Source organism: Pan paniscus, chromosome 1, assembly GCF_029289425.2.
Source record: "Pan paniscus chromosome 1, NHGRI_mPanPan1-v2.0_pri, whole genome shotgun sequence".
In the NCBI taxonomy this organism is placed as follows: domain Eukaryota; kingdom Metazoa; phylum Chordata; class Mammalia; order Primates; family Hominidae; genus Pan; species Pan paniscus.
In genome coordinates, this window is record NC_073249.2 from 91,732,402 (window position 1) to 91,875,845 (window position 143,444).

General features: G+C 48.3%; 1 protein-coding gene and 1 pseudogene across 3 annotated transcripts; both read right to left on the reverse strand.

Annotated features, from left to right (window-relative positions):
• Positions 1 to 4,415: 4,415 nt before the first annotated feature.
• Positions 4,416 to 8,156, reverse strand: LOC134729492 (uncharacterized; annotated as a pseudogene).
• KIRREL1 (kirre like nephrin family adhesion molecule 1) lies at positions 4,416 to 110,456 on the reverse strand. Of its 3 annotated transcripts, none has more exons than XM_034938065.4 (15): positions 110,297 to 110,456; positions 28,202 to 28,351; positions 26,324 to 26,473; positions 19,860 to 20,017; positions 17,687 to 17,837; positions 16,573 to 16,678; positions 16,279 to 16,427; positions 15,979 to 16,106; positions 15,124 to 15,250; positions 14,934 to 15,034; positions 13,199 to 13,397; positions 11,303 to 11,410; positions 10,987 to 11,126; positions 10,359 to 10,436; positions 4,416 to 10,104 (listed from the first exon to the last, which is right to left on the reverse strand). In XM_034938065.4, the coding sequence occupies exons 1-15, from the start codon at positions 110,346 to 110,348 to the stop codon at positions 9,628 to 9,630; spliced, it is 2,274 nt and encodes a 757-aa protein (XP_034793956.2). In that variant the 5' UTR covers positions 110,349 to 110,456; the 3' UTR covers positions 4,416 to 9,627. The 3 variants fall into 3 exon arrangements, with proteins under 3 accessions (XP_034793956.2, XP_034793954.2, XP_063455044.1); XM_034938063.4 differs by having other exon boundaries at positions 15,124 to 15,298; XM_063598974.1 differs by lacking the exon at positions 110,297 to 110,456 and adding an exon at positions 34,544 to 34,614 and having other exon boundaries at positions 15,124 to 15,298.
• Between the last annotated feature and the right edge of the window lie 32,988 nt (positions 110,457 to 143,444).

Below are 143,444 nucleotides of genomic sequence, written 5' to 3' on the forward strand. Positions count from 1 at the left end.
TGGTTTCCCCAAAGGCACAGAGTTGGTGCCTGCAGAAGCTCAGGGGAATCGAACATTCAGATCCCAAATTCCAGCCCCCATAAAGAGTCACCCTGCTTTCTGGTCCCTGTTGGTCTTGATGCAGAGCCCATTTGTCTCTGAAGCTGAACTGGGGCTTCTGCTTCAGGTCCGTAACAGGGCCAGGTGACCCCAGAGGTGCCTTCAATTTTTGAGATTCGATTATCCACTGTTAATGATCTATTTTAGTAAGGGAATCATAGAGGCTCTGAGAAAAGCAAGGTTTTGGTCATCCCTCAGGTGATCACATGATTCTGGGAGCCAGACCCTTTGCTAGGAGTGCTGACAGGATACTGTTCGAATAGAAGTCCCAACCAGTGTCTCTTTTGGGGAGGTAGAACATTAATCTGATCCTCAAAATATGAAATAATCCCCAGTTTGCAAATGAATGCAGGATGTGTTTGCATAGCGACCACCAGGAGAGCAGTATTATATGGAGAGGAACAAAAAGACAAAGCTCCCTGGTTCAATTTGGGGAGCTGATGGCTCTGCTCTCCCCAGGAGTTTGCCTCTGTGTAGCTAATTACAATGAGTAAAGGAAATGGGAAAGTGAGTGCCAATGAAGTGATCTTTCTCCTCCCCCAGGTTCCTGCTTTACAAAGAGCTGGTCTTTTGGTTTTAGAACCCTGGGGCTGGCAACATGGGCTCTATCATGCCCAGCTGGATGGGCACATTCTCCTAATATCAGGTCACTGCTAGAGCAGCGTTCATGTTGTGTTTGTGGCAGGGAGGTGTGTGGCGTGGGATGCTACAGAGTGAGGCGGGTGGGGTGGTGGGGGGGCGGTAATATGCTTCAGAGAGTTAATAGACCAAAGTAATCAACTCACATTTGAATAGCATTTAGCAATTTACGAAAGGCTTTTGTCTATCTCATCTCACTGAGTTTTTACACCATTTTAAATATAAAGAAATGATAGCTCAAAAAGGTGTGCTGACCTGCCATGCATTGCAGTTACAGGAGGCTTTGCCGGGATTTTAAGCTAGATCTTCTCATTCCAAAATCCTTGTTCTTTCCATACCCCTTGGACAAACGGAGACATCATTCCTGATGTCTCTAAGGAAGAGGCAAAGGAGGGAAAGGGACAGATGCTCACTGCTCCCCTTTCTCTAGGCTAACAAAAGCTCACCTTTACTGGGTATTCACTTGCTAAGAACTCTGCTAAGCATTTTCCATGGGATAGTAACTATTACTAGTCCACTTCACAGAGGAGAAAAGAGACATGCAGAGAGGTAAAGTAACTCACCCAAGGAGCAAATGGAGAAGGCAGGGTTTTAGCACTACCTGTACTAATCAGGATAGGATATACTGTGTTGCAGTAACAAACAACCACAAAATTTCAACATCTTAACAAAGATTCATTTCTCCCTCAAACTACATATTCACCATGGGTTGGCTAAAGGGCTCGGGACCCAGCCAGACAGATTCCACTATGACAAAGCCATACCATTTGGAATAAATGGGCTCCTGCCGCTAGGGCAGAGGAAGACAATGCTAGAGGATCTCACACGAGCAATTAAATGCTTTGGTCTGGAAGTGACATGCCACTTCTGTTTATAGTCAGCTTGGCCTTGTCTAACAGCCAGGGAACTCAGAAACAGAGAATTCAATATGAATAAGTACTGGTCATGTCTATCGGCTTGGTAGACCGACTTGAACGTCCATGCTTTTAATCACCATGCTATACTACTTTATCAAGCATGAACTCTGTCAGGCCTCTGAGCCCAAGCCAAGCCATCGCATCCCCTGTGACTTGCACGTATACATCCAGATGGCCTGAAGTAACTGAAGATCCACAAAAGAAGTAAAAATAGCCTTAACTGATGACATTCCACCATTGTGATTTGTTTCTGCCCCACCCTAACTGATCAATGTACTTTGTAATCTCCCCCACCCTTAAGAAGGTACTTTGTAATCTCCCCCACCCTTAAGAAGGTTCTTTGTAATTCTCCCCACCCTTGAGAATGTACTTTGTGAGATCCACCCCTGCCCGCAAAACATCGCTCTTAACTTCACTGCCTATCCCAAAACTTGTAAGAACTAATGAGAATCCACCACCCTTTGCTGACTCTCTTTTAGGACTCAGCCTGCCTGCACCCAGGTGAAATAAACAGCCATGTTGCTCACACAAAGCCTGTTTAGTGGTCTCTTCACACAGATGCGCATGAAAAACTCCCCTAGGTTAAATTCCTTTTTTGTATTGTGTTTATGGGTTTGCTTCTCCTCCCTCTTTCCTTCCCTCCATACTGGCATTCCTCCAGCACATGTTGAGAAACTACATGCACTCTGTTGGGTGATGGATACTAAAATAAATGATACATGCTCTCTGCCTTTCAGTGACCTTCTTTTAGGAGGAAAATGCTAATGTGTCATACACAACATCCTGTTATCAAAGCAGAAGGGCTATAAATGAGATGAGATCAGTGACATAATAGCTAACCCACGAGACTTCCAGAGAGGAATAGGTGAGTAATGAGTCAGGCAAGGCTTCCTGTAGGAGATGGCCTTTGGGCTGGGCCTTGAAGATAAGTAAAACTTAGAAATGGGAAAGTAAAGGGACTCCAGGCAGAGAAAAGAGCTTGGACAAAAGCACAGAGGGAGGAAAGTTCGGGGGCATACCACAAACAAGGCATAATTCCATTTAACTGTGTTGAAATGTAGGGTAAGTGAAAGGGAGGGTTGTGAAGTAAGTGAAAGATGTGGGGTCATCTCATGGAAAAATTTGAACTCACACAGGAGTGTGTTTATGCCTGGGCCAATAGCTCCTGTTGTGACACAAATGCCTCACAATGAGGGGGTGGCTTTTACAACTTTGCAAAGCCAGATGATAAAGGGGCTGTGTCATTATTACTTATCCTCAGGCTGGAGGTGACTTAGAGGGGCTGGGGCTCCCATCACAGAAAGAGGCCTAATACACAGGGACAAGGTCCTGTGGCCTTTCTTGTGGCTGAGAGTTGGTTTAGGCCCTTGGGGCCTTATGTAGTGCCCTATACAGACTCGTCCCAAAGAACCTGCTGGCCCTGTGCTGGGGTCTGGGGATGTGGAGATGAATAAATGTATCCCAGGTGGACACATAACATAGGAAGCGCCCCACCTAGCACCACTTGGCCTAATAGTATTCACCTGTGCCTCCACATTTGCACAACTTTGCTTCCTCTACTGGTCTTTTTTCCCTACTCTTTTCTGTTTGCTTTTGTATTCTATCAATGCCATTTTTACCTATGCCAGTGCAACTTACCTCAATGCAGCCTCCAAATATACCTGTACCTCGGCCTCTCATTCCCATCCAGATTGGATTCACCTTGGGCTACCTATAGGTTCTTGGTCCTGGCTACATGCCTCCAAACCCCAGGCCCCACGGCACCTTGCACCCTCCCTCAGCTGCAGCTCCTGTGCCGTGACTTCTAGCCCTCTTGGAAATGGGTTGCATTATTTCGAAAGTATTTTTTCAGCTCTTACATCCTATCTTCCTCTCTGACTATGTTGGGTGTCCCTTGTGTACAAAAAAGGCTACTGTAAACTGTCTTGAGTTTGCTTCGTTGTTAACTGGATGAAGAAAACAATAAACCCTATTTCTCTAATGATTTATAGCTTTAAAAAACATTATCTGGGCCAAGCACAGTGGATCACACCTGTAAAAGTAATCCCAGCGATTCCAGAGGCCGAGGTGGGTGGATTACTTGAACTCAGGAGTTCGAGACCAGCCTGGGCAACATAGCCTCTACAACAAAACAAAATAAAAGTCCAAAACAAAATAAAACAAAACATTATCTGAAAAAGCATTATCTGAAAACTATTTCAGGTATCTGCAAACACTCCTGAGAAATGAGCAAAGTGAAACCCTTGGGAACTCAACTCAGAGAATCTAGGATTTCTCAGCAGGATGGCCTCTGTGTGTGTGCACTGCTGCACCATCTGTTTTTTCATTCTGCTTCACTACAAGCTCAAAAGGTTGGAGACCTTGTCACTTTGCTTTTTACCCAAACCACAGCATTTTAAATAAACAAAACCAGCCATTCTTACACACTTGTCCCAATTCCTTTGGGATCTAGATCTCAGATTCAAAAGTCTCCCCTTTTCCCATTCCCATAATGCGATTTGGCACAGAACATTTGGATGCTGTTTTCCAATAGCAGGAGCCTCCAGCTGTTTGTCCCTGAACTGCCATAATTGGCCTCAGGGTTCTGCACAAGTGGCAAACTAGAGAATACGTTTTTGCCCCACGGCCTGGAGGTGGCACAAACATTGCTTCTGCAATTTCAATCCAAACCTGTTTTTTCCCCAAACCAGGACTAACACCCAAAGCCAGGCAGGCTTTTAAGTAACTAGCCGTTAGTGCATTAAATAACACAAAACATGGTACTTTTTAAAACATTTATATTTATATATATAAAAAAATTAAATATATATAATATATAGTGTGTTTGAGACTAAAAATATAGTACATAATATTTTAAAAAAAAGGAAAAAAAAAGTAGAATAGGAAAAGGTGTGAGGGACACACAGATACACATTGCTAAAAACCTACAATGGTTTGTCCTAACAAAAATAATATCTTTTTTTCTCTTCTCTTAATTATCATCATGGATCCATTTATTTTTGGGGTCTGGGTGGAGAAAATTCAACTGGAGCTAGAAATGGAGGTTGCAATGCCAAGAATGGCTGGGTAGAAAATGTGACCACAGGGAGCCCTGGGCCTCTTCTGGTGAAATTGGACTTCTCAAAATTTTCTGGGTCACTGTTGCTAACAAGATTGTGTGGAGTTTTACTGTATTGGGATTTTGGCTGCTCTTTCCCTAGAGTTAGGGTATTCTCAGGGGGGACAGCATCTGAAGAGCTCCAAAAGCAAACAGAAGAGCTCAGGGCCCATCGATACTCGACAAGGCCAGTGGTTGGGGCCAGCAAAAAACCAGGGTAGGGACAGCAGACTGGCAGGAATGAGTGACAGTTCTATGCAAATGGAGTTATTATTATTATTGTTATTATTATTAAGGGCAGGTTTGTACCAGAACTGCCCAGTATGGCCTGTGACTTCTGCGCAGCAATTATTTCTCCAGGGACAGGGCCTGGAGCTCCCTCACAGTGATGCAAAAAAATGGGATTCCCCACTAACCCCCCCACACACCCCCTTCCTACCAAACCACACATCTCTCAGTCCTCTCCAGCAGCCCAGAGGTGAACGTCAGGACCACGCTGACAAAGATGAGCCAATGCCTTTCACAAAAAGCCTGGCCTTGAGGAGAGGAGGAGAAATACCATAGGGGGATAGGAGGAAGCCAAGAGAAGGGAATGGGATATTTAAATGCTAATTTTATAGCGTCTTCACAAAAATAAATGCCTTTCAATTACATCCCTTGGCCTGTGCACTTCAGTGTTCATTATGGCCTCGCCAGGGTCAGGAGCTTCACTAATCCTTTTGGGCGATTCTCAACATGCACAGTGGCCTGTAGAGGCACCAAGCAGTGGCCTGGCTCAGGTCAGACAGCACTAGCTTGGGGAAGCCAGGATTTCTGAGGCCAGGGTGCTTGGGGAGGAACTGGAGTTCAGCAGTGGGGACAGAACCTTCCACACAGCAAAGAACAAGGCAGTTCGCTCCAAACGGGGTCTTGGCTTTAATGTGGTTTTCTTCAAACCCAAATGGCTGAACATTGCTATGAACATAGGTCATGTATATTGAGACACTGATTCCGTTTTATGGAGCCCTGTGGCTCCTGACAGGTTAACGAGAGGGCACGAAACTCCAGTGTGACGTGCTCCATTTTGAAAGCAGATAAAGCTCCCCTCATCAGAGTGAAGAGGAAAGTAGCCTGCTGGAATAAGGGGAGAGCGTACCGCTTGAAGACAGGGTGCTCAAACAGATGTTTTTATTCCAAGCAAGACAGTGATAAGAGCACAGCACTGCTCCCATCCCTGGCCCCTTTCCTTTCTCACTTACTAGGCTTTTTGCTTCATGCAAACTCTGTGGCTGGACTTTGAGGGATCCAGAATTTAGGATATAGGGCGGGTCCTTCACGAGGGAAGTGACCGTGGCTCAGCCAAAATCACAAGATCCTCCTCAAGATCCAGAATGTATTCCAAAGCTGTTGTACCCCTTTCCCTCCACCAGCTCCCCTTGCAAGCTGCTCCTTCTCAGGCAGGGGCAGCTGTGCTTACTCCCCGACCTCTGGCTCCAGGCACCTTGGACTGCAGGCTTCACCTGTTTGGTGAGAAGAACAAGCTGTCCCTGGGCCAGAGGAATGTTCCTAAGGATCAGGGTGGAGGAAGGCTCCTCCCATTTTCCCCTACAGAAGGAGTGCCTGAAACCTAGGCACATAACAATATCCCTATGTGCATACTATGTCCTGCCCTGGCAAAAGACACCTTTGCAAACCCATCAGAAATGAGTGGGGAGCAGCACAGATGACCCGATAGCCAAAGGATAGCCCCACATCAATTTTACTCTGGGGTTTAGGGTGTATTTTGTGTTGCTGTTTGGGATAAAGGGGTCCCTGGTGGAAACTGATTCACTTCTGACAAGATAATGAAGCCCATGGTGAAAGCTTCTTTGAACAGGAGAGAACGCCCCCAGCCAGCTCTCCAGCCCTCACCATGCTTGCTACTGTTCCCAGCTCCTTGCCAGCAATGGGCAGTCCCATCCCTACCCCCAACCCTATGGGTATAACAAAACCAGAATAGTTTTAGGTTTATGCAACCCTCCCCCTTCATTTTACAGGCCAGACAAATTGGGGGCAATGAACAGAAAGTTAGGCCGAGATCTAACCTTCACAGCTTCAGGACTGGGTCCTGGGTCTCCTGACCTTTAGTCCCTTGCTCTTTCCACTAAAACAAGCCACCAAAGGTGATCAGGATCACCAACTACTGAGGCATCACCATGTTGCAGGACTCCAGGATTCGACAGCAAAGCCCTGTGATCAAGGACGCCTTCCACTCCCCAGAAAAGCTATTCCACTGGGCCCATCAGGTAGGTTCCAATTCAGATTCTGATGCATCAACATGTAAGTTACAGAGGGCAGAGACTACCTTGGTTGCTGATGCTTCCCTGTGCCTTCCAGGGTGCTTGTTTGACACCCAAGAGGCTCCAGTTAACTTGTTAAGGAGTAGAGGACAGTGAAGTAGCTCTGTGTCAGGCTTCTGGAAACTAGGCTTCCTTTCTCAACAATTCTCCCTGCACCATCAGCTCAATTACCTAGTAACCTTAGGCCCTCTCTCCATCGTTTCAGTAGAATGAAACTAATACTTAAGCTAAAAGGGGATAAATAAAAGAATCTAGCCAAACCCAAAACAAAAATGAATTCTTTTTGGAATATGCATGTTTAAAAAGCCACCATCTTTAGACTTCAAGTCTTTGGATTCCCCATGGTTTCTGGTTTTTGTGAAAATAATAGAAATTTGCATGAATTTGTCTGTACAAGAACCTGAATTTCTTGACAGACCTTCCCACTGAGCTCTCATAAAAGGACTCTATAGAAAGGTATCAGCTTCCAGGGATGGAATACAGCTGGAAGCCTGTAAATGCCCCAGATAGGGCCCACTCCACAGGAGTTTTCCCTGCTGAAATGAAGGAGGATGCAGAGACTTCCTGCAAAGTTAAAATTAGAGCTACTTGCTTCCTGGGTATTATCTGGTCCTTCCTAGCAAGGGGCTGGCCAGGAATATCGCCCCCCAGACCCATCTGTAAGGGTGGTAATGGCCTGTGGCTGATAAGCATGTAACTCATTAAAGCGAACATGAATTATGAATGGTGACCACGGAGAAAGGGCGAGGAACATTTTGGGAACTGCACCAGAGGCCCTGTCTCCCACTGGGCTGGACACGCAGCTGGGGAGGCCGGAAACAGCCAACTCCAGACACTGCTTCTTAGGAAGGCGAGGCTGGGGCAGGGGTACAGGTTCTCCTTGGAGCGCCTGTTCTCTTTGGTCAGAAGGTGGTGGCTGAGAAGCGGTCACATGGAAGGTGTGTGTTGGATGTGCGTGCACATGGAGGAGGAGAAATGGCCCGTGGAATGCCTGCGGTGCCCTTCCGCACCACCTTCTCCCGGTCAGCACAAGTTCTCTGTCATGGCCATTTCCAGCCCCTTACCTCTCCAGGTCCCCTCACCCATCTCTCTCGTAACACTGTAACACTTAACAGTGTGTCCGAGGCTCACAAGTACCCACTCCCCGCACAACCGCCCACATAGGGTCGGTCATCCAAAGCTTAACACTCAAGGCACTGAAAGTGGAAGAAGGAATCTGATTGGTCCAAGAAAAAAAAAAAGACACTTAAAAACCAAAACCTGTCTCCCATACCCCCTGGAAGGTGGCCTCCAACCAACTGATGGGACATAGGAGAGTAGAGACTGAGAGCCAGGCCCCGTCCGTAACCCTATCGGAGCCCACTGTGTGACAGGTCTGGCAACCTGAATGTTTAAAAATGGATTCAAAGTGCTTGGAGACTGAAAGAGTAATGGAGGGTGTTAGGAACCCCATGGAGAAGAATAGGTACTACCTTTCCTTTCCACTGGGACTTGTATTTGGGTGGGGGAATCCCTACAGCTTTTCTTTGTATTTGGGTGGGGGAATCCCTACAGCTTTTCTTTGTATTTGGGTGGGGGAATCCCTACAGCTTTTCTTCCCAAATGAGGTTTTCATTGTTTTTTGTTTTCTTTGAAAAAGAGCCTACAGCACCCCCACCCCTACCTCACCACTCCCCAAACCAGCTCAAGAGTTAAAGCCAGGAAGTGGGGCAGATTGGGGAGAGGAGGCTTGTGTGGCTCCCTCTAGTGTTGGTTTACTGCTGTGCAGCACACAGCAGTATCTGGGTCAATCAGGACATGGTCCTAGCCTTTCTTTCTCCACCAGGACCCTGACTTATCTGGCTGGCCCAGCATGGAGGAGAAGGAAAGCGGGCCGTGCTGCCGGGGGGATTCCTGGATCCCTCTGCATGCTGACAGACAGCTGTCCACAGTGGGTAGCCAAGGTGACTGGCATTTTGATCCCAGCTGAATGAAGACTGGATTTGAATGCAGTGCCAGGGCTGTTCTGTAGACAAGAGCGAACATAAATCCAAGCTCCCTTCTGCAGTACCCTGAGGAAGGAGAGAGGCACCCAGGGCACGAATGCAGACAACAGAGGGACTGGCCAGGCTATCCTGTTTTCCACCTGTCTGTGCCACAGCCACCCACTCCCATACTTCATGTCCCTAGGCCAAAGCCTGCCCATCCCTGGGTACCCCCATTTCCACTTATGGGAGATCAGAGGGGTGGGATAGAAAGGGAATGCTAAAAAGTGCCCCCTCTGCTTTCCCTAACCTTCACTTTCCCTGTCCCCATTCTAGGGTCAGGCAAGAGTGCAGGTCAGAAGAGACACATCCTCCCGAAGAAGAGGGAAGGGCAGGCCCAGGAGGCTGGGGCATGCACAGAGCACCATCCTCAGGACGGGGTGTTTCTGGGAGACCTGCTCCCCACCCGCCATGGTGGGAGGAAGAAGGCTGGTCCGAGAAGGGAGCAATGAGCAATGCCCCTGAATATCAGGGAACAGCTGTGAAAGCCTTCTCCTCTGCCCCGCAGAGATGCCCCAGCCAGGCTCTGGCCCCTACACGTGAGTCTGCATGCGCTGCTGGAATCGCTGGCCGTAGTCCGAGTGCTGGGAGGTGTAGGAGAATCGAGTGGCTGTGGCGTACTTGCCAATGGGGTCATACGCCTCATATGGGGTCCGCTCCAGGCCAGAGGGTGGGGCCTGGGGGTAGCCCAGTCGGTAGGTGGGGTACCCAGCTGCCCCAGGGAAGGGATGGGAGTTGAACTTCTCATAGTTCTCGTAGGACAGCTGGCTGGTTGTGTCAGTGCCAGCTGGGGCAGCAGGGCCAGGGGGTGTGGGCTCAGGGCCATAGTCCGAGGCAGGGGCCCGGCTATAGGTGTTGAGCTGGGCATAGCCGCTGGAGTGGGAGAGACGGGATGAGGGGCGGCCGTCGAAGCGGGCAGGGCCAGGGGCACGGTAGTCAGCATAGAGCACTGCCCTGGAAGACGGGCGGTCTTCATGGGCACGCACGTTGTAATAGCCATTGGTGGGGTCCTGGGGGCAATGAGAGAAGAGGATGGAGGCAGTGTTCCCTCTTGGGTGGGGAATCAAGTCTCACCATGGCTTTCTGGGCCTCTTCCTCCAGCTCTCCCTATGTCCCCATCTAGCATTCCACCTCCTCTGCTCCTTCAAAAACCCTCCCAACCACTCCTCCCCAAGTCTGTCCTCACCTCACCTCCCCGCCACAGGACCTCAGAAACCCACTGGCCCACCAGCCCTCATGCCCTGGCCCCTTCCCCCTTTCCCACCTTCATCTCATACTCCTCCCGGGTGTCGATGGTGTCGCAGCGCAGGTCCTGCTTCAGATCCACATCATCCTTAAACGACTGTGGAGCAGCAGGAGTGGGACGTCAGCAGACGGAAGCCCTGCTCTTTTCGCCCCTCACCAACCCCTTCCCATGCTCAGAGGCCACCTGCTCACGGGAGGGGTCTGAGGTCAAGGGCAGACTTGAGTTCTGGTCCTCTCAGCAGAGGCTCTGGGATGTGGTGGGAAGAGGCCAGAGACCTTGGTTCGAGCACTAGTTTGGTTGCTAACATGTAATGTGACCTTGTATATGTCACTGCCCCTCTCCAGGGCTGTTTCTTCATCTCAGCAATGAGGCAGATGGACCAGAAAGCCTCTGGGGGCTTCCAACTTTCACACACTGTGGGGCAAAGGAAGTCTTTGGACAATCCCAGCTGCCTATCCTCTGCTGGAGGAAACTAGCCTGGGGCGTGTGTGAGAGAATGTGTGTGAGTGTGGGAGAGTGTGTGTGGCAGGACCAGGGAAGGCCGACTGAGGAAGGAGAGAATGACCGCGGTTATTAGAGATCTGGGATGGAGCTGGTCCTCAGAGGGTGGAGAAGGCAGGAGGCCAGCGAGGAGCAGGACCCTCACCGAGTAGATGGCCTTCATGACCCGGGTTGCTGTGGAGACGCTGGCGGTGTCATCCTCCCGGTCAGAATGCATCGTAAGTGGCTCTCGGTTCACTGTCTCCACCTTGATATCCAGCTTCCTCAGGGTCACGTCTTTGCGACCTGGGACGGGAGAGGCAGCCTGGAACAAGTGCTTCCTGCTGGCCTCTGCAGCGGCTGCTTCTGGCTCCCTCTGGGCTGGAGCTCAACGGCCAACCTCCCATCCACCCCAAGCACTGCCTGTCATGGCTCCGGAAGAGCCAGGGGAAGGCTGTGGGCTGCACAGGGCCCATACTCACTGCCTTTGCGGCGCCGGTAGAGGAAGAATACCAAGGCGATGAAGAAGAAGATGAGCAGGATGCTCGCGCCGATGGTGGCCCCAGCTATGATGCCCACAGGTAACACCTCTTTCGATGGGGAAGGAAAGGTGGAGGGGTGAGGCTGGAGTTATACTGGGAGCTAAGCTCAGTGCTGGCTAAAGGCTAGGCCACAGCCACAGAGGCAACCTTGGCTTGTGTACAGGGCTAAGTTTTGACTGAGCCTGGGGACAGTGTTAGGTTTAAGTCAAGGTTGGATTAGAGAGGAAGGTCTGCATTGTGGTTGGATTTTGGTCTGTGCTCCAGCTCCATCAGAATGGAGATCATGGTCATGTCTCATCCCTGCAGCTGGGGCAGGAGGTTGCCCCTGGTCTTGGTTGTCTGTCGATCCCTGTCCTTCAGCCCACCTGACTATGATGCTTGGCCCCTCGCTCTTGTTTGAGGTCAGCTGTCTCCAAACTCTCCAATCTGCCACCCGTGTTCCAACATCTTTCACCACTGTGCCATCCATAATACCACTGTGACTGCCGAATGTTCACCTATCTACTCAGGGCTCCAACAGTTTTCCTTGGTTTCCTCTGCTTCCCAGAGCTGAGGAAGAGCTCAGGAATCCTGCTTCCAGTTTTCTCTGTCTTCCTAGCAGCCCTAGTTGAATCTAGATCCTGCTTATAGCTCTTCCCCTCTGAGATCTTTCCCTGTGGAGCCCCACGTTACTGTATCTACTCCATTCTTCCCCACCCCCAACCCCCTTGCTGGCATCCTTAGTTAAGACTGAAGTGATAGGCCGGGCATGGTGGCTCATGCCTGTAATCCCAGCACTTTGGGAGGCCGAGGTGGGTGAATCATGAGGTCAGGAGATCGAGACCATCTTGGCTAACACGGTGAAAACCCGTCTCCACTAAAAATACAAAAAATTAGCCGGGCGTAGTGGCGGGTGCCTGTAGTCCCAGCTACTCGGGAGGTTGAGGTAGGAGACTTGTTTGAACCCGGAAGGCACAGGTTGCAGTGAGCCAAGATCGCACCACTGCACTCCAGCCTGGGCGACAGAGGGAGACTCCATCTCAAAAAAAAAAAAAAAAAAAAAAAAAAGACTGAAGTGATGGGATGCTGTCATTTTCCATGTGGTTCTCCATCTCCTATGTCAAATGGTTAGTTCTCAAAAAATAAAACAACAACAAAAAAATGCTATCTTTTCCTCCTTGGACTTGGTAGCTTCCAAAAAAGTCAAAGGAATACCTCTTTTATCATGTGAGAAGTACCTTAAAGGAGAGAACACTTTTCTGCTATCAGAGTGACAATTCTTGAAGAGGTAGGGGAACCCAAACTTACTGAACACCTATTGTATGCCAGGCATTTTGTAAATATTCTCTAATTTAATCCTCACGTCCACCCAATGAGATGGGCGTGTTATTCCCTTTTGCAGTTCATATGATTCTTCTCCATCCGAATTAATTTACTACCACTCTGTAAGTCCCTCCTCCACTACACTGAAAGTTTCTTGAGGTCAGGGACTGTGTCTTGTTCACAGCTCTTTCTGCAGCCCCTGGGGCAGAGTCTAGCACATAGCAAATGCTCAATACACTTTAACGAAGTAAGGGAATTTCCCCAGTTGAGCATGGAGGCCAGGTTCTGGAGGGGAGGCCCAAGAGAGTTCTTTCCCTCTGATGCACAGACTCTTACAATAGGCAGGAATCAGAGGGGAGTAGCCCCAAACCCCTTCACTCCTGACCTCTCAGCCAGGACATCCCTCTGTGTGTCCCCTCCCTCAGAGCAGAGCCCAAGGGAAGGGGAGCAGCTGAGCCCTGCCCCTGGAGAAAAGAAGGAGCAGAATCCTCAGGCTGCTGTGCACCCCAGCTGGCAGGCAGCACTACCAGTCACCTCGCTCTTCCAGCTGGATGATGGCTGTGCCCGGCCCGAAGCTGTTCCAGGCGGTGCAGTTGTAGTGAGTCTGAAAGTCGGCCTCCATGACATTGTTGATGGTGAGCGTGGATAGCACCCCACTGCCTGAGTTGGTCCTCTCCACTGTATAGCGTTCCAGGGTCCCCACCTCCAAGAAGTTCTCCTTCCAGGCCCATGCCTGCGGTGGAGAGGGAAGGAAGAAGGTAAGAAAGGGGCAGGGGGCAGAAGCCCATGCCCATGTGTCCCCTGATCCACCCTCAAGGCACCCTCACCCCTATGTGCCATGTGTGCCCCACAAGCCCAGCCTAACACCTCCCTGTAACAAACCTAAGTCACACCTGCTACCTCACACCCTCGGCACTGACACTCCACTCAAGGAGAAGCAGTGGCTCCCAAGCAGGGCTGACATCAGATTTACCTAGGGAGATTCTTTCAAATGTAGATATTTGGGACTTATGTCCTAAATAGGAATCTCCAGGGAGGAGGAGAATCTCTATTTTCATAATGATCCCATGTGATGTGGATGCAGCTGATCCATTGAACCGACACTGGGAATCCCAGATGTTGTAGAAAAAGTTCTGCATTTGTCCTCAAGAACGCTGGGCTCGTCTCCCCATCAAGCCCCTGTGTGGCCTCCCTGTCCCTTTCTAGGCCTTATTTTCTTCATCTATACAATGACAGAACCAGGCTAGGGCTAGACAATGCTCAAGATTTCTTCCAGCTCTGATAGTCTGTGATTCTAACTAAGCGTAACTCAATCTTTAGGCGTACCTTTAACCAACCCACACGACCTGCCTGGCTGGCTCTGAGACTGATCCACAGACTTATAATAGGCAGAACCCACAATGGGGTATTCCTGGACCCCTCCATCCCTGACTTCTCAGCCGGGCCATTCCCCTGCGTGGCCCCTTCCTCAGAGTGGAGCCTAAGGGAGGGGGAGCAGCCGAGAACTGGCTCCTTTCCAGGGATCAATCCTCCTAGATCTGCAAGGAAAGCCCCCCGGGAGGCCAGCCGCCTGCTACCCGGGCGGCCGTGGTAATGAAGTGTCCCTGGGCAGCCCTGGAGTTAGCCAAATGGTTATTAAATGTGATGAGGGGTTTGACAGTTAATAGTCACGGAAGGAATTAATGGCTCATGGTGTGGGGGAGAGGAGAAAGGAGGGAGGAGAGTGGCAAGGCAAGGGGCTGGTAGGAGGAAGGCAGGAGGAGGGAGAGAAGAGTGGGCCAGGCAGGTAGGAGAACTGATGGGAAGGGAGAGAGATGGCAGGAACCAGAGGAGGAGACAGGGAAGGGGAGGGAGCAAAGAAAAGAGCAGGAGGTCAACGACAGGCAGATGAGGGAGAAAAGAGGGGAAGTGTTAGCCCAGGGGAGAGAGTGGGGAACTAACATTAATTGAGTGCTGGCCTAGGCATCTCACACCTGTTGCTGCCATGACTTCTCACAGCAACCCTATTAGGTAGGAGTTACTGGCCCTGTTTTATAGATGAATAAACTGAGGTTCAAAACATTAAGTGATCTGCTCAGGGACACATAACAAGTAAGGGAGGAGGTGGGATTTGAGCAGGTAAAGGGACAGAGGGACAGAAAGCAGAAGATTCGAGGATGGAAACGGGACAGGGAAGTTGAAGGAGCAAAACCAGCAGAAGTGAGAGGAGGCTGGGCCTGGGCAAAGAAGCAGGGAGGGCTGGCTGTCCGCAGGCAGGTCCGCCACTCACTATGCGGTCTGGGGGTGGTGTGCTCCCAATGAAACACTCCACCTTGCCACCGTCACCCCTCACAGCATACTGCACTGCCTCACTGGAGATGATGGGGGGCCCTGCAAGCAAGAAGACACAAGTCAGAACCAGTTAAAAACTGCAGTACCAGCCCGCCCAGGCCCGGCTGCCTCTCAGGCCACTCACTCACCGTTCACATAGAGCGGCACCTCCCGCTCAGCCACTCCGATTCGAGGCACGATGGCCCGGCAGGTGTAGGTGCCAGCGTCTGCCTGAGTCACCGACTTCAGCAGCAGCTGGTTGCTGTTACTCAGGACCTGGGCAGAGAGAGCAGCCTCGGGTGGGGAGCCAGGAGGCCTGGGCCCCTAGGTCCATGAGGGCCCCACATCGGAGGCATTGGAAAGAAAGCAGGAAGGGCCACAAGTGAATTCCCAGAAGGGAAATGGGGTTCCCGAGTCCATTTTGGTCCATGCTCTGACTCTACACAGGTTGGCACGTAAACACACCATCTCTGCAAGTGTGGGCAGGGATGGGGTGGAGGCCAGAGAGGGCAGGTGAAGGCTGCAATCATTTTAGGAGGACGCAGCCTCTTCTGATGATCTGTTCTAGTGTTTTCATTGCCAAATGACATAGGACGTTTTACTCTGAAATTCCTCTTCCTGTAGTTCTGGCCCAAACGGTCTAATGGGGGTCTCTGCAGAGCTGTAGACTCCAGCCTTCTTTAGTGAATCACCTCAGCTTCCCCACCTCCCTGTGCAGCATTATTTACCAGACCTTTGCCACTACAGTAGGCCCACCCCAGGCCCTCTCCCTTCCTCCCACCCCACCCTGCTTCCCATGCACAGGTGAGTTTGTCCCCCCAGTGCTTCTGAACTGGGCTTTCCTGTGAGAAGATGTGGGGATAACCATAAGCACTTTCTCCTCCAAATCCCCAGACCCTAGAAATAGCCCAGGTTCAAAGATAATGCTGCAGCAACCCCATCTACTCCCATCTGTGGCCGCACCCCTTCCTCCCAGCATTCAGAACAGGCAGTAAGAGTCTTACCATATTTGAGTCCTTTTTGGTCCAGGTGAGAGTGAGGGGGGGATTCCCAACCCAGACACAGGTAAGGGTCACATCAGAGCCAATGTCTGTGGTTGTGGGTTTGGGGTCAACTACAATCCGGGGAGCAACTGTGAGGGAGAAAGAAGCCACTCGTTAGGGTCTCAAGCTCATGGGGTTAACTCCAATCAATCTTCCTCCTGCCCTGCTACCTCCCCATTCATGGAGCAGTCCCCGACTCTGTCCAAGGCCCTTTGGGGGCCCCTGCTCTCTGTCCCCGTCCCTGCCCTCCCAGCTACTCACAGTGGACATTTACTAAAGTGCTGACATTGGTGCTTCCCACTTTGTTGTGAACCTCACAAGACACAGGCTCCGTGAAAAAGGAATAATCCACATTTGTCTCATAGCGACTCTCGTGGGCGTCTTCAATCAAGAAACCCCCTTTGGCCCACCTAGGGGAGGAGGCAACACAGAGGTGGGATCAGGCCTCAGACCCTCTCAACTACATCCATGACACCTGGCCTCTCCAGTACAGCCTCCAACCCCGAACTCTTCCGTATCACTCCCCAGAGCGCTCCCAGCCTCTGACCCCCTCACCTGTAGCCCAAGATCTCGGGGTTGGCTGTGGCCTGGCAGGTAAAGACAACACGCTCACCCTCCTGCACCGTCTGTGGCTCAATGGACAGGGTCACTGTAGGAGGGTCTGCAAAGTAGAGCACAGGGAGTCAGGGTCTTTTCTGTCCCTTGAGTTTCTTTTTCCCTCCCTAACACGTACATTCAGACCTGACCACTCTGGCGGGGATCTCGGAATTTGAGGTTGCAGTGTATCGGCTCCAGTTAACACGCTGTCTTCCTCACCTTTTGCACATGGAGCCTCTAGGGGGCCTGCTAGGGTGACCACCAATGAAGGCACCAAAGGGACAAATAACTCAATGGACTAATGACCCACTGTGGCCACTAGGCGTCAGTGTGAGCTTGCTTGGCTCACTAAAAGGGATGGGGTGTGGGCATCCCCAGTTGCTGCCCACACCCCCATGGTTCCCTGGAGAGAGGCAATTTATTACACACCTACCAGGTAAGAATACTCCATGCTAGATGCTCTTCTGCTATATCTCATTTAATGCTCACAACCCCAGGAAGCAGGTCCAGGTCCACAATCCCTTATTTGAAACCCTTAGGACTAGATGCATTTCAGAATTTAGAATTTTTCACATTTAGAAAGGCAATGGTTGTGCATAGAGCGTTTACTGTGTAAGATCCCCAGCAGCATCTGGGCCACATCCCATAGTCACACATATGAATACATCTGCAGTGAAACTTAAGACTAAATTAAATAAAAGACTATGAAGAGCCTTGGTTCAGGCTGCACCATCGAACCACTTTTAGTTTGAATAAGGGACTGTAGGCCAGTATTTTATCTTTTGCAATATACAGTATACAGAACTGGAAACCGAGGCCCAGAGAGTGTAAACCATTGACTAATAACAGGCTGGTTTAGACCTGGGGACTGCCTGACTCCACAGCCAATGCTCTACCAGCCCTTAGTCCCCATGGTTCAATCCAGGGAATGAAAGATGTGAAGAAGGCAAGCGTTTGTCCTGGGGACCATAGGGGGACTCTTAGTTTGTGCTTCTCAAACTAAGAGTGTGCTTCTCAAACACACCCCTTCTTCCACCCCCCTGCTCCAGACTGCTCCCCCCAGCCCACTCACGGTGCACATCCAGCTCGATGGAAGTCTCCTTGCCACTAGGGATGGCTTCGTTCATGCTTCGGCAAGTGAAGACACGCCCTATGTCCAGGTCCGTGGGGTTAATAAGCAGTTGGCTCACAGTGGTCTCCCTCTTCCCATCCTTCAGCAATTCCTGGAACATGACAAGGGTGGGAGATATGGTCAAGCTAAAAGCCCCCTCCTCTGCTCTTAAGTTGACCTCACTCAGAGATGGGCTTGGGCTGGAGGGGTACTTTAACTTAAAGCTCAATCCCCTTCACTCCCACAACCTCTTCCCTTGTGTGTGTGTGTGTGTGTGTGTGTGTGTGTGTTTAATCAATAGACTACTAATTATCTTTTAATTAAAAGTTATATATTTTTAGGGTCTTGCTATGTTGCCCAGGCTGGCCTCCAAAGCTTGGACTCAAGCAATCCTCCTGCCTGAGCCTTCTGAGTAGCAGCGACTACAGGGGTGTGCCATCATGCCCACATCATAGACTATCTTTTGGAGCAGTTTTAAGTTTACAGAAAAATTGAGCAGAAAGTACAGGGAGTTTCCATATACCCTCCTCCCCGACCTTACACTTTCCCCCATTACTAACACCTTAACACCTTGCATTAGAGTGATAAGTCTGTTACAACTGATGGACCGAAACTAATATATTATTATTAAGGCCACAGTTTATATTAGAGTTCACTCTTTGTGAGTCCAGCGCAAATCCCTTCTCTTCTGGAAAGCCTTCTTCAGCCAGCCCAGCCCTCAGAACTCTCTCCCAGACTGAATTTATGCCCTTATAGTCAGTGTGTCCTGCTCACAGCTCTAGACACATCCAACCTTGCTTGTAGGCACCATGTGTGCGTGTTTCAGGGTTGGGTTTCTTCTGCTAAACTGTAAACTCCTTGAGGGCAGGGAAGGGACTCACAGGCTCGAAGTCTTACACTTGCTCAGTGACAGCCAGGGGTCCCTAAATATGGTCACAGGAACCCTTGATCTGTTTTCTATATTGCAAACTGCCTGAGGGAAGCCATATTATTAATCAAAGTAAGACCCCGTTGTTTGACCACCATGCATGCAGCTTTGCTGGACAGGCCCAGTTGAGGGCCAGTGCAGTAACACTGGCTCCCTTGTGCTGCTTTGAAGCTCCATTGTCTTTAATGAATATGAAAAATGGGGGTAGATGACAAATGGATATTAACAAACCAACTTGTTTGGTTGCCAAAATATCTAAAAACATGTAGCCCTGATGAAGAAAAATCACAGTTTTTGGTTGTGAAAAGGTTAAGTACCACTGAGGCTGAATTATCATTTGTCAAATGAGAAACTAAGGCCAGAAAAAAGTGAAGTGAATTATCCAAGGTCACACAGTGTGTTAAGGGCAGAACTGAAGCCAGAAGCCAGGTATTCCTGGGATTGCTTGCTGAGGAGCATGGGAACATCTCTGTCTCCACACTGAGAAGTGCTCCTGCAGCACCAGCAAAGGGCTTGAATACACATATGTTTACCCCAACTGGCAGGGTAACCCCAACCAGGAAATCTGGCTTTGAATTCCAGCTGTACTGTCCGCTTTGCTATGTAATCCTGGGCAAGTCACTTGATATCTTTCATGGCTTCCTCATCTATAAAATGTATACAAGGATCTCTGCTTCCCCAGCCTCTTTGTTGTGATGACTGGAATAATCTGACAACCAGATGCTGAAGGAAAGAGGTAGAAGTGATCAGTGGAGAGAAAGCACAGTCAGACCCAGGTACAAACGCCAGCTCTGTGCCAGCTGTGTGACCTTGGACAAGTCACTCAACCTCTCTGAGCGCAAGTTTCCTCCTTTGTGAGTTGGAAATAATGCCTCCTTTATGGGACTCCTATGAAGATTAAGAGAGACTGTCCATAAAGTGTTTAGCATGCACGGTGTCTGGCACACAGTAGGTGCTTAATCCATGGCAACTTATTATTACTATTAGTCTCTGTTCAGCTACTGAATGACACAGTAAACCTAGGAATTCATTTCTCTTCTCTGGGTTTCAATTTTCCCAACTGTAGAATGAGAGGGCTGAACCAGATGACCTCTAAGACCCCTCTCATGTCTGTGTGCTCCTGAGTCTGTGGTGAAACCCCTGTGGGAAAGGAGAGGTGAGCTGGGCTAGGCCCAGGAGGAGCTGGGGGAGCTGGCCGGAGCTCACCGTGCTGGCCACAGCACCCTCCTGCTGCGTCCCGTCCCGGAACCAGATGATGGTGGCAGCAGGCTTCGCATTGAAGGCCCGGCATGTGAGGTTGTGGGGGGTGCCTGCCTGCAGTAGAATCACCGGGCCTCCGTCAATCCTGGTGTCCTCTGGGGGGACTGTGGGAGAAAGCAGAGCAAAGTCAGTGCAGGGTGTGGCTAACACTTCCCTGATGACCAAAACTCCTGCCTCTGGAAGCATCCTTCCACCTGCATGTGCGCCTCTAGGTAGGCGGTACCACCCTACCCCCTAATCTACAACCACTGTCTTCATTGCTCTTGTGGTGGCTTCCTCTAGGTCCTCAGCTCACACATCTTTCCCAGTCCTTGTCTGCTTTTCTTTCCTGGCCTATAATATTTTCTGGTACTCCATGCCCCTACTGGTTTTTTGTTTGTTTGTTTGTTTGTTTGTTTGTTTGTTTGTTTTTGAGATGGAGTCTCACTCTGTCGCCCAGGCTGGAGTGCAGTGGTGCCATCTCAGCTCACTGCAACCTCCACCTCCTGGGTTCAAGTGATTCTCCTGCCCCAGCCTCCCAAATAGCTGGGATTATAGGCGCCCACCACTGCTCCCAGCTAATTTTTGTATTTTTAGTAGAGAGTAGGGGTTTCACCATGTTGGCCAGACTGGTCTCGAACTCCTGACCTCTCAGGTGATCCACCTGCCTCAGCCTCCCAAAGTGCTGGGATTACAGGCGTGAACCACTGTGCCTGGCTCCATACCCCTACAGTTGCTCAGAGCTGCACACTACAGATGGAAGCCTCAAACTTAAGAAAGGGCTGGGCTATCTCAGGCCCTGAGTACAGCTCATACCCTTGGGAGTCTGGCTCGGAAAGGTGGCTACCTCCATAGCACTTCTCCCATCCTTCCTCCTGTCTGCTCCTCTGCCCTAGAGCAGACAGATGGGCTGGCCTATTACAGTAACCTCCATGTCACACTGCTAGCAGGTTATTTTTCCCTTCAGCACAGCTAAGTATGTGCCACTCCCCTGCTCAAGCACCTTCAATGGCTACAACTGCCTAGGGCATAAGTTCCAAGCATTTCGGCCTCCTGTTCAGGGTCCTCAAGCCAAGACCTGCATTGCAGTGCTTTCCATATGGCATGCCCTTCTCCCACAGCTTCTATTGAAGTGCTTCCTATCCTGTTCAAATCCCACTTGATGCACAAGGGTTTCCATGCCGTAGCCCACCCCCACCATGGTGGCCCCCACCCGTCACTCAGAGCTCTTAGTGCCTTGGATTTTGTTTACTTATAACAGTTATTGAACCCTGCCCCAACCAAAACTGTGATCCCCTGGAAAAACAGCAACCCTGTCTCACTAATATTTATATGGTCACCAGTGCCTAGAATGTGACCAAGTAGGCTCTTGCTAAATGTTTAAAGAATTCAATTGACCGACGTCTGATGCTGCAAACAAGGGGGGCTCTCCCTCCTCTATCTCCATAGGCTTCTAAGACAAACCAGACTGTAAGTTCCCTGAGGGTAGCGGCTGCTTCTGATATACCATCAACACTTCAATGTCTAGCCCAGGGCTTGGGTGATCACAGGTGCTCAGGGATATTTGCTGAATTAATGAATGGATACTGATGAAATAAAGGCAGAAGGATTTTGATTATAATTTTTCTGGTCCCCCCAGTGTTCATCAACCATAAATGAGAAAGGAACTCCTGGGCTCAAGCAATCCTCCCACCTCAGCTTCCCAAGTATCAGAAACTACAGGTACACACCATCATGCTTGGCTAATTTCTATTTTTTGTAGTGACGAGGTTTCGCTATGTTGCCCAGGCTGGTCTGAAACTCCTGGGCTCAAGCAGTCCTCCTACCTCAGCTTCCCAAAGTGCTGGGATTACAAGCATGAGCCAGCGTGCCCCACCGACAGAAGATTTTGTTTGCTTCTTTCTGAGAAAGACAAGAAAGACCCAGAGGAGGGTTCAGAGGGAACACTCGAGAGGAGTGTGCAGAGGGAACACTCAAGAGGAGATCTTGGGAGACCCACGGTGCCCAGTGGTGGACAGGGCTGTTCTAGAATTTACACAATGAAGGTCTCTATGCTGGGGTTTCCAGTAGAAACTACTCGAAACCTGTCTTAGCATTCTGTTCAACTCATGTGTGTCTAGTGGTATAGTGGAAAAAGAATAAAACTTAGATTCAGACTGCCTGGTTTCAAATCCCGGCACCTTTGTTCACCTGCTGTGTGATCTCGGATGAGTTCCTAAAATCACTGAGTCTCAGTTTCTTCATCAGAGAAGAAACCAAGACATAACCATGCCTACTCACTAGAGCCTCATGAAGGTCAGATGAGATACTATACATAGACTATGATGTGCAGGGCATGTGTGAGGTATGGAATGTATTAGCCTTACTGCCTGGACGAGAGTAGCGTGGCTCCAACTCCTGCCTGGCTAATTATCCTCTGAATCCCTGGCTCTTCCTCCTTGTTCTGTGGTGTATCTGGTTCCAATGCCAGATGGGGACAGGTTTGAGGATGGGGATGGGGAGCAGCTTGAAAAGTACAGAAAGGTGGAGAGAAATGAATCAAGAGCTGCTGCTCAGGGCCTCCTGGTCTGCTCAGGCCCCTCTAAAGTCACATGTTGCTGCCACACCCAGGAGGAAGATCCTGGATGGGCAGAGCCCCGAGCAGACACCATGCCCAGGTGTGTGCCCGGGTGTGTGAAGCCCCTCCACTGGGAAGGCATCAGCTTCCTCTACCCTGGTAATGCTTCCTGCCCCTTTGTTCATGCAAAGACTACCCATCTGTCACCTCTGCCAGCAGTCTACCTTTCTCTGAATTTTCCAAACTCTCTGCCCATCCTCTGTGAGCTCATCCCTCATATATGAGCTCGTCCCTCATATATGGGACAAATGACAATAAAGCTGTTAAGGTGCCTGCTGAGCCAGCTGTTAAAGGGCATGTGTCCATGTGTGCATGTGTTTATAAGCAAGTTTTTATGGTTTGTGACTTAAATCTGTATATCAATATGCTTATGTGCCTCCCCAAACTCATGTGCCCCTGAGTCTGTGGTCAAAAAAGCCTCAGTCTCCTTGTTTATAAAACTTCAAAAATACAATGGACACCTACTCCCCTGAGTTGCTATTGTGGAGGCAAAACAAAATCAAGAAGGTGAAGCCAACTGTAAATGGTGGTGGGATCGACAATAACTTCTGCCACTCAGTGAACGTTCACCTTGTGTCAGCCAAAGTGCCTCCTGTATATGACTTCATTTAATCCCTACCACAAAGTATATTTCATTATTCCTTTCATGGTAAATATCATTAACCCCAATTTACAGATAAGGAACGGAGGCTCGAAGAGGATAAACAAATGTGCTCAGAGACAGGAGAGTTAGAGGGCAGAGCTGGGATGTGGACCAGGCTTGCCTGACCCAGAAGTCATGCTCATCACCATGGTTTTGGAGGTCTGTATATCTGTGTTATGTCTGCATCTGCGGGGCAGTGGGAGGCTTCTTTTCAAAGTCCTACCCTAAGGAAGAATGACAGAGGCCATTTTGTGAAGAAGGCCCCTGGCCTGGGGAGCTGGGGGGCCGCTGAGGGGGATGGCTGGGGAGGAGAGGAGTCTATAAGGCTGACGTCATGCAGGGAGGCTGATACCAGGCACTGGGCACAGCCCACTCCTCATTTCTGCCCTGCCTAGTCTCTGGGTCCCCCAGCTGCCATGAGCAAAGGCTGTGGGTAAGCAGGTACGCAGGAAGGGATGCAGGAAGTGTCATGCCTTCTTATTGCCTCCGCGTGCTGCAGGTGGCAGGGTGTTTGAGAATTTAAGAGAAAGACAAGGAGAGGAAAGAGTGAGGGGAGAAGGGCCTCCTGGTCTGCTCAGGCCCCTCTAAGGTCACATGTTGCTGCCACACCCGGGAGGAAGATCCTGGATGGGCAGAGCCCCGAGGAGACACCATGCCCAGGTGTTTGCCCAGGCGTGTAAAGCCCCTCCAGCTGCACTAACCGTCCCTGTCTCTCTTTCAGCTTAAAGTTACTCCTGGGGTCTCTCCCTGTTCTCTCATCCACCCAAGTCACCCAGGCAGGCCAGCAAGGACCATACCTTCAATACCCACCATGCCCTCGAAACAAGCCAGTCGGCTCTCCTGCTATGTAGCTCTCCTTCATTGGCCTGCAAGCTTTTAAACAAGGCACTCTTCCATCTAGGGTTCCCCTTGATATTCTCCTTTTCCAGGTTCTTCCTGGATTGAACCAAGCCACTGGGTGCCATTATAAGACATTGCTACTGCAACACTTAGTAGCTTAGCTGGCCTTTCTTCATCTCTCTCTATCTCTGTGATAAGGTAGCAGAAAGAAGAGTATCAAGGTCCACTCATTAGGAAGGGAGTACTCCAGGGCAGCATAGCACCTTCTAGGGCCTAAGATAGAGGCAGTTAGGGAGGAAAAAAGAAAGAAGAAGCTTTCCTAAGAGTCTCACGGTTCCTTGGAATGCTTGGTTGAGCATGGGGCTGACACACTTCAGTGAGGGATGAAAGATGATGTCTTGGCATTCAAGATCACCCTCTAATTTTTGCTGTCTAACCTCATTCCTGCTCCTTGCTAATTCTTTCCATTTTAGTCCTAGAGAGGAAAAGCAAATCATCCAACAGCCTTGAATCCTGGTCCTTCAGGGCCTTTACATCCAATGAAATTGGCTGTTGGGTCCCTCCAGTCCTCACTTATTCTGACATCTCACATTCACCCAGACCTTCACAGTTTACAAGTCTCCATGCAGCAAAGCAGCAGTTGCTAAGAAAAGGCTGGTGTCATTATGCCATGTTACTGATGAGAAAACTCATGCCCAGAGGTTGTCACCTCTTTAGGATCATGATGCCAAAATGGCCAAAGTGCCCAGGTCTTCTAACCACCAGCAGTCTAGGACTCTCTCTTTCCACTATGCTCTGAGGACTTGTTATGTTCTCACCTCCCTCCTTGCAAAAACAAAAAACAAAACAACAGGCTGGGCACAGTGGCCCATGCCTGTAATCCCAGAACTTTGGGAGGCCAAGATGAGTGGATCACCTGAGGTAAGGATTTCGAGACCAGCCTGGCCAACATGGTGAAACACCGTCTCTACTAAAAAATACAAAAATTAACCAGGCATGGTGGCGGGCACCTGTAATCTCAGCCACTCAGGAGGCTTAGGCACAAGAATCCCTTGAACCCGGGAGGTGGAGATTACAGTGAGCCGAGATCATGCCACTGCACTCCAGCCTGGGTGACAGAGACTCTGTCTCAAAAAAACCAACCAATCAACCAACCAACCAAACAAACAACAGAAAACCTTCCTTGTACCCAAACTCCCTCATCTCAGCTCCTCTCTCCTTTCTCCCATCCATCTTGGGGGCTCCCCGCAAATTCAGTGATTTCAAGTTAGAAGGAAGGAAAGGAAGAGGGGCAAAACATATCAAATGGAGGCAGAAAAAAAAAGGGACAGAGTCAATGTAAATAGGGAAGAAAGAGAGTCACAGATGGACAGAGTCCAAGCCCAAGACAGAAAGCACAACAGAGGCAGAGGCCCAGTGAGACAACAGGGCTGGAGAGAACAGGAAGACTGGCAGATTCAGAGGTATTGCAAGAGTGAGGCTTGGAGAGAGGCTGGGGGTTGAGTGGGTGAGGGGGGGCAAGGGGTGTGCTGAAGCTGGCCTCCTTCCGGTTCTGTGGCACTGCTGCAGGAGAGAGTCCCCTCATTATGCAAATGGCCTCGGGGGTTACCATAGAGGGACATCTGCTTGGTCCCCCGGTGGGTGGCTGCCTGGCTGGCGCAGGGCTTCCAAGAGCTGCAGGGCTTCCAAGAGCCAGCAGCCATCCAGACACAGCAGGACCCCATCCCTCCCACCCCTCACCCCAGTTTTCAGCCTCAAGGCCCATTCCTTCCAGTCCTATTCCCCTGTTCCTGGAGGAGGCCCCCAGGTGAATTTGAGAGGAAGGGTGAGCACTGAGGGAGGAAAGGAGGCAGCTGAGGGAAGAAGGGCTGTGTGAGGCTAGGGTGAGGTGGAAGAGGGGCACAGGGGCCCTTTGGGGTCTCCGAGGCAGCTGAGAGGAAAGTAGAAGGGAGACGCCCCCTCACCAACAAGCCTGCCAGCCAGGACAGCTGGGAAAGGAGGGCCCGGGTCTCCATCACTCCATACTTCCCTGCTTCTTGTCTCCACAGCCTTGTTTCTAAAAGGCAGAAGGCACTGTCCCTGAGTGGCCGAGGCACTGGCTGCAGCAGAGAGGATGCTGGGCCTCACACAGCCCACGTCCCGCCAGCACCCCACATCTCCCACATGCCTGGTTTACTTTCTTCTACCTGGACTTGAGCATTAGGGCAGGGATAAGGCCAGTAACAGAGAGGGAGAAGCTGGGAAATTAAAGAGGGAACTGGAGAGTGGGAGAGACTGCCAGGATACAGAGAGACAGGGCCTCAAAGTACTGAAGGGTATTGGGGTCCTTACTGAGCACGGTGAGTTTGGCCCGCCGAGAGCGCAGGGCGGCCTCCGTGGCCTGGCACTCGTAAGAGGCGTCGTCAGAGAGCTCAGCATCTGTGATCTCCAGGTTGTACTGCCCAGCGTCTGCGGAGCCCACAACCCGGTACCGTGGCCAGGCTGCAGAAACAGAAAGAATGAGGCCCAACCTTGAAACAAGGACACATCCTCAGCCATCCCACACCAGTACTCCTCCCTCTGCCCTCTCCTGGGACACCACTGACAGGTGAGAAGGTGAGGCCCCAGACACAGACACCTGATGCCACGACACCTCACGGCGAGGCTGGGAGCCATACAGCCGGAGGAGCAGACAGGAGGGCAGCTGAAGCAGGGAGGCTAGCAGGAGCAGATGAAATCTCCAAGGCTGTTTGCAGACAAATGCCTCTCATAATAATAGGAGAGAAAGAGGAGAGAAAAAGGCACACAGCAGGGAGCAAAGGAGAGGGGGAGAGAGGGAGAGCGAGTGTGTGGGCGCCAGGAAATATAGGGCATCGCGGCACAGACATGAGCTCATGGGAGCACCTCTGCGGGACTCATAAGGCAGAGGGAAGCCCAAGGCAGGCCCAGGGAGGAAGGATGAGGCAGGGGACCGCCGGCTCCCCAGAGGAGCTCCTAAACCAAAGAGTCCTGGTTTCCTGCAGACGCAGTGGCTGAGGCAGTGGGCCTTGCCCTCCTTCCTCCAGGCTCCCCAACCCGCTTCTTGCTTCCCAGCCTCCCGTCACGTTCCCACCATCAGCTCCTTCCCATGATCTCCCTCTGTCCAGAGGCTATCGATTCTTCTCACTCCATATCTATTGATCTCACTCTCTCTCCCAGTTTCTTTCTCTTTCTATCATCAATAGATCTACCAGACCCATCTCTTTCCCTTATATGGATTGCTCTACACAGACGAGTTTCCTCTACCTGTACTAACACATGGAACTCACAGCAAATAATCTCAACTCCCTCAACAATTATAAGAATAAAAATATACAGCCCATCCCCCACACCCATACTTACTTCTTTACAGTGCTTTAAAGCTAAAATATGTTTTTACAAATCTCTTCTCCCATTTGGCTCAAAACTCACAAATGCACTTCTAAGGCAGACCGGCCTGCAACCACTATGCCTGCTTCACACAGTAAATGAAGGTCCAGAGAGGTGAAGTGGCTTTCCTAAGGTCACCCAGCTGGCGGAGGCAGGACTAGAACCCAGGTGTCCACTCTGCCAGGCAGCCTTTCCAAAGGTCTCTTTACTTGCTTTAGAATATAGGAAGTTGGTTTTTTTGTGTTTGACTGACTCATTATGTTTGCTTCAGCACCAGCTACAGAGCCAGTGCTTAATAAAGGCTTGTTGAATGAATAAATAAATGAATGCTCAGGCTGATATTAAAATGAGTTTTTGGCCTCTGAGCAGACATCGCCTGGGCAGCGGGGAGGAGAGAGGCTGGAGCCGAGCCAGGCCGGCATGAGACACTTGCGGGACACAGAAGTTGCCTGTGCCCTCTCCTACCCTTGCTGCAGACTCTGGAGTCTCCCAGCACCTCCTGCTAGACAGCTGTCTGCCTGCAGCTCCCCTCACAGGGTCTGTGTCTGCCTGAAACTCTCTTATATAAAGGTCTCTTGGTTTCCCTTGACCTCTCAGGCTTCGTACTGCCTTCCTCAAGTCAGTCCTCAGTGGGAGGAAAGGTAGAGCTGCAGGGTGGGAAAGCTGTAGAAATGGAGCTCAGTAGCAGAGACAGAGGGGAGGCTGTGGCACAGAGGAGGGTGGTGAGGGAACTAAGGGATGGTGAGTCCAGGAATCTATGCTGGAAGTGGGGAATGGTGGAGAAGATGGGACAGTTTGGACGTTGGGTAGCCAGGCACTCACCTTTGAGGCCCTGGCCCATGCCCAGGGCCAGCCCGTCCTTGGTCCATTGCACAATTCCAGAGTAGTTGAGCAGCACACAGGGGAGCACGGCCCGCTGTCCAGCCACCACCGTCTGGTCTGCCGGCTCCTGGCTGAAGCGGGTCTGGGTCCCTGCAAAGCCAAAGCCAGCACTGGGTAAGATGAGTAAGGAGAGGGGCTCCTCTAAGAGGTCCCCCTCACCATGCAGCAGGAAGGAGGGAGAGCCTCCAGTTGGGGATGGGGACTCTCCGGTCCCTGCCCCCCTTCAGCCTCAACCCCTTTGTTCCAAGATGCCACGTCCTTACCCTTTATTCCTTCCTCCCTCTGAGACCCATGGGAATGGATTTCAGGAGCTGAAGTGCTCAGCAATCACAGAAAACAGTGCACTGTTACATAAGGGCCTTAAAAATGGGTCTAGTCCAACCCTCTCATTTTACAGAGGAGGACCCTGACTTCCAGGGAGGAGAGTAACTTACTCAAGGGCAAGTTAATGGCAGAGCTGGGATTAGAACCTGAGCCCCTGCATCCAGGTCCTGGCTGTTCCTCTACTACCCATTGCCCCAGCCCACCCCCACATTAATGACTCCTACTGAGACACGTGTCATGTGAGCTGATGGGAGTCAATGTGAACCAACACTCATGTGCAACTATGCCAGGTACAATTCCTCCACGAATACATCAGGGTAGATACTATAAAGCCAGCATGTCCACATGTGTGTATAGAAGCTTCCTGGGTGGAAAGTGTATCCAAAACAAAGTAGCTCTGAACCCACTTCTTGGCACATGTGCCCTGCTCTGTGTGTTCATCCTTTGCTCCCAAGTGCAGGGGGGCCTAAGTGTGTACACATGAACACACCTGCACACACCCCGCCTCCTTCACTGTGGGAGCTGAGAGGCCACGTGACTTTGTTCCACTCTCCCTCCGGCTGTGGGAGCTACACATGGCTGCCCGGCTGGCAGCTCGGCCGGGAGCATTTGATTAGAGAACTGCAGAGTAATTGCCTTTAATTGTGGAGCCTAAATGGAGCAGGGAATTGCATTGCGGGTTTTTTCTCCCCCACCACTCCCACCCACCAGCTCCAACCAGCACTGGTCGGCCCCAGTGGTGGGGCAGGCCTAGGCTCCTTGCAGAGCTATGTGAGCTATGGGGCTCAGGTTCCTTTGCCAAGTTGTGGGGAAAGGAGAAGGGGGACAAGGGAGTGACTGAAGGACAGCAAAGGAGAGTTCCGGGACTTCCTTGCCATGCTCCCAACCTGTCATACCAGGTAACTGAAATCGGCTCTCCCCAAAAGTCACGGCCTCCTCCTTCTTCTTTCCCTCTACAGCTCATGAATCTGCACAGGCCACAATCCCCAAATCTGACCTTTTCCTAACAGAGCTTTCTAAAATTTATCTGCCCCATCATCACTCCTGTGTGTAAGCAAACTTAACTCACCCCTCCCCACTCCAAGATGTCCCTCTAAGCCCCCACAGAAGTGGGATCCTAGTCTCATCTCCTTCCTTCCTTTCTCTTCACCAGCCCCATTTCTCCTTTTTTCCTCAAACCTGCTCTACATGTCCCTCTTCCAGGAAGCCCTCCTAGCCCAATTCCTTGGCCTCTTGGGCAAATATAACCGGTCGCGTCACTCGGCCCTGCTGTTATCACTATGTATGGGGTTTCCTCTCTCAAATGATCAGGGGTAATGTCCATGATTTTGTTTGTCGCAGGGTAGAGGGCAACTAGTAGGTGAGGACATTTGCCCTATCTGTTCCAGCAGAATGCCAACGTCTCCTCTAAGGCAGAGGGCCAAGCTCTCTCCCCCATCTGAATCTCCTGAACATCCGACATCCATCCCCACTGGTTGTTGTACACAAAGGAGTCTGAAAAAGAGGTGGCTGGGGCCTAGAGTGGACTGATAACCAGAATGTGATCTAGCATGAGGCAGACTCTTTACTCTTGATTAAGTGTGCAAATTTAGGTCTTTGGGTCTGCAGGGGCCAGGAAGTTAGAAACAGGCTCCCTCTCCCATACTCCATGAGTGACTCCTCAAGTCTGCTGACCTGACCTCTCATTCATGTCTTCTAAAGGATAATCCCCTTTGAGTGATCAGGGTGGCAGGTGCTGAGATCCTGGGGGAGGGGTGGGTCAGGTGAGCAGCCAACATTATTAATTCAAGCATTGTCCTCATTATTATTCAAATTTATTCATATCCTTGCGCATTTCTCTAGTGCAGCTATATGCTGCAAACTCTCCACACTCACGTTTCTCCTTCCCATGGCCCCCGGAGCCCAAGTCAAGGGCTTAAGAGTGGGCTTGCTGGTGAGCCCTGGCTCAGAGGTGGAATTTATATGCATGGCTTTCCTGCATGGAGCCTGGACACCCTGGTCTCTCGCTGAAGTCTCTCAAGGACAGTGAGCAGCTGGCTCCTTGTCCACTTGGAATGAAGAAGCAGCTGACCCTGCGGCAAGATGGAGATGGGAAGCACTTGAAGTAAGAATCAGGAAACGGGGGTCTTGTGGAGATGAGGAGTGGTGTGACCTTGGGTGTGTCAATTCCTCATCTGGGCCCCCATTTGCTCACCTGTACAATGACAAGCCTGGACTGAGGAACGCCAAATCCCTCTGTGCCCAAATACTAAGAGCACAGGTTTAGGAGACAGACTGTGGTTTATATATTGCCTGTGTGGCTTCCTCACCCAGTGACCTTGGCCAAGTTATTTGCTAAGCTTCATTTTCCTCCCTGGTAAACTGGGGAATGTTAATGTCTATTTCTGGATTGCTGTCAAAGTAAAATGAGATGAGGTGTATGCTATGCGTGGTACAGTCCCTTGCCTGTATGCACTAAATGGCAGCTATGATCATTATTTCTCCTGAACAGTTAGACAATTAGAGGGACAACTGGAAACCTCAATAGGAACATGACAAAGAAGGTGGTATCTGACTTTCTGGGAGTTTTGAAGTTTCCTCTTGATTTAGGCCTGACTGAAGCAATTCAGTCCAGACACAGGGGGATGGAAGTAATAACCTTGCAGAGTCCAGAAAGGAGGGGAAGTAAAGACATCTCGGGAATTTAATTGGATGGAAAGGCAGCCTAGATCCTGAGCCTACTAAAGCCACTGGCAATGTTTTCTGGTCCCAAAACAGCCCCTGCAGCCAACACAGAATCCCAAATAGAGTTCAGATGCCCCTGGGTTATGCCGACCTGGCTTATGATTACAGGAACGCCCCAAGTCTCTCTTCACCAAGTCCTGTTCTCTCTGATCTGTACCCACTAGGCCTTTCTCACCTCTTCATGCCCTTGCACAGGCCTTTCCCTGGGGTGGACACTGCTCCCCCTGCTCCCTCGGGATTCAAACAGTCACCTCCTCTGGGACGTCTCCCGTGACTTTCGTGTAGTTCCCTCAAGGCCTTCCTACTCACGTCTCACTTCTGCTGTAGTAGGGCCCACACTGCACTGGCCACCCCATCCCTGCTGTTGCCCCAGGGGCAACTCCAGGAGTCTGGACTGTGCCACTTATAGTCAAGCCCATCACCAGGTGCAGGGCCTGCTGCCTGGCACACTACAGGTGTTCCAAATATGTCTGTTGACTGAGGGAGTGAGAGTGAGCAAATCCGAGTCCACAGTCCTGCCTGTGAAACCACCATCCAGAAAAGGAGGCAGAGCATGCCCCTGACCCCAGAAGGCTCACAGACTTCCACCGAGGTAGAGACAGGCTGGGCGGGTGAAGAGGACAGCACCCTCCTCTCAGTGAGAGGAGGAACAATGCTGGGTGGAACTTGGAGTCGGTCCTGGGAAGCTCCCTGAAAAAGAGAATGTGGAGCAGAGAAGGGAAGGGCAAGGGAAACAGGCTCTGGACAGTTCTGACATATGGTGGTGGCGAGGGGGATGTGGGAGAGCAGAGGAGAAAGCCTAGAAATTGAGCAGTGAGGTGCAGGCCTCGGACAGGGCATGGCTGATCAGTTAGCAGGAAGGGGAGAGGGGACCCAGTAGCATTACAATGTAAAAGGGGGATGAGGTGTTGGTTTGCCCTTGAGTGTCAAGAAGCCACTAAAAACCCAGGACAAGTGGCCTAGCAAGTGTCCTAGGCACACATTTGTGTGCACACCTGCCTCTCAGGTCCTGGTTGCCTGGCCGTCCACCATCCACGCCACAGAGCAGAGCCTGCCCTGGACTGAGGATGACATTTCAATCCCGTCCCTATGCCTGCGCCCCCTTCCAGGAAATAAAACCAGTGCCAAACAGAAACACAAGGAAACTGCTCTATGTGGGGTGGGAAGGTGGCCTCCCGGGGGCCAGGTGGGAGGGGAACCAGGAAGTTCCTGACCACAGACATACAGTGAAAACAGACCATTGCTGGGTCAAATTCTGGCAGCTCCAGTCTGGGGCCAGCCAGTGAGATTCTGCGCATATGTTTTAAGTGTATTCCCACCTGCTTTGATCTTGCTCCCTCCCTGCCTTCAGACACCATCACAGCTGTGGTGAGCTCTTAAGCAGTCATTGTGAAGACAGGCAGAGAAAAACTGAGCAGCACACCCGTGTGCCAGGGCATGCACACTCACACATACTCACACGCACCCACACGTACCCAGAAGGCTGACAGAGGCGCAGACAACGCTGAGAAACAGAGACAAAGACAGACACCCACACAGAGGCAGAGGGAGAGCGAGGAGGGAAAGGAGACTAGAGTGAGAAGGGAAGAGGCGAGCTCTGTAGGAAAGAGCCCAGCGTGGAAAAGACGCAGGCCGGGCCGACAGAAATCCAGAGAGAAAAGTGCCAGGAGGAGCCAGTGAGACAGACACCCATGGAGTAATAGAAACCCAAGGCAAAGCAGGGGGGAAGGAAGGCAGAGAGATGGAGACCAGGAGAAAGACAGAGGTGGGAGGGGAGCTGGGGGCCCTGGCAGCACCCCATCTCCTGCCCCAGGGTTGGACACTCTGTTTTTCTCACCGGATAGGAAATTACGAGAAGGCCCAGCCAGGGTTTGCAGGCAGGTGAATAGTCTAATTAGGTGGAGGAGATCAGAGTCTTGAGGGGTGAGAGGAGCACAGAGGGACCCTGGGGAGAAATTAGGAGAACAATAGGGAATTTGGCGTGGCAGCTCTGTGCTTCTTCCCCAGGTGAGGCAAGGTGAGAGGTGAGGTAACCCTAATCGCCCACCAGCATCCTCTCTGCCTCTCTCTCAGACATCCATCCTTTCAGGTTAGCCCACAACCCTCACCACCCACACCCCATAAGGCAAAGCCCCTCTAGCCTCAGACTGGGAATCATTCCCTCCCTCTTCTCTTACTGCATTGTTGGGGCCTCTGGTTATAACACTTTATCACAGCCTGCCTTGGATTAAAAGTTATCCATATGTATGTGTTTCTGTCTCCCCCACACTCTTGGGAGCCCCTGGATAACAGAGATGCTTTGATTTATCTTCCTTGACCCTTCAACCCCAGCAATGTTCCTTAATAATAAACACTCCCAATTATAAGATGCCAACTATGTGCCAGGCACCGAGGCAGATGCCTTGTAGACATTGTTTCTGCATAATAATCCACTATTATTATCTCTGTTTTATAGAAAAGGGAAATAAGGCTGAGGGTGCCTAAGGTACAGCTGTTAAGTGGCAGAGATGGGATGTGAACTCAGGTATTTTCTGCTACAGGGATATCAAGGATGTCTCTCCGGAATGGACGAGATTCATGACCTCTACCCAGAAGAGAACTATCAGTTAAGTTCTGCCATCTACCACTCCTTCTTCCTGCCCTACAGCTTACACTCCCATCTTAACCCTGTTTACCTCCTGGGAGGCTGCACTCTTCAGCTCTGGGCTGGCCAGCACTTTATAGCCACGCAGGACTTGCCCCACACACTGCCACCAACATAGAAGACTTGGTCTAGATGTCCCTACATGAAGGGAGGAGCAGTAGCCAAGGCTGGAACAACTGTCAACAGCATCCAGAGAGGTTTTGGTGATTCATAAAGCACCAACCTTCAGGCCACCAGTAGCTACCAGCAGAAGTAGCCCCTGCTTATAAAGGGCCAATGACTGTTCTGTGCAGCTCACTAATCCACTGCCACTTTTATACACAACAACCCAATAAGGTAGGCACAATTACTATCCTTAATAAAAAAAGCTAAGGCTCAGGGACATCAAGAAACTTCTGTCTAGTCACACAGCTGGTAAGTATCGGACAGAGAGCACAGCAAGGAGCCAGGCCACTGGCTCCCTTGGAATGCCATCTCAGCAGCCTGGCCACTGCTGTCTTCTCTTGGAACCTCCCAGCTCAGATTCAGGTCACTGTGCAAAACCAGTTCCCCAGGGGCTTCTCCACCTCCCCTTAATACTGTCCCCTCACCTGGAGCACTCTCTCCCTCTTAACACTGATCCTCCTGGGGCGACTATCCCTGTTCTCCAGCTCCCTGCTCCATCCTCATCACAGCACTGGGGTCCAGAGCTAGGCCAGTCCCTGTGTGTGAACACACTTCCTGCTCCTGCAAAGACCGGGAGGACAACAAGGTCGAATCCCATTTTTGACAAAGAACTAGGAAGTGACCTCTAAATCTATCCTAGAGGGGCTGGAAATGCTTAGATTCACACACACACACACACACACACACAAGTACGTCATACACTTCTTATAGGGACACACGTACCATAACACACAAGTGCATGCATTTACCAGCAAGCACATGCGCACACACACCCCTCCCACATTCAAGTACTTGTCTCTGCACCCATGGATGCCCGTCTGCTTCCGTGTCTCTGCACACGTGCCCTGATGGTCATGTTCCCAGAGCCTGGGCTGCCAGGCCAGCCCGGAACCAGAGAGGGAATGGGGCCAAGCACATGAGATGCCAGGGGACCAGGCGGCAGAAGTAGGGGGTGGTGGAGGACAGGCCCTGTCTCCCCGGATTTATCAAACGAGCAGTAATGAACCCCCTGGGCCAGAGCAGTCCCCACACTCTCCACTCCAGATCGTGCTGCTGGTTCAAAGGGAAGCCTTTGATTCGCACAGACAGCTTTCAGATGGAACTAAATCTCTCCACACTCCACTCTCCCTCCCTCTCTGCTCTCACATCTTGGCTCTCCCCACCCCCGCAGGACTCTTTTCCCCCCAACCGGTCATTCCTTTCTTGCTCTATGAAAAATACAACAGCCAGAGAGGTCCCCTCACATTGGGTTCTCTCAGAGAAAGACGATTTCAATTCTCTAGGCTGGGCCATCGAAGGGCGAAGGAGAGAAGAAAGGGAGAGATTGGCACTTCTGATAGAGGAGAAGAGAAGGCAAGAAGGAGGGAGGAAGGGAGGGGAGTGCTGAGCTGGGGCTGGGCAGGGTGAGGACAGATCCAGAGAAAGAAACCTGGCAAGGGCCATGGAGGCAGGCAGAGGCTCCCCAGAGTAAAGCTCTGTGCCTGCCCAGCTACTGCGGATGAGGGGTCTGGGTCTGTTGATTTTGCCTTATACACAGCCCAGCCCAGAATCCTAAAATGTCAAATTTTGATGTGACTGACTTTAGAGACCCTTAACCCCCTCCTTTGACAGATGAGGCATCAGAGGTCAGAAAACTCCATTGCCTTGCTCTCAGTGGATAATCTCAGAGGAATGACTGCACATAGATGTCAGGTGATATGGACATCAGACGAAGAGAGAGAAATGACAAACGGCATTCCCCAAAGACAAGTTTCTAAACATTTAAGGACTATTATCACCTCCTGTCTCTGCCCACCAAAGCTCTCTGGCTTCATTTCACAGTTTGCAGTGAAAAAGACACTGAACAGTAGGAGCCTCAAATGCCCAGACTGAATCCACCTTTTACCGCCTTCCCACTGCTGGTCCTTTCTCATCCCAGGAAGCCAAAGCCATGGACAGAAGAATCAATCTCTCCTCCCTCATCCAAGCAGCTTGGCCACCGCCTCCCTGTTGTCTGTCTCTAAGGCTGGGGGTATGGTAGGGACAGCCGTAGGGGAATCTTTCCAGGGACCAGATGGGATTTTACAAGTGGCCATGGTCTGGCCTGGTTTCCTTGCATCTGAGCAGACCACAGAGGCCAGCTGCAGCGGCTGGCTGGAGGGGCTGGCTGGTGCTCACAGTGACAGGGCAAGAAGGTTTACTGTTCTGGGCCTATGGATTAGTCACCTCAAGAGGCAGGAACAGAGCCCTGAAAAATGCAAGGGGGATCAGCCCAGCACAGTCCTGCCAGGAAGGGACAGAAGTACCCTAAGCCAGAAGTTAGGAGACGTGGGCTTGTCTGGTCCTGGCTCTGCCACCAACTTGCTGTGTGACTTGGAGAGCTCATTTCACTTATTTGGGTCTCAGGCTCCTTAGCCTGTAAAAGGGAGGAGAAGATTCACTTGGCCCCCAGGGGCCTTCCCATCTCTAATGTCCTCAGACTGCACCCCTGCCTCCTGCTGACCTGGGGCCTCGGTCAAACCTTGAGGACACTTAAGGACTCAGCACTGACTGCTGGGAGGAACTAGTGTACCTGGGCCCATCTTGGCATTTCCTCCCTGGGGCGTTTCCTCCCTCATCCTGCAGGGATGTGGAGGGAGGTCTGTGGGTGTGTGTCACTAAGACAGAGGCTGAGGACCCAGATGAGGTATCCGGCATAGGAGAAGAGAGGCCATCCTTTCCTTTCCCATTAGAAGCTCCCATCAGAGTTTCTCACATCCCTTCCAGTAGGGCTCATGGTGGTGCAAGGAGGATAGAGATCAGGCAGCTGAGATCCCTGAAGCGACCTGCCAGCCCAGGCCCACTCACAGGACTTTGAGCTCTACATGGAAAAGGCTGGAAGTGATGCTGGAAACACTCCCACCTGCCCCATTTGAACCTCCAGCTCAGGGCACCTGCGCCAGACCTAGTAGGACAGCTCTATGCAAATGTACCCTGGCAAGGGCTCCTGAGAATGTTTTATGGGAAGGACAATGGCATGGGGAGCCTAAATGTGTTGGCTATAGCAGGTATGACAGACAGGTGGGAGCAGAAAGCGGGTGGTAGGGCTGATGGATGGTTCTGCTGAAAACCTGAATTTCAATCTGGCTTTAGTGGGCAAGGGAAGGGAGGTAGGGGAGACAGGAGGCAGGTGGCAGGTAGGGACTTAGTTCAGATAGGAGGCTAAGAGGAAGGAGAGCAAAAGACAGAGCAGGAAGGAGGCGAGAGAGCAGAAACTAGGCCAGGGCCAGAGAAGGCTGCAAGAGATGGAGAAAGGCACCAGAAGCTGGGGTGGGAAAGCAGAAAGGGACGGGGAGCCTCTGTCCTCTCCATCCAGGCCCTGCACCTGCCTCCCTGACCTACAGGAGCACATGGAGGCAGGGTCCAAGGCTTGGCTTTCCAGCAATTCCCAGGGTCCACACAGTGGGAGGGAAGGAAACTGAGACGCAGGACACTGAAGGAGATGCCTCAATGTGCAAAGTCAGACTGGGAAGAGAAAAAAGATGACAAGAAAGAGTCATAGGCAGAAATAGAGAGCAAAGGAGATAAAAGAGAAAGCTAGTTGTGGGAAAAGTAAGCAAGAGGCTGTTAAAGATTGTTTTAAGGTCAGGTGAGGAAGAAAGGTGCTAAGAGGACACTATGGTATGAAAGAAACAGAGGACAGGACAGAGAGACAAGCAAGGGGAAGAGAAGAGAACTGAATTAGAATGATGACTGGAGGTAGGTGGGAAAGGCCTTGATGGTCGCCACTCCAACATTCTTTATTTTGAAGGAGCTGAGGGTCAGGGAGGGAGGGAGGGATGTGAGGTTAGCATGTCTCCAAATTCCTGGTGGCTTTGGCACTAGCCTCACAATGACAGAGGGCCCCTCTCTAGAGGCAGGGCACATCCCAAAGCCTACTCTTCCTGCACTGATGGTGGGGCAAGAAGAGGCTCTTCCTGGAAACCCTCCTTCACTGAAAGAAGAAACAAAAAAAAAAGGTGATGAGAGAGGAGTTATGGAAAAGAAGGTTGGGAAATTTGATAAAAAATGAGAAGTGAGAATCAAGGAATAAAGTAAGGAGACCATCTGGGAGAGGAAAATGAGAACGAAAATAAGAAGGACAAAAGAACAAGAGAGAAGAAACTGGAGAAAGCTGAGGGGAAAGAGGGCAGGCGGCAGAGGCAGTGGGGTCCCACAGGCAGAAATCCGGGCTGCGATTCCCACCCTCTGGCCTCATCTGAAGGTCTTGAGCTTCTAGGTTGAAGAAAAGGAATGAAGTCTTTGGGAAATGGAAGGGAGCTTTGAAAGGATTAGCCAAGGAGGGAGAGAAGAGAATGAGGTGGGCTATATATGAGGTAACACAGAAGGCAACAGAGGACAGGGCCTTTGTGTCTCCCCACAAACCAAGGCTGGCTCACAGCTCACCTCCCTTCCGCAGGCATCCTCAAGGGATTCTCTAACCTCACCTCTTAGAAGAGAGGTCAATTACTCCTTCATCTCTTGCCATCCTGCCTTTTCCTGGGCAGGCACAAAATTTTTCCTGGAGTCTAACCCCATTCCCTTCTTTTAGTAAAGCCATCCCCTCTGGGCACGACACCTCCCTACAGGCTCCATAATTAAGGAAAGTGCAAGTTCTGCTCTGAAAACCTCCCACTGCTTACTTCAGCATTCTTAGTTACCACTGTCACCAACAGAGCTTCTAAGCACAATCTGAGAAGAGCCAGAATGGTGCCTGGGTCCCCGCCACAGGCTGGAAGCCCAGGAAGAAATGCAGGCTGGTCCCAGACCCTCTCTAGAGGTCTCCTGGCACTTTTAGGAACAGTCTCCTGAATAAACAGCCTCAACTCAGAAATCCACAAAGAGCTGGGCAACAGTGAGGAGGGCATTCTCTCCTTGACCCTGAAACCAAAGAACCAGAAGTAAATCCAGATCTTCTGATACCAGGCAAGCACTCTGAAGGACCCCTCTCTGTTTCTAATTTTAAAAGCTTTATTACATTTCTATGCCTCCTCACCTCCCACCCCCCTCTTTCCCCTTGCCCCTCTTTCCCACCTCAAAATTAAAAAAAAAAAAAAAAAAAGACCAGCAGGTTTAGGTGTTAGACATTATTCTCCTTCCAGAGGCTGGAATTTCCAGATGAACCATCTGAGTCTATGAGCCAGGTGAGCAACTAATATGGGAAGGTATGGGGCTCTGATGAATGCTGTAGACATCAACTCTCCCTGGCTCTCCACTAGTGCCTCTAAGAAAGGCTGGCTTGGCAGACACTAGACATGCCCATAAGACAGGTGTGTCCCCAGACCCCATCACTGCCCCTTCCATACAAGCCCTAGGATAGACATTAACAGTTGTAGATCCCAAGGAATAGATACTGTTATTCACATAAAATTTTCTAATAGCACATAGCAGAGGCTTCCCATCACTAGAGGTGTTCAAGATAAGGCTGGATGGCCACCTGGCAGCAATGCTCCAGAGGGCTCTAGGTAATATTTAGGATTCCTTTCAACTCTGATGCTTTAGCATTCTATTTACACACCATAAATTTTCTTCTTACTTTGGACTTACACCCATCAAATAATCAATTTGTAACAGGTCAATTAGGGTGGACTCAAAGTTTAAAGGAAGGAATTCTTTAAACAGGGCCATCTGAAGGGGGAAGAACAGGTCAAAAAACAGTCTAGGATGGAAGTCAAAGGTATAAGTAAAACCTTTTCCCCATGGCAGTTAACCATGACGCCAAAGACTTGGTAATGGGACTTGAACATAATCATATGGATTCAGACCTGGAGTCTAGTCTGCAGCTATAACTTTTTTTATTTTGGCTCCTTTTCCAGACGAATAGATGGCAAACTTCTTGAGGCAATAAATGTAATCTTAGTCGTGCATCATCCACACACACCATAGGTGCTCAGTAAAAGCTTATTATTTGCTTTTCTGAATTAAGGATGAATGTATAAAACACCACCCTCCAGAGAAAATAAATTCAATTCAACATACATCTATTCATGTAATAAATACTTATTGAATGCCTACCATACTGTACACTGTCCTGGACCCTGGAATACAAAGGTGAACACGACAGACCTAGTCCTGCCATCATCCAGCTTCAAGTCTGGTAGACATACCCAAGCACCAAGTCCATACAGTGCGACAGCGGCCATGATGGGGCAACATGGAGGAAAGTACCTGAGGTGCAGGAACGAATCCTGTAGGAAGTGATGTCTTTGACAAGATCTGAGGGATGAGTAGGAGTTTTCCTGGTAAGCAGAGAGAGAAGGGAGAAGAAACTGTCCTGGGAAGGCAGAGGGCATAGACAGCAGTGTGAAGTTGGGAAAGTGAGGCCTTTTAGGATCCTAGAAACAGTTCAGCCTGGCTGGTATGTTGAGCACAGCTCTCCTGGAAGCCAAACAGTGTGCTTGATGGGATGGGCAAGCTGGAAAATGGGAAGTTGCCTGCTCATCACATTCTATCAGGGGAGACAAATTAGTTAACAAATAAGTGCTGAAAGACTACCAGTGTCATGCAGTGGTAGCCCATGCTGATGAGACGAAATCAGGGCCGACTTGATGGGGGGCAATGATGTAGGAACCCATGCAATCTGAATACTCCTGAGGGCATGGACATGGGGGTCTTATTCCACTCAGGAGCTTACAGCCTTAATAGATGCTTGTTGAATGAATATCTTAATTGATGTTTGTTGAATGAACAAATACATTGCATTTTTTTCTTATCTGACTTCCAAACTGGTCTTCCCTTGGGCTGAGACTCATGTTAGCCTTTTATAGCTCTGGGCCCTTATTATAGCCTCGTAAGTTGGACATAGGTGGTCTTGCTTGCCACAGAGTAGGTATTCAATAAATGCACATTTATCGGCCAGAATGGCATTGAGCCTTGAAGACAAGAAATATTTCGACAGCCAGAGAACTGGGAGAAGAGTATTTCAAACAAAGGGAACAGCATGAGCCAAGACACAGAAACATAAGAGTCCAGTGAGCAATTGGAAGTGGCTGGGTTTCAGGCACATAAATAAATTGGAATCAGGATTGGGCATCTTTAAAAATCTAATGCCTTCTCTTTCTGGACATTTCTCTGGCTCTGCACTGCAGAAACTTCTGGGCTATGGAGAGAATGGACATAGACAAAGAAAGAGGTCCAGATTCAGAAAGACGAAAGTGGAAGCTGTGGCACATCTAAGCTGCACAGGGCCATGTGTGTCAGCCTGATAAGGTTTGGGGACAGGCTTGAGAAGAATCAGAAAGGAAGAGAGGCTGCCTATGGTGATGTCAGTGTGTTTTGTATCTGCGTGCAAGGGGGGACACATGTGTCCTTGTATGCATTCACCTGTCTAGGTAAGCGTGCGTGTGTTACCACACGTCAACATACTAGTGTTGGTATACAGCCACCAAAAGGGAGAATGAGGCACTTTCTGCACATAAGCAGGACATGCTAGAGTTTTCCAATTAATCTCCATTAAAAATATTTCCTGCAAAGGCGCTCCTAGAATCCCCAGGTTGGGGTCATCTGGATCAATTCTGCGTAAAGTAAAAGCAGTTCCAACCGGCTGCTGAATCGATCCATCTAATTCGGTTCATTCTACACGTACAGGGGGCACAGAATGTTAATTTCCTGCAGGGAGCTGAGGAAGCCTGGAGTGGAGGCTCCATAATTAAGAGCTGTAGGAGCAGGTCTCAATATGGCAGCAGTCAATAGGCAGAGGCTTGCATAGAGGAGGGAGTATCCAGAGGTAGAACTTCAGGGCTGATGACGCTAGAGCCCTTGTTCTTCCCTGCTCTGCCTGACTGAGTTTCCTTGTCAGGCAGAAAACAAATGCTTCAAGAGCAGAGGCCAGGGAAGCCAAAACCACTCATCTTACCACTCTCAGAAATTTACAGGATATTGGTGGGGGACATGATTTTAGTGACCAATTGCAAGTCTGTGGTGTGGGCACATGGAGAGACTTTCTCTTTAGGGCATGCACACTGATGACTGTTCCTGGGACCCCAAAGCATGTGAACACCAGGGCAGCTCTGTGCCCTCATTTCCATGAAGGAGGCAAGTATTAGCAGAAAGAGAGAGCAACCTACTTGTCCACATGCCAGCCACTCCACCATCTCCCAGCAGACCTACATCCATCCACAGCCTGCTATGCAACCTTCAAATCCCCGTCCTCCAGGCAGTCTTCCCAGAGGGGCTATAAAGGAGGTATTCAGTTTCCTTTCCCATCCTACCAAAACCAGCCACCCTGAACTGTGCCTTCATCAGCCTCCCACATGAGCCTGTCTCAGCTTTTCTACTCACCCCAAATTCTGCTGATCTGGGGGCACCCAACTCTGCTCACTTGTCTCTCTGTCCTGTCAGTACATCTCAGCCTCAGAACCACCCTAGATGCCAGAGGAGAGGCCAGAAACATGTGACTGATGAAGGTGTCCACTAAAGCATCACACAAAACTGCCTAGAGAGGAGCTGGATGCAGCTGTGGCAAAGAGGATACCCCACATCCAGGTGTAGGAGAAACCTTGAAAAAGCAGCCTGCCTCTTCTCTCACACTCTTTCACTCCATCTCTGAGTCTTCCTTTCCCTTTTTGATCTCCCTGTGTTGTCCACCCCCAAGGAATAGGGAGGGGATCTCTCATCCCTCCGCCTCTGTTGTCCCTGGTCTCTGCAATAACCTAATGATTTCTCATTTAGTTGTCCAGGGCTGGATGCAGAAAGGCTCGTTTTGATTGCTTGTGACACCTATCTCACAACAAATTTAGCACCTCATTTCCCGGACCAGGCAATATTCCCTCTCGATTATCTCCCAGCAAGAGGGACAGGGTGCCATGCATTCCAACGAGCAGCCTTTGCTTCCTGATATCAGAATCAATCAAGCTCACAAACCTCTGATGGATGGATGGATGGGGGGTTAGGTTCTCAGGGGGGCACAGGAGGGCTCCAAGAACAAGGAAGAGGTAGAGGACAGAGCAGGGCACAGGGAAGCCTCCGGAAACTCAGCCCTCAGTGGGTTTACAGGCAGAATTCTCTGAAATGGAAGGTGGGGACAGGAGCAGTTTAACCTCTGCTCAGGTAGTTCTGGAACTTCCTTCCCAAACCACTCTTGAAATTTGGGTATTTCATCCAGCCACCCCCTAAATGTGCCCTAAACTCTGGGCTAGGAGATGGCACCGGAGTCATGCTATTTCACTCTGGAATAAGATGAGAGCGGAAGAGACACTTCCCTGCTTCAAGCCCCCACTCCAGCATTCTTCAATACCTTGTATTGCATGGAAATGACTCTTCCTACAAAATCACTTGCTCCTGGCTGGGCTGCCAGGAAGAGCAGGAATTCTGAGGGATCTGCCCCATATTACTGATGAGGGGAGATGAAAAGAAATTTCTCCAGCCCAAGAGGCAAGCAGAGGCTGTTGGAGGAATGGGTCGAGAGTCCTCTCATAAGGGAGTTAAAGGAGGAGGAAGGCGCAGCAGAAAAGTCTCAGTGGAGGGGGAACAGGCAGATTGAAGTAAGAGACCAGGGGACTTCTGGAAGGACATGGGAAAGGGATCAAAGGAGGAGAGAGAGAGTAATAAGCAGAACTCAGCTAAAGACAGAAGGGTCCCATGCATGAAAGATAGAAGTGTGAGGGCCTTAAGCTGTGCAGGGCAATAGTAGAAGGGAACGAGGGTGGGAATGGGTGAAATTGGCTCATCCTGGTGGCTACAGACAGGGAGATTGAGAAGGAGGGGCAAAGGTCAGAGATCCCCAGAATGTGAGCTGTGAAAGAGGACAGATGTCATCAGAACCCTGCCCAGGAATGCAGGATGCAGACTCCCTGCTAGGAAAGGCGAAGGAGGAGCAGAGAGGAAAGGGGAAGGGGCTGATCACTAGCAGGGGTGGCAGATGGTCGCTGTCATTAAACGGATTCCAGTAAGTCCAGGAAGCCTTAGACAGCACAGACAAGGTTGGGTAAGCAGTGGGAGGAGAGAATTAAGGAGCAGAGACTTGGAGGAAGGAACTTACACAGAAACCTCACACCAACCTGTATGTTTACATATAATCTAAACGTATTCCCACTTCAACCCTAACCCCAAACAGTAACCCCGAACCCAATGTCCACCTCAACACTAATTCCAATCCATACCTAATCCTAGCAATCACTCTAACCCCAAATCCTAACTAGAACATGAGCTCTTGAAGAGGCACAGCATCTCAAGTCCCCTCAGAGCCAGGTACAGCATAAGTGATCAATAGGTGCTTATTGAATAAATAAGAACATAATAAGCCAAACTTTACCTCTATCCTTAACAGTAATCGCTGCTTCAAGCCTGAGTCCCCACCCCTGCCTACCCTGATGCTCATACTGAGCACTAGTAAATCCCACACCCCAGGTGAGTATTCCCTACCCTAATCCTAAAGGCCACTTTTCTAACCCCAATCTCATTTCACCTAACTCTAATCCCAGTTTTTTTCTGCCCCCACCTCTGGAGAGATGAGGGCCCTCAGTTAGAATTCATCTAGGCAAACAAAGGTAGAGACAAACAAAAGTGTCAACTCAACCTGGAGGCCAAGCCAAGGTGGACATGTTGGCCCCTGAATTCTCAAGCTAATTGTGGATGCTTACCCTTGTCTCTAACCCGGACACCCAGAGCGTTCTCCCCTACAGTCCTATTCTTGTCCCAGAGGCTGGGTGCTAGAAACTGGGGCTGAACATGGGTTTGAGGGCTGGGCCAAGGCTGTGAGGCTCCGGAAAAAGGGACTTGATGCTTCAGACAACAATAGAATGAGTTAGATCTGAAGAGGCACGTTCCTGCAGAGAGAAATCTGACAGGGAGTAAGTGAAAGGACTCCAGTTTGGAAGGCAGAACCAAAACATCTTCCCACCCACAGCGCTGACCCTGGGATCCCTTGCCCAGACACAGGGTGCAGGAGTGCTCTATTGGGTGCCCATGGGAAACATGCAGTGGGAAGGGTGCTGTGAAGGGTGTGGAACTGCTCTGTAGACACTTCCTATCTGCCCCACAACCCAGGAGCAGGGATCTCTCCCTCCGGGTCCTGCCACTCCCTCTCTGCATCTCCAAAGAGCAAGGCCCTCCACATCTCTCAGGACATGTCGGCTGCGGCGTCTGGGAGAGGAGCTGAGTATTATGTTCTGTTCTTGCCGCAGCCAAATCTGATTATCAGGATGGGTGATGGATGAGCTGGGTTTGGACCTCCAGCTCAGGAATGGGATGATGGAGTTGGCCTGTCACTCTCTCCCCAGGGGATGAAGCATCGGGTCCCAGATGTCGTCTGCAATGTGCATACCTAAGAGATGTCTCCCTAACCAAGATCCCTGAGGGACTGAAAATCCCTCTCTGGCTTCCAACTATTTCTTGCTATAAAGACCTTTGAGCCGCAGAGTACCTGCACTAGCTCCCCGAGGCCTGCAGAAAGCAGGATCAGAAACCTAGGTGTCAGAATTCCTAACCCTGGGTGAGACCCATTGCTTCTGGCTGGCTGCCAACATCCATGGGGGTCACTTTGAGGGAGGGGGTGGAAAAGCTTGCCTCAGCTCTTGGCTAGGGGTCTCCAGGCATTTCTCAGTGACAGCCATGGGCCTTGGAAGCCTGGGGCAGGGCAGGGAGGGAGGAGGGAGAGACAGCACAGAATAATAATGAAGGATTTTTAATAACTCGTCAGCTATGGTGTCAGCTGAACAGCAGCAGCAGCGCAACCCGTTGGGAAAACTTGGTGAGGAATTGTCTTCCTAGGAAGTTAGAGGAGTCAGAGGGCCTGAGGGCAGGAAGGAAGTGTCTTCCTCATCCCAGGCACCACAAAGCTTTGAGTCAGTGGTGGTGCAGGACAAAGTGCAAACAGAATTACAGAACCCGAGGCCTGGCCCTCTGGGAGCTTCCACTCTGGACCAGACCCGCAGGCCACAGACGCAGCTGAAGACACAAGCAATCTATGAGGACATTACTGAGCACAGCCAAGCTTCCCCTCCAGAAAATCGCAAGCCCCCAACTCACCCAGTGAAATCAATCAACTGGAAGGCAATTACATGCTTATCAAAGGGCTTCTTCTCTTTACCTAATAATTCACCAAGGATTTGTTTGAAGTAGCAGTGTCATCAAAGAAGGTTAGAGAAAGCCCCTGGGTACTACCTTTTCAATGGCCTCGTTTTCCACATAAGGACACTGAGGTCCAAAGACACTGCAGACAGTTGGTGACAGAACCGGGACTGCTAGAAACTAGAAATCCAGGTCTCTTGGAAATTAATATTATTTTACCTACAAAAGCAGAATTTCCATATACTTTTCAGGGGACCAACTGCTGCAAAGAGTGGAGTACCTGGATACTCTGGCATTTCAAGAGCAACTGTCTTTTGAGTGGGAGCAATCAGGAAACCTGGGGTGACCCCAAAAAACTATTACACATCTTTTCTTTTCCTCAGATCATCCTAGGAGGCCTTCCTGGAAGCAGTGGCTATGGATATGAACTGACTAATGGAGAAATAGTTCCCAAGCCTTTAGGTGATGGTGGGAAAGAGCTCAGTGGCATGAATAGAGAGGAATATTCTATGTCTGTGAAAAGCCCTGGAGACAAATTAAAAGACAGGAGTACTTATCTTGCACACAAATGAAAGCACAGGAGAGAGGATTGAGAAAGATTCCAGGTCTTAGGAAGTCAAGGGCCCTAAAGGGTTAGTGGCTCTGAGCAGACCACCAAAGACAAGGCAGGGCTTCCTTTCTGGGATAACAGAAAGAGCTGGCTGGGATTTCCTGGAAGCTCTGGCATCCTGCAGAGACCATCCCACATGTCCCCAAACCCCAAATAAAGCTGAGTGGAGGTGTCAACCCTCAGCTCTCTTCGTGTTAGGCCACAGTGCTGGGGGCAGGGACTCACACCTCTATCCCATCTACTCCTGAGAGCCCCCAAAGGCAGTAACATCTCTGCACCTCAGGTCCTGGCACACAACAGGCACTTCATTAGGGTTTGATGAATGAAGGAAGGAAGGAATGCTGGGGTCCTCCTAGGAGAAGATGAAAAAAAGATAAATGAAGGTTTGGAAGAAGGAGATGGGAGTGGCAAAGATGCTGGGATATGGCACCTCCATATCCTGGCAGAAGGCCAAGACTGAATGATTCCTTCCCCGTTTTAGAAGGAGAAACTAAGGCACCAAGGAGTAGGCACATGTTCCACATGAGAAGTTCAGAAATGAAACCCAGGAGTCAGCCCCACAGCTCCAAGCCCAGGCTGCCAGCACCCCCGCCCAGCCAGCTGCTCTGGAAGATGTAAAGTGCTATCTAAACGTGATGCATTATTAACACTTTAGAAATCATATTTCACAGCCGCCCGGCTGGAGCTGGAAAACGAATTTCTTCCTCCTGCCCTCCAAGCAGGGGAATTATTGTTGGAGCCAAATGTGACAGCAGTGACATGTGACCAGGGCCAAGGGAGAGGTGGTTGAGGGTGAAGGCCATAGGCACACACCTGGGGCAGGTGATGGGTGCTCCTCTTTTTCCTAAGCCCCAACCAGGCAAGACAGCCAACCTGACCCCTGCCTCTCCTGGTCATGAGCATCAGCCTTTGGGGGCTCTTTGGCCTGCTCCCTCACCCCTAGACCCCTGCTGATCACTCCCCAGGTGCAGAACCTTGCCCTGCCCTGTGAGGAGGAATTGCAGATGGTGGTGGATGCTCCAGCCTGACGCGAAAGGCAAGTCCTTGGGAGACAGACACAAGGGCAGAAGATCTGTCATCACCACTGCAGGGGCTTCTCGGGAGAGGAGGGTACAAAGCAGGATGGGGAAAGAGCGCCCTGGAAGAGGGCGAGTGGCCTCCAGGCAAGCCCAGAGGTGAAAGGGAATGGTGTTGACAAACAGAGACTGGTTTTGCCCATTTGGGCTGAAAGGAAAGGAGTGGGCAGGATGAGGGGGGGCGAGGAGTGTATCCCTGGCAGGGCAGAAGGGAGGAAGCAGGCAGTGAGCTGCATCCTGTCCTCACTGCAGAAGCACCAGCCAGAGAGGGAGGGGGATGGGGCTGAGGGAGTGTCCTCCCTGCAAACACCAGTGCCTGCTCATGGGTAAGAAACCAGAAGTCCTCAGGTGGTAGATGCGGAAGAGGTAAAGCTGCCAAAGTTACTGCTGTCCCCATGTGGGACCACAACCCCAGGCCTTCCTGGAGGGTGCTGGGCTCCTGTCCTTATGCTCCATTGGCAGTGCAGGCACCTTGTAATTAGGCATGGGGAACAGATGAACCGATTTTCAATTAAAACCTTATCTACAGGGTGCATAGATATCAAGGTGGGTAGGTTTGATTCTTTTCTAAGCCAGTCTTCAATATTTGCAGTGCCCGGAAGGAGACGCAGGGAGGGCGCCTAGGCAGCCCTGGCGACATATACATTCTGCTCATAATTACATGACTTTCAACACCACGAGGTGCCAATAAAGCATTTGCAAGGCACACAAATTCACGATATGTTGGCATTCCTGAGATGGCACTTGGACGGCGGCCAGGGCACAGGAAGTGGGGCCGCCACTCTTGCCCATGAGGTTGGGGAAACTGAGGCTACTGATACATAATTCACCTGTTTCTTAACAAAGATATCCCATATTCTAGTCCCCCAGACCTGCCAGCTGATCTCTCTCAAATCCCCTGCTTGGTGAGAGCTGCAAAAGTAAGGACTTAACCCGTGTTTCTACCAGAAGGGAGTGGAGGGGGCCAGAGGGACCAAAGAGAGTGGAGCTGGCAAGATGCAAACAGCTGTTAGTCATGACAGCGAAAGTCAAGCTCTAGGAGCTCTGGGGAAGCCGCCTCCCCTTCCTTGGTTTAATCTCTTTCCATGCTCCCACCTTCTTCAGGTGGGCCAAGAATAGGCTAGGCAACCCCAGGCTTCTTTGTTCTCATTCATTCAGGGGGAAGGCAGGCAGCAGAGTCGCAAGTACAGGTGCTTAGTGTCAATCAGGTGCCAGTGCAGCCTCACTAAGTCCCAGTTTCATCCATGGTAAAATGGTGATTGATGGTGGATGGCCCAAAAAAGGGAGAAGCAAGAAAGCCCAAATAAATGAGTCTGAAGATGCTTGGTGCCGTGCTCAATAAAAACGCACCCCCCAGTCACCTCCCACCTCCACCCACAGTGTAGGTAGTAAACTTGTCAAGATCAGGAACTTCCATCTTCCCTGTTGCTCTATTGTCTCAACATCCCCCAGCACAGGTCTCTCTGCAGGAGTAGGTACTCGATAAAATAAATATTTGTTGAATTGAACAGAATTGAGGAAGATAGAATATGAGGAATTCTAATGACAATTTGGTAGAGGCAGGTTTTAGTAGAGTGAGCAACAAAACATATCAGCTGGAAATCAGAACTGGATCTGAACTCCAGCTCTGCCACTTACTGCCAGGGAGACCGTGGGTGAGGCACACAGCTGTAGGCCCTGTTTCCCCATCTGTAAAGTGAATGGTTGGACAGAAGACATGGAAGATGCCTTCCAAATCTCAAGATGGTGTGAGTTCTTTGAGGACAGGGACAGGGCTTGGAGAACCATTTTGAGAAAATGTCCTTACAAGTTCCTGGTACAGGCATAGGTTGGCCATCAGCATTTTACTCAAAGCTCAGCATGCTGTTTGGGATAATAAAAAATTAAATAATAGTAATGATGATGGTTCCATAAATATCCACAGGCAACTTGTTGGCAAGAAATTTTGTTTATATAACTTCTATGAAAGAGATCCCATCGTGGTTAAGCAGCCTCCCCTTTGGTCCTGCCTTCACCCACCCTCAGTCTCAACCCATCCCCACCACTTTCTTTTTCTTCTTCTTTTTTTTTTTTTTTTTTTTTTTGAGATGGAGTCTTGCTCTGTCACCGAGACTGGAATGCAGTGACACGATCTCAGCTCACTGCAAACCCCGCCTCCCAGCTTCAAGCAATTCTCCTGCCTCAGCCTCCTGAGTAGCTAGGATTACAGGCACACACCACCACACACCTGGCTAATTTTTAAATTTTTAGTAGAGATGAAGTTTCACCAAGTTGGTCAAGATGGTCTGGAACTCCTGACCTCGTGATCCACCCGCCTCAGCCTCCCAAAGTGCTGGGATTACAGGTGTGAGCCACTGCACACGGCCCATCCCCACCACTTTCTTGATTCTTTCTGTCCTGTGGTTCCAGCAAAAACTGGAAGAACTCTGAAACCTAAACAATCAATTCAGCTCAATTCCATTCTATTCTAACTAGCAAACAAGCATTGGGGACCTACTATGTGCCAGAGTTTATGCTCAGTCCCATAGAATAAGGGGATTAATAAGGAATAGCCTTGTCCTTGAGGAATTTACATGAAATAGCTTCAGCTAAATATGAGGCTCAGGTCAATCATCAGCTCTGGTGTTTAGGAGGAAAATGATCAATTCCAACAATGGGAAAAGAGGAGAGGGTGAATCTGAAAAGGGTCTCTGTAAAGGGCAAAATTAAGCCTCAAACCAGGAAATGTGGGAGTAAAGGGATTCTGGGCACAAAGAACAGAAAGGACATGAGCAGAGAAGCCTGTGGTGTGTCTGGGGAAGAGTCTGGTGTGGCTGAGTCACTGGGTATTTGTGGAAGGGCAGGGTTGTAAGGATTAAAAGTGATAATCCCCTTAAATACACTTGCAAGCTACTTATGCATGGCAACCTTAAGATGCTGCATTTTTATTGTTTATGAAAGATAAGAAAGGACAGCTAGACTCTGACCAGATTGTGCCAAATCTTGAATGTCATTCATTCATTTACCCACTCAATATTTAATGCACCTGCACCCTACTGTGTGTCAGGTGCTGTGCTGGGGGATGGAGACAGGAAGTAGAATCCCACATGCCTCCTGCTCTCAAGGAACGTACAGGTGAGTACAGACTTATACACATAAACACAACATGCAGTTATAGGTGTGATATGGTTTGGAAGTTTGTCCCCTCCAAATCTTGTGTGGACATGTGATCCCCATTGTTGGAGGTAGGCCTAGTGGGAGGTGTTTGGGTAATGGGGGCAGATCTCCATGAATGATTTGGTGCCCTCCCCAGGGTAATGAGTGAGTTCTCTCTCTGTTAGTTCACACATGAGCTGGTTGTTTAAAGGAGCTGGCACCTCCTCCTCTCTCTCTTGCTCCCTCTCTCGCCATGTGACACACCAGCTCCCCTCTCTGCCTTCTGCCATGAGTAAAAGCTTCCTGAGGCCTCACCAGAAGCTGAGTGGATATTGGTGCCTGCAGAACCGTGAGCCAAATAAATCTCTCTCTCTTTTTTTTTGAAATGGAATCTTGCTCTGTCGCCCAGGCTGGAGTGCGGTGGCGCTATCTCGGCTCACTGCAAGCTCTGCCTCCCAGGTTCATGCCATTCTCCTGCCTCATCCTCTGGAGTTGCTGGGACTACAGGCACCCGCCACCACGCCCGGCTATTTTTTTTTTTTTTTTTTGTATTTTTAGTAGAGATGGGGTTTCACTGTGTTAGCCAGGATGGTCTCGATCTCCTGACATCGTGATCCACCTGCCTTGGCCTCCCAAAGTGCTGGGATTACAGGCGTGAGCCACTGCGCCCTGTATAAATCTCTTTTCTTTATAAATTATCCAGTCTCCAGTATTCCTTTATAGCGACACAAAATGGACTAATACAAGGTACAGTGATAAAAGTAAGGAAGCTTGGTGGTCAGGTAGTCTTCATAGAGGAGATATCACTTAGACTAAGATTTGAAATATAATAGGTGTTCACCAAGCAGGTAAGGGGAATGTTGGGTGGGTTGGCTGGGAGCGGGACAGTTCCTCCAGGCAGGAGATAAATGTTAGCAAGGGCTCAGGGGCCATGTATGTTTGTGGACTGCTGCATATGCAACTGGTTCTGATTAACTAGAGTTCAAGAGAAGAGAGGGAAGAGAGATGGGGTAAGGGAGGTAGGTTGGGGCCAGATCATGTAGAGTTTTATATGCTGGATCAGGAGTTTGGATTTTATCAGAGTAGTTAAGAGAAGTGATAAGGCAGAACACTCTGCCAGTAGTTAGAGGGAGGGTAGGTACAGCAGGAAGCTGCTGTACTGCTCCTGGAGAAAAATTATAAGGATATAAAACTAAGACAGTGGATAAAGAGAAATGGAATAGGTATGAAATAAATGAAGGGGTAGAATCAACAGGATTTAATGATTAGGAGAAGGTGGAAGCTGAGAGGAAGGGGGGTCATTTTCAGTTTGGGTAACCAAAGAGGAGGTGAAGGCATTTACAGGAATCCTGGAGAAGAAGGGTGTGGTGATGGGGAGGCAGAAGTCAATGGCAAGTGGCCTGGTGGCCATCCAAGGTCATTCCAAGGAGTATGAACTTCATCTTGTAGATGATGGGGACCCACTGAAGAGAAGATTTTAGAAAAATTACTCTTGCATTTTTCCCAGGAAAAGAGTAAGCAAGAGAGGGGAATTAAATTGGAAGAAGGAAGAGAGTGGAAGGGAGAAGAGAGCAGGTATCCATTCACTATGTCTCTACAAAAAGGAGGAAACAAGAAGTTAAATATAGTGATAGTTACTCTAGTGTTGATGTTGATGTGGCTACATGCTGGTTACTGGTAGTGTTGACTAAATGAAATATATATGTAGCAAGTATTTTAAAATATTAGCCACTGTTATTATTTCAATAATGCCACTTCTGTCGTCTATAGGTATTCATTGTGTGACCATGAACCACTAATAAGAATAACTGATCATCTGTCATTATAGATGATAGAACTAGAAGTAGGATCTGGGAGTCAGGGTTCTTGTATCTCCCCTTGCTTCAGGAAAGACCACAGGAAGGAAAGGAAGATCTTCCAGGGAACAGCATAAGCACAGGCACAAAGGCAAGGGGACAGGGGAAGGCACCGAGTATGGACTGAGTGTGAGCAAACCTTGCAACTACACTGGGCTGCCCATGTGCTTCTCGGCCTCCATGCACCACGTCCACCATCAGAACAGTTGACTCAATGCAGCCAGCACTGAAGTATGAGGAGGGGACCTTCGTTCTGAGCAACAGTGGACAGATGTCTTTTCTCCCCAGTAAGGTTTATGCTGAAGCAGGAGAAACCGAAGGTAGACATGAAGAAGAACTTCCTGCTCTTAAGTTTTCAAGAATCCAGAAAAAGTAGATAGTGAGACCGCGACGGATCAAATAGACTAATCTTAGAGCAAATATCTGACTGCATTTTTCAGAATAATGGAATTTGAGACCTGGAAGAAACCTACATGAGATAATTTAATCCAATTCTCTTATTTCACAGATGAAATACCTGAGGCCCAGAGAGATGAAGTGAATCTCCTGAGGTCACACAGCTGGTCAGTAGTAAAGCCAGAAGGATAACTCTGTGGTCTCTCTGGACTTCTAATCAGGTGCCATCTCCACTCCCCATTTTCCTCCCCAGTTCCCATTCATGGTTAAGGTCCCTGGAACACTGAACACATTGTACTGCAGTGCCCAGTGGTCCCTTAAACAAGTGGCTTCTGGCTTTAATGGGCACATTCTAATTCCCCCATCCCACAGTTCTGCAAGGGGTCAAGGAAATTTCCAATGTTTAGTGTTCCAGGGATGTTTATTGTGAATGGGAGGAAAGGGGGGAGTGAAAATAGCACCTGATTATAAGTCCACAGAGACCAGAGTTAGAATTCTGACTTTACTGTTGACCAGCTGTGTGACCTCAGGGAATTCACTTCACCTCTCTGGGCCTCAGGTATTTCATCTGTGAAATAAGAGGATTGGATTAAATCAAGGAGTCAAGGAAATTTCCTTAACCCCCTGCAGAACTCTGGGATGGGGAGAATTGGATTGAGTCTATGTTCACGCTAGGAGGCTGTCGGGGTGAGGCAGTACTGCCACCTGGGACTTCAGAAGTGCTGTAGTCCCTGGAACCCAGAAATTCCTCGCCAAATGTTGTAGATAATCTCTAACCACATCTCATGCGTGTGCACACACACACACCTCTCTCCTCCAGTCTCCACTTCCAGACACTGATTTTTTACTTTAAACCTGAAAAACTGTCAAGTCCTTGGTCCTCATCCAGGGATTTCCAGGAATTGCTCACCATCACTTGAAGACCAGCTCAGTCCACAAAACTTGTGGATTCTGGCTCTGATGACCCTCCCCAATTCACTGAGGGCCCATGGTTGCTGTAATATGGGTCTTTCCAGCTGCATTTCTGTAGTCTTTCTGCTCACCAACCCCACTACCTCCCTACCCTCATTTAAACCTGGGACTCATCCCAGACTTTCTTCTCTTACCTCATAGCAGGCACCACTAAATATCCCTCCTAAATAGGTCTGGATTCTATCCCTTCCTCTCCACCCTACCGCTTTGCTTAAGATCTTTATCCTCACTCCCCTGGACTATTGCAATAACTTCCTAATTGCTTCCCCTGTCACCAGCCTGCTTCCCTTAAGTCCATTCCCAACAAAGTTGCCAGAATGATCTTTCTGAAACACAAATCTAATGATAACATTGCCCTATGAAAAACCTTTCAATGGCTCTCCATTGACTTCAGATGAAGTTCAAATTCGGTTAGACCCTGGTCAACGTGCACTTTACCTTCTAGAAATCCCAGACTATCAGAGGTGTGTGCACACGCCAAACCATCCTCTCAGTGCGGGTGCACCCCCTCAGGATGCTCCTGTGCTCCCGTCACTTGACTCACTCCTCTCCATCCATCAAGACACAGTTCCAGCTTAGGGCCCCAGAACCTCCCTTAAACCCTCAGTCTGAGCCAAGGGCCCTGCCTGAATTCCCACAGTACTTGTGCATCCTCTAACTCTGTGAAGCTGTGAACTATAAGCTCCTTGAAGATAGGCACTACTTTTTAAATTCATTTTTATACTGACCAAGGATGTCTGGCTCCTAGTAAACACTCAACTTACATTTGCAGAATTGAACTGAATCCAAAAGTTAATTGCCTCATTTTCTACTTCCCACACCACCTTCTACAAATACCTTATTCGTTCTGTCTCCACACTTGCAAATGCAAGTTTTTCTTCTTTAGTGCAACCCAAAGCTCCCTCTTCCAGAAAGCCTTTCCCGATAAGCCCCACCTGACTGCTTCTCTGGACTCTCTGAGCTCAGTTTGTACTACCTCCCTTAGCATCTCCACCTTACCTTTCAATTCTCTCTCAGAAGTGAGCTCAACTCCTACCAAATTGGACTGCTCGTTATTTTTCAAACACTTTAAATACTTTACACTCTCTCGGTCAATGTCATCCTATTTCCTACTCTCACAATTTCCCCTCAGCTGGAGGGCAAGGACTTTACTTCACTCCTGCTGCAGCATCCAGACATGTATTTACTGTAACAGGTGCTCAACTTCAGTTGTTAATGGCCTGCCTTGAACCGCTGACTTGTATGTTTTATGCTATTTTTGTATGTGTGCAAAAGTATGTGTTCCCTTTTCCTTCGTAGGTGTTTCACTTCACCTCCCTGTGTCCCAATTTGGATGACATCTCCACGGTCTCTTCCAACTTTGATGTTCTGTAATTCTGTAGCTGTGAGTTCACTGTGGGCAAGGACTAGATCTATTTCTTCCCCCACAGCTTCAGCACACTGCTGGCTCAAAACAATCATGCTGAAAAAATGCCTTTCCTAGTCCTGTTTCTCTCCTCCTTTCCTTCTTAAGGGAAGCAGTGGAGCACAGCAGCTAAGCATGGCCACTTGGTAACCAGCTCTGCTACTCAACCTGGAGCAAGCTGCTTTAGCGCTCTGTGCCTCAGTTTCCTCAATTGTAAAATGGAGATAACATAAATAATTCTTCATAGGTAGTAAGCCTGATGTAAGTTTTAATAATCACTATTATTCTTGCCCTATCCTTCTTCCTTCCATCCTTCTTATTTACAGTGTTTAGATATCCAACTCCCCTAATTTTTTGGACGCAATAGGTCTCACCAACATCAGAGGAACCCAAGGACTGCTGGCCTAGAAAGTATGAAGACTCTAACAATTTTAGATCACGATGAGGTCCAGAGATCTTCTTAAAGTAAGAGAATGTGATGTAAGATCAGGCAAAAGAGAAAGGTTGCAACCAGAGAGAAAGAGCAGGGGAGAAAGCCCCAGGCAGAGGGTGGAAAAGTTTCTGGCTTCATCAGAGCAGATTCTTTTGCAGAAACCAGACTGGGGAAAGCTTCAAGAAATCAGGAGAAGGGGCATGAGGTTAGGAAATGTTTCAGCTGAGACCCAAATCCTGGCCCCAAAGTACTTTTGTGCATGGGTCAGAGAAGGGAGACGGTAAATTATAGTCAGCATTTCACAGCTCTGGGAGGGTGTGTTCATTGGACCAGGGACTCATGAACGGGGTTCTGGCCCCAGCTCCATCTTTATAATAATGAAGTGACCTTAGGCAAGGCTCACTGCTCTGAGCCTTGGTTAACCCAACTAGAAAACAGGGACAACAGAATGATCCTGGCAGGCTGTGGGGAGGATTAGAAGTTCTCTGTAAATGATAAAGCACCACCCATATATCAGGTATCATTTTTATGAAGGCTGTATCTACATGGCCTAGCCATCCAGAAAATGGACCTGATAACTGAGGTTCAAGTGCCTTTTTAAGTCTCATTTATTTAGGCCAAATAGGCTCTCGGTTATCAGAAGGTGGAATATCCTCAGCCAACAATGATGACTTCTCCACCCAGCCTGACCTTCCCCTGAACCCCCATTCCCCACCCCAGTCAGACACAGGGGCCTTGTCAGCACTTTCCACATGGCACAATCATTGTTTGTCTGTGTTGCTCTCTTCCATTAGCCAGAAAGGGCTGAATCTTCATCATGACGACCCCTGGTGCCTAGGCCAGTGTCAGACATGCAGCAGGCATTCAATACTGACTTCCTGAATGAGCAAATACATGGATGCACAAAATTCTTATTTAGGCTGTGCTATAATCCTCCTCTTTGTAGCTTGTAGCCATTGGTCCTAGTTCTTCTCTATGGAGTCACATAAAATGAATCTAATTCTCTTCCATATGACACTCCTTTAAGCACGTGAGGAGAGTTATGACATATCCCTGGAGTCTCCTCTTCTCATGACCAAACATCCCTAGTTTCTTAACCTGTTGTTTCCACAGGCATCTGCATACAAAGGGGCTGCATTCTCTCCTCTCTTAAAACCTCTCTGTTGACCCTGTGCCCAGCAACCCCCTCCATGCTCTGCTCTCCTTTATAGCAAAAGCACTGAAGCATAGTAGTACACACAATCCTTCTCCTCCCATTCACTCATGAACTCACACCAGAACTTTTAGTGCTGAGTTACCAATGACCTACAAGTTGCTAAATCCAACACTGGCCCTCATCTTCGTCCTCATCTTGCTTAATGGATCAGCACACTTGTTACAGATGATCCCTCCCTCCTCAAAGACCTTCCCCACCTGGTCTTGCAGGACCCCACAGTCTTTTGGGTTTCCTCCTCCTCTCTTGCCTGCTCCACAACCTCCTCCTCCTCTTCTTGTTGAAGGGTCCTGACTGGCCCTCCCCTCCCTCTTGGTTCGCTCCCTTGTTAAATTCAACCAGTTGCACAGCTTTAAACATCATCTCTAACTTGATGTTCTATCCCAGCTCAGACCTTTCCCTCCAGCTGCAGTGGCATCGCTCAAACTTCTTACTGGACACCCCCACTTGGCTGTCTCATTGGCCTCTCATACTTAATGTGTCCAAAACTGAGCTCCTGATCTTCCACCCCCAAACTTGGTCTTCTCAGTCAAAGCCAGCTTCATTCCTCCAGGTCCGTAAGACAAAGCCTCAATGTCATCTTTGACTGATCTTTCCCTCTCACCCTTCGTCCAATCCATAAGGAAGTCCTGCTGGTTCTCATTTCCCAATAATCCCAGAAATGGACCACTTTTTGTGGACTCTAGGCATGCCAATGGTGCCCAAGCTATCATCTTGTGCCTGGATTACTGCAGTAGCTGCTTAATGGGTCTCTCTGCTCCTGCCCTTCCTTCACACCATCTATTCTTGACACAGTACCCAAAGCAATTCTGTTAAAACATGAATTATACCATGTCACTCCTGTGCTCAAAATCTACCAGTGACTTCCCATTTCATTCAAAGTAAAAGCCTAAGTCCTATGATTCCTTCAAGGCTCTGGTCCAATAAGGAAGAATTTTTCTGGCCTTGGTCCACATTCCTGGGACAGAAGTTTTAAACTCGTGGAACTTCCCAAGTGATAAGAATGTCTTTGTTATTCATCGCACACTGGGGTTTATGCTAATGAGGTGACTCTGGATTGGGGCTGAGGATGCTGGAAAGATCAACCACGTGATTAGAAGGTTAGGGCACTGAGCCACATGACACCAGCTTCCAGAGAGGAGAGGGAGGTTGGAGACTGAATTCAATCACATGCCAAAATGATTTGATAATAAAACTACAATAAAAACTCTGGACTCCTAGAGTCATGGAACCTCCTGGTTGGTACACACATTGATGTGCAGGGTGGGTGAAACGTCTTGATTCCACAGGGAGAGGGCACGGAAGCTCCATGCTTGGGACCCTCTCACAGCTGGTCCTGTGTGTCTCTTCATTTGGTTCATCCAGATTTATATCCTGTGTAATAAAACTGTAATAGTATAGCACTTTCCTGAGTCCTGAGAGTCATTCCATCAAATTATTGATCCCAAAGGGGTTGTGGGAACCACTGAATTTGTAGTTACTTGGTCAGAAGTCCAGGTGGCCTGGGGACTCCCAAATTTGAAGCTGACATCTGAAACGAGGGCAGTCCTTGTTGGGGACTGTGCCCTTACCTAACCTGTGGATTCTGGGCGTTCCCACAGCCCCTAGAACTCATGGTAATGGGATACCCAGCCTAGGGGAAGGTATGACAGTGTTGTAGCCCCTCATGATTTGTGCACATGTGCAGGCACACTCCTCACTTCTATCACCAGTTCCCCTGCTCACCTCCCTCCATCCACACTGGCTTTTCCTCAAACACACCAGGTGCATGTGCCCCTCAGGACCTCTGCTTCTGCTGTTCCCTCTGCCTGGAATGCTTCTTCCCCTTAATGTGCCTACTCCCTGAACTCCTTCACATCTTTTCTTGATATCACCTTCTGAGTAAGTTCTTTACTCACTGCACTACTTAAAATTGGACCACTGCCCCACCAGACTCCGGATTCCCCTTCCCTTGCTTAATTATTTTCCATTTTATCAATATCCAACTAACTAATATTTTACCTATCAATTAGCTTATTGTCCCTCTCTCTGACAGAAGCCATATAAGGTCCATGAGGGTACAGATTTTCTTTTTTCATTGTGTTAATTGCTGTATCCTCAGCACTTGGAAAAAGTGCCTGGCACTTTGGGATGAGCGGATCACTTGAGGCCAGGAGTTCGAGACCAGCCTGGCCAACATGGCTAAACCCCATCTCTACTAAAAATGCGAAAATTAGCTGGGCATGGTGGTGCATGCCTGTAATCCTATTTACTCAGGAGGCTGAGGTATGAGAATCGCTTGAATCCGGGAGACAAAGGTTGCAGTAAGCCGAGTTCGTGCCACTGCACTCCAGCCTGGGTGACAGAGCAAGACTGTCTCAAAACAAACAAACAAACAAGCAAACAAACAAAAAATGCCTAATACTTTAAAAACATTGAATAAATAAATAAATCTGTTATAATTTCTGGAAGCTTCACCACTGTCCTCCATTAGGGAAGTCCAGTTTGTCGGCTTCTCATTAAAGTGAGTGTCCAGAGAGGATGGAAGCTCTCTCTGGGCACGGACCTCCCAGTCAGTACAGATGACCGTCCCCTCCCAGATGCAGGACCTTGCATTAAGCCCGAACTGGCTTTGGAGGCAGACAGAAGGGGGCTCACCTCCTTCTGCCACTTTTTTACAGCTGCCTTTTATGTAATGCTTCTTACATCTGGCACCCACCATGCCTTGCAGAGATTGCTTTTTTTCACAAAGGCAGGGGCCATGTCCAGCTGCTCACTTTTGCAGACCTGGCATGCAGCACAGTCCCTGGTATGCGGTCGGCATCCAGTTCACATCTAAATGAATGAATGAATGTCCAAAACACCGAGCTTGTTCTTTTATGTGGATTGCCTCACTGAATCCTCAACATCCACCATTAAGATACCTATTATTAACCCCATTTTACAGATGGAAATATGGAGGCTAAGAGAAATTAAGTAATTTGCCTAATGTCACAAAGCTAGTAATTTGCAGGGTGAAGCTGGAAAAATAGGGTTAAACATGGGGTCCTTTGTGGCGTCAAAGCATCTCTCACCGAGATGCTGCTGTTCACGGCTCCCTGCCATGGCACAGCACACCACTGCCGCACCCCCACCCCCAGTGTCTCTCCAGGAAGGCACATTTTCTTCTGTTTTCCTCTTTCCCCCTAAGCAGGGGCCCAAGAAAGCAGAGGCCTTCTCCACAGCCCCTAGAACTCATGGTAATGGGGTACCCAGCCTAGGGGAAGGTAACGGGGAGATATGGCCACTGGGTGGAGAGGAAAGGCGTTTATTTAGGGAGTCCTGTCTGACTTCCCAAGCTGTCCCTCAAACTCCCCTGAACTATCAGTGTTCCCAGACACAGAGGCCTTTATCCCCTGAAAGGGAGCAGCCAGGCAGAAAGACAAAGACCATATCTGATCCTGCCTGGGGTGGAGGCCACAGGTTGGGGGAAGGGAGGCGTGCAGCGGGGCCAAGAGAGGGCTGAGCACATCTGAGCAGGAATGGAGGAGGGGTGGGGTCAGCATTCTTCCGCCACTCTTTCCATAAGGGGGGAATGAGGTGCTGGCTGGGGCAAAAATATCCCATGCCTATGTCACCATTTTCAGTTTTCAGGAGCTTTCCATCCACTCTCTTTTCCCATCTGTAGCCTCTCCCAGTGTGGATCTCACAGTCCACTCTGCAAGCAGCTTCTCCCTCTCTCCATCACTGCTTCCTCGCAGTAGGTGTTGGAGTGCCCCCACCCTCATGATGAAGGGCAAAGCTAATCTTTTTTTTTTTTTTTTTTTTTTTTGAGATGGAGTCTCGCTCTGTTGCCCAGGCTGGAGTGCAGTGGTGCGATCTCCGCTCACTGCAAGCTCCGTCTCCCAGGTTCACACCATTCTCCTGCCTCAGCCTCCCCAGTAGCTGGGACTACAGCTGCCTGCCACCACGCCCGGCTAATTTTTTTGTATTTTTTTTTTTTTTTTTTTTTTTTTTAGTAGAGATGGGGTTTCACTGTGTTAGCCAGGATGATCTCGATCTCCTGACCTCATGATCCTCCCACCTTGGCCTCCCAAAGTGCTTGGATTACAGGAGTGAGCCACCATGCCCGGCCGGCAAAGCTAATTTATAAGGCATAGTAATAACATCACAGAGGGTGCAGCAGGTGGTTAAGAGCACAGGCCAGAGAACAGCCAATCTGCATCCATTTTCTCATCTACAAAACTGGGGAATAGTCGTACCTACCTCAGGTTGTTGTGAAGGTTTTAATGAGGCAACATGCATCTGTAAAGTACATAGACCAGTGCCTGGCCTCTGTAAACACTAGCTAGTGTTACAGCAGTGTGGAGCTCTGCTTCCATAATCTCACCTCATCTCATAATAGCTCTGCAAGGGAGGGACTGGTATCCCATATTACGCATGTGGAAACTGAGGCTCAGGTAACAGAGAATGAGGTAATAGCGTAACGAAAGAAGCAAATACTTTTGGGCTCATGTTAAAGATTCTTCCAAATATCTTAGCTGCCTCCCAGTGAAAACCGAAGCAATAGGAGGGCACAAAGGTCACTCTCAACTGGTGCCGGGAGCATCTAGGCCGGGCCCCCCTTACCTGCACGTTCACCTGGAAACCTTATTTAGTTACCAGGTCTGAGTCAAACACACACACACACACACACACCCTGGAGAAGACCCACATGACGCAGCTACTCACGGCCCTGGGCCCACCTCCATTCTGGTGTTGGAGGAGCTCTCTTCCTCTCTTGTCCCTCCCTCCAAGCCTCCTCTGACATCGAGAGCTCTGGAAGTGCTCGGGCAATGTAACAGTGTTCTCTGAACAAGTTCTCTGAGCTCCAGAAGTGCTCAGGCAATGTAGCAAGTTCTCTGAGTTCCTGTGAAGGCCCTTGAACTTCTGAGGTCCAATTTGTTCCTCTCACCTCCTTCCCCAGAAAGAAATCTCTGAACCAGACCAACTGCCTAACCCTCCTCGCCATCTCTAGCTCACCAAATCCATGCCCTTCCACTCCATCCAAGTCAACCTGCTGCCTGCAATGATGAAAGTTAATGTCCTAGCATCAGCCTAGGGTTTTAGAGTACAAAGCACCCCCATTCTCCCACCGCACAAACCAGAGGGGAGACTTGTTCACCATCACGCACACAGTAGGTAAGGGAGCTGAGATTTGAACCTGGTTCTTTTGGGAGAGGACTGAGATAGGAATCTGAAGAGAGAGGTGGGAAAGCCCAAGCGAGGGTGGAGAGAAGTGATTCCCTCTGGGTTAGGTTCTAAGATAAGGAGAAGTGAGGCTCAGAGGGCAGGGGTCCCTCAGGTTTCTGGTCATTCCCATTAGCTGCTCTGCTGGTTTTCCTTTCTCCTTAGACACTCAAGCCTCAGCACCTTCAGAGGGACTGTTATGAGCCTGGATCCCTTCCTCTCCCTTAATCCTTATCTCAAATCTATTGTCAATTCCAACTCCAGAATACTTTTTGAATTAAATGATTCCCCTCCTGAATTGTCTCTCCCTTGGTTCAAACCTATCTTTCTCTCCTGGATAACTTCAAGACCAGGACCACCTTACGAAGTTGTCTGTGAGTGGCACACGGGAGTTGTGAGATGTATGCACACCTATGCGGATAAATGAGTGGCCTGTCCGCAGCATCTTTTATTAGCTGACCCTCCCCAAGGCCTCTACAGGACCTGTTCTCCCCTCTAGCACAACTTACCACAGTTTATTGTGTTCCCTATTTATCTGTCTATCCCCGGGATCCTATTCAATTCATCTTTGTATTCCAAATGCTCAGTGGAGTGCCTGGCACATAATAGCTGCTCAATAAACATTTGTTGCTTGACTGGTTGTAGTCTCTCCTGGATGCACATCTACCTGCTCTCTCTCCTCTGTTCCATTCCTACTTCCACACATGCCCAGCCCCCACCTACCCCTAGAGTTATCCTAAAACACAAGATTGATTCACATCACTTACTGCTTACAAACCTCCATTATTTCCTTGTTGTTGATAATAAAATTCAAAATCCTTAGCTGGTCACCCAAGGCCCTTCATAACCAGGTTCCCAACTTCCTTTCCATCTTATCTTCAGCCCCCCACCAACCACCATCTTAGCACACGCTCCAGCCCTCCTCCTCTGAATAGACCAGCCTTTTCATTACTAGGGTTGATATTAAGGAAATGCCTGTTCCCATTTTCTGAAATGTTTTCCCCCTCCATTTTCACCTGAAAACTGCTCTGTGTTATAAAATCAAGCTCAAAAACCACCTCCACTGTGAAGCCCTCCTAACTTGCCTAGGCAAAGTGAGTAACTCCTTTTATATTCTCCTAGACAATGGAGGGGAAGAATCCATATTTATAGAGTGCTGACTATGCATTATCTAATTTAATTCTCCCTCACAACAATCTTGGAAGATAGATGTTATCATTCCATCAAACCTTTGCCGGAGTAGGTATAAAAACAATAAAAGCTGGGGTCAGAATTTCAACCCTGGTCTGTCTGACTCTAAAGTCACAGTTTTTTCTTTTCCATGTCTCTGACCTCTATTATGGGACTTGCTTGCTATGCTTTATGGCATTTCTCAGGCCACATGTCTCTTTCCCCGGTTAGATGTATGGTCAGAGGCTGGTTCTTACTTATATCTACATCCTGGAGGTCAAGCCCAGGAATGGTCTTATATAAGGGTCTCAATAACTGTGGTTAATTGAACAAACAAGTGAGTGAATGCATGAGTGAATGAATGAATGAAAACTGAGGATTATGTTATGCCCCTAGACATGAGCAATAATGAAGGAAAGCAACAATTTGTGCAAAGGAAAAATACGCAAGGGAGGCCCAGTCTCATGCTTTCCGCTGGAGAACCCCTTGTGCATCAACTGTCTCCTCTCCTCAGAGCTCTGCTTTATGAGTAGATCAACAGCCCACAAGGAGATGGCATGGTTGCCAAAAAACAAAAAACCAAACACTTCAAAACAAACTGAAAAACATAACAACAACGCCCAGAGGTGGCAAGAGCAGTTCCCTATAAAGAACAAGACAGACAAGCTCTCTCCCTTCTGGGACCTCCCTCTGAGACCAACACACCAACACAGGTAGCAACATCTAGGCCATTTGGAAAGAAGACCTAGAAATAGACAATCAATACATGACCAGACTGTATTTACATCACAGGCCTGATAGGAGACATGAAGGAGTGGGGAGGAAAAGGAAAGAACTGTGCTCAAGCAAAGAGGTCCCTGCAGGACAGTAGGTTCAGGAACAATTGGCATGACTGGGGAAAAAGCTGGCTTGATGAGTAAGTGTGGGGTGGGAGGTTCTAGACATACGGTAATGTGAGTGCAGGCGCATCTCGGCTCTGGTCACCCCAGCTTGCCCAGCTCTCACATCCCGCTCAGCCTTTGCTGCTTTTGTGTCCTCCAGCTTGAGACTCGAGCCAATACCACTAATTGTTTTCTCTAATGGCCAAATGGTGGGAATGAGGGGCCATAAAGGAAGCAAACAGCACATGCCATGCATCCAGCAATTTTACTGTTGGCAATTTGATACAGAAAAATAAAATGAGGACAGAGCTTCAGGGTCAGTAAAGGGAAGTATATTTCCAAGTGATTTTCCCTTTTACTGCTGAGCAGTCAGGGCTCCTCTTCGTGGACAATTCTATGGCAAGCAAGACATAGGCATTGTCAGCAAAGTTCAGGCATTTATGATGCAAAATCATAGGCAGGCTGGGCCTGGGAAGGGGTGGTGCTGAAATGGCAGAGCCTCAGTGTTGGAAGGGATAATGGCGGTCACCTTGTCCAACCTTCCTCTCAATCAGAAGTCTCTGGTCCAGCGTGCCCAGCATGTGGTCAGCCTGGCTCTTCCTGAACCCTCTCGGGCTGCAGGGCTTACTGCCTCATGAAGCAGCCCTCTCTATCTGCTGACAGCTACAGCTATTAAAAAGCTGTTCTTTATAGTCTGTGGAACTCTGCCTTTCTGTAACGTTCACATCCATTCATCCTCGTTTAGCCCTCTGGAGCCAATCAATGTTTATTGAAGACCTACTACGTACCACTCTTCTGGATTCTGAAGTTACAGCCGTGAACAAAACAAAGCCCCTAGTGGGCAAGTCTGCTGTTTCTTTGACATGACACAGAATTTTTCACGTCTCCTCAGACCCTTTGGAACCCTATTTTTGTTCAGTCGTCAGTTTGTGAGATCTCCCAGGGCTAAGAATAATCACTCCTACCACACACTAGGAAGCCTTCCTTAAAAGAGGAAGAGAATGGCTAGACACAGTAGATCACGTCTGTAATCTCAGTGTTTTGGGAGGGCCAAGGCAAGAATCACTTGAGGCCAGGAGTTTAAGACCAGCCCAGACAACATAAAGAGACCCTGCCTCCAAAAAAAAAAAAAAAGAGGAAGAGCCACCTGTAAAAGGACTGGAAGACAACAGATTTTTTCATGCCACTCTGCTTCATCTTTAACATCATAACACTCATTCACAGTCCATATGTTCTTGTTTACTTGCTATTGTCCTCTGCCCCCTCCCACCACCACTGACTGACCCCCTGCAGCTATGAGAGCAAAGCCTCGTTACAGTGACCCCTACCAGGTCCCCAGGGACCAGAGCAGTGTGGGGCACAGAGTGGAAGACTCAATAAACATTTGCTGAATTGAGAACTAAACGGATGAATGCACAGGACTCAGCTCACACATGAGGAGAACGGATGGAGTCACCACACGGACCTCTATTCCTCCAGCAGGAAGAAATAGCTGGCCTTCCTCCCTCATCAGCCAGGCAGATGGGTGGCAGGCCTGAGACGAGCTTCCCAGGAAGGTCGTGGGCACAGAGCCAGACCCTAACTTAGCTAGAGCCATTGAGCCGCTGGCAGGCTGGTCCTGCCCCGAGTCTAGCTGACACTGGGCCTGGGGGTGTTTCCTGGTGAGGAAATAGTTATGAGTCGCAGGAAGTCCATCAGCCAGGCACCCTGGGCTCAGCCCAGTGCCCTGAGGGCCAAAATCTGCAATGGGCAGTAAGGAATCTGGGGAGGAAAGGAGACAGGTCCCCACTCTAAAGACCATGTTCCTAGGACACTCAGGACAACAAGCCAACTGCTACCTGGGAACCCCAAAGTGAGGCTGCAAGAGCCTGGGTGCAGTGTGTACGAGCAACTGGAGACCTGTGAGCTTAATCAGAGGATGCTTGCTGGAGGAGGGAGCTACAATCAGGGTTTGGAAGGAGAGATGGGACTTGATAGCTAATAATAATTAAAATAATGGTCATTTATTGAACACGTATATAAGCCAGGCATGCTGCTAACCATTTTATAGACATTGATTCACTTAATGCTCACGACCCCTGAGAAGTAGGTGTGATTGACCCCTTTCTTTTTTTTTTTTTTTTTTTTTTTTTTGCCAGAGTCTTGCTCTGTCGCCAGGCTGGAGTGCAGTGGCGCAATCTCAGCTCACTGCAACCTCTGCCTCGCAGGTTCAAGTGATTCTCCTGCGTCAGCCTCCCGAGCAGCTGGGACTACAGGCATGCGCCACCACGCCCAGCTAATTTTTGTATTTTTAGTAGAGACAGGATTTCACCATATTGGCCAGGCTGGTCTCGAACTCCTGACCTTGTGATCCACCAGCCTCAGCCTCCCAAAGTGCTGGGATTATGGGCGTGAGCCACGGCGCCAGGCCGATTGACCCCTTTCAACAAGCCCAGAGGGATGAAGCAACTAGGCCAAGGTCCAGTGCTAGTCATGGCAGCAGTGGGACTAGAACACAGGTGTCCAGGACTCCAAATCTGGACTCGCTGCTGCATGACACCCATGGGCCCACAGCAGCCTCTGGGATTTCTTTAACATAGGAGAACCAAAGGAGACACGGGAGGCCCTGAAGGGCCCAGCTGAGACTGTCCCATCTCAGGCTCCATCGAAGTCCAAGACTCCAGGTGGTTCACTCCAGACCTGCCCGCCAAGGCTCCTCCGGCTGATTAAAGCCCACAGCCCAGCTATCGGCTGTCCTCACTCCTGTCTAACAGCCCTCATTCGTCTGCTCTCCCAGTCTTTCTTCTCCAGACAGCTTGCTGTCCACCCCAAACTGCCCTCTCTATCCCCTACTTCAGGCCAGAAAAGATGAAAACCATAAGCATCAGGAGGCCTCAGGTATAATCCAGCCCAAGCCCTTCACTGTAGACTGGAGGACATCAGCCCCAGTGAGCTGACCGAGACTGCACCAAGCATCGCGGTCCATGGATGTTTATCTCCTCCATCAAGCGCCTCTCTTTCCCGGGTTGTGACTGCTTTGAGAGAACTTACACCGTCCTCCTCCATGAACCTTGCCGCTCTCCTTGAAGGTCCTGCCAAAACCTGGAAAGGTCTAGGAGCCCTCTCGAATTGCTCTCATTCTCCATGTCCTTTCCCCATTTGTAAATACAGGTTACACAGTGGACTGCTTTCTGTTACCCAAGCATCATGCATGTCCCCTTATTACTCAGTCTGCAAAAAAGCTGCATATTCTCCACGTTAGTTTAGCTCCCTAAGCCACCTAAACTGTCTATCACGGCCCAGCACCTCCAGCTGATCTGTCCAATTGGTGCTACAAGTTCATTGCAGTATTTATCTAAATAAGTTACAACCAGAAAATAAGTCTGGAACAGTAATAAATAAAGAAATGAATAAATGAATAAATAAATGGAAATTCTGTATTCTAATTCTGTGCTCCAGGGGGCGCCATTTGCACCGTAGTCTACATGCATTGTAATGTCAAGGCCCAAGGTCCCTTCTATATCAAAACACAAACAAACTACAACACTTTTAGTAATCCCCAGTATCCCTGGGTTTTGACTGTTGGTTTAGGAAAGTATCTGTTCACACTCTGGTTCTCTACATTTGTTGAGAATTGAGGGATGACGGTAAACTCTGTCAAGGCATAAATCCACCCCTGGAAATACCAGTTCCCCCTGGCTCTGTGTAGTTCTGTAGGGCTCTGTAGGTTTCTGGGACTTTGGGGTAGTAAAATGCCTTTCTAAGGGGCAAAGGTATGTTCCTCCCAAATTATTGACACTACTGCTACTAGGACATAGACTGTGGCTAAAATCTCCCAAACATCCAATCACTGTTATTAACCACATGGTCTCCACGTAGCAGGGGCATGGCCTGTCTCCGTCAGAGTGGTTCTTTAAAGCCCCGACAGATCATGGACTGGTAAAAAAAAAATACTAGGATTTGGGGTCAGACACGCCTGGGTTTGAATCCCAGCTCCACCTTCACTTCTCTGAGCCTTAACACCTCATCCAGAACATAGGGTGAGTAATTCTTATTTAACAGGGCTCCATGAGAATTAAAATAAATAGGTCAACAGTAAGTAGAATATCTAGCAGTGTCTTGTGCAGAATAGGTTCTCATTATATATGAATTGTCTCCCCCTTGATTTCTCTCCTTTCTTTGTATTTACCCTTCTACTGTTCAGGGCAGGGTCTTGTCATTATCCTGATACCCTGGACCCTCTACTGATGGAGGAAAGATGCCAGAGATAGGGAAAAAACTCTGCAGTCCTTGCTGTCAGGCTCCATGAGGGCAGTCGCAACTTTACATCAGCATACAGCATCTGGACCTCACTTCTCTACTACACTCGCTGCCTGGGGCCCTAGTCCCAAGGGGGCTGTTCTAAACAGGTTTCCTTCCAAAAGATAAAAGAAACCGATGGATGGTAAGTAATTGATCTCTTAAAAGAGGCAGAGAGGGAGCCTGAATAGCTACCTAGCCAGGGGGCAAAGGGAATGGCTCCTACCAGTTCCTGCTTCAATTCCCAGATTCCAAGATAAAATACATACCCAAAGAGGTGGAAGAAAAGGAGGTAAGAAAAACAGAACAATGGCAAAAATAAATACACACACATATACACACATGAACACACACACACAACCAGTTCAGTAAAGATGTTTGTTAAATAGAAAATATAGAGAGAATTAAAAATTTTTTTTTCTAGCTTGCCTCAATTTCTTCAATAAAAAAAGTACACATTTATATCTGGTAGCATGAGAAATAAACGTGTGATTTTTCAGTAATAACTAGACGGCCCCACATTATCCAAAAATATGTCTACCCTAGCTACCGAAGTTGTAGATCACCAGGGTCTCCCGTCCCTCAACCCCTATTGCCTAAGTAACTGCGCTAAGATAGAATTAGCAAGAAATAACAATCCCTTATGTTTTATGAACAGCTTACAATTCAAAAATCACTTTTATATTCATTTAACTTCTTCAGCCACAAAAAACTCAGCCCTAGGAAGCTGAATCTCAGTTTCATATCTTTCTTAAGGTGTCACAGCTGGCGAGAGGAGATTCTGAACTTGAACCCATATCTGACTCCTAATACACACTTTCACTAAGTCACATTACAAAGTAAAAGGTCCAGGTAACTGGATAAGAGAGACTAGAAAACAACACCTTTCCATTTTGGTCATGCTCAGAATCCTATTGAAGCTTGGGTTTCAGAGATATAAAGAATGCCAAGTACTTGGATATAAAATGGAATGAAAATTGGGAAAGGGGAATCTATGGGAAACTGAGGCATCTAAAATCAAAGAGGAGAAGGATAAAGAAAAATTTCATTTTCTTTTTTTTTTTGAGACGGAGTCTCGCTCTTTCTCCCAGGCCTGACTGCGTTGGCGCTATCTCGGCTCACTGCAAGCTCCGCCTCCTGGATTCACGCCATTCTCCCTCAGCCTCCTGAGTAGCTGGGATTACAGGCGCCCGCCACCAAGCCCAGCTAATTTTTTGTATTTTTACTAGAGACGGGGTTTCACCGTGTTAGTCAAGATGATCTCGATTTCCTGACCTCGTGATCCGCCCGCCTCGGCCTCCCAAAGTGCTGGGATTACAGGCGTGAGCCACCGCGCCCAGCCTTCTTTTTTTTTTTTTTTTTTTTCCGATGGAGTTCATTTTGTTGCCCAGGCTGGAGTGCAGTGGCAGAATCTCCGCTCACTGCAACCTCTGCCTCCCAGGTTCAAGCAATTCTCCTGCCTCAGCCCCCCAGTAGCTGGGATTACAGGCACGTGCCACCATGCCTGGCTAATTTTTGTATTTTTAGTACAGACGGGGTTTCACCATGTTGGCCAGGCTGGTCTTAACTCCTGATCTCAGGTGATCCACCTGCCTTGGCCTCCCAAAGTGCTGGGATTACAGATGTGAGTCACCATGCCCGGCCGAAAACTTCATTTTCTATCTTTGAAATGTTAGCTCCATGATATGTAGTCAAGGGCCAAACAAGAAAGAGGACTCTCTGCAGCAGTAGGCTTTGAGACAAGGATCAAACAACCTGATTGGGGCAGTGGGAGCATGAGGAGCAATAAAATGAGCTGCAAAGCAAGGAAGAGAAGGCACTGTGGAGCACTGATGCCAAAAAGTCACCATCCAGCCCAGAGCTGCAAGGTGCTCCTCGAAAGGGAAGGCGGCCACTCATGGAAAGCCCCGATGTTTCCTTTAAAGGTGAGGCATGGGGATAGTGGTGGGGGTACTCTCAAATGTGAGTCGGGGCCTGGCATGGTGGCTCACGCCTGTAATCCCACAGCTTTGGGAGGCCGAGGCGAGTGGATCACCTGAGGTCAGGAGTCTGAGACCAGCCTGGTCAACATGGTGAAACCCCGTCTTTACTAAAAATACAAAAATTAGCTGGGCATGGTGGTGGGCACCTGTGATCCCAGCTACTGGGGAGGCTGAGGCAGGAGAATCGCTTGAACCTGGGAGGCAGAGGTTGCAGCAAGATCGCGCCATTGCACTCCAGCCTGGGTGACAACAGCGAAACTCCGTCTCAAAAAGAAGAAAGTGAGGATCCCGGCCGGGCGCAGTGGCTCAGGCCTGTAATCCCAGCACTTTGGGAGGCTGAGGCGGGCAGATCACTTGAGGTCAGGAGTTCGAGACCTGCCTGGCCAACATGGTGAAACCGCATCTCTACTAAAAATACAAAAATTAGCCAGTTGTGGTGGCACATGCCTGTGGTCTCAGCTACTCGGGAGGCTGAGACAGGAGAATTGCTTGAACCCGGGAAGTGGAGGTTGCAGTGAGCCGAGATTGTGCCATTGCACTCCATCCTGGGCAACAGAACAAGACTCCATCTCAAAAAGAAAAAGAAAAAAGAAAAAGAAAGTGGGGATTCCCCATCACAGGCTGGGAATGATTTATAAGGAGGCTGGGGACAAGCAGTGAAAGGTGGGAGGTGGGGGGCGGTTCTTACGCCTGGGACACACCTGGAGTTAAAGGAAGGGATATCCAGAGCTCATCTCTTCTCAGACCTGCAGGGAGACCTTTGAATGGACTTCCTTTTCCACACTTCCACCCTCTGCATCCTGTTCCCAAGAAAAATAGTTTTTAAATTCTGCCTTCAGTTGCCTTCTGACTCCTATTAATTCCAGAGACAAGTTCCCTTACAGCCCATTTATTTGCACAGAAGCCAACTTCATACATGCATTCAAGCACCTACTATGTTCCTGAGATTGAGACGCTAGAGGAAAGTCAGCCCTGCCTTCAGGGAGTCAACACACAGCCAGCCTCTCATTACCCCAACCTCATCTCCCTGCTCCCAAGCCTGAACTTCCTGCTTCAGCCAGACAGGCCCAGCTCCTCCTTATCCTCTCCAGCCATCTCCCAGCCCTGTGGAAGCCATGAGAATCCCTGCCCCTGACTTCTCAACCCTGCTCTAGTTTCCCCCATGGACACCAGTCCCCAGTTCCCATCATACATTAAATTCTTAATACTTAATTTTGTCCTATCTTGTTCTCATTTGCAAGTGTGTTTGTTTTTTTTTTTCTTTTCTTTTCTTTTCTTTTTCTCATTTATAGGATCTGGCTCTGTTGCCCAGGCTGGAGTGCAGTTGTGTGATCATAGCCGCAGGCTCAGCCACCTAGGCTCAAGCAATCCTTCCACCTTGGCCTCCCAAGTAGCTGGGGCCAAGGGTATGCACCACCACACCAGGCTAATTTTTTTTCTTTTGTAGAAATGGTTTCTAACCCTGTTGCCCAGGCTAGTCTCAAATTTTGGGGGTCAAGTGCTCCTCCTGCCTCTGCCTCCCAAAGTGCTGGGATTACAGGTATGAGCCATTGCACTGGCTTCATCTGTCCATTTTTAGAAGACTTTTCAATCTTCTTTATCTATCCCTCCAAGCAACTGGGATCCCTCAAAATACAAGGACTAAAACTCTTTTCCCTCCAGTTCTTCCCACTCTCCCCACAGGGGTCAATCAGCCTCAGGAATTTGCTGCCAGGGCACAGAATGCTTCCAGAAGTCGCCCAGCCATTTGGACACAGCAGGTAAGTATTGAGTACCTACTGCATCCCTGTGAACTCCTGAGCATTACACACACTATTCTCTGATGAGGAAGGTGGTGAGTGACAGAGAGGGACTGGAATTGGGCTCTTCTGACTCCTTCCATCCCACTTGGCCCCTGAGCCTAGAGGGCACCTGAGAAGTACCACTGGGCAGTCCCAGCCAGTTTCAGTTTCAGTCACAAGAATGGAACCCTAACTCTCCAAGCCTCATGGCAGTGCGTGTGTGTGCATGTGTGTGTGTGCGCGCGTGTGTGTGTGTAGTGGAGGGGAGAAAGAAAAGAATAAGAAGACAAGTTCTAGAAGCGAAGGCAGCCTTCCTAGTTATTATTTGATATTAGGAAAGACATCTTACCGTTTGTTTCCCATTACAGCCTTCAATTCCCTTTTCGTTCGGGGGACCTGAAGCACAGAGCCAGCTTGTTGATTGGTTTGAGTTTAATTCATTTGTGTAATATCCCCGTTCCGAATGATGTCTAATTAACACTTTTGTTGGGGGGAATAAAACCTCCCATAATCATTAATGAACAGGGGAGAGGAGGGGACTCTTTCCCAGGCAGCAGCCTCGATGCTACTGGGCTGTTTGCTGGCTCCATCTTAGAGAAGTCTTAATGAGACATGTCTTAACAATGGGATTATCGTCCACTTTGGACCAGGATGAGCAGATGGAGCTGGGATTTGATGATGGGATGTTCAGTGCAACATGAGTCAGCACTCACACCTACTCCTGGGGATCTTGACTCTGGGTACCAAATCCAGAGAGGGGGTGCATGGCTGGACAGCCTCTACCACATAGGACAGGTACTCCAGCTACTGGATGAAATTCCAGGTATAAGACTACTTCTTTCTGGTTTTCTCACCTGCTCCAGGCCTAGCAGGGAGAAATAATATATTAGATTTGTTTGTAATTTCACAGTTTGCAAAATGACTTTATAAATGTTAGTTCACAGCTCCTGGGGACAGAGAATACCAACCCCATTTAACAGACAAAGAAAATTAAGGTCAGAGAAATTGAAGGACTCACTCAAGGTCACAAAGCTAAGATATGCGACGGCCTGGAGTAGAACCCAGATCTTCTGACTCCAGAACTTTGGGCTCCCTGGGGAGCAGGTTCGGTTTGCAGGTCACTGAGCACACTCCACTGCTCTCCAGAGAAGTCCTATAGAGCTAAAACCCTGGTGATGATATAAAGGTATTGGGATGGTTTAGACTTTTGAACTTCTAGTGTTTGAGAAACCATCTAAAATATATGCAAGTCTGAATGGCATGTGTATGTGAGGGTGAGAAAGAAAGGATCCATAACTTCCATAAAATTCTCAAAAGAGTTTATGGTCCCAAAGTCACAAAATTCAGCAGCCTGGGGTCCATCTCTGACCACATCTTCTAGTGTGAAACATGAAATACAACAAGCTGGGGTACTAACAGGAAGATGTGGGTTCTAGTCCCACCACTTTCATGTGGGTAACTTCAGGTAACCATTTAATCTCTCTGGGCTTCACCTTCCATACCTGAGAAATAAAAATCAAAAACCCTGACCTGCCTTATACACAGGGATTTTGTAAGGCCCAAAATACTTAAGGTTAAGAGAAATGGTAGCTAGAAGATAATGATGGGAGAGAGTTATTTTCACTATTTTTCTTGTAGTTTTTATATTTTGTACTATGTACATTACCTACTAAAAATATAAAATTAAAAATTTAACAAAAATACATTAAGCCATCAGGTTATAGAGTGCTTTACTTATACAATCTCACTTAATTCTCTGAACAGCCCTGCAAGGTAGAGATAATTTTCCCAATTGCATGTGAGGCAACTGAGACTCAGTAAGCTCAGATAAATTGTGCAATGTCACAATTGTGTCTGAACATTAGCAGGTCTAGGATTAAAGTTCGTATCTCTCTGATTTCAGAGTTGCTATTTGCTTCTCTCTCTCTCTCTCCTATATTACAGGTGCTCATTCCATCTCATAAAGGCTCAGTGTTAAGAGATAAACTTGATGTACATCGGAGGAGAATAAATTTCACTATACTGCTACAGGAGGGCTAAAAGTTTCCCCATCATTATCTAAATATAAGACTCCCATAACTATTCACCTTCTAACCAACCCAATTGTACATTGGCAGCCTGAAGAATAATATTTAAAAATTATACATATTTTATGTGCATTATACATACGTGCATATATGCACATGCATGCATGTGCGCATGCGCGCGCGCACACACACACACACGCGCGCGCGCACACACACACAGGTTTTTGTCACAGCAATAGGGAGAGAGAATTAGGGCAGCTATTGAAGATGCACTCTGTGGTCTAGCACTGTGGAGATCTGCCCAGGCACCTTGGCAAGAGTTATTCCTTCTGTCTTATGCCTGAAATGCGCTTACCCTTGCCTTGCACAGTCTTGTAAATACTTTGCTGTTGATTCACGATAGGTTATTGTTTTCATTCTGCTGTACATGCCCTGTACAGGTTTTTCCATGTCAATGCCTCTGGCTTAGACTGCAGGCCCCAGAGGCAGGGGCTGGACCATACGTATCTCTTTATACTACATCCACACTGAGCCAGACGCAATTATGTGTTTAATAAAGGTTTGAACAGATGACCACAAAGATAAAGGTCATTTATTTCAACTTAAAGGGATATGAGCCCTCTAGGTAGGGTAATTTTCACCAGACAGTGTTGTGCAGTGGAATGTACACTAATACTTGGAGAAGGTCAAGTTCTGCATCCTGACTTTATCTGGTTCTACCAAGACCCAGGGCAAGAGAATTAGCCTCTCAGTTATTAGCTTGTGCACCTATGAAATGGACATAATAATACCTACTTCACAAGACTGTAGTGAAAATTAAATAAAGAGACTGTGAAATCCCTAGTAAACTGAGAAGTGCTATGTAGTTTTCAGTTACATAAGTTAAAAAAATAGAAAAAATAATTGAAAAAATAACAACTGAGCAAACCCCTAAGATGTGGAAGCATCCCAGGAAAATGCCTCCTGGGCTTTCCAGCCTCAGTGGAAACTATGGCCCCTATGCCTTGCAAAGGCCTGGTACATCATCGCAAATGGAATGAATACTCCAGAGATCCTTGCAAAAGCTAGTTGCTACAATTAAAAGCAGAATTTGCATCCAGCTTTGGGAACAACTAAAGAGGAAAGAAGCAACCCAAATTCTCCCTAAATTTCATTTAAGTTGCATTAACCCTTCTCTAGCCATTCTGGATGGGACACATCACACAGCTACACACTCCCCAACATTAGGGAGGGTTTATTCAAGGGCAGACCAACTAGTGCAAATTACCATGCAAAGGTACACCCTGAGGACCCAGGTGCCCAACAGCCCCTGCGCAGGCAGACAAGGCTAATAAAGTCTCAGTTCCTGCAGACCACTGCAGCTGCTTTGGCAGAAGATGAAGGTCAAGGTTAGTTGTGGAGAGAGACGGCATTCCGGCAGAGACAGTGGCATGTTCCAAGCCTGGGGGCAGGAATGAGCAGACCCTACCTCAGGGACATGGTAGGGTGGGAGAGTGGAGGAGGAGTTGTGTAGGGAGGTGATGAGAAATAGCATTATTAAAACCTGCAGGGAAGTATAATGGGGAGGTGGGAGCGTGGGTCTTTTTTGAAGTGGTCTCTATCATTCCTTCCCTGGGGCTGCCCCTGCACTATCCCTAAGACTGAAATCCTATTAATTCTTCCTGAAGGTCAATCCTTTTCCAAGCACCCTAATAAGAAGTAATTTGTTGCTGGGAGCTTCCTGGCTATGCTACTCACAAGGCAATTTAACATCTACTGCTTTGCTCTGAGACAACACAAACATATTGAGGACCTACTATGCGCCAAGTGCTTTCAGCTGATCTAATTTTCCCCACACACCTGTGTATTATCCTCATTTCTGAGAAAGACTTTTGTGATATTGTGAAATACATATTTGGTCCTGGCTCTTGGCATATACTCCTAAAGTCCTTGGAATCTCCCAAGCGATAAGTGTCTTTCTGTATGCTAATGAATTGACTGGTGGCTGGCAGCCCCTTGGTGGCTTCAGTATGAGAGGCGTTCACCAGACAAACCAAGGCAGGATTAGAGGGTTGAGACCTTCAGCTCCATACCCCAACCTCTAGGGAGGGAAGAGGGGCTGAAGGTTAAGTTGATCACCAGTGACCAATGGTTTCATTAATCATGCCTATGTAATGAAGCCTTCATAAACCCCAAAAGGACAGGATTCCGAGATCTTCCAGGTAGCTGAACACAGGGAGGTTCCTGGAGGGTAGCATGCCCAGAGAAGGCATGGAAGCTCCACGTTCCTTCCCACGTGCCTTGCTCTGTGCCTCTCTTTATCTATATCCTTTCTACTATCCTTTTATAAAAAACCAGTAAATGTGTTTCCTACCTCTTTGAGCCACTAGAGAAAAGGAATAAAACCTCAGGATGGGGTCTTGGGAACCCCAATTTGTAGCCAGCCAGTCAGAAGCGCAGGTAAAACAATGCGGGGCTTGCGATTGATATTGGAAGTGGGGGACAGTCTTGTGGGACTGAGCCCTCAACCTGGGGGATCTGATGCTATCTCCAGGTAGATAGTGTCAGAGTTGAATTGAAGGACACCCAGCCCAAGTCTGCTAAAGGATTGCTTGCTTACTGGAAGACTGATTGCTTGCTGGAAGTGCGGGGAAAACCCCACACATTTGGTCACAGAGGTCTTCTGTGTTGACTGTTGTAGGGGGTGGGGGGGTGCAGAGCAGAGGAAAAACAGTTTGCTTTTTTTCATTCAGCTTTGGAGCATGGAGATTAGGAGCATAGTCTCCAGGCCAGACTGTCTGACTCCAATCCCAGCTGCTCTGTCACATCTTAGCTGTGAGACTGGACAAGTTTCTTTTCTGTGACTCCGATTCCTGTTCTGTAAAATGGGGATGATAAAATATCTACCTCATAGGATCATTGGGAAGATCACATAAAGTAATATCACTTTTAAGGGTATCTGGCACTTGGTTAGCTAATAAAGCAACTGATGCTTGGACATTTGCCCAAGACCTAGTAAGTGATATAGCTGGGATGATAACCAAGTATGTCTCCCTTCAAAACCATGTTGTTTCCACTTTTCCACATAGCGTCCCATTCCCTTGTATTTCTCTAAGTATGCTGTCCCCATCTCCTGCATGTTCTCATTAGGTTAACAGTGGTGTGTCCTCCACGGGGCCTAGAGGATGTCCAGTCAGTGAGCCCAGATAAGCAAGTCTACAGTGAAGATATACTAGACCTAGCTTCTATACATTACCTGGCAGGACAGGAAGAGGGAAGAAGCCACACCGGCCAGACGCTGGAATTCCACCTACCCCTGGTGTGCTTTCTGTGCCTCTGAGATTCAGAGGGCAAAGCATCAGTACCAGACAGAAATACAGGGCAAAGAAAAAGGCCCCATGGAGGTGCTGGGGAGTAGAAACCCCAGCCTGCAGCTCCTTCTCTGCTTCTCACTCAGTCTTTGGCCTTCTTATGACTTAGTCAAGAGGAAGGCAGTGCCAGAGTGCCAAGTCAAATAGGTGTGCCCCCTCCCACCACCCCACCAGGACTGGCAGGGAGAGAGGCCTGCAGAAACCAGGGCAGGGGTCCCATCTGCTGTCCTGCCAGCTCAGCACTCCTACTTGCCCCTGCCCCAGCCCATCCTCCCTTCACGCCACCTCCCCCAGCCCTTCTGCTGGGGGAGGGCATTTCTTCAGACATCCTGACCTCCTCCTGCCTAGGAGGATGAAGGCATAATTAGCAGCAGCCTCTCCTGGGGAGTGGGAAAGAAGAGTGGCTCATTAAACCAGCCATGCATGCCTCTTCTGTGGCTCCCTCCCCGGGTTCTGCCTCTTCTGCTTGCCCTCTCCTCTCCATCTCCTTTGCTCCCATTTCCTCTCCCATCTTCTCACCCTCTGGCCTCTGCTTCTCCTCTTCGGTGCTGCTCTTGGCTGCATCTCTTCCCGCCTGGCCTCGTCTTGCTCTGTTTATCCTCTCTCCTCTCTCTCTTCTTTCTCTGGCTGTTTTTCCTTCTGGACTTTTCCTTCTTCCTTCCTCTCTAGACCATTTTTTGGCCGTCCCCCACCCCCATCTCTCTCCTTTGTTTCCTTTCTCAGATCCTGTCTCCGATGCCCTTCTCCCTGGGGCACCCTTAGCCTTTGTCCCTCCTCGGAGTCTTCAGTTCCTTGCTTCTCCTGCCCTTTTGCTTCACCTCTGGCCTCTGCTCTGCTTATTCCCAGCTCCCCTTTCTCTGTCGTTTCCCCGAGTTTTCTCTTTCCCCTTTTCTTACTCCATTCCTCTTCATTCCTGGGCCTAACAGGGCCTGTCATTGCTCCACTCGGTGTCTCCGCCACCCTGAAAGAAATCTGTGCATGCATTCTTTCCCTTTCCCGGTGGGAAGAGAGAATGGGGGGAACTTGAGGAGGACCCATCTGACTTTTCTCATCCAAAGCGCTCCCCTGCATTCAATCCACGCATTAGTCCAGAATGTGAGACCCAGTGACAGGTCAGTTTGCAGGGTCAGAAGAAAATTGAAGATGCTTTCTCCACACAGAGGAGGCGGCTACAAAGGAACAGGCTTTGAGTGTACATGGGTCCCTCGGGGACAGGATGTCTGCCAGCCACACCTGGGCTGCTCACAGTGGTGGCTGAAGAAATCGGAAGGGAGGATCTCTTTTTTTGGTCTGGTTTCCTCAGCTTAGGGCAAGAAGTGCCCACCTCCAAGGAGTTACTTAATTTGGTTTTTCCGCACCCCTCCCTTCCTTCTAAAAATGCCACTGGTGCTGAGCTGCTTTCAATTCTGAGGTCAGGGTGGACCCTGGGGAACTGGGTGGGGGAAGGGACACAGGGAAAACACCACGATCCCCTTTGCCAGATCTGTTTCAAGTTCTCCTCTATAAACCGTTATGTTTTCAGGTATGGCATTCTACAGTTGGATCCAAGGGCCTTCCCACCCTCATCCTCTGGGTCTACCACTTCCTACACTACCTGTTAACAATACCTGTTCAAAACCCTGTGTCTCAGCCGGGTGCAGTGGCTCACACCTGTAATTGGAGCACTTTGGGAGGCGGAGGTGGGTGGATCACCTGAAGTCAGGAGTTCGAGACCAGCCTGGCCATCATGGTGAAACCCTGTCTCTACTAAAAATACAAAAATTAGCCGAGTGTGGTGGCACACACCTATAGTCCCAGCTACTAGGGAGGTCGAGGCAGGAAAATAGCTGGAACCCAGGAGGTGGAGGTTGCAGTGAGCAGAGATCGCACCACTCCACTCCAGCCTGAGAGACAGAGCAATACTCTGTCTCAAAAAAAAAAAAAAAAAATACAACAACAACAACAAAACCAGGCCGGGCGCAGTGGCTCACGCCTGTAATCCTAGCACTCTGGGAGGCCCAGGTGGGTGGATTACCTGAGGTCAGGAGTTCGAGACTAGCCTGGCCAACATGGTGAAACCCCGTCTCTACCAAAAATACAAAAAATTAGCCAGGTGCAGTGGCATGCACCTATAATCCCAGCTACTTGAGAGGCTAAGGCAAGAGAATCACTTGAACCCGGGAGGCAGAGGTTGTGGTTAGCCGAGATCATGCCACTGCACTCCAGCCTGGGTGACAGAGCGAGACTTCGTCAAAAGAAAACAACGACAACAACAACAACAAAAACCCTGTGTCTCTTCCATCCCCTCCCACTACCACACATTCCTATCTCCATTTTACCAAGATATTTGACAACAGGACACCTTTCGCAGCACAATAACTTAACGTTTTCTTTCCACTTTCCAAACAGTTCCTGAAATTGTACTTCTTTCAGGAAGCTGTCCTGGATTGACTCCATCTTAAAGCTGGAAGAGATCTAAGAAATTATTTAATCCTGTCTCAATTTAGAGTTAGGACACTGAATGTTAGAGCAGTAAAATGATTTTCCCAGTGCACCTAGGATATTAATGGCAAGGCTGGTAGAAGACACACAAGTCTCCCGGTCCCCCTACTTGTGCTCTTTCCATGGTACCCAGCTGCCTTTTAAACGGAGAATGGAGAATAGATGGTCCTGTCTGGTGTGGGGATTCCTGTAATTATGCCTCTTATGCTCTACTCCAAAATACTTTCCCTTGTAGTCTGTCTCTTTGCTATATTTGAGACTGGTATTATTGTTCTTAAGTGAAAATTTACTTAACTGGAAGGCAAGTAATCATATTGTATTCATCTCTGTTTCCTCAGCACTGAACAGTGCCTGGCACTCAATAAATGCTTGCTGAATTGAAACTAACTGAAATGAAAACATACTATTGACTGTCTAAAACTACAGAGCCCTCACCATCAATAAGAGGGTGAGGGAGTTTTTTTGTAGACAAGAATGATAAGGCATGGCCCAGTCCACTGGGGGCCAGCTCTCTCCTGCCACTCCCCACCACTCCCAAAGGAAAATGGGGCCTGGAATGATGCCTAGGGACACAACTTGCACTTTTTGCCCTTTCCAAGGCCCGAAGAAAAAGGCATAACCTTTCAGGCCATGACCTTTGCATTTGTTTGGCCTGCTTCATGGCTGCAGCCAAAACCTGTGGAGAGGAGAGAACAGGGGCCACATAGGCCTCCAAAAAGAACTTCAGAAGACACCCGTGGACCCTCACATCACCCAGGGTGGTCACTCTAGTTGCTCCTGGACCTAACCCCAGGTCTCTCTTCATTTGCACCCAGACTGAGTATACACAGGTAAAAGTGTGCGGGTGTGCAGGTGTGTGGGAGGAAGAGGCTGGAAACAGGCTAGGGCGCTGGCACTTTAGCAGAAGGCCCACAGATGCAGATGTGGAGAGGAGCTGGCAGAGCGGTACTTGCCTGAACACTTGGACCCTCTCTCCCGCCCTTCCGATTAAGTTATTATGCAATCTGTTCTGGAGGCTGTTTGGGGAGTTTAAATCTCAGGGCCTGGATTTCGGCAGCTGGCAAAGGATCTGGGACAAGTCCTAACTTTTAACCATAGTGGGAAGCACATCTATAGTAGGGGTCCTGGGTGTTCCCAGTGGTGCCCCTTTGGCACTAGATGTAAATTCAATAGGGAAAGTGAAGTCAAAGAATATGGGTGTTTTTTAGCTGTAGCAGGAAGAACAGTAGGGTGGGAGTAAGGAATCAGGGCTTCTAGATCTGCTTCTGTCAGAATCCGCTGGGTGGCACTGGGCAGTTTGCATCCCTTCTCTGATCTTCAGTTTCATAATTCATAGAACAGATTACCTCTAAGGTCCTTTCCAGAACGGACATCCCAGAACATAGCAGGTGTTTAGCACAAGTTAAATGCTCAAATAGAAATAATTCTGAGATTCTCTTTTTTGGGATATTTATAATGCTCTTATCCTTTACATCCCACTGGTCTCATTTGGATGATAATGGCCCTTCAGCATCCTCCTTGCTTCATGCCTTCCCCAGTATTATGTGCCCAGAAATCAGAATGCAGCCTCTCACACTTCATTATGTTGACCCACTTCTCCAGAACCCAAAATAGCTGCCTACTAGGAATCCAGGTGCATAAAGCTTTAATAACTACCCACCGAGCCCCACCCCAACCGCACCCACCCACACACCTGGAGTGGATTTCTTTCTCCCCTTGCAATCCATGCCATGTCTCCTCCTGCTGAGCCCTGCTCCAGATTTACCTCTTTAAGGAAGCCTAGCCAAACTAGCACTATGCATAACCACACCCAGTATTATTTCCTGTCCCTTCAGTACTTAACACCTCAGGTTGCATGGCATTTCTCTGCAGTTGCTTACATATATCCTGATAAGTATAGGCACAATTTTCTTTGAAACCTTACAAGTGAACAGAAGGAACCAAAAAAACCCCTTTTGTAAAGCCCACCACAGCTGCCACACCCCCAGAACCTCTAGGGCCTATTCAGTCTTCCCCAGGAAAGGGAGGGAAAAACATAATTTTATATATATCCTGTAACCTGTTATAGAAAGTAAATAGTATTCAGTCAAAAGTCATGTATAGGCACATTTCTTCTTAACCTCAATTACAGACTTACACACAGAGTTATAGCTAAAAAGAGCCTCTGCTTTTACCTAGCCCAACTTCCACATGTTAGGGATTATGATTACCAAAGCCCAGAGAGGTTAAGCAACCTGTTCAAAGTCACACAGCTCATTAGTAGCAGAATCAGGAATGAAACTAAGATGAGGGTAATGCCTCAAACAGGGCTCCTTCCATAATACCATGATACTTTCACCAGCTGACTGAATTAGCCAAAGCAAGGAGTCATTTTGGCATCATGCAGCCAGCTGAGTTCTGCTTTTTTGGTGGAGAATCTGCAATATAGTGCAGTGAAAGAATCTCTCCGGGTCACCAGAAAATAATTCTGATAACAAAAGAGGGACAAATAGGTCTGAAGAACAACCAAAAGGATTTTATGATTCCACCAAGAAAAAAATTAAGAGCCCTAGGATACGGCATTTTTTACTGTGAATTTTTGAGGTTTTGGTCGAGATACTTCCTCAATGCCAGCCCACATTGGCCATTTTTAGGTTACTGCTGAGGGTGGGACCATCAACTCTAAGTGCTCTGTGCAAATCCAAGGAGCTTAGCAACTGGAGAAGAAAGAATTACAGAAGATGTGGGCCACTGCTTCTTCCTCCTGGCACCCAATAAATCCAACTGCCCTGTAAGGTGGTCCCATCATCAATTATGATGAAAATGTTTATGTCTCAGTTATCCACACCATTGAGGAAGAGCAGTGGAGTGGATAATACAAAAGTTATTTCTTTTTGGCTTTGGAAAGCATGATAGTGAATTTTTAGCAGCACCTAATTATGTCGTACTGAAGATAATATTTAAAAACTGTTTGCATTCTCTGAGCACATATTACGTGATAGTACCAGGAGCTGAGCTGGAAGAGAAACTAGACTTTGAGTTAAACATTAATTATAGGGATCTACCAAGTGGATAATCCACACTCAAATAACTGGGATATTCACTCAACGGCTTTTTTTTTTTTTTTTTTTTTGATTTACTGTATGGCAGTCATTCTGCTCTATGCTGGGGAAAAGAGGCAAGAGATGGAAGTTACAGATATAAACAAATCATAGTCCCTATCCACAAGTAGCATTATAGTCTAGTGCAGGAGCTTAACAACCCACTATGATTAAAACAGAATGTATGATCTTTTGGAATTTCAAAGCAATTTGCTTTGGAAGCCCCCCAAAAATAATAGTTCATTCTTTGGGGGGAGTTGAGAAGACTACCTTAAGAAAGTGGCATCGGGGGTGCATCTTGAAGGCAAATCCAGATCTCAGAGAGTAAAGGATGGGAAGTGGGGTCATTGGGACTGATGCAGCAGTGTTAGCTAGGTATGGAGGTGAGAAAATGTGTGGGCTGTCCAGGGAACATCATCTTCCCGGAGGTGATGACTGGGATATCCTGACCAGGTGCTCTGGGAGGAGAGCTCAGAAAGGGAGAGACCTGACTGGTTTCACCCTTAGAGCAAAAGGAAATTCTGTCCACCCCAAGACCCCTTCCAAGGTGCTCCCTGCACAGCCATCATTTATCTCAGCAAGACCTTCTTGCTCCTAAACCAACTTCCTTTCCACTGGCTATTCTGAAGAACTAAAAAAATTCACCCTGGGAAAAATGCTTATCCCGGGCCACAGCAGTCTATTTTTGACTTCAAACTTACTCAATTCAGGACTAATTTCTCTGGGATTCCCAGACTTGGGACTTTCTTTACCGGGGTCGGGGGTGTTATGCTTGGGGCCTCTCTCATAGCCATCAGCCCCTCCAAACCCTTCTGATTTGCTGCAGCTTTAAAATTGCAAGGGAAAAAAAGATGGAGAGAAGGCAGTTCTCTGCCTCTCCTGCCTCTTTCTCTTGCTCTGCGGTTAAGCTCAGCAATGATCCTACAAGCCTGGAATTTGAGGAATTTCCTGCCCCGTGCTCCCTGGAAGAGCTGAGAGAGACCTAGCAATTAGGCCTGGAGTTTCCACTCCTGCCTCCCTCCACCCAAGTTAAGTGCCCTGAGTGAAAGCCTCAGTCTAAGGGGGTCAGTGTGGAGCTCAGCCTGGGATGTGTCTGTGGCCTTAACTTTCAGCCCAAATGCGACCCCCATATAGTCACCCCAACAGCCATGCCCTCCTACCTCCCCCTCTCAATCACCCAAAGAGTATCTGCCAAAATGCTCCAAATCCTTTCGTTTGCCCATCTTAGAGTGTAGTAATGATACTAGTACAGGACATAACAGAGTTAATTCCTTCCAGAATCCATCTGGTCCTTCTGAAATTGTCTGAGAATAATTCAATGCCTTTTTTTTCCACCTTCCCTTCCTCTAACATCACAGGAGCAGAGCTATGCCTCAGCTCTTTATTCCTTCTCCTCCAGTCTGCTCCTCTCTCTCGTCCCTTCTCCCTTTTCTTGCCTTTGTCCACATGTTCATCATGACAATGCACTGACTTATTCGATTTGTGCCCTTGTTCCGTGTCCGCTATAGGCTGAGGGTCTTAGATCTGCTCCTTGACCACATTTCTGTCTTGGGAATTTCTAGAAGGCAGAGTGGAGGCTCTGGACCTCCATTTACTTGGTTCAAGCCAGAGAAACGGGAACAGGAATAGGGAAGTAGGGAAGGTGTTCCCAAGTCATCCAAATGAACCTTATGTAACTTCTTTGCTGCAGCAACTGCAACAGCAGAAGCAAATTTCTCCTCCTAATTATGTTTTGTTCAGGCTAATAATAAAATTGGTTCATCTTCTCTCGTAGCACATCAATCGATGGCTGGATACCAGGTACTGGGGCAAAAAGCAGCCTGGGATTTAAACGCTTGCCACAAATGGTTCTCAAACTGGCCCATCGACCCTCATCAGATGGCCTCCAGGGAAGGAGGCCCCCTCTTTACCCTTCCGCTCTTTTTCCAGGGCTCCTCCTTGTCTGGGTGTCCAGCTTTATGTTTGCTTCCTCATTCTAGCAGTCCCATTCTTGACACCCTTTCAATAATGCCCCATGCTACTTTTTGCTTTCACCCTTCCTCCAATCAAGGGACATCTCTGAGTCTTTTCTCCTCAAAGTCCTAGAGCAGCTGACCAATTAGAACCTTGCTTCCCTACAGGCCACACTGCATTCCCAGGTTGGCACCATCTCACGCTCTGATGCCTCCTGGCTCCATGGCCATGCTATGAGCTGCCTCCTACCTGCCCACAGGTCTCTCCCAGGGCTTCACCAGCTTCACCATCACCAGCCCTCTACATCAGTTCCCACGGCCCTTCCCCTGCCCCCTGACTCTGCCTACTCCCTGCTTCATTCCCTTTCTGGGAAGTATTAGGCTGGGACCTGTGGTGTGGTGCGGCACACCAGAGCCTGAGGCTTCAGGCCTAGGGCTTCTTTGCAGTCACCCTAACTCCTGACAATTCTGACCCAGGGTGAAATTAAAATGGCAGTTTCCTGCTTCCCCATGCTTCCCACCCCCCCAATTCTTCCTCTCAGCATATTCCACCAGCCTCAAAAGGACAAGACTCTCTGGCTAAAAAGAAAATCAAAGCTATTCCACTACTTCAATGGGAGTGTTCACTATCTCCAGATTTCCTTCAACTCTCAAGATATTTTGCCTTTTGAGGTTGAGAGTTGCCGGTTGCCAGTTCCCTCCTCCTCCCCCTTCACATTCCCTTCAAACAAAGCTTTTCTGTCAGGTTTTTGACCCTGATGAAGATTTTTAAGATTTTTAACTGGAATCTTTTTTTTTTCTTTTCCCCTCTTCCTCTCTAATTCTGAAGGATCTTTTGTCTTCTAAGCAAAAGAACTGAGAGATTGAGAGGGAGGGCTGCCTTCTTTTTTTTCCTTGTAAGTAATTAGGAAAGAGGTTTAAAAAAAAACAGAAAAATAGAAAAAAAAAAGAAACTATTTCCTTTCTCAGAAATTTATTTTTTATTATTTTTGTTTTTTTGAGACAGAGTCTCACTCTGTCACCCAGTCTGGAGTGCAGTAGCGCAATCTCGGCTCACTGCAACCTCCTCCTCCTGGGTTCAAGCGATTCTCCTGCCTCAGCCTCCCAAGTAGCTGGGATTACAGGTGCCACCACCATGCCTAGCTAATTTGTATTATTTTTAATAGAGACAAGATTTCACCATGTTGGCCAGACTGGTCTCAAACTCCTGTCCTCAAGTGATCCGCCCTCCTCAGCTTCCCAAAGTGCTGGGATTAAAGGCGTGAGCCACTGCGCTAGGCAAAAAATGTATTTTAATAGGAAAAGAAAAAGAGAGAAAGGCCTTGAAAATGTAAAAGGAAAAGAAAGATCTTAAAAAGGAGGGAAAGGTAAAGAGGGTAGGAGAGAAAACTAAGAAGGGCTAGAAAGACCTTGAGGGAATGACAGAGAAGAGTGAGAGGAAGAGAGCCCTTGAGAAACGCAGGAGGAAGCAGGAAAGGAGGAAAATGAGGAGAACTTGCCCGGGGAGATGCCCATTTCCTGGGCCGTGCGTGCAATGATGAGTGTCTCCACTGGAACCTGCCCTCCGCAGGAAAGGGAGCTCGCAGGGACTTGACACATCCAGAGCACCTAACAGTGCCTAACATATAGTAAATGCTCCGTGAATGTGGGGTTGAACAAAACAGAGATGTCATGGCGACTTTTTTCTTTTTCTTTTTACCCTTGGACCAAATGAAAGGTTTGTTGGAAATGAGCAAATAAGAGACGAAGAATGCAGGGCCAACCTCACCTGAGCTAGGGCAGGTTGTGCAAGCAAGGCTGAGAAATGGATAGAAGTCACACTCTGTCAACCTCCTCTTGTCTTACCCTATTGTCTTTCCAAGGCTTAGCCCTCTCCCTGTCTGACTAGGCAAAACTGATCCAACGAAATGCTGTCAGCTCTCAATTACTCACACGTAGGTTCCTCACTTTGGAGATTAACCATGGAAAAATCTTAATCCCAGGCAGGCTGATTCCCTTTGCCACCCAGAAGGTTTCGGTTGTCAGTCTGGTGTGAGCAGGGAATTAGAAACTCATTTAAATAGCAGACCAAGTCAACTCTAATAAGCAAGGCAAATCTGATTATTTATCATCATTATTATCACCATGATGCATCCCAAAGTTAAAAAGAAAAGATTAAAAAAAAATCAGTGGCTGGGTGTTACTCAGGTCAAGGCTCTTCCTTCTATTGGGTCAACTGGGAGTTAACTATATTTACTGCCTTTAACTGGTGGCCTTTGATCTGGCTAGCTTTCTGCAGTCTCTGGTCCATATTTGCAACATCTCTAAAATAAAGATTAGAAACAATTTGTATTATTTGTTTACTTAAAATAGTAGTTGACATTTTCTTTGCTTTCTTTTTTTTTTTTGAGACAGAGTCTCGCTCTGTCCCCCAGGCTAGAGTACAGTGGCACGATCTCGGCTCACTGCAAGCTCTGCCTACCGGGTTCACAACATTCTCCTCCCTCGGCCTCCTGAGTAGCTGGGACTACAGGCAGACGCCACTACACCTGTCTAATTTTTGTATTTTTAGTAGAGATGGGGTTTCACCATGTTGGCCAGGCTGGTCTCAAACTCCTAACCTTGTGATCCACCCACCTCAGCCTCCCAAAGTGCTGGGATTACAGGCTTGAGCCGCTGCACCCAGCCTGCTTTCTTAATATTTGTCAGGCACTATGCTCTATGTTTTATAGATCTTAACTCAATTAGTTTACTTGTTTCATAGAAAATCTGAAGCAGCATACATAGATTCGGTCAATGATATTAAAAATAAGAGAAGAAACTAGATACTGGGATGGGGATGGTGGTGATTAGGGAAGCAGGAAAAGAGACTAAAAACAAGAGAAATAAATTGAGGTTGGGGTAAAACTAATATACTAAATATATGCTATAAGATCCTAAGTGCCTCATCAGAGATGAACTACAAGGTCTAGCTCTGAGCTTCCAAGCAGTCAGTGCAAAGAGGAAAATTTCAAAATTCATGATACAATTTACAGTAACCATAAAAAAATGAACTAGAGGCTTAGGTAAAGTAGCTCTGGAACTTTCTCCTGTGGATCTGCATAAAAGGACACTGTGATGTGTTGAACCATGTCCTGGACAACATTCCTACCATAAATGCAGTAAGGATTCTCACAGGGCTGTTCCTTAAAGCATTCCTCAGTGAGGGCTGGTGGCACAGCACCAAATGCTCAGTTCAGTAAAAGCAATTCTTCAAGGGGCCAAAACCATTCCATCTTGGTTCCCAACTCTCCAATGGTCTGGCTTAGTCTGAGGATAACATCGAGAGTATCTGCAGGAAGGGACTGGAGGTGGGTGATAACAGCGGGCAGGAGTGAGGGAGTGCTGCAGGTGCAAAACAGGACTCTTCCTACTTAGCTATTTTGGCCCCCAGTTCAGAACTGCATCAGAGATGAGAGGAAGAAAAGGACATCACAGCCCTCTCTGATACTCACAGTTTCTTAGGAGACACTGAAGGTATGGCAGGACTCAAAAGATTATTTCCCTAAGGAGGTGGGGTGAGGGGCCAGCCAGCTGTTGTGATGTCTGGGGTAGGAGTAAGGTGACTTTATGAAACTCATTTAAAAAAGAAAAGAGTACTTTGGCAATAAAAAAAAATTTCTTCAGAGTACACCTAACCCCCAAAGTATCAGCTTAGCTTGTGGCCATCCTGAGGCTTGGGAAGATTAAGCCTGCTGGAAAAATCCTAAGAAGCATTCAAAGAAGAATTAGTGGTAGCATTAAACACAGTTAAATAGTCCCAGTAAAGCACCAGAAGGAGGAGAACGCACCTCCCCTTCTGAGGAAGACCCCAAGAATCCTAGCAATTCAGAGATCTAGAGGGCCGCAGTTAACACAGAGGTGGGCCTTGCCTGTCGTATCCAAGGAAGGAAAGAAAAGTCCACAACTTAGTTATCCATGTAGCAATTCAGCGTCAAGAAGTTCTTCCATTTATCTGACTAAAACCTCCTTCCCCCCGCCCCCCCCATAAAGATTATATTTCTCTTAATAGTGAAGGAGAGAAAGCTCGCCCAGTGTCGGTCTAAGGAACTGGGACCGGAGTAAGCAGGTCAGTCCCTCGCTAAAGGAAAGAAGATTACAGGGAGGGTGGTCGGGTGTTCCCTGGCTGCTGCTTTGAAATCCTTGTGAGTGAGGGGAAGGAGTAAAGGGTGGGAGAAGAAGGCAAGATGGGAAGGAGGCTAGGATCTCAGGCAGAGTCCCGGACAATGGGCAGGAGTATGGAACCTGCGGCCGGTTACTTAATTATCTCTGAATGGTTTTTGTTCCTGGCTTTAAACATTTACCCCTATTGGGTTTTCACGGCTTCACAAGCTCTCTATCTTCTTTTCTTTGCTGTTGCCATGGCAACAACTCCAGGCTTACAACTGCTCTCTGATTTTAAATTAAAGTTGAGGTTTCTCTCTCTCTCTCTTCCCTCCCCCTCCTCCCTCCTTTTTCTCTCTTACTCTAGTGAGGTCTCTCTCATCTCCCCCTTCCCTTTACCTTCCTCGTTGCCCTCCACTTCCCCCACGTAGCTCTGTTTTTTTATCATCACCTCATTCTCTCATTTCCTCCTTCCACCTGCCTTCTTACTAAGCCCTCTCCCATATCTTTGGGCTTCCAAACTGGTCCTAATCCCCTGGTTGCCATGACAGCAAGAATAGGCCCCTTAGGAGGGATGGGGGCAGAGGGTGAAAAACAAGGGCATCTCTGGGGAAGGTGGGGGATCTGCTGACAGTCCCAGGAGCAGTGTCACCTAAAATCCTCCAGGGACCACCACCTTCCTCCAGCAATTAATGGACAGTAAGCTCCTTAAGTCACCACCCCCACTCCCACCCCAACCCCAGAAAGGACTTTTTTGTCTGTGCAGTGGGGAATGGTAGGGGAGGCAGGGAGGTCCGTGGAGACAGCCTAGATGAAGTGGCAGTTTTCTAGTCGGCGGGAGGTGTACACACACCTTGGTTGCGGAGCAAGGGCAGGGGACTAAGGTGGAACTTGTGGCTCTGGTCACTGCTGTGGGGCAGCGAGTCACTTACCTTCTGAGTCTTGGTTTTCATTTGTAACATTCAAGGGTTGGAATAAATCTGTAATTTTCAAACTGTACTCTACGATGCCCTAGGTCCTCTCAGAGCTACTGTGGGGCATGGGGTGGGGTATGCAAGGTGAGAAGAAACGGGGAGCCGTAGGCACCTGAAACCCAAAACAGTTCTGTCTGGCATCACAAGGAGTCTGCTTTTATCTGCTCGGGGTGGAGATGTGGTAGATCGTCCAGCAATCCTCATCACAAACATGACATGCTTCTAGGGGAAGTCAGGTCCTCCGTCCACTCTGCTTAGTGGACTGCCCAGGTGACTCTCTTTGCCACCTGCCTCCTTCCTTAGCCCTAACCCAGGACAGAGAGGTCAGTCGCAGCTTATGTGGAAATTAATTATCTCTGAAATGGGCTAGAGGACAAAATACTTCACTTCATCCTCAACAACATAAACCTCTCTCTCTAAATTTTATGGGGTATGGGATAAAGGGAGAAATGGACAGCAGTGTGGCATTTTAGAAAAAGCTATGGAAGGGGAGTCAGAAGACTTCATCTCCAGTTCTAGCTTTTCCTCTGGTTAGCTCAGTGGTTCTCACTTGGGGCAATTTTACTTCCCGGGTGACATCTGGAAATGTCTGAAGACATTTTAAATTGTCACACCTGGAGACTGGGGTGCTACTGGCTTCCAGTAGGTAGAGGCCAGGAATGAAGCTAAACATCCTCCAATGTACAGGACAGCCCCCACAACAAAGGGTTAGCTGTGTCCAGCTTAAGCAAGTCATTTCCCCATTCTGGGCCTCAGTTTCTTTGTTCATAGATTAGTATCTTACACTAATTATCATTTATCTCACATTTGCTGAGTGCCCACGCACTAGGCGGGTAATGGGAGGCTGAGACAAAGAAGGCCCTTGCCCCTATAGACTTTACATTAACTTATATTCACAACTCCCAGTGAGGGGCAAAACAGGACTTATGAATTCCATGTTATAAAGCATTAGGGAAACAGACTTGCACAAGGTCACACAGACAATTGGAAAGGAAGATGGAATGTGAACTCAGGTCCCTGATTACAAATCCAGGACTCTTTTTATTACACCACACCAAAAAAAGGTTAGGATTTAACAATAAGAGCTAACTTATACCACTGGCTTACAGCGTCTCAGGTACCAAGCCACACATTCTATGCAGATTATTTAATGCAGTCTTTATCATCACTCCATGAAGCAGATGCCACTGTTCTCCTACAAAGAGGTGAAGTGACTTGCACAAGGTCACACGGGTAGGAGGTGACAGGTCCTTGAATCTGAGCAGTCTGAACTCCAGATCTTGCTCTTTTTTCCAGAAGGTGAAAAGCATCTGGCCTCAGGCATCATTTACGGAGCTCCTCATTTTACTACTGAATAAACCGAGGCCCCAAAAAAGCACATGTCTTGCCCAAGAGAAAGCAGTCCAATAAGACGAGTTGAGATTAAAATTCAGGTCACCTGACTCCCATTCTAAGGTCAACTCTAATCTACCCTCAAGCTCTACATTTTTTAATCTTATTGGGGAAGGGAAGCAGGAGGTGGGAGATACACTATGAAAAACAGACCTAAGTCCAAAGGCCCAGGAATCAAAGTTTGAGGGAAAGTGGGAGGGGGAAAGTGGGAGAAACAGCTGGTGGTCATGAGAATGAAGAGAGCTGCCTCCAGATGGAGAAAGAAACTGAGAGCTCAACATTGAGGGGGAAGAGCTGGGGGAGGGAGCTCAGAAAGAAGAAAGATGCTGACCACAGAGGGGACCCGGTCCAGGGAAAGGAGGCTTCTGCGTGTGACTACGTCCTCGTGGCCACTGCCTGGCCTCCTGCTTCTCCTCCAGGCTCCTTCCCCGACTGCTGCCCTCCGGTCCTCCCACCAATCACCTCTCCACAGCTGGCAAGATTTCCTGGTACCCTCCATCACCTTAAAACCCACCGTGGCCCAGGGAAGGAGAGAGCCTGGAATCCCCCATCCCATCTCCCAGCCACCTGTGTCTAGGAGCTTCACCCACTGCCAACCAGCCCTACCCCTGAGAAAGGGGACAATAAGACCCTCTACTTCCCCTACGCCTCAGCGAAATGCCTCCAACCCCTCCCACAGGGCAGCCTTGAGAGAATCCTGAAGTGCCCAATAGAGCACAGCACAGAGGAGGCACCAGCCGCTAGGCTCCTCCCAGCTCCCGGTTCCTTCTAGAGTCTCTTCAAGGCTGGGCTCAGCTCTTCAGCCCATTTTACAGATGAGGAAGAGGCCTTGGGGCTTCTCCGAGGGTCAAACCCTCACGCAGGGGACCAAGGCATAATTATGAAAGAGGCTTTGGTTTGTCGTTTGTTAGTTTTGCTTTTAACAAAACATAATCCAGGGCCTTGGGGAACTTGCAATCCGGTTGGAAAACTGAAAGGTCAGTGCTTGAAAACCGAGTGTAAAGTGAGATAAAAAGAGAGGGTTAGTCAGGATGGGCTCTCCGGAGGCGGTAAACCATCTGCACTCAGACACAGGAGGTCATGAGGGCCTGGACTGAGAAGAGTGAGCAGCTTGCATAGGAAGGCTGTCGGTCTTTGCAGACAATCTGAGATTCCAGCCCGCTCCAAGTAGAGGGCCCTGGTTTTCATTTTTTCCCTGCCCCCACAGCTCAGCTCTGGTCAGTCTCTGAGATGATTAAAACCAAAAGAATTTTAAATGTCTGGAATTCACTTTTCACCACTGATGCCACTGGCTTATTTTCTCTCTCTCTCTCTCCTCCCTTCCCTTCTTATAATTTCTCCTCTTGGGAGAGCTATCTGTTTGCTTTACTCCTTTCTTCTGGCCCAGTTTGCTCTGAAATGATTCCCAGTACACACCAGTTAACTTTGTTTTCATTTAGGAGAGGAGGAGAAAGGGGGTTGGGTGTCTCAGGCAAAGGGGAGGGAGGAGGGAAGGGTGGAGGGCCCTTGATCTTGCTGGCAAAAGTTCCCAGAAAAAGAGAAGAAATAGCTTTCAGGGAAAGAAATCTGCCGAATGTTTATGTTCCCACAAGATTCAGCAAAACCTTTTCATAGACCAAAGCTAAAGTTCAGGGCAAAGCCAGAGCATGTTTCTTCAGGGAGAAACTCTTATCAACATGCATACACAAGCACCCACACCGTTGGTCCAGGTCCCCACCTTCCAGGGCAGGCTGGGACATTCTCAGGACAGTGTGTGTGTGTGTGTGTGTGTGTATGCATGTGTGTGACATTCTCAGGACTGTGTGGTGTGTGTGTGTGTGTGTGTGTGTGTTTGTGGTGGGGACTCCTGCTCTCCTTACCCCAAGTTCAGACCAGATCTGAAGATGCATGAAATGTTTGCTTCCACCCTGGTTCCTGAGCAAACGCTGCTCCTGGGATACCCCTGCCCTGGCCCTCTGAAATCAGTACCTCTGGCCTTGGCTCATAAACCAAATCAGAGAGATCCAGGGCCTCATTTGGGAAGAGCCAGTCCTTTTCATGAACTCTTACTGGATAGGAAGGAGTTGGAAAACTGTGCAGCCAGAAAGAATCTTGGAAATTAACCTTCTCATTTTATGATAAGAAAATAGGCCCAGGTCACTGAGTAAGGTCTCTCCAGTAGAGGCACAAATGGGGCTAAAATCCACATCTAGACCTGCAATCCAGTGCTCTTTCCATACTGCCTCCTGAATATAGATGTTCCTATTGTAATGCCCAGGAAACCAGAAGCTGAGTCAGAAGTTGCAAGCCATGTGATATGTTTAACCCTTTTATGTTTAACTCGCTATGTTTAACCCTTTGGCACACAGGCTTGAGGTGGGCAATCTGAGGTCTGGCAGGCGGCAGAGGCAAGATCAGCCTTGCTTGGAGCTGGGTGCCAATGAGCTTTCAGCCAGAGGCAGCCCCAGCTTGAACAGGCAATTTATTTGTGGAAAGAAGAATTATACCAGAACAGGCTGCCATGACTTTTCTCAATAGCACACCCTAGAAGCAGCACGAGGTAGAAATTGTGTGCCTTCCCTCCTTTTTCGAGGAGGTAGAACAAAAGGACCCTCCCTCCCTCACAAACTTGTTAAGAAACTAACTTGCTTTATGTGCTGTCTGCTAAGCCAGGTGCTTTCATGTATGGTGGTAATAATAATGGTAGCAGTAACAGCAGCCACCATTTGTTAAGCACCTATCATGGGTCAGAGGCTCTGTTTTGCATATACTGTCACCAGTCTTTTCAAGATTCCCATTTACCAATGAAGAAATTGAGACTCAAAGTTTATATTCCAGGATCTCACTGCTAGTTAATGGCAAAGAAGTAGGATCCAACTCATTTAATTCTAAAAACCAGGCACACTGGACTAGGGTCATGAAAGAAAATTCAATATGTCCAGGGAAAGAAGAACTTTTCCATGTCCCCCATCCGCTTCTCGGGGACCTGAAGAAGCTTGGGGCACAAAGAACCGCTGAGGAACAGGAACGAGGGACAGACACGAGACACACTAGAGATTAGGGTCCCCTGGTCCAACTGTGTGTCCAACTCACGGGCAAAGGTTTCTGTCTCTTGGGCCTCTCAATTCATCATCTGGACGGGTGTCCTTTCTGTTTATCTCTGGGATGAAAGCCCAAGGAAAGCCCCGAGGTGACAGCAGAGCTGACCGTCTGCTGGGTCCAGAGGGGAGGGCCCAGCAGGAATGGTGTCCCCTCCCTCCCTTTTTCCATTACATCCTGTCCTGTGCTGACCCCATGGCGACAGGGCCATTGGGTGGTACGAACATGACCTTTACAACTAACCAGACAGACCTGGATTTAATTTGTTGTGACTCGAACAAATGACGGGCACTCTCTGAGCCACGGTTTTCTTCATCTCTAAAACGGGCATGATGAGCACACTGTGAAACACCTGGCGCAGCTCCCACATGGTGCTGAGTAAAGGTGAGCCCTTTCCCTCTTCATCTGATCCTACTACTGAGTGATCATTCCCTGGTCATTTCCAGGGGCTCAAGCCTCAGGAGAGGTGTCCTGCTCCCCACAAACAGAAAAGTTCCCAGGCCAGGGTCCAGGTCCTGTTGTGATGGTGGCCCTGCCCTTCCTTTCCCTATCACAGCGATTCTCGACTTCCCAGCACACGGTTGACTGAACCGCACTGGGGACTATCTCCTGCTCTTCACTAAGCTTTCTGGCCACCAACCTATACACATCTCCTGCTGTACCCCTAGGGCAGGCCAGGGGAGCTCAGGGGATAAAGCCTGTGCCAGCAGCCAGCACTGTGGACCAGGTGAGGCCTCCCCAGGGGGCACAGCCTCCTGCCTTCTGGCAGAGACCCCTGGGGCCTGCTGGGCAGCCCAGGGGTCCTGGCTCCCAGGCTGCCTTACCACCCCAAGTGTCCCTTTCTTCTCACTGCGCCCCGCCCCCTTCCTCCAACATGTCTCTTCCCACTCTCCCCTTCTCTCCCTCTTCCTCCCCACCCCCCTAGCTGCCGGCTAGGAGCAGGAGGTTATGAAAATGAGCTGCGTGCCCAGGAGACTGTAATTATCTGCTAAGTGTGAAAGCCAGAATGATTAATTAAGAGATAATAAAAAGAAAAGGAGGGCGAGAGGGGGGCCTCCCGGCTTTGCTTTGATGATAGAACCTGAGGTGAGCCAAGCAATTAGGGGAATCTTTATCGAGAGTTAGCTATAATCCACAAATTATCAAGCTCCAAATGCTTCAGGAGCAGGGCGCACTTCACTCCTGCAGAGTGACAGACCAACAGACAGGGAAGGACAGCAGGAGCGGGGAGCATCCGGCTCGGGGGCAGAGAGAAGCCAGGGCACGGGGGCTGCTGGTGGATGGCCAGCTGCAGGGCCAGCTGCACTTCCAGGACTCCAGGCCATAGTTGTCCTACCCTCCTACCCTTAAAGGGTGCACTATCCTCAAGCAAACCCAGGCTGCCCACAAGCAGGCTCCAAGCTGAAGCCCGGTTTAACTCCAGGACAGGCTGCCCATGCTGCACTCTCCCCCCAGACACATGAGCTCTTCTTCTTCAGACGGCTTACATTCCACCCCAGTCCTCTCCTGAGGTGTCGGGGGGCTCTGCCTGTGTGTGTGCAAAGCATGTCACCTGGCCAGTGTGAATGCTGCAGGGACCACATTTGACAAAGCCATACCACAGCTCTCAGCCTCCAGACCCTCCAGCCCACATAGCCCTCACTGGGCGACCTCCTTCCGGCCCCACCCCTTTCTATTAGACCCCCTATAAGAATCGTCTTCACTTCTCTCATGGGCTCCACCTGGTGTCCTCCTTCCACCTGGGCCCAGGTTCCCTTCCCTCCACCCCTTCTGAGGAAACGTCCCTCGCTGATGACCCAGCTCCAGTGTCTCTTTCTATCCTCTTCTGTGCAGATGCACAACAGGGTCCAAAATCTTCCCTTATTTAAATGATCTTTATAGATGTTTATACACTGGGGAAGATGGGAACCCATGTCCCCCCATTATAATTAGCTAGCTGGTAACAGAAACCAAGTCTCCTGCCTCAAGTTCAAGTTTACAGTTGAGTTTGCACTTATACGGTTCAGTATCCCAGGAAAATGCCCACACTCCTTCATCAGACTAGGAGATCCCCAAAGGCAGGCACCCCATCCCACAGACCCCATCCCCTCCTCTCTCTGCTTACACTGCTATCTCTTGGGATCCACCCTGGCAAGGTGGGACAAGGACACTTCTGAGTGATTCCAAGAGGAAAACATTCCTGCTCCTAAGCTAAAACTGGCCCTGGCTGTGAGGCAGGCCCACCTCTGCCATCACCCCCATGCCCACTTTCCTACATGCTGGCTTCAGCAGCAGATGTCAGCACTGCTCTCAGCCTGGCTCCCGTGGAGAGAGGAGGAGGGTCCCTCAGGCCATCGGCTAGAAATGATGGGAAGGACACCAGAGTCCTCCAGCCCCCAGCTGCTCTGAGCGGCTGAGAAGGGGACACTAGACAGGTAAGGGCACAGTGACTCAGCCAGGTTCTTGTGAACATCATTCTCCTGGTCCTGGCTGGGGATACTGTAGGAGGACAGCCTTGGTGGTTTGCTGGAAAGCAAATCTGACCCCTAACAAGATAAACTTCTTGGGCTCACACGGGGCCCAGGAGGCAGTCTCGCCTATGACCTCTCTGGGCTTGCTTCTCTATTACAAGGAGCTTTGCCTTGAAGTATGAGAAAATAAACCTGTTGTGGAAAATGTTATTTATCCAGACATAGAGAAGACTGGAGACGTGTTCAGTTACAATACCTAATCAGACAATTTCCATGCAGGAGCAGGGAAGGTTCAGGTTAGACCTAAAGAAGAACTTCCTGCTTGCCAGGGAGTATTTGAAATGAAAGTGAGTGAGCAGAGAGTACTAATGAATTCCTTTCTCTTCAGAAAAAGGACAAACATTGATGTCTCTGGGTTGGTTCAAATTAGTCCAACCTAAAGAGAGACATTTTGACAGTCCATTTTGAGGTTCTTAAGGAATTATCACTCCACTTTAATTTCTCACCGCAGGTTCTGTGTTCCAAGAAGCCCAATCTATTGATCTCGCCCCATCCGTACTTTGCCTGTGTTCTCATTCACACTTGCAGATAGCTAAATGTGTGTTGATTTTCTGGGGGAGAAGAGCAGGTGAAGGAAAATTAATGGGAGTTCCTGTTTCCCCCAGTGGACAGGATTCCCTACGTATAAGGACCAGGCTTCTCTCACAGAACCAGGGAACCCTGAAGGCAGGCAGTCTCTCTCCTCTGGCCTGTGGATCTCCCTCTACAGCCTGGGGTTCTGCGTGCAGAGAAGGGAGGGAGAGAGTGGGTTTGCTCATCATGTGGATTGAACAATTATGAGGTCTATGTGAGTGTGAGATGCTGACCTGCCCAGAAGACAGTTCCCCACTGCTCCCCCAAATCATGCACCCAATTAAGTCTATGACCCACCTTCCTTCCCAAATCATGCAACTTGCTCATGACCCAGTTTTTAAGCCAAAGCCAACAGGGTCAAAGCCCAGACCAGAAGCTCTGTCAAAATGCTTTCCCCCACATCTCCCATTGAGAGATGAATTATGAGGACTTTTTTCATTTAAAAAAAAAAGTGGAAATGACTGGCTCCGATATGGATGAATTTCCACCAGCACACCAGCAGGTTGCTTTTCAACTCGACAGCTGGCAGCCTGAGTGAAGACTTGGCAGGGTGGGGTGGGGTGCCATGGAGCTAGTGAGGTGGCAGGGAGGGGCTTAGATAAGACAATCTTGGGGCTAAGGATGGGCGTGCTGGCAAGCTCTGTGCACTCTCTTGTCCCACCAGCTGCTTCCTGAAAACAAACATATCAATGCTCCCAAATCAATGATCCATCAGTGCTGTTATACAACTAAGCTGGCTGAAAACTGAATTCAGTTAAATGAATTCTATTTTCTTTTGATTCTCATTAGAACGTTGAAGATCTATTTCCCCGAGGAAAGCATCCCCTAACACCTCAAGGTGTGGTCCTAGGACAAGCAACATCAGCATCACCCAAGAGCTTGGTGCAAATACAGAACTTCCATCTGACCCCAGACTTTGTGAGTCAGAATCTGCATTTTAACAAGATCCCCAGATGTTTTGTAAGCATGTTAAAGTTTGAGAATCATTGTTCTAACACACTGGGTTGAAAGCTGGAAAGAAAGGGGTTTTTAAAATTAATTTATTTATTTTTGAGACAGAGTCTTGCTCTGTGGCCCAGGCTGGAGTGCAGTGGCACCATCTCCACTCACTGCAACCTCCGCCTCCTGGGTTCAAGTGATCCTCCCACCTCAGCCTCCAGAGTAGCTGGGACTACAGGTGCACATCACCATGCCTGGCTAATTTTTGTATTTTTAGTAGAGACGGTGTTTCACCATGTTGTCCAGGCTGGTCTCAAACACCTGATGTAAAGTGATGCGCCCACCTGGACCTCCCAAAGTGCTGGGATTACAGGTATGAGCCACCATGCCTGGCTGAAAGACAGGGTTTAAAATAATGGTTAAGCTTACTGTACACCGTCCTGAGAGTGCTTTTCCAGGACTTACAAAAGAGGAAAGTGGGTGCTATCACTCTGTTTTACAGATAAGGAAACTGAGACTCATAAAGGGCAAAACAGCATTCAGTTTCCAGATCCAAGACACAGACCTAATTCTAAACCAGAGTGCTTTCCATTACACTGTGCTGCCTCCTAAAGCTCCCACTGCACTGAACCCCAGAGAACAGAGCTCAAGGATTACCTACATCACTGGTCACCCTCCTTGGCCCAGTTAACAGTCTGATCTGTATTTGGCCTATTCTTTGTTCATCTCTCATTTCTATTGTCTGTTTTTTCAAGATCTGCCTTGGACTAAACTGTAAAAAGCAAGGACTGTGCAATATTAATAACAACTATAATTTATTGAGTACTTATTGTATTCCAGATACTGTTCCTTAATATAGATTCTCTCATTCAATCCTCACAACAACCCTAGAAGATAGATGTAATCATTTGCATTTTATAGATGAGAAAACTGAGGCTCCAAGTAAGTGACTTGGTCATGATCACACAGAAGCAGCCCCTCTGAGAAAGAGGCTGACTCTGCCACAGGCCCCCTGGTGAGGAGGTCACTCTAGGTGCTTCCCAATTCCAGGAACCGGGTTGTGTTGAAAAAGGCCAGTCTTAAAACATGACCCTGGCATGAAACCGAAGGCAATGTGTGCAAACTAAATCCCTCAGGCACAGACTTTACCAGCTCCCCTCTCGATTTTCTGCTTAAATGGAGAGTGGCAGCGGTGCAGATAATCCAGAAGTCATTTCAACTTGGCTTTGAAATGCATTAGATTTTTTTTTTCAAAGTCAGAGATTTTCCTTTCTAATTATATTTGGCTCAAACTGACATTAAAATGAGTTTGCATTCTCACTTCGCCCACTGCCTGGTGAAGGGAGACTTCCCAGATGTGTGCTGTGTGATAGGTACGTCAGTCTGGGATCCAACATCAACCACAATGTAGCTGCCCCGGGGGTGAATGCTAGAGGGTTCTGGCGCTGGCAGCACAGCCAGCCACGAGTGTGTGTGTGGGAGGGTCGGGCATCAAGGGGAGTGTGGGACCTCTGGGAGTCCCCCATCCCATCCCACAGTGTCAAGCTGGTAGATTTCCAGGGAGAGTGGGGAGTGGTGGGGAGGACTGAGACAAAGAGGAGCAAGTCAATTCCTCAAGGTTTTGGATTAAAACCCAGGAGTCCCACTGTCTCGATGAAATGTCCTTCTGGATGACTCGGGAGTAGAGATGAAAACTTCAACTTCTCTCAGAGGCTTCATTCTGCCAGCCTGCCTAGCCTTGGGTTTCTGCTCCTTTGAAATGCCTTCTCTCTCTACTATGTTCTCTCTTCCTCTGCCCTGCCTGCCCATCTCTGCTCCTTTCCTTTTAATAACCTCCCAGTTAAGCGAATCGAATGGGAAGAAGCAGTTAAAAGCACCTCATGGCTTGACAATGCTGGGTAATGGAGCGAGCAGGGCCCCGGGCTGTTCCTGGGAGAATTCAGGAAGGAGGAGGAAAAATAATAATAATAAAAAAAACTCAGCTAAGCTGATTACAAGGACAAAGTTAATTTAGAAATCAGCTCTGTTGGGTGGCAGTGGGGGTGGAGAGTACGGAACTGGACACAAGAGGTTGGGAGATTCGATTTGGGGGAAGTGTGCTTTATATAAACTGCCTTTGTTCCTGGAAATCATAATCCTTGGGAGGGACCAGGGTTCACTCCTTCGGATTCCTCGGCTCCTTCCATCCGGAGCAGGGGGTACAATCGGGGATTGTCCAGAGCTTGGATATCTCGAGGCACCGCATTCCAGAGGCCCCGCAGCCCCTGAGCCTCACATCTGTGGCCCCCTCCCTGCCCCTGCTCCCTGCTCCGCTCCCCCTCACTGGACGGTTAGGCTTCAGCATTTTTCACATACCTCTCTCACAACCTTTATCTTATAAAATTGTCAATATGTGTTTATACATCCATCTCCCACACCATACTGAGAGTGCCTCAAGAACAGGGAGGGACTAAATCTTACCTACCTTTTCATTCCCAGGCCTAGGCCCAGCACAGCCATTTAAAAAAACAATGCTCATAAGTTGAACACATGCTCTCACCCCGCCTGGTGGGACCCTCTTCAAAGGACTCCATTTGAAAAACCAGAGCTCACTTCCTAGCAGAGGTTTTAAGAATCTTTAGGCTCAGCTCCTAAATGCACATGTATCTAAGGCCACAGACCAGTGGAAATAGCCCAGAATTGACCCTGAAGGGACTAAACCCGGATGGGCCCTCTGATGGAACCAGATGGCTCCCCTTGACTCTGGGCAGTGTAGACATGGCCCAAGCTTGGGGGGGACAGGTAACAAAGAGCCTGGCCTCAGAGTCAGGCTGCAGAGCTCTCCTCACAGTTATTGCTGTTGAACTCTGCCTCCAGGCATCTTTATCTTATACTGAAGGATTCTCAGAGGAAAAGATTTCCTCATCCTTCCGAAGTCTCTCTGGCTCAAGTCACAGATCTGAGACCTCCCAAGGCAGAGCTGGTATTTCTCTAAGGTTTTCTGCTCACTTCTGCCTGGCCAAACCTTGGTTATCTGTTTTTTTCATGTTTTTAATTGGAGGGGTTACAAATTTCCATAGCGTCTCCAGTAGAAGAGGTGTTTAAGAGGAGGGGAGGCTTTGGTGAGAAATGAGATGGGGATTATACCTGTTTTTAAGATACCCTTTGTCTGCTTAAAAAACAGAAATCCATAGCTCCCTAGTTCTTACATGGGAGTCTTTGCAAGAAGTCTTTGGCCTGGCTTTTCCAAGCCTCCTCTGGTCTGTCCCCATTCTACCGTTCTGGATCATCTCATCTGTTTCTCCCAAACCAACCCAAATCCTCAGTCCAACTGGCCTCAGTGTCCGCCACACATCCCAGCAGCAACATCTTGGTTCAGGAAGTCTGGCCCATCTGGTAAGGCTCTCCCTCTTCCTGCCACATCCATGTCCTGTCCATCCTTGGGCCCCACTTCCTCCACGGAGCCCTTCCTGGTCACTTCAGCCCACAGCAAAGTCCCATTTCTGGACTCTCTAGCTCTGACCTGCACACTGCTATCACGGCACCAATGACTCCACAACTTGCACCACCAGCAGTCTTCATGTATGTATATCTTAGTTTCTTAAAAGGGAAGGACCACCTGCTGTCATATTTTTTGGTCCACATAATGCCTACCAGTATGTTTTGCATATAATAATGTACAGTTGATGATTAAAAAAATAATTCTCCTGATTTGGTGAAAGAGAGAACTGAGGCCTACTGAGATTAAGTAATTTGCACTGAAATCACAAAGTGAGACCTTCAAGGGCAGAGATCTAGTACCTTATTCACTTTGCAACACTGGAGCCCAGCACACAGTAAGCACACAATTCTCTTCCGCTGAATGAAGGAACAAAAGTCCTTCCTCTTTCCACACATCTTTCAGTGAAGATATATTCCTCAGACTGCCTCAGAAGGAAAGAAGGGGCAGAGAGAAAAGGCATCCAACGGCCTAGTCGATTCTGAAGTGGACCTAGGATGGGACAGCTTCCTGGGATAAACCTGCTGGGCACAGAGTACACCTCCAGACACTCGGGTTCCTGTTATCCCTTCCCTGCCTCAAAACCCAAGACCCACAGCATTCTGGGTGAGTCTCCCATCACCTTCCAGAGCCAGATTGCAAAAGGAATGAAGCAGCATCATTCTCTCCTGGGAAACTAATGGAATTTGCTAGAGAGTTCTGGAGATTTCTACCCCTGGATTTAAGACCCTTAATCCTGAGGAGGTTGACTGGCTGTAAGGCTCATTTATTTCAATACGATGCCTATTTTGTTAAATGGGCTCAAGGAGGGCAGAGAGGGGTGAGGACTGCAGCCCCTGGAGACAACAGAGGTTAATAAAAGTGGCTGAATAAATTAAATATGGAGGGAAGGACAAGCTGGGAGCTTGGAGTCAGCTGATACAGGGAGAGTAAGTGGGATAGAAAGAAGAAAGAAAAGTGTCATACTTCAGTGGTGTCTGCGAACTAGAGCAGCTTTTATCCTGGATGCTCCGAGAACTTAATTAGGTTCGCATTGTCTGACAATCAGACGTGGGAAGGTATAAGAGCTGGAGCTACAGAATGGAGAGGGACCAGTGTTACAGAATGAGGAACCCCAAGCTTCTTTCTCAACTTTCATAAATTCACAGTTTGTGCATCTATCAGAGAGGATGCAGGGCATGCAAGGCAAGGCAAAAAGTAGTGCCTTTAAAGACACAGGAGGGCTGCTATGGCTGAAAGAAAAATGACTCACAAAAATGTACTACTGTTGCACACTAGTGCTCTGGTGACTGAAAGGGCTTGGGAAAAGATGAGAGATATCTGTCCAGATGTGTATGGGGATGGGGATAAGAAGTGGGTGCATGTATAGCTGCACTATGAAGGCATGTGTGAATACATATGCATATGCATGCAGTGAGATTGCATCCACACGCTTGCATGCAGCAGTAATGCAGAACAGGTAGGTGTGCAGTCTTCCTTCTAGGAATTATCCTCAGCCCCCACCCCAACTTTCCTGCTTGGGTTCTAGTTCTGGCTCTGTCACTTACTAGCTGGATCATCTTGGACAATCTGCTTAACTTCTTTGGATCCCTGTTTGTCCATCTGTAAAATGGGGATAACACCTAACTTCAACAATTATGTCAGTATTGAATTAGTTACTAATGCATGTAAAATACAAAATTGCCCTTCACAAAAGTGAACGGATTTCTCCCCCACTCTGAGAGAGCCCATTATTTTTCCTGATTTCTGAAATTGCCTCTTCCTCCTCCCTGGTTTCACATTTGAGGATCAAGGACATGACAGCCTCTTTCTCCTCTACTGCTGACAACCCACCCCCACACCCCCATCCTTTTCCAGGTCAAAGAACCCTCCAGGAGATTGCCAAGTAAACTGGTCCAGAGGCCCTGGGAAGAAACCAGACAGGAACTGGTAGGTCGGGAAGGGGCATAGCTTTCTCATCTCTGGACATATGAAGAGAAATGTCTCTAGCCTCAGATGGAAACATCTCCCAGAAATTGGGGAGATTAAGGAATTTGTCCCCATCCCTTCCCTCCATACCAACTGCCACCCCTTTGCAATTTATTTAACTTCTCTAGGTCTCTGTTTTCTCATCTATTAAATGGAGAAACAACTATCCTGCCTACATCATAGGATGAGTGTATCTCTCTATCAAATGGTACATGTAAAAAGTTGCTAAAATTGCCAAGCACCATACAGGTACAAAGATAAAAGACTCTAAACATGGGAGGAAAAGGATTGAGGCTTTCCAAACCTCCTTCTGACAAGGGGCATTATTTACTGGTCCCAGCCCCACTGATTAAAACATGTATCCTGACATCTAAGTTTTGCTTCACAAATGATCATCAAAGCAAGGCAGGGAGATAGATGTGGCCTTGGAATTTCTGGGCTGAGAACTAGGGAAGGGGGCTGAGCTGAGTGAGGCACCAGGAGAGGAAAAAAGGCCTAGGCTTCCCTCCTGTCCTTCCACAGCTGCCTTAACTCTAAGAAAGGCAGGGTGTGGCTCTTCTAGGCAGGTTGAAGGGCACTCATGGCGCTTAGTAGGGAGACAAAAGAGGGGTTGAATCTGGGATCTAACACCTCAGGTATGCCCTTCAGCAAGTTACTTAAACTCTCAACTGTGGTTTCTTCATCTATAAAATGGGAGTAACATTAACCTGAAAAGCACACTGTAGGAATTCAATAAAAGGTAATTTTGATGCTTTGGTATGGAGTTCACCTCCTACAATCACTTTTCACCACCCTAGGCCAGGCAGTTCCCCAGGGCGCAGGCTAAGAAGGAGGGTTGAAAGCCTCCCCAGGCGGGTTAGAACAAGCCATCTAAGACCCTAGCCTCCAATCCTACCAGACTACCAGGGACCAGACAAATTTGGAAGCTGACACCTGGGGAGATCCTGGTCTCAGGATTATCCCCTAGACCCCTTCTCAGTGCTTCTTTTGCCTCTGTATGGCTCTGGGCCTCTCCAGGAGTCAGCCTTGCATGGAACAAGAATAATTCCCAAATTTGTAGTTCATGGACCTGTAAGGCTGTGTTTAATATTAGAAACAAACCTTTTTATTTGCCAAGTCCTTGAAAAAAGTCATTTACTAGATTTATCATATCATCAAAGAAAAACAATTTAACACCAAAAAATGTAGGACAGAATCTCAGAATAAAGGATTGTTTTTTAAATGTGAATGAGTTTACCTTTATGAAATACTCACTCCCTTTTCTTCCTAGTTCTCATTCTGCTATGGACCAGGAAAATCCCTGTCCCAGCCCAGCATCAGTCTCTGCTGGCATGTAGGATCTGGCAAAGGAGAAGGGTGTAGGCTGTGGGATCCACTGGTTCCTACAACTACCAATAAGATACTTAATGTATCTAAACCTCAGTTTCTTGGCCAGGTACAGTGGCTCACACCTATAATCCCAGCACTTTGGGAAGCCGAGATGTAAGGAGCGGTTGAGCCTTGGAGTTTGAGACTAGCTTGTGCAACCTAGCAAGACCCATCTCTCCAAAAGAAAAAAAAAAAAAATTAGCCAGGTGTGTGTGGTCCTAGCTACTTAGGAGGCTGAGGTAGGAGAATGGCTTGAGCCTAGGAGGAGGTTGCAGTGAGCCATAATCACACCACTGCACCCTAGCCTGGGCATCAGAGCAAGACCCTATCTAAAAAAATAAATAAATAAATCTCAGTTTCTCATCCATGAAATGGGGATAATTTACACAGCCAATCTCAGGGGGCTGTAGCATAGATTAAATTAGATAATGCATATGAAGTAGTTAACACAGGGCTCAATAAATGATCCATATTATTTCCAGACTCTGAAATGCTGCCACCTCGGGGCTAGTGTCCCTCCTCATTCCACACAAGAGCTCTGGTTCCTTCTCACTCAAGTGCCAACCTCTTCCACTTTTGCTCTCTCTCCTCAAATCCCTTCCCCAGATCTTTTCTGAGGTCTCCAAGGAGGGGGTCAGTTTCCCCTTCTGGGTCTGCCACAACATAGTTCTTTCCATGAGAGATACAAAGAAGGCGCTTACTGAAGCCCAGGACCAAGAATCTGGGGAGCTGGAGCTAGAAAACACACACACACACACACACACACACCACAAAGAATCATAGGGAGAAGAAAAGGAAGCGCAGACAACTCGACTGCCTGTCTATCTATGTCTCACCTCAAAGTCAAGATAGCAAGCATTTACTGAGCACTTCTCACTGTGCCAGACACTGTTCCATGTACGTTACATGGATTAACATATTCAAGTGCCACCACAACCCTATGAGGTATTACTTCTATCCTCACTTCTGGAAGAGCATGCTGAGGCACAGAGAATGTACATGACTTGTTCAAGCTTACGACTACCAAATGGTGGAGGTGGGAGCTGGATGGGAGTCTGTGATTTAATCGCCATCGAATGCTGCCTCTTTCCAGCACTGCAGCGCGCTCATCAAATCAATCAATTGATCAGATATTTAAGGGGCACTTACCACCAGAAACTATAGGATAAAAGAAATTAAGACTTAGTCCCTGCAAGGATGTAAAGAGGTCCTAGGGGGCAGAGGTGGGGCTTCCTCCTCCCATCTCACTGGAGCACCAAAGGCAGAGCCAGAACAACCAACCACTCAGCTGTGGGAAGGAGCAGAGGCCAGAAGGCCTGGATGCCTCCTCCTCCTCCTCCTGACCAGGTGTTCTGGGGCCCAGGGCTGAGGCACTGAGTACTTGGTTCACACCCTCCCTTTGGGTCTAAGTGAGTAGAAGGCAGAAAGTGGAGTCCAGTCAAGGTCAAGGAGAGGAACCCAGTGTCCTGGTTTCTGCCATGTCTCCCCTGACTCATCCCCAACCTCAGTGCCCTGCTCTGGGCAGAAGTGGGACATCTAAAGTGTGTATATGTGTCTATGTGTAGCACCGAGAGGGGAGAGTCCAGTTACTCTCCAGACCTGCTAGGATTCTCTGCCAGGATTCAGCTGTACTCAGGGAGTTGAATCCTGGGAATTTAGGAGGCCCTCGGGCCTCCTCCCTTTACACTTTACTCCCCTCAAAAGCTGTGGCAGGAATGCCAGGGGGAGCTCTGGGGGCTGGATGGGCTTATTTTTCTCCTGCCCCCACATCCATCCCCCCCACGGAGGCAGCTCCCGCCCCGAGCCGGCCTGTCATCCCACATTGCTCTGATTAGCTATAATCTTTCTTTTTCAATTTCTCCTCCCCGAGACTAGGGAGCGAGAAAATCTCCCAGAAAATGAATAAATATTTCAATTTTCGGCGCAATCAGTCTGTGGAGCCGGCGCATGATGGAAACGGGGGGAAGGATAATGGTTTTCATTTAGATAAGATACAGAAAATTATTTAGTGAAAAATGAAGATTGATGAAGCCCATTGAAATTCTTTAAAATGCGATTTTTATTTCTCAGCCTAGGCTGAATCTCCCCTTCCCCTCTCCTCTCTGCTCCCCTCAATTCTATGGCTTCCTGCTGACACCTACTCCCCCATCCCTATTCCCCCACCATCATTCCTCCTCCCTTTTGTAGCGCCCCCCTCCGTTTCCTCTCTCACTGCCCCAGTCCCTGACCTAGAGCTCCTTTCTGAGGATGGAGGCTAAGGAAAGGGGGTCCTGCCAAGCTCTCCACCCCTATGTGTGTCCCAGTCTCCCCAGACTCCTACTCCTTCCCTCTCTGCCTCCTCCCCAGTCCCTTGCCAAGCTTCCCCCAACACTCACTAGTGATTTCCCCTCCCCTCCTGTCTAGTCTCTCCCTTTCTTTTCTCTGGTATCCTCTCCCCCAACCCCAGATACTTTCACCAGGTCCTGCTTTCACCCCTGTTGGAGCAGAGAAGTGGGAGCTCAGCATTCCCTAGCCACTCGCTCCTTTCCAAAGAGAGAAAGGCTCACAACACACACTTCTTTCTGTCCCCAATTCAGTCCACATGTCTCTCCTGTTTGCTAACTGCTGCTTTTGTTCCTTAACACTCATTTGTATCCATGTTGCTGACATGTAAGGGCTGTAAGAAAGGGACAGACATAAGCTTGCCCCCAACATAGACCAATACTGACCCAGGGGCCCCCTCCACCACCAACATGACCCCCCTCCACCACCACCATGGCCCACCCCCTTCCTCCCCGACACCAACAGCCTGGCTGAACAAAGTCAGAACTTAAGTCATCTTCCCAACTTTCTGCCAAGTGGCTGGCCTGGCCTGCCAACCCCAGGGCCAGGCCTCCTCCTTTCCCCTAGCACCACCTCCCACTCTTGGCTCACACCACAGATGTGTGCCCTTCCCATATCATAGTGTGTGCTGGGGGGCTGGCATGGGTGCCCTATGGGGAGAAATGAATCAAGATGTGCCCCCACCAACTCAGCCAGGCTTTGCCTTCGGAACTGGGAAGAGACCCGACAAGGAGAGGAAAGGTCCAGCATAACACCCCACCTACAAATGCAGGAAGGGAACAGAAAGCAGGGCAATAATGCCTGAGGCTGTTCTACCCAGATCCATTCCCAGACACCCCCTAAAAGAGAACACCTCCTCCACCTGCAGTCTGTACATCTCCATAGGTGTCTGCCCATATGAATGTCTGTTCAAGTTTCTTTGTTTGCTAGAGGGTTGGTTTCTGTGAGAGCATGTGTCCTGTCCTTGTAAACGCCTGCATACATGTACTGTGTATAGTTGTAACGTTCGGGTGGATGAATGCGTGAGTGTGTGCCGATCTGGGGGAGGAATCTGTCTTCCTCAGATGTCTCAGTGTCTTTGTGTATATGTGTCTGTCTCAGTGTGGGGGATGTTTGTGGGGATGTCTCTCTCAGTAGGTGAGTAGTCTGTCTCAGTGTCTGTGAGTGTTTTACGGTGTTTGTGTGTCAATTTCTGTGTGTCAGCTCCATTTTGGGGGAGGGAAGGAGTTCAGCAGGATTCAGTCTTCCTTAGAGTCAGACCTGGGAGGCAAGAACCAACTCCCACAGACCCCAGCCCCTGCTGCAGTCTGGACCCTTGGTTCCCTCAGCCCTCTTCCCTCCCCCAACCCCAGCCCTGCCCAGGATACACTGACATCCTCATCTCTCCCAACCACCTCCCTCACCTCCCAGCCTCTCCCCTGCCAGTGTCAAATAAGCCCCAGACAGCAACACTTTCCTGAGCCCAAGTAGAGTGTCAGCCCCCTCCCCCCACCGCCTCTGCCCCCGCCCCCGTGAGTTGCCCCCTCTGTATCAAGCAGGCCTGAAGCTGTATGTGGAACTCCACTCTCCACCCAGAGCCTCCGTGGGCAGGGGTTCCAAATCCCCACTAGAGGCGCCGAGACACCCCTCCCTTCCTCTAGAGGGGGCAGCCCCAGGCAGGCTGGAGCCGTGATTCAGACTCAGACCCCCGAGGGGCTGGGCTGGAGTAGGGGGATCCCCTTAGCAACATCTTCGGGAGGTGGGACCCAGCTTTTCGCTCACCCCCTCGCCCGAAATCCGAAATCCCACCCTCTTCCCAGCCTTGCCCTTAGGCTGGACTCAGGGGTCCGGAACCCCGGCCTCAGAGGGCGAGGGTCGGTAGGGCTGCCAGAAGCTCAAGAGAAAGCGTTCGGTTCCCCGTTTTACTCGGACCTCCAGCCCTCGCGGCCCCATTGCTCGGTTCTCCCGCGCAGCCAGAGGAAACAACTTGGGCAAATCAACGGCAAACTCATTCTCCCCAGCCCCTCGTTACTCCGCGCCCCCTCCCCCAGGGCTCTGCGCCCGGACCGAGCCCCCGCCTCGTGGCGTCCGGACCCGGGGACTGGCCGCGGGCCGCGGGGCACTCCAGCACTCTCCCACCGGGGGAGCAGTGCCCCGGCCCCGGGGGGAAGCCGAGCGTCCGGGGGTGGGCTGGGGGCCCTTACCTTGGGAGAAAGTATCGGAGAGAGTGAGGATCCAGACGAGGAGGCTCAGCATGCTGTCCGCCCGCCGTGCGCCCGCCTGCGGCTGGGGCCCGGAGTTGGCGAGCGAGCCAGAGGAGCGGGCTGGGGAGGAGGGGAGCCCGGGAGCCCGCCCCCCGCCCGCCCGCGCCCGCCCGCGCCCGCCCCTGCACACACACACGCGCGCGCGCACACTCACGCGCACAAACTCACTTCCCTGCCCTCCGATTCTCTTTATCTCTCTTTCCTCCCAGACCTTTTTCTCCTCCTGGTCGCCCTCCCCCTTTAACTATTTCTCCTCTCAAGCTGTATCTCTCTGGGTCTCTTTCGGTCTTTGCTCCCCCTTTCTCTCCCCTTCTCTTCCTTCCCTCTCTCCCTCCCTGCCTCCCTGCCTGCCTGCCTCCCTCCCTCCGCCTGACGTCTACTCTCCCTCCGACGGCGCCTCCCTCCACGAGCCCTCCCCCTGCCCCCCCACCCCGCAACGCGCGCGCACACACACACCCCCCTCGCTGGAACTGAGATGGAAGGAGAGCAAAGAGAGAAAGGAATTGAGGGCAAAGGCAAAAGGGGGTGAAAAATGTGACCGTCGTGGGTTCTGGGGCAGGCACGACAGGACCCCTGGCCACCCCACCCCCTCCCATTTATAGACGCAGTCTTGGTCGCGGGCTATGGAACTAAGCAGTGGAGGAGGAACATGGGCTGAGGGACATCAGCCTCTAGCTCAGAGGATGTGATGGGGAGTGTCTGTGTGTGTGTGTGTGTTTCCGTGTGTGTGTCTAGGAGTGGGGTGGGGGGCAGGGAGTTAAATAAACATAAAGACCTTTCTTTTTAAATTCCACACCCAAAGTCTAGCCCCTAGATTCCCCAAATTAAGAATTCTCAATTGACTAATGAATGCTTGGATAAGGGAGGGGCATACATGCCTCTCCCCACCTATAAAACTCAGAACTGGAGAATGGGAGCTGCCTCTTGGACCTGCCTTGAGGCCCTGCCTTGGCTTCACCCAGTCAAGGTTGAGCACAGCTAGGCGTTGGAGGACTCAGCGGCCTGGAAGAGGCACAGTTGACCCTTCCTTTGTTCATCTTAGACTTCCACCCATCCCGAAGGAGAAGGTAGCCAACTGGATGGCTTTGAAGGGCCAAGACCTGGCCTCACCTCCCTGAATGCAAGCCAGAGGAGAAGACAGCCACCAGAGGATCTCTAAGCACGCTGGAGTTTGAGATCTTTTGGGGTAGGGACATGGAGGAACTAGGAAGGAAGGGAATTCCTGAGAATCATGAGAGCATTCAGGAGGGATCTCCACTTTCTTAAGGGCCCAGTTTGGCAACCAGCTCCTCTTCTCACCCCTGACCAGATACTTCTGCTCACAGGGTTGCTCGGGTAGCCAGAGGTCTGGACCCTAGGGAATGGACAGAGGAGTTGCTGGTATTGCACAATTTTACAGTAATGTGTTGGTCCAAAGAGGTCTCCACTTGTTTCCTCCCAGATCCCAGATCTCCTGGGTCTCTAACACTCCCCGCCAAGCTTTCTCAATTTCTGCCCCTGAAAGTAGGTGCGTGGCTCTCTGGTGCCCTCTGTTGATGTGTAGCGGCCACAGTTCCTCTTTCCTCCGCAGATTCTAACACCAGCCTGTGGTCCAGACACATCCACACACAATTAGAAGACAGAGAAAGGCAGGAAAACACCCAAGCTCATATGCAGAAGCCCCATATGCACAGACCCAGAGAATTCTTCATATGTTCCAAAACACAGGCAAACACAGTTTAAGAATAGAGCCATACCTTGGCCAGAGAAATAGGACTGCAATCCCAAACGTACACAGAAAGACACCAACACACAGACACATAAGGCTTTTCATTTGTTCATTCATTAATCATACATTCCACAGATATTTTTTCAGCTCCAGACTGCTATTTTCCAGTCACCATTCTAGGCTTTGGGGAGACAATAATAATAATAATAAAAAAGGACAAAGTCCTTCCCTTTAATGTTCCATTCTGGAGGAAAGTCAGAGGCAGTAGAAAAAATATGAAATATACTAGGTTATGGCAAATGCTATGGGGGACAAATAAAGCAGGATAAAAGATTAGGGAGAGGGAGAGAGGGAGGAATTACTGTTCTTACAGGTAGTCAAAGAAAGCTGTTCTGCTACAGCCACATTTGGGCACAGACCTGAAGGAACTCAGGGTTTAGCTGCTCAGGCGTCTGAGGGAAGAATGCAGCAGGAAGATGGTAGCAGCAAAGGCAAAAACCCTGAGGTAGGGAGCTCTGGATACGTCAGCGAGACAGCCTTTTCTCCTTTCCACTCCACATGATGGTGTATGGAGGGGAAGGCGAGGGTGACCCTGACTTAGGAAAGTATTATTTTTGGTGTGTGTGTGTTTTCTTTTCTTTTCTTTCTTTTTATTTATTTATTTTTTTTGATGGAGTTGCACTCTGTCACCCAGGCTGGAGTGTAGTGGCATGATCTTGGCTCACTGCAACCTCCATCTCCTGGGTTCAAGCGATTCTCCTGCCTCAGCCTCTTGAGTAGCTGGGATTACAGGCACCCGCCACCATGCCTGGCTAATTTCTGTATTTTTAGTAGAGATGGGGTTTCACCATGTTGGCCAGGCTGGTCTTGAACTGCTGACCTCAAGTGATTTGCCTGCCTTGGCCTCCCAAAGTACTGGGATTACAGGTGTGAGCCACCACACTCGGCCTAGGAGAGCATTAATTTTAAAAAAAAGTCTTTAATCGAAGGAAGGGAATATTCTTAGCTCAGTGCTTCCTGCCTAATCTCCATGTCTGATATCAGGCTTGATAGCTATTCTTTTTATGAGAAGGGACTGGGTTATCAGAGCTTTTGGATTTTTGTGGGTCTTTTATTTTGCCTCAAAAGCCTAGAAACAGAGGAGCCAAGTTTCTCTAGCTCACTAACAGTGAAAACAACAATCTGGCCTGTCTCCTCTGGTCCTTTAGCTTTCCTTTTCCCTCCCCCTTTCCTTTAATTCCAAATCTTCACCAGCTCAGTTCATAGCAAACTCATGTCTCTAGAATTTCTTCCACATAAGTCATCCAGCATCCCAGATCTCAGAGCTTAAGACACCATAGACCTCATCCCCAGCCAGTGGTCCTCAACACCAGTTGTGCATAGCACCTCCTGAGGGCCTTTAATTTTATTATTATTATTTTTTTAATTTTTTGAGATGGAGTTTAGATCTGTCACCTGGGCTGGAGTGCCGTGGCATGATCTCAGCTCACTGTAACCTCCGCCTCCCGGGTTCAGGTGATTCTCCTGCCACAGCCTCCCAAGTAGCTGGGATTACAGGTGTGTGCCACCATGCCTGGGTAGTTTTTGTATTTTTAGTAGAGACAGCATTTCGCCATGTTGGCCAAGCTGGTCTCGAACTCCTGATCTCAGGTGATCCACCCGCCTCGGCCTCCCAAAGTGCTGGGGTTACAGGCATGAGCCACCATGCCCTGCCCTGAAGGCTGTCTAAAAACACCAGTGCCATGCCCTCATCCCTAAAGATTAATTGTTCTGGGGTGAAGTTCAAGCATCAGTATTTTTAGACATAGCCCCAGGTGATTCTAGTAGGCAGCCAAGGTAGAGAGCTGCTAAACTAAGCAAATCCCTGCTTTCCAGACATTGTCTTCAGCAAGCCTGCACACCACACAAGTGTCCTGCCCTCTTATCTCCACTAGCATTTCTTCTGCTTATTGCCAATCTTGTATCACCCTCCCCTCCTGGGGCAACCCCAATTAAGCTGCCCTAACTTTGCTCCATCCTCGTCTCTTTAGCACTAAGGCTCACAATTTTGTCTAGTCGAATTAACTGAGCCTCTTAGAATCTAATAACATAACTAATCAAACTGTAGACATCCTGGGGCTGAGTCCCTAGTATCAGTCAGATGATCCAAAGATAAAGCTTGTGTCTTTTCCATCAGACTGGACATATCTTCCTAGGACAGGATATCTGCCTCCCCTATCAAACTTGGGGATTCTTGGGGGGCAAGGAATATGCATGTCACACCATTCTGGAGCTCCCTGAGGGCAGAGCAAAAGCTGGGTAAGCCCCTCCCTATCAGAGAGGTACCTTGCAGAGTAGTTGACAGCAAAGCACATGGGCCCTGAAACCAGACAGGGATTCAAATCTAGGTTCTTTCCCTTCCTTTCTGTGTGACCTTGGACATTTTATGTGGCTAACCTCTCTAGTTCTTGGTTTTTTCATATGAAAACAGGGATAATAATAGTACTTACATTATGGGGTAGTTGTGAGGATTGAGTTCATATCCATACAGCCCTTAGAACAATACTAGGCATACAGCGTATGCTCAGTAAATGCTAGCTGTGATTATTTTTCAGTTTTAGAGCTTCCCCAAACAGAGATCTTTTGAATCTTCCTCCTGTGGATTTGTCTTCATCCTCATGCACAGAGCCCTGCCCCGACAGAAGCAGGCAGGCGCGGAGGCGGAGGCAGTAATCCCTAAGGATGCTACTTCACCTAGAATAAAGAGGAGAAACAGCCAAAGGTTATATATGGAGTTAAGAGAAATATTAATAATTTTTTTAGCACAAAAGCAAAAAGATCAAGAGGTCAGGGAGTGAGCAGGAAGGCAATTTATGACCATCAGCAGGAGAAGCCACCTTGAGAGACAGAAATGAATTCTTTGTCTCAATGAGGGCTAAGAACAGCAGAACAATTCTATAAATTGTCCTTTTTCCCCCTAGAGAGGTGGAGTATTGTGTCCCTGCTGCTTACCAGAGACAGAGGAGAGAAAGGGTGAGATCCTTATTCTCAGCTTGGAAAATAATCCTGACCTTAAAGGAAACTTTGAGTCCCCGAGGGCAAGGGATCACCAGAGGTCACCTTGTCTCTTCCCCTGCTGCAGACTATAGCCCAGAGCAGTGAGAGTGAGAGATGTACCCCTTCTTCAAAAGTCCTCCCAGCAAAGGGGGCTCTTCATCCCTTCTCCACTTTTGTATCTCACAGCCCAGGTACTGCATAAGTCCTTCCAGATATTCAGCCTTGAGATTTCCTGCTATTATACCAGTTTATTTCTCTTGTGCTCCTTTTCCTTAAGTTGCCCAGCTTTTGAGATGTACAAGAAAAAGGGCAGGGGCAAGGGACTGCCATATGGCCGTGGAAAAAGTCTCTAATCTGCAATCTGAGGGGAGACTGGGGCAAGAGGAAAGACAGCATCAGTCTAAGTACCCCAGACCTCTCCTTAGTGGCCAGGGGTCCCTGAGCCTGGGTCCAGCTAGGCTGGCCTCTCTGTAAAGAATATCTGGCCCTGTAAAAAAAGTGAAGAAGAATTCTGGGCCTGGGGACTGGCGTTTCCTCATCTCAGTTTTGCCACCTATGCTTGATATCTTGCCAAGGAACAGGGGTCTCAGCAGTTGAAATGATAGTTGTTCACCCTCTCTGACATCTGTGCAGAGCAAAGAAGATATTCCAAGGAAGCCCAGATCCATGATACATTAAGACATGAGGATGCCAGTAAGACACGCAACAGAAACTAGGTACCCTGGACAGCAGTGGGGTTAAGTGGCCATCTTAGGCCTCCTACAGAAGGGGAAGATGGTAGATGAAGGAGGTCAGGCTCCATGGATGGGGCATGGGTGTCAGAGGACACTTAGGAAGCAGTGCTGCTATTGAAGGAGAAAGACTAGGGGCTAGCCACCATAAAGGACTGTCTACTGAGAAGTATCCAAAATATTTAGGGAGAAATGTTTTGGATGGGTTGAAGTTGCTCAGAGGCAGGGGCTTAGAAAGAATGACCTTGGCAAAGACAGGTTCCCAGTGTATATATCCACCATGTGCCAGCATTGCCTGCGAATGACTGGGATCCATTCCACACCACCCATTTTCAGCCCTTCCCCTTCCATTGCTTCATATTCCAGCTCCAATATGGCAGGGGAAGTGTCGGGGGGAGGGCAATTTCTACTAAATGAACCAGTTATCTCTTATTAGGCTTAATGAATATCTCATTGCCTGAGTCACGGGGATTGGAAGATCCCTGCTTCCAATGAGTAGCCTGGTTGAGGAGACCTGTTCAGAAAAAAGAAGAGTGTTAGCATTCAGCAACTCTGGGCGGAGGCCTTGAGATGGGGAGTGGGTATGTGTGTAGGGGGGAGGGCAGTGGGAAATAGACTTTTTGGAAAAAATGGAGACAGTAATAATGAATTAATAACTCAAATGGAAAGCTGCACAACTGGAGACAGCATGAAGTTCATTTCCCTTAGAGGTGGCAAAATGGTCTGTCAAAGGTCGCAAGGGAAGGCACAGTAGACCTGGGACTAGAACCCAGGCCTCTCAGGCCAGGATTCACCTATGTATCTCACTAACTCCATCTTTCCCACCCTTGCACCCCAGTCTCATTCCAAATACTTTTATCAGCAAAGACACTCCTGATACCTAAACGGCTCTGACCATTATGTGGCTCTAGTCTTCTGTAAGGGGTCTGGAAATCAGAGAATAAAGTGAGCAGGAAGCAAGGGATACTGAGGAAAAGGGAGAAGTCTCTCATCTTCCTTTGGCTCTTGGTTTTAGTTTTCTTGGATTCTGTCCCCAAGCCCAGAGTTTCTTGGCCTTTAACATTCCCCAGTGCTTCCTTGAACACCTAAAACCACCCATTCATTAGATTCATTTAGTATCAGAACTGGTTTAGAGGGTTATGGTTTATGTTTTCATCCAAGCTAGAGATGAGATTGAGTTTGCAGCTAGGATTATGGCCTGAAGTTCTATTAAGGACACTGAACATCATGGCAGTTGAAGAGTGAAATTAAATAAGGTTCATATGAGCGGAAATATAAGGGCTAAGTTTACTTAACCTTAACTATAAGAGAGCCCGTTAGCTTAAAGCACAACTCTTAACAATGTCACTCCCACCGTTATAACCCCCTAGTAGAGGTTTGCTAAGGGTTTTGGTTGAGATTAATTAAGTAATTAGACCATTCACCCATTCATTCATCTATTCATCCCACAAACATGTATTAAAAGCTCACTCTATGCCAGGCACTGGGTGAAGCACTTGGGATATAAAGAAGAATGAAGCACACCCCCTTGTTTTCCAAAAGCTCATCGTCTAGTGGTAAATACAGACAGATAATTACAACAGAGGTGGGAAGTGCATATAGAAAAATGCTTTTATTTTTTAGTGCAAAACAGAAGTTACTCAACTCAGCTTTCAGGCATCAAGAAAAGTTTCCTAGAAATGGAGATTCAGGATCTTTAGAGTCTGAGTGTGGCTTTAGATTAGATAACTCCCCTCTCTGGCCTCAATTTCCTGCTAACTCTGATGCCCCCATGGTACTGTAATATTCTTTGTCTCTAATATTGAGTTACGAGATATTCCCTGGGGATGCCTTTTAGTGGGTTCCATCAGGGCCCATAGGGTATTCTATAAATTCTCTGTGTTTGAGAACTACTTCTGGAAACTTTGGCTCATTTCCTCTCAAGGAACCAGAGCCAAGATTCTTCCCCAGGTCCAGAGTTGGGGACCAATTTTCTGACTCCCGCTCCTTTCACCTGACTTGGTGCCTTCCTACCTGTGACAGCCAAGCTCCAGGACAATGGAACTCCTCTCTACTTCCACTGGCTTTCCGGCTTCTGTGCCAGGGAATAGGCCTCGTGGTACCTGCCAGGCAGGGTCTGGCTGCTGGCTCAGGTGGCATTTCCTAAATGGACAGATGGAGAATGTTGGTTTACTATCTCTCCAGTGCTTCTGTTCCAGCCTCCAAGATACAGCCAGCAAACAGGTCCTGGTACCAAGTCACCTCTTCCAGGCATTGGCAGTTTCCCCTTTTCTACTAGCCCTTAGCCATGAGCCTCAATGCTTCCCCCATCCATAGGTCCTCCTCATGCAAAGCCCTAGTCTAGGCTTTGGGAATAGATCCAGAGGAAAGCAAATTCAGAGGAAAATGTTGTCCCCCAAGTAAAAAACAAAATGAAACAACAATCAACCCTGGCTACTCCTTCAGCAGTCCTCTTTCGAGAATGGCACCAACCTCCATCCTATTGTTCAGACCAGACATCTGCGAGTACATACTTTCTCCATCCCCATTTCACATTCAAACAGTCTCCAAATCCTGTGGATTGGCTTTCCCAGGTAGTGGCCTAATTTGCTTCCATCTTCATTGTCACCAGCCTGCTCCATGTGTATTATCTCCTGCCTCAACACCAGCAAGGCCTTTCTGCATGAGCCCAAGCCTAATAATTTTTCTCCAGCTCAAATTTGGCCACATTACTCCCCTGCTTAAAACTCATTGGGGCTCTCATTGCCCTTAGGATCAGATACAGCACCTTCCCGTTGGTTCCTAGAGCCTGCCTGGGGTACGTTGGCCTTCCCTCCCAACCCCACTGCTCTCCACTCCCCTTCTTATCCTTTACACTCCAACTCCACCCGGCTTCTCTAAGTTCTAGGGACTGGCCATATTTCTCTCATTGTTTGGGGTCTCGGCACATGGGGTTCTCTTGCCTGCAATGTTCTTTCCGCCCGGGGTCTACCCCAACCTCGCCCCTTAAGCTAAGTCCTACTCATCCCTCAGACCTCACACTAAATGTCACTTCTCCATGGAAGCCTCTCTAATTCCTCCAGACAAGCTAGATCACCTTGTTATTGCCTTCAAGCACCTTCTATTTCCACTAGTAACATTCATCTCCCTTCTAATTAAGTATTCAATGTCTGTTTTCCATGCTTGATCATAAGCCCTGTGCAGGTAGAGCCTGTACTGGTGTTGTTCACTGTTGTTACCAGAGTCCCCGGCAAAAAGGGAGATATTTCTGATTCTGAGTTCCACAAAGGATTTACTGGAGTAGAGAGGAGGCTGAGCTCCATTTCAGAGTACAAAGCCAGGGGGCTAGCAATTGAACTGCAAGAGGATATTCCCAACTAAGCAGGCACTTGGTAAGTCCAGGAAATCATCCTTCCAAGGAGCTGGGAGAAGATGAGCAGAAGTGGCATAAAAGTTTATCTTCAGTTGTTCAGGATGAGTGTGTGGGGGGGAGACACTTATTACCTCGAATGTGCCAAGAAAAAAAATCCCAGGGAACAGTGAACAAAGCTATAAACACAGCCGAGCGTCGGGTGACATCACCTGAGCACAGTGCGGCGATTTATGGCCAAGTCACACGGCCCTAAAGTGTATTTATAACGGTGTAACTCACTAGTACTCCTCCCTGCCTGCCCTCCCTCATTTCCCTGTTCAGTGGTGGCCACATTCCTTGTTCTTCTGATGAAACAGGATGGCTGGGCCAGGCACCTGCTCTGGGGATACTTGGCTACTCTGAAAAGCGGAGCCATTTCTCCAAAATATGTATTCAACAACGTGCAATGGTTCTTTGCTTTTTGGAGAATTCTGAACGTTTAAGCTGTGCATTCAAGACACGCAAACCCTCTGGCCTTAACTTACCTTCTAGCTTCATGGACAGCTTTGTTACCTTCCAGCTTTATTCACGTATGTCACATGGATCCTAATCTCCAACGTATTAGTTCTTCTCTGAAGTCTTCAGGTTTTTACTCCCTTACTTCTTTGTTCATGCTTTCCCCTTTACGTGATGTATTTTTCTACCATAATCTCTGGTCAAAACTCCTCCTTCAAGGCCCAACCCAGACACGACATTCTCCCTGAGCTGCCTGATGTGAGGACATGACTTTTAGTTCTCTCTTTCCAAAGCCACTGACTCTCCACTCCTGGAGGCCACCTGTTTACTATTACAGTCATGTATTTACATAGCTTTTTTCCTCCTTAAACTTTGAAAGCCTTCCCCACACATCTTAGTTCCTCCCTAAGGGTTTGCTCAGGACCTGTCACAGGGAGGAAGCTCAGGGCACATTTTTTCAACCAAATATCTGTCCCTCCTGCCAACCCAGTCCTCCTTGAGCATCTCCAACATGTCTGACACTATGCTGAACATGCTATGGGCATTAGTTTCAATCTTCATAATGACAAGATAGGCATTATCATTCCCACTTCTGTATAGGGGAATTGTGGCAGAAAGAGGTTAAGCAGCTTGCCCAAAGGCACACAGTATGCGAATGTGACCACAGGATGCTCACCCAGTGTGTCAAACTCCACCATGTTTCTTCTATTCCTGGAGACCTTGGGCTGTGTGTTCCACAGCCTAATTTCTATCCAATATCCCAGGGTTTGTATTCTCTTCTCAAAGACACTGCACACAGCCAGCTGAGAGCCTGCCTCTTCACAGAGAGTTCCAATGCGGCTCGCTCAGGCACTGGGGTTATCAAAGTGGAGTTTTTGAAGAAACTTTTCAGAGAATGGCTGCTATGAAAAAGGCAGCCCAGGCCCTGTCTGTATTCTGGGGGCCTTCACCTCCCTTGCTTCATTTACATAGGGAAAAGAAAGCTCAGAGTCAGCTCAGAGAGAGATAAACACTCACCTGCCAGCCGCTCGCTCCTCACAACATGGGCTCTCCTCTTCAGTCTCCACTCCTCTGATCCTGGATTTTCTTAGATGATTTTACCACTACCTCTGTTTAGAGTCTAAATGGAGGAGAAGCAAGGTGGACTGAGATTCTCCTTCTCACAAACACATCACCAAGTGCTCAGCTCATGGAAAGTGTGGCCTGGAAATCACCCAAGGTGGATGGGGTAGGTGTAGGGAGAGTTCAGCTGGGCTGCTCCCTGAGTCAGGATCTCTTAACAAGCTGAGGTTGGGCAGTGCGGACAGAGGGCAGCGGGGGAAGCAAGCCAAAGGAAGTTAGAAAAATTATGTCTCTCCAATTCAGCCTGAACTAAGTCACCAACATGCAGCTTAAAGCACTCAATAAAATCCAAAATACTTACCAAGCAAAGTGATTTTGTTGAGAAATTGCTATGAATACTATTAATAATTATTTTCTGTTATTGCTCATAATTGAAAAGTGACTAAAAATAATGCTGTATGCTAGATGGGTTCTCTTTCACTCTATCTCCTCACATAGGCCACTTGTAATCCCATATTTGGCTGTAGGACGCAGCACATCCACTTTACACACAAAATGTGAAGTAAAGAAAGTTTGCCTTTGGTGATACGGTCTCTCTTTCTTGATACTTTATTCTACAACCGTGAGAATTCTCCTACAGTTCTAAACATCCCCTGGTGAATGCATTCATACTAAAATGTGAGGAACTCCCTATCCTGCCTCCCCTCATACCCCCTACCAAAGCGTATTTTAAAAGAGAGCTAGCATTGGCACAATGCTGTAACCAAGGGAATACATTTCTGACAGTGTAATTATAGACACCCTTATACTTGATAAGGAGGCATTTTGGAGGTGTACTAGAGAGACCTTCTACAGCCCTTGAAATTATGGAGTCTACAACCGGAGGCAGACTTATCATAAAGTTAATGAAGCTCACTCGTTCAGGGCCCTCCTAAGGCCCTGGGAGGCACCCTGCTAGTATGTTCACGTGGTTCTGCATAAAAGATGCAAGAGTAAGATATTGTAACTACAGTTCATTAAGTCTGATGTCTCTTTCCATTATAATTTTCTCTCTGCCCCACCTCCCCTCATATTAGGTGGTGAAGGAACCATGGGTGTTTTGGGGGTCTGCCTAAGTGGAAATTGAGTTGAAAATACATTTAGGTTTTTCCTTCCTTCCTTCCTTCCTTCCTTCCTTCCTTCCTTCCTTCCTTCCTTCCTTTCTTTCTCTCTTTCTTTCTTTCTTTCTTTCTTTCTTTCTTTCTTTCTTTCTTTCTTTCTTTCTTTCTTTCTTTCTCTCTTTCTTTCTTTCTTTCTTTCACAGAGCTTTGCTCTTGTTGCCCAGGCTGGAGTGCAATGGTGCGATCTCGGCTCACTGCAACCTCCACTTGCCAGGTTCAAGCAATTCTCCTGTAGCTGGGATTCTCCAAGCAATTCTCCAAGTAGCTGGGATTACAGGCGTGTGCCACCATACCTGGCTAATTTTTGTATTTTTAGTAGAGACGGGGTTTCACCATGTTGGCCAAGCTGGTCTTGAACTCCTGACCTCAAGTGATCCACCCATCTCGGCCTCCCAAAATGCTGGCTTGAGCCACTTCGCCCAGCCTACATTTAGGTTTGATTAAAGGGGTATGTGATGTGGCCCACGATCACCTGCATGTATAGTTGTTGCTAACTTCTGGTATAGGAATGGCTTCCAGGAATATTCCTACAGCCATTGAGCTGACTGATTCAGGTATCATCATGACATAAAGATTCAGAACCTGAGGGTCATGGTAGCAAGAACATGTCCTCTAGTGCCTGGACCTGGAAGTAGTATTTGAACTGTATGAAGCCAGAAGCCAGTCCATGGAAAATTCTCCTAATCACTAGTCATGTAACATTGCAAGCAGTGGATTGGGTTCTCACTGGTGCTTTATCAAAATGGAAGTTTTCCCTGTCAGGAATATGTTTAATAAGGTGGGATATACAATTAAAACATACCATACAAAAATGTTCCCCATTGATTTTTACATAAAATTGTTAGATAGAAATTATTCTGACATTAAGAAGTGAATCGTAACATAAAACTCAGATTATCCTCAAAGAGATACTGCAGTAAGAGGAAGAGATAGATTTCTAATAAGATCTTGGATTGTTTAATAATTCAATTACTGAAGAAGAGTAATTCATAGGAATACACTGCAAAAAGTTCTAAATTTCTTGGTGGGTTGATAAAAATAACATTCATAAACTTCATAATAGACCACTACATCTAGGACAAACTGGCTGACTATTATCCTTTATAAGAAGTATTTAAGATTAGTTACTACAAAAGAAAGCCTGAACTGTCCTGAAATCTTACAGCTCTATTACGAAAAAAAATTTGCATAGCTTTCTTTTTCAAATCTGACAATCCTAATTTCTTTTCTTCTTAATAGAAACAGAGTCTTGCTGTTGTCCAGGATAGAGTGCAGCGGCACAATCACAGTTCACTGCAGCCTTAAACTACTGGGCTCAAGTGATCCTCCCGCCTCAGCCTCCCAAAATTCTGGGATTACAGGTGTGAGCCACCATTCCTGGCCTACCCTAAAATTATATGTGGTATTACCAAGAGCAATTTTTATTTATTTGCTTATTTATTTTTCTCTAAATGGAGTCTTTCTCTGTCGCCCAGGCTGGAGTGCAGTGGCGTGATCTTGGCTCACGGCAACCTCTGCTTCCTGGGTTCAAGCAATTCTCCTGCCTCAGCCTCCCCAGTAGCTGGGATTACAGGTGTGTGTCATCACACCTGGCCAATTTTTTTTGTATTTTTAGTAGAGATGGGGTTCACCATGTTCACCAAGTTGGACTTGAACTCCTGACCTCATGATCTGCCCGCCTTGGCCTCCCAAAGTGCTGGGATTACAGGTGTGAGCCACCGCGCCCGGCCTCACAAAATTTTAAAGTTGAAACACATTTTTACATACTATCAATAATAATAATAATAAAAATTTTCATCAACCATGCCAGAAGAAAACTAAATTATCTTTCTGCTCTCTCTATAAAAAAATGACAAAATCATTATGAAGAATCCATCAAAGAGCATGCTGCCAGAAGAAGTAAAAAAATACTATATAAATGTGCTAGGCAGTTAATTAATATAAATTACTATGTTATTTTTCTGGATTCTAAGTGATTTTTGATTTGCCAACTCTTTAATTTGCAACTGGTTATGATTCCTCTTCGCATTTTAAAAATAAATTTTCAAGTATGTATCTAATTTTGCATTTATACTTTTATCTTTTTTTCCTTTATGGGAGACCCTCCCTCCAACCAGTGTAAGTTTCAGGCCCCATAAAATTGGATTCAACTCTGTCCACAGCATTGGGGTTTTTTTGTTTGTTTTTTTCTTTTTTTTTTTTTTGATGGAGTCTCACTCTGTCGCCCAGGCTGGAGTGCAATCTCGGCTCACTGCAACCTCTGCCTCCCAGGTTCAAGCGATTCTCCTGCCTCAGCCTCCCGAGTAGCTGGGATTACAGGTGCGTGCCACCACGCCCAGCTAATTTTTTGTGTTTTTAGTAGATATGGGATTTCATCGTGTTAGCCAGGATGGTCTCAATCTCCCGACCTCGTGATCTGCCTGCCTCGGCCTCCCAAAGTGCTGGGATTACAGGCTTGAGCCACCGCGCCTGGCCAGCATTGGTATTTTATTAAGGTAGTGTTGAATAATAATAATAATAATAATAATAATAATAATAATAATAATAATTACAATAACAACAATGGTTTCACCTTTCCTGACAGTTTGCTATGCATCAGCACTGTCCCAAGGCTTTACATGAGTTCTCTCATTTACTCCTCTATGACTATGTTGTCTCCATTTTACATGTGAAGGAACTGAAGTCCCAGAAATGCTAGGTAACTTGCCCACGGTTATTCAGCTGGGAAGCTACAAAGCTTGTTTCCTCTATCTGTCTCCCTCATCTTCCCTGACTCCAGAAGGAAGAGCAATGTCCCACTTACTAGGCATGTCTTACAGAGGGTGCAGCAAAGGCTCAGAGGTGTTGAGTGACTTGCTGGGCGATGCACAGCGGGCAAATGGCAGAGTTAGACCTCCAGGCCGCAGGGCTTTCCCTCCCACACCAGCAAACACCGCCCTCGGCCCAGGCCCCATCGCAGTCGCTCCTTGCCGGCGGACTGAGGCCCTGTGTGGAGCGTATGCTCGGCAGGTGTGACCCAATGGCAGCCTGGGGCGGGGGAAGGGGACAGGGAAGCAGGCTGGAGTCTCGCGGAGGAGATGCCTTCAGAACTCCGGCGTCTCCAGGGGCAGCGGCAGGGACTCAGTCTCCCATTTCATTAACTGGAAAATAAACTAGAGCCACAAAGGGCCGAGGGAAGCGGAGCGCCCGGGCCCAGCTGCCGCGGGGTCGAGGGGCGAGGCGCCGGGTGGCGAAAGCAGGGGAGGGGGCGCCGCCAGCTGAGGCCGCTGCAAATCCCTGGCCTGCAGCCCCCAGACTGTTGCCCCTCTCCAGCCTCAGAGCCGCCCACCCCTTGCCCCCAGTTAGCACCGAGGAGCCGGGGGAGCCAGTGGACTTCCCGGAGCAGGAGGGAATTTTTCCCCTCGGAATCACTCCACCCAACTCTGTGGACACAATGGGCTGTCAGATGGCGGGGAGGGGCGGGGGCAGTTCTACACGCTCCTTGGAGCCAAACCTTCTGCTCCCTGAACAGAACAGAGGCACATTGAGAGTGTGGCCCTGGGGAAAATGGGCTGGCCCAGGGGAAAATGAGATTTTAAGGGAGAGAAATGAGACTTTCTGTCTTCTGCAACACCCCCTCCATACACAAAGTTCCTAGCTCCTCTTTTTTTTTTCTTGAGACGAAGTCTCCCTCTGTCGCTAGGCTGGAGTGCAGTGGCGCCATCTCAGCTCACTGCAACCTCTGCCTCCCAGGTTCAAGCGATTCTTCAGTCTCAGCCTCCCAAGTAGCTGGGACTACAGGCGCGTGCCACCACGACCAGCTAATTTTTGTATTTTTTTTTTTTTTTTAGTAGAGACAGAGTTCATTATGTTGGCCAGGATGGTCTTGATCGCTTGACCTCGTGATCCGCCCGCCTCGGCCTTCCAAAGTGCTGGGATTACAGGCGTGAGCCACTGCGCCTGGCCCCGAGCTCCTCTTTTCAAAGCACCCACCCTTTTCATTTTGTCACAGGATCCCCTGAGCTGTGCTTCCCCAGTGCCATCCCAATACCACCCACCTCTGTCCTCCAAGCTCACCCCTTTCCTAGCAGAGCAATTTCCACTGCCCTCCAGTTCCCTTCTGCATTATAATAATTTTCTAGGGCTATGATAACAAAGTAGCACAAACTGGGTAGCTTAAACAACAGTAGTGGCTGGGCGTGGTGGCTCATGCCTGTAATCCCAGCAATTTGGGAGGCCAAGGCAGGTGGATCACCTGAGGTCAGGAGTTCAAGACCAGCCTGGCCAACGTGGTAAAACCCCTGTCTCTACTAAACATACAAAAAATTAGCTGGGCATGGTGGTGGGCACGTGTAATCCCTGCTACTTGGGAGGCTGAGGCAGGACAATTACTTGAACCCTGGAGGTGGAGGTTGCAGGGAGCTATTATGTCATTGCACACCAGCCTGGGTGACAGAGCAAGACTCTGTCTCAAAAAAACAAAAACAAACAAACAAACAAACAAAAAAGTTGATTTTCCCCTAGCTCTGGAGGCTGGAAGTTCCAGGTCAAGGTGTTGGCAGGGCTAGTTCCTTCTGAGGCCTCCTTGACTTATAGACAGCCCCTTCTCGCTGTGTCCTCACACGTTCTTCCCTCTATGCATACCTGTGTCCTAATTTCCTCTTCTTATAAGAACATCAGTTAGATTAGGACCCACTTTAAGGACCTCATTTTAACTTAAAGACTCTATCCCCAAATATAGTCAATTCTGAGATACTGGGGTTAGGACTTCAACATATGAATTCTGGGAGACCCAGTTCAGCCCATAACGCCTTATATGTCTAGACATTCTGCCACCAAATCCTGCAGGTCACAGGATTTCCTTAGACTGGATGCTGTGACATGCACCAACACACCCTAACACCTTTTCCACTTTTCCCTCCACATTCAGGCCCTCTCAGAACTACCTGGCCACACAGGCCCAAGTAAGCTGGCAAGTATAACCTAGCACACAGGGTTACCAACTTCCTGCTCCTAAGAGCAAAGCTGGCCTCTGGCTTCTTACTCTGTGATGTGGGGGCTGCCTATTGTAGAATCATAGCTCTTCAGTTTCTTTGGTCCTTTAGAAATCTCTTCCCGTCCCCCTCCCGCCCCCAGTGTTTCAGTGCCTTTAAATAATATATTTTGACTAGTTCAAAGTTTCCAAAAAATGACACAAAACTGAAAACATAGATGAGTCTTCTTCTTACCACCTCCACCTACCCCGTTTCTTCCCCAACCCCACCCCTTACAGGGAGTAGGTTTAATTAGCTTCTGCTGTGTCTTCCCAGTGTTTCTTTATGCAAATAGAAGCCCATGCAAATGCATATATGTATATTCCTCCTTTCTTATACAAATGCTAGTATTCACTGATTTACCCTTTGCATTTTTCACTTAACCATATATCCAGGAGGTTTCCCCATATCTATACAGATGGCTTCACTTTTTTTCTGTAATAACTGCATAGTATTTCAATATGTGGATGTAAAATGATTTATTTAAACAATCCCCGATAGACAGACACTTGGGTTGTTTCCTATGCCTGTCCTCTTAAGAGGAGTATCTTGAAAACTTTAATCCACCAAGGCTTCCTAACACCTGGGAAATATCAGGGCCTGAGGGGAAGGCAGAAGGGACAGCAGAAAGGATCCAAAAGTACAGGAGATGTGGTCTCTGGCATTGGGTGTTTCAAATTGATGGGAAAGATATGGCTGCTCTGCTCTGAAGAGTCTTCTATATGAAAAAGATCCTACGGAAACTCAGACCAGGCACATTTCTTGGATACTGCTTTACTGGTTCAAGATCTCTGGGACTGGTGATATCACTGAGTTAAAGGGCTAAGATTAGAAGTAAACCTTAAAGGCCAATTTTTTTTTCCTGTTTGTAGTAGTTATCACTGCTGTGTAACAAAATGTCACAAATATAACAGCTTAAAACAATATACATTTACTTGCTCACAGTTTTGTAGGTCAAAAATTTGGGCAGAAAGAAAGATGTGGAAGCTGGAATATGGTAATGGGGAGAGGGGAGGTAGGCAATAAGTAGCCCGGTGGTCTAGAACTCACTATGTAGGGAGAAAGGGGAAGTGGTGATATGATCTCAGCTCACTGCAACCTCCACCTCCCAGGTTCTCCTGTCTCAGCCTCCCAAGTAGCTGGGACTACAGGTGGGCACTACCACACCCGGATAATTTTTGTATTTTTAGTAGAGATGGAGTTTCACTCTCTTGGCTAGGCTGGTCTCAAACCCCTGACCTTAAGTGATCCTCCCGCCTTGGCCTCCCAATGTGCTGGGATTACAGGCATGAGCTACCATGCCCAGCCTCTAAAATGTATCTTTTTCAGTGCTAATGAATGGAATGATGAAACATTCATTCTGCTTCGTACCCTTTCCCTGTACCTAGCACAGTGCAAGGCAAAAAAGCAGACATTTAATAAATATTCGTGGAATTTAAATCACTGATGAGGGGCAAAAGAGAAGGCAGAACTGTGGGTATAGATTCAGGAAGGGAGGAGGAGCTGGGAGCCAGGCCAGGGCTGGGCCTATGGGGATGGGCTAGGGGACAAAGAGGCACCCACCATCAGTACCCCAGCTTGAGCAGTCTTGGCAGCCAAGCCCAGTCTAAGTAGCACTTTCTTGCTAAGTGTTCTGTGGGGAGGTGTAATGTGTCTCTATTTAAAATTAATTTTTCAGAATTGGAAGCCCCACTCTGAAAGGCAGTGCTCCCTTGGTGGCTTCTGGCAGGATTGGAAAGCTATAACTTTGGAGGGAAACACAATAAACCAGAAATTTCCTCCCAGGTGAGCAAGAAACTGCCTCTCTCCTTCTGAACAGAGCATTTTCCAGAACTTTGCTCATCAAGTAGCTGGTTTTCCAGTCATTTCTTCTGTTTGTAAGTGAACCACATTCCAGTCAACTGTCTGTTCTTCTCTCTGATGGATGGGACAGAGGCCTAGGCAATCAACATATAAGAGAGAACACAGAAGCAATTTCTCTCTGGCTAGGGGCTATGTTTCTGTATTTACATGTGAATGGAGTAGCGTCTGATGCTTGGAAAATTTGCAGTGCTTGCTGCCAATAAAGAAACACCACTCTGTGGTGGACTTTGGAGAATTTGTTCAGTTCAACAAATGTTTACAAAGGAGGTACGTGTAAAGCCACAAAGATTCATTCATTCATTCACTTATTGAGTGCCTACTACGTGCTCAGTATTGTGCTAGGCACGGAAGAAACAGCAGTGATAAAAGCAGAATCCCCCAAATCTCTGCCTTTATGAAAGGGAAATAAACAGTTAATATTATAAATAAGTAAAATGCATACTATGTTAGGTAATATTAAGTACTAAGGGGACTAACAAGAAAGTGGGGAAAGAACATATTGGGAGGTGGGAAGGGTTTACCAGGAAAAGCCTCACTGAAAAGGTGACATTTAATAACAACTTAAAGGACGTGAGGGAGTTAGACATCCAGAAATCTGGAGAAAGTATTCTAGAGAGGCCACAGCAAATGTGAAGGCTGTGAGGTAGGAGCACATTTAATGTGTTTGAGTAACAGCAAAGACCAGGAGGTGTCTCAAGCCCAGAGGGTGAGGAGAATAGTAAATGATCAGAAAGGCAGTGGTTAGAACGGCAATTAGCAGCCATAGAGGTCACTGTAGAGATCTGGGCTTTTCTTTTTCTTTCTTTCTTTCTTTTTTTTTTTTTAGATGAAATCTCGCTCTGTTGCCCAGGCTGGAGTGCAGTGGCACCATCTCCGCTCACTGCAACCTCCGCCCCCTGGGTTCAAGCGATTCTCATGCCTCAACCTCCTGAATAGCTGGGATTACAGGCACATGTCACCACACCTGGCTAATTTTTGTATTTTTAGTAGAGACTGGGTTTCATCATGTTGGCCAGGCTAGTCTTTAACTCCTGACCTCAGGTCATCCACCTGCCTCGGCCTCCCAAAGTGCTGGGATTATAGGAGTGAGCCACTGCTCCCAGCCGACTCTGGGCTTTTAATATCAATAAGATGTGCTACCAATGGAAGGTTTGAGCAGAGGGATGATCACGATATGGCCTGACTTATGCTTTTACAGGAACACTTTGGCTGCCATGTCAAGGATAGAGGGCAAAGGGAAAGGGGCAAAGGCAGAGAGCCATGGGGGGTACTGCTCAACCATCTGTGAAGAGTGGCTTGGGTTAGGATGAGAGCTGGGGTCTGGATTTCTCTTGAAGACAGTATGGACATGATTTATTGATGATTAGACATGAGGTATGGGAAGAGCAAAGTCGAGGATGATGCCTGGGATCTCGGCCTGCACAACTGGAAGGATGAAGGCAATGTCATCTGTTGCGACAGAAAAGAAAGCAGTAGGAGCAGGTGGGGGGCATGAGGAAAGAATAGGAACTTGTTTTTTGACATGTTAAGTTTCAGGTATCTCTTAGACACCCAAGTGGAGAGTGCTACTATATAGTTGGATAACAGAATGTAGAATTCAGGAAAGAATATTCTGAGCAGGAGTTATAAATTTGGGAGTCATTAGCATATAGATGGTATTTAAAGCCATGAGACTGAATGAGATCACCTAAGATGTGAGTGAGTGTGGATAAGAAAAGAGAAGAGGTCCAGAGATTGAAATTGGGGGCGCTCCAATTTTTAGAGGTCAGGGAAACAAGAAGGAACCAGCAAAGGAGACATTGAAGGAGAGTGGAGACAAACTCAGGGGAGGGTGGTGTCCTGGAAACCAAGGAGATAAAGAATTTCAAGGGGGAAAGAGTGGTCAGCTGTGTCAAAGACTGCAACCTTCCTAGTGGGGTAGTGGGGGCTAAGGCCTGCCTGAAGTGGGTTCAAAAAAGAATGTGAGGAAAGACATGAGAAACAATGAGTATGGACAATGGTGTGAGACATTATGCTGTATAAAGAAGGGAATAAATGGGTGGTAACTACAGAGGGAAGTGGGGTCAAGATTTTTTCTTTAAGATTGGAGAAATAAGGATGAATATGGTATGGTCTGTTCTCAAGTTGCCATTCAGTCTAGCGGGAGACAGACCCATGGGCAGAAGAGATGACATAGAGCTGTTTACAGGGGTCTGTACCAATGCACCCCAGAGAGAATTTAAACTCTAGCCTAATTTGGATGTTTTGCTCCATCGGAATCTTATGTTGAAATGTTAGAGGCCGGGTGTGGTGGCTCATGCCTGTAACCCCAGCACTTTGGGAGGCTGAGGCAGGCAGATCACAAGGTTGAGGGATCTAGACCAGCCTAGGCAACATGGTGAAACTCTACTGAAAATACAAAAAAATTAGCTGGGCATGGTGGCGTGTGCCTGTAGTCCCAACTACTCAGGAGGCTGAGGGAGGAGAATCACTTGAACCCAAGAGGTGGAAGTTGCAGTGAGCCAAGATCATGCCACTGCACTCCAGCCTGGGTGACAGGGCAAGACTCTGTCTCAAAAAAAAAAAAAAGAAAGAAATGTTGGAGGTGGGCCTAGTGGGAGGTGTTTGAGTCTTGGGAATGGATCCCTCATGAATGGCTTGGTGCTGTCCTTGCAGTAATGAGTGAGTTCTCATTCTATTAGTTTACCTGACATCTGGTTGTTTCAAAGAACCCGGCACCTCCTCCCTTCTATCTTGCTCCCTTTCTTGCCATGTGATACACTGGCTCCCACTTTGCCTTCCACCATGATTGGAAGATTCTCGAGGCCTTACCAGGAGCAGTTGCTGCCACCATGCTTCTTATACAGCCTACAGAACTGTGAGCCAAAAGACACCTCTTTTCTTTTTTTTTTTTTTTTTGAGACGGAGTCTCGCTCTGTCGCCCAGGCTGGAGTGCAGTGGCGCGATCTCGGCTCACTGCAAGCTCCGCCTCCCGGGTTCACGCCATTCTCCTGCCTCAGCCTCCCGAGTAGCTGGGACTACAGGCGCCCGCTACCACGCCCGGCTAATTTTTTGTATTTTTAGTAGAGACGGGGTTGCACCGTGTTAGCCAGGATGGTCTCGATCTCCTGACCTCGTGATCCGCCCGCCTCGGCCTCCCAAAGTGCTGGGATTACAGGCGTGAGCCACCGCGCCCGGCCAACACCTCTTTTCTTTATGAATTACCCAGCCTCAGGTATTTCTTTACAGCAATGCAAAATGGACTAACAAAAAATTGGTACCAAAAAGTAGGACATTGCTATAAAGATACCTGAAAATGTGGAAGCAGTTTTGGAACTGGGTAACAGGCAGAGGTTGGAAGAGCTTGAGGGCTAAGAAGAAGACAGGAAGATGAGAGGGATTTGGAACTTCTTAGAGATTTGTTAAGTGGTTTTGACCAAAATGCTGATAGAAATATGGCCAGTGAAGCCCAGGCTGATGAGGTCTCATGGGGATAAGGAATTTATTGAGAATTAGAACAAAGGTCACCCTTGTTATGCCTTAAAGAACTTGGCTGCATTGTGTCTGGGCCCAGGAGCTGGGGAAGGTTGAACTTAAGACTGATGACCTAGGGTATCTGGCAGAATTTCTAAGCAACAAAGCATTCAAGATGCACATGGCTGCTTCTAACAGCCTATTATCAGATGTGAGAACAAAATAATGACTTAAAATTAGAAGTTATAATTAAAAGGGAAGCAGAGCATAAAACTTCTGCAAACTTACAACCCTGGATGGTAAAGAAGGAAAGAGCATTTTCAGAAGAGGAATACAAGCTGGCTGTGGAGCAACCACTTGCTAGAGGGATTAGCATGACTAAAAGGGAATCAAGTGCTAATATCCAAGACAATGGGAAAAAGGCCTCAAAGGCATTTCTGTAATCTTTAAGGCAGCCCCTCCCATCACAGGCCAAGTGGCCTAGGAGGAAAGAATGGTTTTGGACACCAGGTGCAGGGCCCTGCTACTCTGTGTAGCCTCAGGATACTGCTCCCCACATCCTAGTCACTCAAGCTCCAGCCTTGGCTCAAAGGGGCCAAGATGCAGCTCAGGCTGCTGCTTTGGAGAGTGCCACTATAAGACTTGGTAGCTTCCACATGGTGTTAAGCCTGCAGGTGTGCAAAATGCAAGAATGAAGGAGTTTTGCCAGCTCCCGCCTAGATTCCAGAGGATGTATTAGAAAGCCTGTGTGCCCAGGCAGAAGCCTGTCACAGGGACAGAACCCCCACAGAGAGACTTTACTAGGACAGTGCCAAGGGGAAATGTGGGATTGGAGCCCCCACACAGAGTTTGCATTAGGGCACTGGCTAGTGGAGCTGTGGGAAGGTGGCCGCTGTCCTCTGGACCCATGAATGGGAGAGCCACTGGCAGCATGCACCCTGAATCTGAAAAAGCCACAGACACTTAACTCCAACCTGTGAGAGCAGCCACAGGGGCTGCACCCTGCAAAACCACAGGGGTGGAGCTGTCCAAGGCCTTGAGAGCCCACTTCTTGCATCAATGTGCACAGGATGCACGACATGGAGTCAAAGATTGTTTTGGAGCTTTAAGAGGTAAGGATTGCCCTGCTGGGTTTCAGACTCCATGGTGCCTGTTGTCCCTTTCTTTTGGCTGGTATCTCCCTTTCAGAGTGGAATGTTTACCCAATACTGGTATCACCATTGTATCTTGGAAGTAAATAGGTTGTTTTTGGTTTTACAGACTCATAAGTAGAAGGAATCTGCCTTGAGTCTCAGATGAGACTTTGGACTTTTGATTGAGTGGATGCTAGAATGAGCTAAGACTTTTGGGGACTATTGGGAAAAGATGGTTGTATTTTGCAACGTGACAAAACCATGAAATTTAGGGAGCAGGGTCTGAAAGATATGATTTGGATGTTCTGTCCCCTCCAAATCTCATGGTGAAATGTGACCTATAATGTTGAAGGTGGGCCTGGTGGGAGGTGTTTCAGTCATGAAGGCAGATCCTTCATCAATGACATGATACTGTCCTTGTGGCAATGAGTGAGTTCTCACTCTGTGAGTTCACATGAGACCTGGTTGTTTAAAAAAGCCTGGCACTGTCTCCCCTCTCTCTCTTGCTCCTTCTCTTGCCATGTGATACACTGACTTCCCCCTTTACTTTCCACCATGATTGGAAGGTTCCTGGGGTCTTACCAGGAGCAGATGCCAGTAGCATGCTTCTTATACAGCCTGCAGAACCATGAATCAAAATATGCCTCTTTATATATTACCCAGCCTCAGGCATTCCTTTACAGCCATGTGAAATGGACTAACAGAAATACTTTGAAAAGATAAGTCCTAAACCAAGTCTTGAAAGATAAGTGATTTTTATCCAGGGGAAGAAAGAAGGGAATGGTATTTCAAGTAGAAGGGAGAATATAAATCAAATCATGGAAGCCTGAAACAGCTTGTTGTGTGTGGAAATCACAAAGAGAGCAGCATTTATTTTCAAGATCTGAACTGCCTGGGTGTGACTTCCAGACTCTCTGCAAGATATGTGACCTTGGGCACATTACTAAACCACTAGGTGAATCAGTTTCCTCAATCATAAAGTGGGGAATATCATAGTGTCTGCCTCATAGGGTTGTCATGAGAAGGAAACAAATCAATTCACGTGAAGTGCTTGGGACAGTGTCTGGCACATGGTAGATGCTCAATAAATGATAGCATTTCTTATCATTGGGTGCAGACAGTGAGGCAGGGATTAGATGGAATATGAGATTGAAAATGTAATTAGCTGGATGTAGAAGGTCTTGTATGCCATACCCAGGGTTTTGACTTTGTCCTGGCAACACCAGGAGCCACTGCAGGATTGTAGGCTAAGGAACAATATGATGGAATTTGGTGTTTCAAGTGGCTCACTATGGCCACCTAGTGGAGGATGGTCAAGGGGAGGAAATTTGGAGGCAGGTTTTAGAAGACCTGGCTGTATATTCTGGCTCAACACTTACCAGTATATGAATCATTTCCTTCTTTGAGCCTCAATTTAATAATCTGGGAAGTAGGAATCGTAAAACATATCCAAAGGGCTGCGGTGAGGAGAAAATTAAATAACAGAATGAAAGTCCCTAACCCAGTGCATGACACATATAAATAGGTTTGCAATGAATATTTGTTTTGATTTTAATATCAGAAGTCTTACAAGAGAGGAGCAAAAAGCCTCACAGTTTCCCCATCTTTATGCTCTGTCCCACCAGGCCAGCTCTCCTTGCTTCTATAAATGTGCTAGAAACAGTCGAACTGGCTCACAGACCTACACGGTGAGTATCATCCTTACTCTCTCCTACTGCACTCTTCTCACCTCCATAGCTGTCCAGTTCACCCTGACTCAGTGGTCAGAACCCTGACCTCTTCCTAAAGCATCTGCCATATCCAAGGCTAAGACCACATCCACCAGGCTGGAAAGTGGGTAAGGAAAGCTTCTGATGTAACAAGTCTTTTCTTTGTCTGCTGATTGTCATCAGAGAGCTGTTGTTTTTCAATTGACCCTCACCACATTCAATACCTGTTGTTTTACACAATCATTTTGCAGCACCTCTGTCTTATCTCCCCTAATAGTCTGTACGATTCTAGAAGGCACAGACTACACAGTAAACATGTCTTAGGACCTGCCTCTTGCTCATGGCAGAGGCTTGCCAGGGAATGAATCAAATGAAGAGTTGACTGATGCTCACGCAGTGCTGAAAGCCTGCCAAGCTGTGAATAAGTATGAGTTGGTTTGATTATGAAAGATGGGAAATCATGTCTTCTTTTCTAGAGTGGAACATAAAGCTTCCCAGCCTCCTCAGGCTTGCTCAGGCAGAGCAGGCAGAGCTGTGACCTGTGGGCCCAGAATTGTACCCTTGATAATCTAAATGACAATCAGCTTATTAAGCCTCACAGTCCCCTGTGCAAGCTGATGAAGGAGGATGGGCGCCTCAGTGGTCAACAACCGTTCAGGGATCTCCTCCCAACAATGGCTCTGTGCCTCTACAAGGCAGTTTGAAACACACAGAAAACCAGCCGATTTACACACTCTTCTTCCTGCTGTTCCCTTGGCACACATTTTGTGCTGACGTGACAGCCACAGGAACAGATGTCTGTTTGGCCTCTGGGAAGGCAGAGGAAACCCAGGCCACATCTGAAGCTCCTCCCCTTCTTTCCGGGCCACCTGGAACCCAGGCCATGAGTCATGTAGGACCAATTCAGGGATATGGTCCAGGAAGGCTACAAGGCGTGGGGGTGATGACAGTTGGAGAAAAGAATCAAAGGCGTTGGCACGGAAGGGGAAGTTGAAGGATTCTCTGGCCCAGCTCTCGGGTCATTAAATAGTATTATTGCTCCGGTTTTGTAGTGAAGTAACTGAGGCCTGAGGTGGGTGAGTGACCTGAGCGAGGCAAATGCTCCATGTGTGTAGAGAAGAGAGAAGATGGTGGCAGCTCAGGCCTGCTGCAATGTCCATTACTGCCACCTGCTTCTGACTAAAGATGTCGGTGGTGGTGATGGAGAGGGGATATTGGAGAGGATGTTGTTACCTCAGACCAGGTTAACCAGTAAAGGTGAGTGTGCATACGTGTTTGTGGTGTGACCTGCTCTTCAATATTCAACTTCAGAGGTCCACTTCTACAGGATGCTACTGCTGCTGTCACACCTAATGATAATAATAATGGTAATAACAAAGGCTAACAGAGCGATTGAGCACTTACTATGTGCCAGACATGGTGCTCAGTGCATTACACAGATTACCACATTTAATCCTCTAAGAGGTTGTTCTCATTATTCTTACCCCGTTCCATAGCTGAAGAAAATGAAAGATAAGTTTAGGAACCTGCCCACAGACGTACACTAGAGTCTTGGTTAGATTGGGTTGATATGACAAATACCATAGACAGGATGGCTTAAAAATCAGAAATGTATCTCTCACAGTTTTGGATACTGAAAGTCCAAAATCAGGGTGCCAGCAGATGGGGTCCTGAGCCGCTCTTCTGAGCTTCAGAAGATGGGGTCCTGAGCCGCTCTCTGAGCTTCAGCAGATGGCGTCCTGAGCCGCTCTTCTGAGCTTCAGCAGATGGGGTCCTGAGCCGCTCTCTGAGCTTCAGCAGATGGGGTCCTGAGCCGCTCTCTGAGCTTCAGCAGATGGGTCCTGAACCCCTCTTCTGTGCTTCAGCAGATGGGTTCTGAGCTTCTTGCTGGATCTCTTGCTGTGTCCTCACATGGTGGAGAGAGAGAGAGAGAGAGAGAATCTCTTTTGTGTATTTTAGGGCACTAATCCCATTCATGAGGGATGCACCCTTATGACCTAATCACCTCCCAAAGGCACCACCTCTAAATACCATTACTTTGGGGATTAGGGCTTCAGCAAATAAAGTTTTGGGGAATGCATGCATTCAGTCCACAGCAGTTCCTAGATTCACAGGACCAGAATTTGCATGTGGAGTAGTCATTAAGATTGTTCACAAATCCTTTTTTTTTCTTTCTTTCCCCAGGTTAGAATTTTCTGTCTCAGTTGAGTTAAAGCATGACTATGGGACTTTGTCTGGCCAATAAAATGTGAGTGGAAGTGTCACTTCTGGCCAGAAGTTTTAGGAACCAAGTTATGCTCTGCCATGTTCTCTTTTCCCTTGGTCACAGCGACTGGCAATAACCTAGGTGATGTTGTGCTATCAGCCCAGGTCCTAGGGGGAGGAGGATGATGGGGTTGAACAGAGCCCTCAACTGACCCTCCAGATTGCATAATGAGAAATAAACCTTTGTGGTTGTAAGCCACTGAAATTGTAGGGCTGTTCACTATCATAGCAACAGGGCTCAGCTCATCTTGACTGAATTGGAGTGAGGCTTTTTTAGCACAAAGTGAAACTCAAACCCCATATTTTGCCATCTCCTCAATTTCTCCAGCTGTCCTGGATATTCCCCCAGTGGGCTCAAGTAGCACTCTGCTATGGCATCAGTTACATTGTATGTCCAGTCTTCTTTCATTCCCGTGACCAAGCCCATTGGAGCACACTTCTGTGTCTTTGGGGTCTAAGCATCTAACACAGAGCCTAGGACACAGGACATGCTAAGTACATGCTCACTGAATGGATGCCTGTAGGAGAAGGATTCTGGCACTGCAGTGTTGCCCTGCAGGACAAACTCCAAGTGGCCCAGAAGGTCAGCCCACCTTGGACCCCACATTTTTGTCAGATGACGCAGGAGACTTTTTGTTTCTGGTATCCTCATCCCTGGGGGCTCAGCCAGGTGGGTTGGCACCTGGGGTGTCTGCCCAGCTGGCTAGCAGAATTTGTATCACCCTGTGCAGACCTCAGCAGTAAATCAGCAGGTGTGAGGAATTTACCCCAGAGAGTGATCCAGCAGTGGCATGAATGAGTAATTTACAAAGCCCATTAAGGTGGCACAGAATTACTTATTTATGGGAAATTTTTGACAGATCTGCGGCTTAATCATTTATCCCTGTGAACATTTAGCCAGGGTCATTGGTAAATAATTCACTTATTACACACTCTGGAGTGGTTTATGGTACTGTGACTTATGATCTCACATGAGTTCGCAGCCGGGGAATTGGAATGTGAAGGCCGGGGAGGGGAGGGGAAGTGGAGGCCTTTGGATGCAGGCCCCAGTAGAAAGGCCGTCTGCTCTAAGTCAGCTTGATGTTACAGCACAGGAGGATTTTAGTCCCCAGTCTAACCTTTGGGGAGACAGTGAGGGAAGGAAATAGGTATTAAGAGAATGGTCTGAAAATGCTAGGTCTTAGCTCCAGGCAGAGCGAGGACAGACTCCAGCTTCACTAGCTCTCTGGGGCCTAGTGGGGAAATCTGAATGCCCCAGCCTGACATTCAAGATCCTCCAGGAACTGTCCCCATTCCTTCCCAGTCTTATCACTCATTACTTATCTCAGCAGCGCCACGGGGGCTGATATCTCACATATCTACCCCTCTCCCCAAGCATTTGCTCGTGGCACTCCTCCTGCCTGCCTGCCCTTCTCTTCTTTTGTCTAACTGCTACTTAATATTCAGCTTTCAGCTCAAAGCCCATCTCTACATGAAGCCTTCTTACACTACTTCAGCTACGTTCACCACCTCCATGAAGTTCTTGAAAACTTGCAAAGTACCATGCACACATGAAGCACATTACACATGCCATTGATTAGCCGGCTCCCCTGGCTAGACTAGGTGCTCCTTCAGCACCAGGACTCAGACTCCAGTGAACATGGTCCCATGAAAGTTAGCCCAGAGCCTTTCCCACAGTGAGTTAAATGAACATGGGCTGTTGTTGATGATGGTGATAATATGAGGGTGCTCATGAAGATGGCTGTCAGGCTGACTTCCTCAGCATCCCACCATGGCCTCTCTTCTCTGTCCCACATGTTCCCCAGGCCCCAAAGACAGTGGAAGCAGGTGATCACATCTCTAAGGTTCCTCAAGAGTCTGATACCATAAGTGGAGAGAGGCACTTATGTTGGGATGGAGGAGGAGTGCATTTGGGCCTGCTCACCAGAGAGGAGTCAAGTTAAGGGGGAAAGGAAATCCAGGTGCAAGCACCAAGCCCCACCCTCTTATTGAAGATCCATCCCAAGCCACACCTGACTTGCCCATAACCTTCCAGGAAGACCCTACAGATTCCAAATGTGTTTCCCAGACCTCTAGTTTAAGGAGATTAGCTTGACTTCTTGAGGTTTAGTCCAGTTAAATAAGGTCTTCTACCTTTGTATCAATACCAATTGTTGCCCAGATGGTAGAAAGATTTAGCAAGATGGCTTCCTCTTCCCATTGGAGTTTTTAGATCTCCAATGGGAAGACACAGGAGATAATTTACTGTCTTGCCCACCAGGAAATCCTTCCTAAAGTCTAGTCTCAAGCAGTTTTGCTATAATGGTCAAGAAGAAGCATAGGATACTGAGCAACTTGTATTCCAGGGAGGGAAAGCCTGGGCTTGCCTGAGGTGATTTGGGAGATGAGAAAAGATAGAAACAAGGTTGTTCCTAAGCACAGTGCTCTGTTCTTCCCTAGGTCTCAGGGAATTTGAAACAGGTTTCTAATCACTGCGTAGAGTGGTCCGAGCCATATGGTTTGTTACCTTATTCACACGTTTTTATGTGCTCCCATAACAACCTTGTCAAGTAGGTATTCTTGTGAGCTTCTATTACTGACTGAATTGTGTCCTCCCTGAATCTATATGTTGAAGCCCTAACCCCCAGTGTGACTATTTGGACACAGAGCCTTTAAAGAGTTAATTAAGGTCAACCGAGCTCATAGGGGTAGAGCCTTAATCCTTACAGGACTGGTGTCCTTATAAGAAGAGAATAGACATCAGATCTCTCTCTCTCTCTCTCACTCTCTCTCTCCTTCTTTTGCCTTTCATGCGCACAAAGGAAAGGCCATGTGAGGACATAACAGGAAGGCAGCTGCCTGCAACCCAGGAAGAGAGGAACCAGAACCTAACATGCTGGTACCCTAATCTTGGACTTCCAGGCTTCAGAACCATAAGGCAATAAGTTTCTGTTGTTTAAGCCACCTGGCCTGTGGCGTTCTGTTACTACAGCCCGAGCTGATGAGACAGCTTCCTTTTACAGGTGAGAAAATTAAGGCTCACAGCAGAGAAATGGCTTGTCCAGAGTCATCCAAATAGCAGGTGGCAGGATTTGAAATGAGGACTGGATGCTAGCATGGATGGACCAGATCCTGCAGACTCCATCCCAGGATGGAACTCTGGAGTCTAGACCCTGCATCTGGCAGTCTCCCTGCTGGCTCTTCTGCTGTGCATTCCTGTTACAGCTTCTCCGTGAACTCTGCACTCCCACTCCAAACATCCTACACTTTGGGTTGCTTCTCCCCTTCTCTCCGCTCAGTGTGCATCAGGTTTTGTGGTTCTGTGGTGTGGTGCTGCCATCTGCTGGCAGGAGGCACCCGCTGCTCTAACTGCCAGGGCGGGATTTTCTTTCTATTTTATTTTATTTATTTATTTATTTATTTTTTGAGACAGAGCCTCCCTCTGTCGCCCAGGCTGGAGTGCAGTGGCACGATCTCGGCTCACTGCAACCTCCGCCTCCGGGTTCAAGCGATTCTCCAACCTCAGCCTCCTCAGTAGCTGGGAGTACAGGTGCACGCCACCACACCCGGCTAATTTTTGTAATTTTAGTAGAGATGGGGTTTCACCATGTTGGCCAGGATGATCTTGAACTCCTGAGCTCAAAAGATAGCCCAACTCGGCCTCCCAAAGTGCTGGGGTTACAGGCGTGAGCCACAGCCTGGCCCGGAATTTTCTTTACCATGTCTCTCTCTTACTTCCACATACCGTCCACCTCTCCCTCCTAAATCCAATCCCTTTCACTCTCTCCTGTAGGCAGGTGGCTAATATGATAGGTTCCTGGAGGAAAAATAAAATAAAATAAAAGGAAGCAGGTACAGAGAACTATCTTTGAGAAGAAAATGGATTACAAAAGGGAAAAGACGGTTGATTCCCAAGGGGTGAAGTCCCCACAGAGTGTCAAACCAGACCCTCCCAGGGTAGGTCAGAGAGCTGGGGGAGGTCTGAGGCAGTGGGCATGGTGCCCTTTGGCTTTGATCACAAACAGAAGCACTGAAGACCTCCCTGCCTGTCCTATGGAGGTGGCAGGAGCTCCTGGAAAGCCTGTAGGAAGAGGCTACTAGGAATAAAATTCTATCTATCTGTCTATCTATCTATCTATCTATCTATCTATCTATCATCTATCTATCTATCTATCTATCTATCATCTATCTATCTATCTATCATCTATCATCTATCTATCTATCTATCTATCTATCTATCTATCTATCTATCTATGAGAGAGCACTCTGTCATCCAGGTGGGAGTGTAGTGGCACAATCACAGCTCACTGCAGGCTTGACCTCCGAGCTCAGTCCCATGACACCTGGGACTACAGGTGTCATGCCTGGCTAATATAAAAAATATTTTTGTACAGATGGGGTTTTGCTATGTAACCCAGGCTGGTCTTGAATTCCTAGGCTAAGGTGATTCTCCTGCCTCAGCCTCCCAAAGTGCTGGGACTGTAGGCATGAGCTGTCATGCCCAGCCTACTATCCCTTTATTCCAGAGAATGAGGGTGATCTTGCTGACTGGTTTCTGTTACGTACTCTCCCATAGTGACATGTGCAGTAAATAATCCCACCTCATTTGACAGATGCAGAAACCGAGTCTCAGTGTGGTTTATCAATCCACAGATTAGTGTGGATGAATGATATCATACTTTGGGGGTGTGGCTATTGAGCCGGGAATGTACTGCAAGGGCATCTGAAAGCTCTGACTCATCTCATGCCAGAGTGTGAAATATTAAAGTCAGTGCTTAGGAGGGATCTCACTTTCCTCTCTCCACACAAACCCTAGCTTCAGTGTCTCTCTGTGAGGTCACCCAGAGTCTGGTTCATATGGCTAAGAGTCACATATTACAGGCACAGCCACAGCCAGCAGTTGGCATCTGCTCTCCTGTGTCAGCAAGGCTCAAGGCAGGAGAAGCAGATTGGTGAATGGGAGCCAGGAGAAGGGTACAGAGAGGGGGAATGGCCAAGGGGACCGAGCATAAAGGAAGGGAAGGTCATACAGAAGGGAAAAATACACACAAAAAATAGAAAGATCAGAGGACTTTGACTTTGGAGTTACCAAGCTGTGTGTCTTCAGGGAATTCTTCTTCATCTGTAAAGTGGGCATAATACAGTCGTGTCTGCCTCACACATCTATTTTGAAAATTAAGTGAGATAACATGAGTGAAGCCACCAGCCCCAGTGTTCAACTCACAGTCAGCCCAAGTAAGCGTTTGTTGAATCTGAAACCATGAAAGGGAACGGGCTGATTCATTGTCCCCTCATGTCCTGGGACTACTGACCTATATTAACATGAATATACTGGCAGCCAATCATCACATGTGCTACAACACCTCCTGAATGAAGGCTCTGACACAGTCCCAGCATTCCAGAAGCCAGGAGGTGGTCTTGCTCCCTCCAGCTTTGCTCTTCACAGGCACGGCTTTGCCACATTCCTCTAAATGCATCAGCATCACAGAAGCCATGTCCTGTATGCCAGAATGGAGCGGATTCCAATTAGGAGCCGCAGGGAGTCACATGCCTTCAAATGGAACGGGGTAATTTTGATAATTTTTTTTTTTTTTTAGATGGAGTTTAGCTATTGTCATCCAGGCTGGAGTGCAAAGACATGATCTTGGCTCACTGTAATCTTTGCCTCCCGGGTTCAAGAGATTCTCCTGTCTCAGCCTCCCTAGTAATTGGGATTACAGGTGCTCACCACCATACCCAGCTAATTTTTGTATTTTTAGTAGAGACGGGGTTTTGCCATGTTGGCCAGGCTGGTCTTGAACTCCTGACTTCAGGTGATCCACCTGCCTCGGCCTCCCAATATGCTGGGATTACAGGCGTGAGCCACCGTGCCTGGCCAATTTTGGTAATTTTGTTTCCTGGGAAGGACAATACCTTTACATGGCTTTGCAACATGACTAAAAAGCCTTGGATTTAGAGTCAGGAATCTGGCTTATGGTCCAGTGTCTTGATCGCTACCTGTATCACTACCTGGGCAAACTAGGACAAGTTGGTTTCCCTGGCTCTAAGCCTCTTTTTCTCTAATACTCCATGTTTCAATCACTAGCCTACCCAATTTTATCCCTTGGAAATGCTTTTGGTTGCAAGAAAT

Bases quoted from the DNA above. Each gene is read 5' to 3' on its own strand.
- KIRREL1 (XM_034938063.4), bottom strand. From the start codon at position 110,348: ATGCTGAGCCTCCTCGTCTGGATCCTCACTCTCTCCGATACTTTCTCC. The intron at 13,398-14,933 runs GTGAGTGGCGGA...TCTCCACCGCAG, and splicing joins CACCACCCCCAGACCGCATA to GCATGGGCCTGGAAGGAGAA. The intron at 10,437-10,986 runs GTGAGGGTCCTG...GCTGCTCCACAG, and splicing joins TCATGAAGGCCATCTACTCG to TCGTTTAAGGATGATGTGGA.